Raw genomic sequence first — 121,896 nt, 5'->3', positions numbered from 1 at the left:
GACAAACTAAAACAAAATGTATACATAGTGCAAAACAGCTCTGTTGCATCATGGAGTGTTTTTAAGTCAGCTTTTTCAACCTTGATAAATTAAATTGTTTTGTAAGAAGCATAAAAATACGTATGCTAATGGCTAAGTTATACCCCGTCATAAGTGTTATTTTGATGGACTAATTACATTGCTATTTTCAAACACCAGGGGGCAGTACATGCCAAAGGTTCGTCTGGAAGTTGCATAGAAAGGTCTAGAAAGCTAACCGGTAACTGATTACTTTAAAACCTCTTACTGGATAAACTGAAAACTTACTGAAATCAATTAAAGATATTGATTTACATCCACCTAAAAAGACTATACGAAACAAAACCGCCACTATCTAATTTTACAAGTTTTCCTTCTACAGTGGAAAAGTAGGCAGGGCGGCGGCCGTTTGCACCTCCCACTCGCTGATGGAGCATCCGCCGATGAGAGCTGATATGCGGCCTGTTGTGTTTTGATTGTTGGCTCGGGTATAGCAGGTACCACAGACATGGCGGCGGGAGGCTCGGAGTTTAGGTGACTCCCTCCAGCAACCTTTGCAGTAGCGTTAACACTTTTTTGAGCATAATATCACTGGAGTTAGCGGGAAGCTGGCAGCTTTGGTGGGCAGCCGGCTCCGCCTGGAGGACACGATGGAGGTTACGGCGGAGGGAGAGGCGGAGGAGCGCAGGCAAGTGACAGCTTTACCTCCGGATAGCCGGGGTTGGGTTTGCGTATGGGTTTCGCCAGATAAACAGCACAGATAAACACGCATCGACATTATTTTTTTGTTGACTGTTTAGATAAAGGTGGCAAGAAATGTATTTTTTTGTTGTTATTAAAGAAGCGCATTTAGCGTGCGTTTTAGCTGTGATGCTAAGGCTTAGTGGACATTTCTATCCAGACATTAAAAGTGAAGCTGTTATCAGACACTGTTTGACTACTTTGGCAGTTTCGCTACGTTATCTATTTGAAATGAGTTCTAGTTATCCATTAGCTTTATTATTGCCAATTATTAACTGAGCGCTCATAGATAAATGCTAATCCTGGACAAGTTGTGCTAGCCGCTAATGCTAACTGTCAAATAAGGTTTTGCAGGCTCTCCGTGATATTGTTGCCTTTAGACATACGAATTCGGACAGTTATGTTACTACTCACTTTTTTCCCCAAAGTTTGACAAATGTGATTCCAGTGAATGGTAATGTCAAAAAAAAACCCAACTAATTAAGTTGTATTCTTAAGCAGATTGGGTTTTCTCTGTCAGTTCACATATTAGAAGATGTTTTAACTGTAAAATCTCTATCAATGTTTGACAAATTTCTACATGCACGCTTTAATACACAATCCGCCGTAATTTATTGAAAATGTCAACCGCCTCTTTGGGTTGGATTTTTAACACAAGAGATTAACACTTGTGGTATTTATAACCTGCACAAAAACAGTGACATTTGTTCTCTCCCAGAGCTGCAAGAATTTAGCTCAGTTCAATTAAAAAGTACTTTATTAACTCCAGAGGCAAATTAAATGTTTTAACTTATACAATTTATTTAAAGAGTTGTTGTAAATGGCTTTAGACTTCTGTTGCTGTCTGTATTACAGCAAATCTAAAGAAACCTGTGATTGAAACTCTGCTGTATGGTTCAATAGTCGTCCCCAGAACAAAACCATCCGTCATTATCAGGTTGTTAAACCTTTTTAAGTCTCTGGTTCTGATGTTGCTCCCCAACATATGATGGCAGAAGAGATTTTACTCTTCACAACAGACTTGTAGATCTACAGTATCCTGCTGGAAGCACTGAAGGACCTAAACTTCTTTAAAAAGTACAGTCTGCTCTGTCTTTTCTTGTAAATTGCTACACTGTTGTGTAGACACTGTTCTTCAGTTGAACCCCCAGGTATTTCTACTTCCCCCTCCACCTCCATTTATTCTCCAAATATGGAAATAGTGTTTGACCTGACCCTGTTTCTTCTGAAATGTACAATCTTCTCCTCTATTTTGTTCAAATTCAAGATAAGGTGATTGTTTCCATGACATTAACTGATCCACCTGCTCTCTGTACTTAACTTCTCGTCCATTTCTGAAACACCTGATGACTGCAGAATTATCTGAGTATTTCTGCAGTTTGGGAGAATGGTTTGGGAGTTCCTACAGCTTGTTCTTGACACATCATCTGGGCTATTTTTTTGTGTGACTTTCATTTACTGCTGCAGGAGGACTTTCCAGGAGTGATTTTCTTTAGTTTTTTGTTCCTCTTCTTTCCACCTCCAGCAAAAAACAGATTTCTCTGCTCTTGTACAAGCCTTTAGACACACTCAGTCCTCTGTTGCTGCCTAACGTCAGAAGGCTCTGCAGTATGTGACGAATGTTATCTAACTTTAAGCCAGTTACATGATGTGATTTGATTAGTGGCTGACCACAACAAGCTATTTCACACTGACAAGATTTATTCTCATAAATGTGACCCTCTGCTCTATCAGAGTTATCAGATCTAGTCTGATAGAATGTGTCTATATTTAACATCCATTAAATGTTAAATCCAGTCTATTTTAGATTTACATTGTGACATGCATATCTTTCTGTCTTTTTCATAACCTAACAAAAGCACAAAGTTAGACTGTCCCCTTCAGATACCATCTACAGATTTGTTCTCCTCTTTCAGCCATGTATCATTAGAGGGTAAAAAGAAAGTACTGGATTTAAACCAGCATGACTCTGAGCTGTATTCATTAAGTTGCTGAGACATACTTTTTTTGTGTGGAATGTGTTTTGATCTGTTGAACCACATTGCTGTCACCAGCACTTCTATACTTCCTTCCTTAACCTCCTCACCCTGTGTCTTTCCCCCCCCTCTCCATCCCGGTTCCCTTTTGTGCTTCCAGGAGGGAGCAATGGAAGCTGCTGTCCAGCCTGAAGACCACGGTGGAGGGCCTCGTGTCCACCAACAACCCCAACGTCTGGTCGCGGTACGGCGGCCTGCAGAGGCTGCACAAGGACATGAACAACATCCTCGGTCACAGACTGAAGAACGAGCAGGTCAGGGGATGCAGCTTTATTTCAGTTTTCTTTTTCTTAAAGATGAACTTCATTTTTCATCAATTTGCGTTCTCACACTTGAGCAGAAGTTGCAGCTTTTTGGTCAACTTTGACCTAACCGTCAACTTGGCTAGCCAACTGAAACGTTATTACGTTGACAAGTGATATGATTGAAAATACAACATGGGGAAAGTATTTTTTTCTTTTTTTTAGCCATTTTACAAAACATTTCTCTTAGTAATTCACCAAAGAACCTCACTAGAATTTAAGGAGGCCCTAATAATAATAATAATGATAATAAAGTGATACTGATACTGGCCATTTTACCTTAGACTTAACCAGCATTGTTGTTATCAGGTAACATCCCACACTTTATTACAGCGGTGTTCTTTATAATTGCTTTTTGTTATTTATGAAAACTGATGTTTCTTAGTGTTTTAAAAACTGTTTTACCATTGCAGATGTACTACAAACAGCGAGACTACTGGCCCTTTGTTTGGTGTGTTCGCTACATCAGCCCCCACCTCGCCATGCACGTTGAACAGGTATGAGCTTCTCAGAGAGGGGAACAAAAGGGAAATCATAGCAGCAGGTTCAAATCTTTGGGGAAATTTACTGTAAATGTAAACTTAGAAAAAGAGAGGGTGATTTCTTTCAGTTCTGCATTTCTAATGTGCATATTACTAGACCTAGAAACTTTGTGTCAGTTTCTTGCTTGATGAGTTTGGAAGTTTCTTGAGAAAGTTAAGCAACAAGGATGATAATGTGTAAGGATAATGGCTAAAACTATTATCCTTTTTAGCCAAGAAAAGGATGGTAATTTTTCTGTATTTGTTTAAACAACAAAGTAGTTTTCTAGGTTTTGAACATATTTTTACTGCAAATTAGGACTGTTTGCTGCGATGATATACCTCCTCATTTGGTAATTTAAGACAGGAAAACGATTTATTTTGTAATACAGGATGCACAGGGATTCATCAATTAGATGAGGGCTACTATAGCATCTAGTTCACTAAGGATAAAAAGGATAATAAATTGCAATCATGCCAATGTGTTCTTTGTAGTGTGAATTAATTCACGTAGGAAAAAGGATGAAAATCCGCTTTAGAAGAAAAGTGCATTTGGAGGGGCAAAAATCATTAATTATAAAAATATGTCAGGCATCCTAAATCTTCTTATGTAACGTGATAGGCGTGTTTCATTGTTATGTCATGTGGAGAATGAAATGAATCCCCAGCTGTGGAAACAGTTCTTTGTTTTTGTGGGATTTTTAAGCAACAGATGGACTATTATTAGCTGAAATGTAATTATCCTAATTTTTGCTGATGTTGCTGATCAGCAGAGCTTAACTTTGACATAACAGTCATGTGATCTCTTGCTTTCTGTTCTTGTTAGTTCAAGTTAAGTGCAGCTGTGCACCTACCAAAGTGTTCTGGTTGATTTCTAATGTTTTGTAGAGCTTCAAAATAAATAATTTTGCTTTGGATATATTTTTTTTTTGTTTTCATTTTTCAGTTCAGTCACCTGGAGCCGGTTCTGAGCAGCGGGGTGCACAGAGCCGGTGAGAGCCACAAGGCCGAGCGCTGGTTGCTGCACAGCTTGCAGGTTCATAAGCTGTCAGCTCAGCTCAAACCTCTGCTCAGGCATTTGGGAAACACACGGAAATATTACAACGGTGAGCGCACTGGTTGGGAGTGAAAATCAAACACTGTTTACTCCTTCTATGTTCTCCAGTGGTTCCTGTTTACATGTTTTTTTGTTGTTGTTTTTTTGTGTCCGTGCCCTTCAGACGACGCCTTCCTGCTGAGTGAGCCTCATGTGACGGCCATGTTTCAGTGTCTGGAGGCTGTGGAGCAGAATAATCCCAAACTGCTGGCCCAAGTAGACACTGTTGGGGTGGGTTACTCAAGCTTTCACATGTGCTTCAAACTGCCTTTCTGTTTGGAAGAAATTAGTTCACTATCCTCCATTAGTCAACTAAGGTTGAGTGTAATTTGTAGGGAGTATAAAAAGGAATCACCTCAAGTGTTAATTTCCCTCCTTCAGCTTTCCCCGCTGAAAGGCTCTCCGTGTCTTAGTCTGCTGAAGAGCCAGAGCCTGTGTGTGCTGCCAGGGGCCGGGGGGACCTGGAGGAACGCCGACACGGCCCCTGGAGGAGACTCTCTGAACCGCAGACTAACCACCTCAAACTGCTCCCTGCGAGAAGCGGTCACAGCCAACCACAGGCCAGCAAACACTACAGCAGCTAGATCCGTTAAGGGCAACAACATGAGTGAGGAAAGCATCAATACCAAGTGTAGGTTTTATGTGTCCCTGAATATATCTAAGTCATGTTTTCAAGATGTACCAAAAGGGTTTATTACAAGGTTGTCCTGTTCATTTATGTTTTTTCTTTGTAGTTATTAGGGTAAATATTAAATAGGCGAAAAATCTATTGTTGGTTTCTGGAGTGTGAGTTCTTCGTCTTTTCCAATGGTTGACAAAAGAACAAAGGTTATTGATTCATCCTTATTTCTCCTTCTCTGATGCCACTTTTTTTGACTCGTCAATGATGTTATGCTAGACTAATAGTAGATGGTCGTCTTTTCACACGAATTTTCAGCAAATGTTAGTAAACATATTGGCTATGTTGCTGTGAATTCACAACAGTTTGTTTGTGAATTGACTGACTGAACTAAACATACAGAAGGCTAATTGTTTGCGGATGAGATCAGTATTTGAGGAATGTGTAGACGCAGCCACCCAATATCTGAACACAACTGAACAGAAACTGTTTCGATGTTTTCTCAAGCAGGAAATGAAATTTTTTATACTCTTCATCAAGTTACTATCAGGTTGAGTTTCTTTTATACATCAAGACAGAAAAGCTAGAGTTTTCTAAAATTTAGAATAGTCTAAATTTTTTAAATTTAGATTATTCTTGTATTTCTAAGTAATCAGGCAGATGCTGCTAGTACACAGTGCTGCAGCCAGAATCCCAACAAACACCAGGGAAGTGAAGTCTTACTGTTTGTGAAATGAGAGATTTTAAAACATAAATTTTCAAGGCACTGAATTATCTCAGACCTACATACGTTTTGGAGTCGATTCTCAGGCATTGACCGTGTAGAGCGCTCAGATCATCAGATCTCTTCACTCAGTGTCCCAGAGCCAGAGCTATAGAGCTAGATGAGGTGAGGCAGCTCAACACTGGAACAAGTTGCCTAGAAACCTGAGCTGTGCAAAAACTAATGTTGTTTAATGTCATGTTTAAATTGGGACTCGAGAGATTCACTGCAACTTACCCATAAAAGTCAAAGTTTACATTCAGTTTAGTATCGTATTTTGTTTTTAACTCTAACATTTCTTTATTATTTAGTGCTTAATACGTTTGTTTCTTATTTTTAATGTAATTTTCTTCACTCCTTTTTCTTTTCATGTGGTGTACAGCTTTTCTTCCCCTGCCTGAAATTTGGCATCAGTAACAACCACAGCAGAGTTCACCTTTATGCACAATATAATAACCAAAGTAAACATGTTTTTCTGTTTCTCTGCAATTTTCTGTGGTAATAATTTTGTTGATGCTGTGATGCAGACACTACCTCTCCAGCCAGCACCGTGGAAACTCCGTGGGTGATCGTGTCCAGACCGGGGGACCGTGAGCGAGGTGTGACGCCGTCTCCTGGATCAATTTCCGTCCCTCACATCTCGCTGTCAGAGTCCCCATCCTCCTCCGTTCAGCCCGAGGCCGGGGACTCCTGCGACGGTGACTCCGACGATGGACCGGAGTATCTGGCTATTGGTAACCTGGGGCAACGAAGTCGTGATTCTCGAAGCTCCATCCACAGCAGTGAGCAGGACCAGACAAAGGAACCTGGCACACAGCAGAGTTCCCAGACCTCGACCCCGCCGAGGTGCTCGTCTTTCTCAGAGGGCCAGAGGGGCCCCGGCAGGGGGGCCAAAGGACACACCCGCTCGTTTTCAGACACGGGGATCAGTCAAAAACTCAGGAATGGTGAGTGACGAGGACTGAATGTGCCAGACGACTAAATGCTCAAATATATTAAATAATGTAATGGTTTTACTGATGACATCATGTAATGTTGAGCTGTTTTACTTGGATAGTTAGCTGGCAGTAAAAATGAGGCGGATTCCTTATCAGAGATGCTCCGACTGTCCTCTGCGGGGTTCCTACACAATCTGGGAAAGTCTGGAATTCGATTGGAGTGTTTTTCAGATTTGGATGCAAAAGTTTGGAAAAATGTTTTCATATTCAGACTTTGGTCCCTAAGTTTATATCCATCTATCTGTCTATCCATATTGCTCTCCATCCATTCTTTTGCTGTGCTGGTCTGTCTGTCTTTCTGTTTGTCCATGATTGATAACATGTAAAATATGTAGGAACCCTGACTTTGTGACTTCCTGCCTGAAAGCCTTAGAAAATTGACTTAACTTCCTCTGTTTTGCTCAGACTTGTTTTCCCTTTCAGCTCCAGTTAAACTGTCTTTATCCTTTTATCTCTCTACTCTCTTTTCACTCTTTATGCGAAGGAGGAGGCCACAGAAAAATCACCATAATAATAGAGGATCCAGTAGCAGGTTGGCAGTGCAGTTTACCTGTACTCCCATCATTTGACCCCATTTCACCCTCCCTTAATTTTTGTTTTACTGCATGTTTATGAACTTTACCCTTCTCATTTCCAGTCTTGTGCTCAGCGTACAATTTGTTCCTCAGGAGCTGTATTTTATTTTATTTTTTAATTTTGATAAATTGTTTCAAATTAGTGTGACTTTTCTTTTCTTCATGCACATATTTGGCTTCTATTTCCTGTCCCAGCATTTCATTGGAAATATTACAGGACTATGACATTTTTAATTTTACATTTTTTTTAATGTTCAACAAGGTGAGGCAAAGAACTTTTACAATCAAGAATTCAGTAGTTTTTATGATTAAGTCCAACATTTTATTTAGTTTAAAACACTTTACTCCATAGTCCAAGTATAATAGTATCTACTTCAGTTACAGCAAGTATTAAACACATTTTTCTCAGTTTAGATATTTCTAATGGGGTCAGTGACTGGAAATTCCCACCAGATGTTGGCAACAGCTCAAGATATCCTCACCTACAATTCAATCGAGGCAAATTCATCCCCACATTAAGTCATGGGTGGAATAACAGATTTTAACACAGGCTTTTGATAAATACCAAAAGTTTGGACACACAGTTGTGTCCAAACTTTTGGTCTGTACTGTATGTAGTGAAACAAAACTGGCTTAGTTAAAAACAACTTCCAGGCCTCTATGGGGAAACTGAGTCACATGCTTTGCTGAGGAGTGATTTTGGCCCATTCTTCTACACAGACTGTCTTCAGTTCTTTCCATAGATTTTCAGTTGCAGTCAAAATAGATGATTGACTCGTTCTGTTTATTAAGAGCTTCCTTGACCGTGTGCTTGGGATTCCTATCTATCCTGGAAACCCACACTCGTTATCAAGAAAGGACTGAACTGTCCTTTTTTGAAAGACAGCCCACACTATGATGCTCCCACCTGCAGACTGGACTTCTTGCATGGTGTTTTTTTTTAGGAACAAATTTCTTTATTACAGACATGTGATGTGAATATCATGTCAATGGAAAGACTAGAAAGGTATTTATTGAGGAAAATTGATGTTCAATGCTTATTTTAAATTATTTTACATGTTTCTCCATGCAGGCAATGCACATGATTTATATAAACAAAGATCAAAAAGAAGTTAAGCATTTCATTGTCTTCCATCACTTTTTCATACATGTTTCCATTAGGGATGTAGAATGCAGCTCAAATTCCAGTAAATAAGGTATTTTTATAGTTTATAAAAACGTTTGTGTTTTTGTTTTTCAGAATCAGCAAGCGAAGACTCCAGCATGAAGGACTACAGTCCCTTCTCTCCTCAGCGCAGCAATACCAGCACACCCAGCTCCCTTTACATGGAGTCCTGTGAGTCTCATATCCTGTTAGAAAAGATTAGTCTTTTCTTCATGTTCAGGTTTTAATGGTATTTTGTTGCTTTTGAAAGAAGCAGAAGTTTGTTTTTATTTTACTACACAACACATAATTAAACACATACCCGATAATTAATGTATCGGGTATGACTAAGTACTTTTTTTTCACTGAATTTTTTTTTTAGTTCAGATCAAGAGCTCCAAGCTTGCACTGCAGTGACACAATAAACCATAAAAGGAAATTTTCAGGAAATATTTCTTGGAAGAAAAAGATTTTAATTTCTTTTTTAAGCTGACAAGAAAACATGAGATTCGCAGCAGAAAAAAACATTTATTGTTTATGTGACTATAAAATGACTTGCTGACGTAAGTTTTTACTTCCATAAATTCAAAATAAATGTTTATTTTGAGCTTCTGCTGTTTGGATGACCTAAATGTTGCCCATAATATTACTCCAACATGTTTGTTGTTGATTAAGAAAAACAACCTTTTTGGCAGGTTTTGGAAAAACTCTTAAAATAAATGACTTTAATTTTTCTCAGAAGTAAAATCTTACAGTGAAAAGTTTTGGAAAATTCATCCTTTTTATTCTGCAGTAAAAAAAACATGTTTATAAATGGCTTTGAGCAAATTCATAGATATAATAAGATAAAGCTTAATCAAACATAAAATCTTTTCCTTTGTTTGTATGTTTTGCATATTGACTTAAAGTTGTACATACTGTGTTGACATCAGATGGGCCCCAGTACAGCAGTGTGCCGGATGGGATGTTCAGGAAGCCATCGAAGGGGCAGAGCCTCATCAGCTATCTGTCAGAGCAGGACTTTGGCAGCTGTGCTGACCTAGAAAAGGTAGAGTCCTGATTCACCTCGGGTCATGGTTTAGCAGGATTACAAAGGAACGTGAAGAGTTTAATTTGGGAGATAACATGTTGGGTAATATCCATGCTTTGCAGGAAAATGCTCATTTCAGTATCTCAGAGTCCCTCATCGCCGCCATTGAGCTGATGAAATACAACATGCTGCGCCAGGAGGAAGAGGGTGAGGAGGAGGGAGACAGCGACTCCGAGATTCAGCAGCTCAAACAAAAGATCCGTCTGAGGAGGCAGCAGATCCGCCGCAGCCGTCTGCCACCCTACACAACCTCCCAGCACCGTACGCCAAGTTACAACTCAGCTCCCAGCTCTCTCTCAAAATATTCAACTGATTAGCATTTTACATAAAACTTAAATTCTGTAAATGACTGTTGGTAAGGGGGAGCTTTAACTTTCTGATGTGGGACAAAACATGAGAGAAAACCTAATAATCTTTTTACCAGTAATCATCCGCACATGTTCAGAAAAAGTCATATTTGTGATATTTTTGCATAACATGTTGAAACTATTTACTTGTGCTCAGATTTCCACTCCACTGACAGCGGAGGCTCCAGGAGGAGCTCTCAGGACTCCTACCAGGGCCTGTCTGACTCCGGCTCGGCCGAGGAGGTGGAGGAGTGTGAACTGCAAGGTACAGAGAGGGAACGAGGGATAAGAACAAAAGAACTACAAATTTAATTGATGGTTTATTTTCTACAAAAGAAAAAGTTGATCAATTTCATCAGTATAGTGAGGTGTAATTTAATAATGCAGGGGATCGACTTCACTTCTGGCTGCTTTCAAAGATCTAAATTTATTACTTTAATCCAAATAGAAAATATTTTCTTTAATTTATATCCTTCCCAAAGCTCTTTTTGTGAAATGATTTCTTTTTCCCTCCATTTTCTTCATGATTCATCATCTCATAACATCATTGGCTGCTCACCAATCAGCTTTTATCATCTCCTATAACCTGTAGGTCAAAGTACAGCGGCCAGTCTGCTGATTGTGGATGTAAAATATTCCTACTGGTGACACGTGACGAGCCCATTAGGGGCTCATATAGAACCTTGGGGTGTAAAAGCTTCATAAAATCTCCCGTCATCTGAAAACACGAGATGATTAACAGAACATCTACATCTAAACATGCATTATGTCGATAATTAATGATTCTCTTGGATGTGTGCTCCTTAAACCTGTGTGTGTTTCATTACATTTTTCTGTACTGTTGATTTATTAACCTTTGACGTTCACAGCTCCCTTCTCAGTGCAGACTATGTTTGGCTGGAACACTAACACACCTCTGTGTCCAGGGGTGAAATGTCTGAGTGGGTGTGCTCCTGTGGGCAGTGACAGTGCTGAGTGTTAGTTTCTGTCTCTCAGATGGCTGTGAGGGTCAGTCCCTGCTGGCGGTGTCTCAGAGCGGCCTCTCCTTGTCACTCGCCTCCCTCTTCTCAGGTATCTGCTGGCTGACTCGCGGCCGACGCAGCTTTGTATGGCTATATACAGAGAGAAAGCGGGTGGCTCTGATCCAAACTGGAAAAAATTACCAGCTTTAAACTTCACTGGACTTTTTGAAGAGTTTGTAATTTATATTGACTTTGAAAAGTATTCATACCGCTTGACATGTTCAAACCACAAATTTATATGTACTTAGAAAGTACTTGAAATTTTAACAGGCAATGGACCGTAATTATGAACTGAAATGAAAGTGGCATAGTTTTTGTTAAAGAAACCTGGGAGTTTGACACATTTTTAGAGTCAATAGAGTAGAATAAAATGACCTTTAATGTCCCACAGTGGAGAAATTCACGTATAACAGCAACAAAGTGACAGAACATTGAGACATGTAGTTTAACGCAAAGATTTAAAAAAATGTAAACTTAAGGACGATATACTGAACAGTGAGGGCTAGATTATAACATAAACATAAATGGCGTACGCCAATCGGTGTACAATAGTTTGTACGACAACCTCAGCTTGTCTTTAATAGGTTGTCACGTCTAATTTCAAATTTCAGATTTGAATAAAATTTGTGCAGACCCGCTTTCAAGTCTTTCCACAGATTCATAATTGGATGATTGCACTTTGCCATGTGCCATTACAGTGTAGCTCTTATCTTTAGGCTAGTTGTCTGACTTTGAAGCTGAAGCTTTACTCCAGTAGCGAGTTTTTTGCTGAGTCTGAGACATTTTCTTGTTGCATGGCCTCATCTATCTCACTATCAGCTCAGTTCAGCTTCACTGTTCCTGCTTTGAAAAGCGTCCCCAAAGCATGATGCTGCCACCACCATCTTTGTTTGGGGAATCATGTTCAGGGTGCTCTACAGTGCAAGATTATAATCCTGATCAGAGAACCTTCTTTAACATTTTTTGCACACCACTCACTTTTTTTTTTTTAAACAAAAATCTGAAGAATCATTTTTCTTCAACTGCACCAGGTTTTATTTTGTATTAAATACATGCGAAAAAGTTTAAGTGGTATGAGTTATTTTGAAAGTTACTATAAATTCATCTAAAAGCACATTTCTATTAGGATATTATTATGTGATGGTATTTCTTTTCTGCTGGACTTGTGATATAGTTTGTAGTTGTGCACAACAATTAGAAGGTTCTAGGAAAAGTACGGAACAAATAAATATGCCTATTCTTTTAATTAAATTTACAATGGCCATGTCTTGTTTATTCTGAAAGAATAGTTACTGAAAGTAAAACGCCTGATCATCAGGCTCAAAATTGTGTTATAATTTGGTAATAAATAGACATATTTGAACATCTACAATATTCCGACCAACATCATAATTAGAGAGTGATTTGGGTTTTTTTCTGTAGAAGTAGCTGTTAATGGTGAGATTAGTTGCTGCGTTACTCTGTCTTGTTTGGAGACGAGCCAGCTGCCTCCTCACCTAAGTTGACCTGTGTGCTTCTTACTCCGCTACTTCAAGGCTTTGGTGGTGCAGGAGACGGGTGTGCTTGTATCTGTCGGCTTTAAAGGAGGAGATGAATGAAACGAGTGGCGTCATGCTGTAACTGGCTTCTTCCATTATCATAATCCATCCACTTCATTATTTTATGTTTATAGTAGTGAGTATTTATAATCCTCTTGTACATTCCCTGCACATTTTGTTCTTTATTTTTTTCAATAAAAGTAAACACTGTGGCTTGTATGTACCGGGATTCAATATCTAAAATAGGAAGCAACATATTAAGTGTTTACTGTTTATTTTTTCTTTAAAAAAACCCCAAAACCTGCAGTTATTTTCTGCTTCACTCAACTTAAAGCATCCCTCACCTACTGTAGATGGTAGATTCCTCAAAAAAAGCCTCTTAATTTTTCTGCTATGATTGCACCTCACTCCTCTTTTTGCCACAGACTAAAACCGTCATGTGTCAAATTTCAGTCACCAACCTGCCTGAATAATCGGCGCAAACAGAGCCGTTGTCTCAGCCAAATCAAACTCTGTTTCTCTAATTATGCAGATGTTTTCCTCTGCAGAGCTAAAAAGCCTTTTTATTGACTTGATAACTGGCTCTTGCTGCTGAGAACATCTGCCTGTATTGTACGTGTGAAAAGCTCCGAGTGTAATCTGTGCTACGTGACAACAAGCCGAAATGTTGATCCTGCGATAAAGAGAAACTGATATGAAGCAAAAACCCCTGCAGGCCTTCTCCTGCTCTGCCAAACCTGTTCTACTTATTTCCTTTCCTTGGTGATGTAGAAAAATCTGTCAAGCTTCTGCACACTACTGCTTTAATTTAATAATCAATGATTTCTTTTTTCAGTAGATTCCTTATTTTGTAAAGTTTAAATGGTATAATTCTTCAATTTAACTCTCTAATGGCTATTTGTACTCTTCCTGTAGCTAATTCTCTCTCTTTTAACTTCCTGATGGGGGAAACAAAGCTAATGAGAAACTTCTTCCAGCTTTTGCTTTTTAACTTGCTGTAGAATTATTTTCCTGCTGTTTGTAGCATTGAAGTCTTTAAATCCCTGATATACTTTGAATATTTTATGGTACATCACCCTGTACAATTAGTAGCACCTCTGGTAGAGATCTGTACTAGTGTAAAATAAATCAAATAAAATTTAGAAGACTTTTATTTGATATGCTTTGCTGTGAATGGTGGCAAAATAAACTGAGTTCTTTATTAAGCCTTTAAACACCATTTGTTACTTGAATGAGATGTTCATTTATCTTTCCCATTTTGAAGATTGGATAACTATTTATCTATTTACACTACCTTTGGGAGTTGCTAACTATTAATATTTTGTTGTGTGGTTTTGCACAATGACGATAAAGAAATTCTAATTTTATTTCACTTTATATTTATTCCCCCAGGGAAACGAGTCACAATTTTTACTAATTTAAAAGTTTCTCAACACTTTGGTCAGCTTTAAATTAGATTTAAAGTACCAAAATGCTTCAGATTCATTTCCTAACAATTCCATTTATTAGGAATTGTTGGGCGCTTCTCTGGTTGTGGCAGTATCTAAGTTTGTAAAAACAGTTTCATATCATTAGAGATTTTTTGGTATTATCATTTTATTCTTACTTTAGTTCACATTCAGCCTATAGATCATTGTGATTTTCTGTTTAAAGTGTTCTCTTCCTTACGTGTGTATGGAGGTCACTACTGTCTGTTCAACTTTACGAGAAATAGATAACACTAAGTTTCTCAGACCTTAAATCCTTTTGCAAGAACACCTCCTAATTTAGTAACTACCTGTGAGCAGTCATATTTTGTTTTATTGACAGTACTGACCGAGATTTGAACCGGGCTCAGACCTTTGATCAGATATCACATCTGGAACTGGGTTGTTAGATGTTTGGGTTAGAAGCTTTACGACCTCTGTTGTTTTTCCTGACTGCCCCCTTGCCTGTTCTTCTTTGACAATAAAAACAGGAGCTCATGTGAGAGCAGATCAGAATGCTCTGTGAATTGTTCGGAGGAAGAGTTGGCAGAGCGTTCTCCTTTTGCAAAAGCTCAATGTAAAATTCATATACGTTGTCTGTGGTTCTTTCTTTTATTTAGGTTCGAAAGGAAAATACCTATCACATATTGTACTGTAATCCAAGATTAATTTATTTTACTGCTTTTAACTAATCTCTACCAGTGGTGCAAAAAAAGTGAGGATACTTTGTTTAGGAGGTTAAAACTTGTAAACCTCTGCTGTCCTCTCATTAAACCGCTCTGTTCTCGCTGTGTTTTTAGATGCCGATATAAAGCGCAGTGTAAGCTCCAGTGGCAGGTCCTTCCTGAGCTCAGAGTCCATGTAAGTTACATCTGTGTGCATTAACTCAAAGTCTTTTTGTTCCAATATTTTCTTGAATTTTGGTACTTTTTGATCTTTACAATTATTTTTATTCTCTTCAATGTTTTTTTTTTTTTTTGTATTTCGGAAGTTTAAATCTCTCGGATAAAGTAAACTGGTACAATGAAACCAGAGAAAACCCCTCATCTATCCTCCAGAGACATTTTCAGGAACTTTCATTTTATATCAATTTGCACCTTTCTGCACCGTTAACCAGACTTGGGGTTTTGTTGAGCTTCTGTTAATTAGCAGATAACAGGTGTGGCTAAAAGTTTTTTTTTTTTTCCTTTTTAAGAGGTATTTATATGTTGTTCTTATTGTTTTTCTTTAGCTCTCCCTCCTTCCTCCAGTCTAACTCAGCTGAGTCGGTGGCGATGGGTTTGCTCAGGCAGTTCGAGGGCATGCAGCTTCCTGCAGCTTCAGAGCTCGACTGGCTGGTTCCAGAGCACGATGCTCCACAGAAGGTGCAACATCTCATTTTATTCTGAACTAAAACATGATGGTCCCTTGTACAATATTTATAGGTTTTGTGTTTTGCAAACATGTTCTGAAAAGCAGTGGAGCATATCTAAGCTTTACTCTCGTCTCCTACCAGCTGCTGCCTATTCCCGACTCTCTGCCCATCTCTCCTGATGACGGAGAGCACGCAGATATCTACAAGTTGAGGATTCGAGTTCGAGGCAACCTTGAGTGGGCGCCGCCGAGACCACAAATCATCTTCAACATTCATCCTGCACCAAAGTCCGTAAACATAAGTTTAAACTTAAATTTAAACATAAGTTTAAATTTTGCTGCCTTTTTAAATATGTTGTTTTAATCGTTATTTACTGAAAAGCTTTTCATAAAATGTATTGACTTGGTTGCAACATGTGGGGCTTCCTTTTCTCAGAGCTACCTGCCAAATCAGACTGTAACAAACACTGGGGATTTATTTAAAATAGTTGAAATTTAAACTTTTAACACGAGATAAAGTCAAGCACTAACAAGCAAATATTTTTAGTTATGCCATATTGTAAACCAGTCTTCTTTGTGTTCACATTTAAAGATATTTCTAAAAATTATTTGAAAATTGATTGTAGATGTCAGTTTGCATAATATCACTGCAATCTAAATAGCCAAATTGTTTGGTGTTTTGTTTCATTTCAGGAGGAAGATCATTGTTGCCAAGCAGAACTACCGCTGTGCTGGATGTGGCACCAGAATTGACCCAGGTATGACCTGCAGTCACAGTAATACTAATGCACAACTGGAAATAAAGTGCAAGATGGTTTTAAATTGGGTTTTACCTTTCTGACATTTCCAACACATTAAGACATCAAACATTTGCTGCTATGTCCTGCTTAATAGACTGTCTGACACTTCATTTATAGTCTGTTAATATTTTTTCTTCTTCTTCACATTTCTTTGAAAACTTGTTTGCTTTTAATAGCTTCATTCCTCATCTCAATTATTTTAATAACTACTCTCTGATTCTAAAAATACTCTTTTTGATTTTGTATTATAGTTATAGTTGTTAGTTTGTTTGTCACCTGTTTGAGTCAGTCAGATTGATCAGACTCCCTTTTTTTTGTCTTCATTGGTCAAATTTATGCAAAAAGTGACAATTAGATTTTATTTTATTTTTTTGAATACGTCTTCTCTACTCCTGTTGTGTTTCTGCTGGCTGCCCTCGCCTCAGACTACATCAAGCGACTGCGATACTGCGAGTACCTCGGCCGCTACTTCTGCCAGTGCTGCCACGAGAACGCCCAGGCGATCGTTCCCGGCCGAGTTCTCAGAAAGTGGGACTTCAGCAAGTACTATGTCAGCAACTTTGCCCGAGACCTGTTGAGCAAGATTTCAGGAGACCCTCTGTTCAACCCGAGTGACATCAACAACGGCTTGTACAAGAAGATCAAGTCTCTGGAGTCCGTCAGGGTGAGTTCACAGGCGGTGACATTTTCCATGCTGATGTTTACGAAGATTCATGGGTTGCATTCAGCTAAAGGAGACATTTCTTCCCCTCACAAACATCCCAGAGGGAGAAATATCAAGTCCTTAAAGAGTTAAATAGCAAACTTGTGACCTGCTGCATTTTGAGTAATGAGTTGGAATGAATAGAGACATTCAGCATTTATCAGCTGCAGTTAAAATGATGCTAAAAAAGTCTCTAAATGCTGCTTCAGTGGCACACAGCATTACAGAGCTGCAGTGTGAGTAAAGAAATAGCCAGAAACAGGATTTGAATGTTTCTCACGCAGCTCAATGGAAAACAGATTCTTCCTAAAGAACTTTTTTTTTTTTTTTTAAAACCACCAACAATATCTAAGGTTTATGTTATTGTGTTTTTACCTTCAAGTACATATATTCTGCAGTGAGGCAACCTATACTTCTCAGCACTAAAGTTTATGCCTAATAATTAAACAGAAATTACCCCAAAATAAAAAGAAAAGCTCAAAACGTATTCAGTAAATACATTGACAAAATTTAAGTGTTAAAAATCTGTTTTTGAAGCTGTTTCTATATATTTTTTTTTTCATCATTAGGATTTAGACTTAGCTGTTAACATTTAGTTAAAGCTCATTATTCAGCTGACTAGATCACTTGACTCTTTCAGGGTTTTCTTTGAGAGATGAACCGATTGAAGGAAAGCATAATGATGTTTAGACTCCCAGGAGCCAGACTTTACTGACGTTTTTTATGGTAATTTTTTCATGAGTAACTCGAGGCTTTTTGGACATATTTCAAAGTTTTTGCTCCTTTTCTTTTTTGGTCCTGTCCAGATAATTTATTATTTGCTGAAGTCTTACCCCTTGTTTAAAAGGAGCAGTCAACGTGTCTCTGTGAGAAATGACCTTTTTAAAATGGCTTCTTATCACTTTTCTGCTTCCTCTGATTTCAGTTTTAGCTGTTTTCAGGTTTGTGATGGTGGAAATGGCTAAATTTGAGTCTTCCTCTTTCAGTAGTAGTGTCCATACTGAAGAGTGTTGTGGATAACATGAGCTTGTAGCACTTACTGAATGGAAAAGGGTTGGATTTGGATTTCAGCAATGCTCTAGACCAGAGCTCTTTAAAAGTGTTTAATTCTATTTGTGTGTTATTTTTTATTTCTATTGAATACTTGAATAACTTTTTTTTCTTCTTCAGGTTTTAAGAGTGCAGCTTTTTCACATGAAAAATCTCTTCAAGACTTGTCGCTTTGCCAGAGGGTAAGCCTCTCTGTTCACATTAACCAAAGCCTGCTTGGGATGGAAAAAGCTCCTGGATTGGAGAACATCACCCGTTTGCTTCTGCGTTTTCCTCTCAGGGTTCTTGACCAGTTGGACAGCGTGCCAGGTCACCTGACCGAGGACCTTCACCTTTTCTCGCTCAACGACCTCACTGCTGTTCGCAACGGAGAACTGGCTCCTCGGTTGAAAGAGCTGCTTAAGCTTGGTACCATGCATGTAGCTGGTTGCGTGGTAAGACAGCTGATTGACAACTGGTTCATATTAGTGCTGCAATTATTGATTATTATAGTTAGCGCTTATTCTGATGATTTTCTGGATAAAAATATAAATTGGCACATTCTGCAGATTTTTCAGTTAAACACTTAAGCCTTTTTGACAGTATAATAAATACTTTAAAGGAGGAATTTATTTTTTCATTTCCATCTTTAAAATGGAAAAAAATGCAATAACACAGCATTCCTTGAGTGTATACTCTATCATTTATAGTAAATGATGTGTCTTAAAAGTCCAGTCCTTTCTGCTTGCCTTAACATGAATACAGTGTAGGGTTGAATATTATTTGAATTAACTGATTAATAATTGGATTTTTTTTTTAACAGAATTTAAATCAGGTGAAGCTAAAACTATGCTACTCTAATAGTTCTGGGTTGAACATGTTTACAGATGTAGTTTTTTTGGCAAAATGTTTATATTTTTTGTACAGTTTCAGTTTAATTACTGCTCTGAGTGTGTTCTTTTAGCATAAAGGACTTCTTATGAGCCTGCATACTTCAGCTTAACGATTAATCGATTGCTAAATTAGTTGACGATTACTTCAATAATCGCTTCATCACGATGAACCCGATTAATCGTTTCAGCCTTACTTCACATTGTCAGGTACTTCTCCCAGTTGTTTTTAATCATTTTTGCTTTCTCTCTCCCTCAGTTGTGTCAGGCGAAGGGCTTTGTCTGCGAGTTCTGCAACAACGACAAAGACATCATCTTCCCCTTCCAGCTCAGCAAGTGCCAGCGCTGCGAAGGTGAGCCCTCAAGACCCCGCATTTCCTTTCAACTAAATTGGAGAGACTGGAAGATCCTGACCCCTCGTAGGCTGGCGAGAGCGCTTTCCAGAGACAGGAAAGAAGGGGAGGGTGGAGAGGAGCTGGGGGTAGATCAGGAGGTGAACAGCGGAGAGCAGCAGGATGGAGGAAGTAAACAGGCGGATTCCAGGGATTCATCCGCGAGAGAGGGAACGCTTCAACATTTTAGTACTGGGAAGATGGTTTACTCAGTTCCCTGGATTATAGGAAGTGAGAAGCAACAGGAGAAGATGGGTACAAGTGAAAAGTGCAGCAGCCTTGAGAGTTTGGATGAAGCAGGACAGGAGGGGAAAGGGTGCAGGAGTAATCGAGTAAAGAGTTTCTCAAAAAGAGAAGATAAGAATGAACAAGAAATGGAATCGAAAGAGGAAGAAGGAAATGAAGAGTGTATAAAAAGATCACTGGTAAAAACAGAGGAGGAAGAGAAAGCTCAGAAAGACACAGATTCAGTTAAAACTGAAAAATTTTCCGTCTTCAAGCTACTGAAACCACATCAGCTAGCAAGTGTTTTTTCCAAACACAAAAGCAAGGAGGAGAAGGAAGGAGAGAGCGGCGAAAGTGACGCGGTAGTAAATACGGAGGTGGTAAAGAAAGACCAAGAATGTACAGCAGATGCAGCCGAGACGAAATGGAGAAATCGAAAAACCCGCAAAGCCAGGAGATTAAATAAAGGCAGGAAGAGCAGGGTGAGTGGAGGGGAGGATGGAGCGTCGACAGAGGAGAACAAAGAGACTGAGGATGGAGATGAAGGAGTTGGAGGTCAAGAGTAGATGCTGAGGAATATTTCTTTATCTGGAAAGATTAATAAAGCCTGTTTCTTGAAATTAGAGAGGACTATTTTGTTATAACTACCAGGTAAAAGTATGAGCCGTATGCAAAACAGTTTTAAGACTTGTTATATTTTTATCTAAGATTGTTTTTCCATTTATTACACATTTTATACTTTTCTACATTTTCTCTCTTGTTTTACTGTTTTTTTTCAATAGTCAATTTAGAGACTTGACTGTAGAGATTTTGACTGGTTTTTCTAGATAGAGCAATATCCTTATCAAAATCTGTTCAATTCAAAGCCATGTCCTGCTGTTTAATTGGAGAAAATGGGTTTAAAACTAGGGATGTCCTGATTAAGATTTTTCATTTTTTTAAAAATGTGAATTTGAGTAGATAAAGCCAAAACAGAGTACCAGTTTGCTGTTTTCTTAAAACCACTTCCACGTGTGTTATGACTCAACAGCATTACAGTGCAGTAAATGCCACACTATTACAGTGTTGCATTGTCTGCATTACTGTGAATGTGTAGCATTTAACTCGCTCACCAGTAATCTTCTGGACGGTCCTCTCCTATGTTTTTCTTAACAGTGACAGAATCTCTACTGGACAGATTCAATAAGCTCTTAAACATGGTTAACAAAGAAAATCTACTAATATAACATATCTTTGTTATTTACTTCTAATCAATTATCTTGACACAACTTCTTTGTCAATCATATTGCAAAATTGTATTTTTATCCTTAACAGCTTGAGCCAATTAACTAATGCTTCACTAACAGCCATAATATTTGCTCTCTATTTTGATATGGAAATGAACTCTGTGTAGACGAGACCTGAGGGTAGATCGTCATATTGGTGGCAGGATATTGTAATAGAAACAACACTAAGCTGTCCTGGGTGGTTCGCCCAATGCGCCAAACAGGCTTGGACTGCATCTGTGCACATGTGTGCCACTGTTACAGAAGTGATGCAGCTGTGACTGTCATATCACACCATATGACTAACAACAGCATTACTTAATCCTGTGCTACGGTGTGCTGTCTGCACAGATCATGTTTCACTCACATCGGCATGCTAGCTGCATGAAACCGATGGCTCAAAGATTAGTTTTTTTTCACAGATGGTCAGTCGATTCTTAATGTGCATTCATGGCACTGTTTAGCTCTGTTAATTGCACACCCTTGATCCCAATACACATACACTATGCAGTATGGGATTGTATCAGGAGTTTCTGTCCTGTCTTTATAGATGTGACGGTGCTTAATTTTCAACAAAATCCCTCTAATTTCCTCAAGTTTAGACCCATTTAATATGTACATTTCAGTATGTTAGATTAGATATGTTAAATTGACTGACAGTCGATAACTGATTGAATCAGGACATCCCTACCCTCTTTATTAGTAACTTTTTAATGTATTGTTTTATCCACTCTAAAGGTGTATAAAACTGTAATTTGGTGTGTTATGGGACAGTGGGTGGAGCAGTAGCTTGAGCATCATGGTCTTTTGGAAATATTCTCAACCATTTTAGGCATCTCTCACTGCTGTTTCGCACCCTTATGATCTTCTTGTGGTGTAGGAATCTTTACCTTTTCCTCGTTTACTGTTTTGAGTTCCTGGTGTTACTGGGCTGGTGTTGGTTTTGGCTGTTCTGGTTGCACAGCTGGTGGTGGGTAGATATTTTGCCAGATGGTGGTGGACATTTTAGTTTTGGTTCCAGAAGGTATAGCTGTCATATTTTCTTCTCTTTAGCTTTGAATGGCTGCCTTCATTAGAAAAATAATGCTGCTAAATGACGTCACAGACGGTGTGCGTCCCGTCTATCGTGTTTACAGTTTTAAACTCCTTTTGGTTCTGGATTTCAAAATGGATGCGTGTCAGAGTTGGTTTCTACTTATGTTTTTCTGCCTGAGCAAGTGGAAGATTTTAGTTTGATCACTTGCGTTGCTCTCTATTTGATTTTCTTTATTTGCTAGTTGTTGGTTTGCTGTTAGGAGTTCATCTGTGATGTTGAGGACATTATTTATGCCTTGTACAGTTGTGGCTTTTTATTTATTTTTTTTATCTTCATTTCAACCTGAAATAAACGTGTTTTAAATTCACTTTGAGTTTCATCTCATGAATCCATCGTCTTAGACATGTTGTTTTTCACATTATCTCGTATGGGGGCAAATGAAATTAAGTGCTGCACAGGTTGAAACTGCTTTCACTCCTAATGAGTGAGTCATTAGCTTGAGGGCAAGTCAGGACGAGTCTATGCAGTTTTATGTTGAGGCTCTCAGGGCATGAACTGCTTCCTCCCATCTGCCTCGCTGCCTTTCACCTCTGTGCTTTTTATACTCCCGTCCTCCCTCAGCTCTGCTTCTGATTGGCTACTTTTTTTCTTGTGCAACTTACCTTATGGTGTGCGAACTGGTTGAACCTGTTTGCGGCTGGCTTTTGCATGCAGTCCGACATGCGATTGTCTTTACGCCTGCTAATGTTTCTATGTTCCTCCTCCCCTTTCAGAGTGCCACGCCTGTTACCATCAGAGCTGCTTCAGGACAGGTAAAGACTGCCCCCGGTGTAGGCGGCTGGCGGAGCGTCGGGAGAGGATGGCGCGCAGAAACATGGAGGAGCAAGAGGACGAAGGAGGAGGGACTTAGTGCCGGCAATACGGTGACCTCAGGAAAGAAGAAGAAGAAGTGGAGGACAAATCGACGATGATTGTAGTCTCTGACCTTCTTCCCGTCTTTAGCTCATTCCTCTCAGATCACCAGAGAAAACTGTTTTCGACCAGATCGCCACGTATGGAAGTGGAGTTTTGAGATGAATGTTTTCTACAAGCCCCTTCAAGAGATGCACTTTATTTTTATTAATGCTTGAAAAGTATATAGATTATGCAAATTTTATTTAATTTTCTCCACAATGTGGGAAAAAAAACCTAATAAGGCATTCTTTAAAATTGACACATTGCAGATTTATTTTCTCAAACATAACAAGCTAACAATTCAGCCTTTACTTCTCAAAAATCTGTTGAGTTTAATTGTTTTGATAAAAAAATATTTAGTTTATTATATTTGTGTAACTCTTCTCCTCCTTACCAGCTTTCCTCAACAGTGCTGAATCATTCCTGTACAAATAGACCAGCTCTGCATGAGAGATCAAACCTGCGGCCTTGCACAGTTACTTGACGTTAATAATTTTGCAGTTTTATGTGCAACACGAGCCAAAGACCATCTTTAACTTTCAGCACTGTTGTGACATTTGTTGTGAAATGTAACCAATCTGTCAACATAATAAGAGTATTTCATTTAGCCCTGAGGCATCTCCCTCTTTACACATACTGGTAAGATGCTTATTTTATTAGTTTGACATTTTGTTGACACCTAACATGGTAGGATAAATTTATTTGTGAGAAGAACACTGGAAGTTTAAAAATGCATAACTTTTAAGATTTGACGAATAATAATAGTATAAATGGTCCTTTCAGGTTCGGTTTTGTTTTATTTTGAATATTAAGAAAATATTTACCATGTATTTTTCTATTTTTTGAGCCTTATGTTTTGTGTTTTATGCTGTTTTAGACATTTCTTTTGTGATCAATGAGCATGTAATGGAAACGATGGTGGAGTCTCTCAGCAAAGCTGAATTTGCAGGAATGGGAACAGGAGTCATTGTTGCAAACGTTATCGGTAAAACTGGAAATGATCAATTGTCCTGCTGCTCGGGGTGTGGGTGTGTGTGGGTGTGTGTGTGGGCGTGTGTGTGTGGTGGACTTTGAATGAGTGCTGGTGTGCATATCTACCTGCTGCCCTTGCTGATTTCTATTGTTGCAGCTTTTGAGATAGCCGCGTGTTTGGTTCTTTGCCCTGATCCGGTGTGTTTGGATGTAATTCTGCTAATGTTCGTTTTAAGAACATGAACTTTGAGCTTGAAATGTTACTGACTAATGATGCATGAAGCGGTTTTGATCTAATGTTCTAATAACATAATTCATCACTTACTTAAGTTAAACAGTTTTTACTCAAGTTTTAGCAAATTGGCTGACTGCATTAGAGGTGAGGTTTAAAATTATCGTCACATTCATGTTTGGGGGTTGTGTGACTTTTTTTTTTTTTTCCAGGTAACTCCATGTGTTTAAAGAAATGAGATTAGGTGAAAAATTGCATTTTAGACTTTTTAGAAATGTTTTTTGCACTTATGTTAACGATTAGATTTTCATATTTTTCATTTGTGGACCAGTGTAAATTAGCAGAAATTTATGTTATATTTATTCTTGAGGTTTCAAATGGCTAACAAACGTTTCTTTTTGTTATAAACTAGATCAGCAAAATTAGTCTTAACTGGATAAATAGTACATCTGATTAGTCTCATTACTAACAGCTAATCTCTTCAAAATGGATCCATTCATTATTTATGCACTTGATTTTTCTTCTTTTTACTAAAGAAACTTTTCAGTTTAAAGCTTTTGAACAAAGTATCCGCCCAGCTCCTCTGATCAGCTTTGTTTTGGACCTGCCTTTGTTATGGAGGAGTGAAGAGGTTTAAAGTGCACTACAGAGTTAAAAACTTTTTATTAAAAATGTTAATTGTTGTTCTTGATTTGCTTTGAGTATGTAATGATGTTCACAATAAATGACTGGCAAGACTGTTAAACACTGGTGTCACTCGGTGTTCTTTGAAGTTTAAAATGTTTTCAGGTTATGTTTAGCTAATGCGTTTTATTACATTTAAGCTCCTCCAGATTTTTAACTGATATCCTAGATTTTTTTTTCTGCATGTAAAACATGTAAAGTACAAAAATGCAAGACTGGGTTAAATGTTAGAGAATAAATGGTGGCTATTAAGTTGTAATATGTCAGACTGCTTAGCTTTTTCTGACTGAAGTACTTTAAGAATCATTTTAACATTAAAATGGACTCAAATTTTATTCTTATGACTTCCCAGCTCTCCATGGCAACATACCTGTTTTTTAAAGATCCATTTAACCCAGAGCTGCTTCATCAGTGTGATGGAGAGTCATCCTTTACATTTTATTTATCATGAATAACAATGATCAGCACATTTTGTAGACAGTGGTGCCATCTAGTGGTGGCAGTGTGACTTTGAAATATACTTTTATTTATTACAAACATTATGGAATCAAATGAATGTATAGGTTTTAACATACATTTTTACAAACTCCTAATTCAAACATAACATAACCAGTTTTACATTAGAGCAGCCTCTTGTGTGTCAACAGAAGCCATCTGAATTATACAAAATGTGCTCATGTTGCAGGTTTTTATAGCACGTTTATAGCCATAAACAAGCTAGGTAAAGGTCAGAGACAAGAGGGTGGCCACTAGGTGACTCTTCTGTCCTATAGAATGAAACCAGGTGACTCCCGAGTCAAATATGGCTCTTAAAACTAGGAGGAGCTTGTCTGTGTTTTTCTTTTTTGTTAATCTACATGGCATGAACTGGATCAACATTGTGGCAGCATGTTGGAGCAGCTCTGATTTGTACGTTTTGTATGCTAAATATATTTTTTAGCTTCAAACTATTTTCATTACATTTTTAAATGGGTTGTAAATCTTCATTTTCCATATTTATTGAAAGGGCTCACTCTGCTGGCCCATTGCCTTCTTTGAAAAAGTTTAATTACTTATACATTTTAACTTAATTTCCTCAGTTTTCAAAGCTTTTTTTGGTTTTTCTAGATAAATTTTATGTTGTAGCAGCGGTTACAAACTACTGTGAAATGTGGCTCTTTGAGCTGAGAAAGGTTACTGACCCCTGACTTAGACAGGTGGTCAAAACAAGCAGCCAACATTCTCACTGGTATAGACTAGTATAGACAGTTACTGACTGCTATGCTGAATACAGTCAGTGAGGTGAGACCAGAACCATCACAACAAAACCTAAACAGAAGCCGAGGTAGAGGACTGGAGTTGAATACGACTGTGTAACAAATCTGTGCAGGGTCTCTGCTTTCTTCACCACTGCCATGCATTCACTTTATCCTATGAGAGCATTTTCACCTCTAAATTCACAGATGTATGACAAAATGTCAGCATGGAACAACAGTCAATGTTTTGCAGATGGTTTTATATTAGGCAATTTTCTCGTCCAAATACATTAATTTAATGTATCGTTTTCAGCCATAAATATGTTGTTAGTCAGTTTTTAGGCAAAAAATATGTTTGCTACAGCTGTTGTGAAATATGCTTATTATTTCTACTACTCAGACTTATGTTTTCACTGAGTTTAACTTTATAAGATCATTGCTTTAAAACAAAAACAAACAAAAACGCTTTTCTAATCTTGTAATATATTACTTTTAATGTCTTACAAACAAAATTTACATTGGTGCAAAAAGCTCAGGAAAATGAAGAAGAATAAAATCATTACTTCACATAAAGTATTATAATCATTTTGATGCTATGAATAAAATCATAAAAATCTGTTGTGAAATTTTTCACCACTCTACATAGAATCTACCTGAAGAGAAGCTTAATTGTATGTAACTGAGTTTAAATAAAGTTAACCTCTGTTTGATTTGGTTTTATGGAAATTAGCAGATCTAATAGAAATAAAAACATTAAACTCTTGGTGTTTTTATCCCTTCAGATATAACTTATGCAGCATATGTATTATTCCAGATCCAGATACCTGTAATGGTGATGAAGCTTGCAATGATGAAGACTATGTACAAGTAAAACAGCAGACGGTCGATTACTATTCCAATCATTTGCCATTCTTCTGCGGTCTTGGACCCCTGGAAGTGTTTGTCCACCTGGAGACGGATGGCTGTGAGATGTCTGGTTAGTTTCTTCAGCTCCTCCAGAGCCGGCTCTGGGGGAGCCGCAGGAGAGGTGGGCGCCTTCACTGGAGGTGGTTCCTTTAAGATGCCCTGGTTTCCTGAGATAGTGACGGAGTTTGTGTTTGCTGTTGAATCTGAGGAAACAAGAGGATTTCTGATGGCTTTAAACCATTTTTGATACATGCAATTGAAAACAGCCAAAAGTCTGGCCATAAAATCTGTCTACAGGCAAAGAAAAGTTAATTTTTAACAACATTTTTCAGGAAGAAAAAAACTTGTCTTGTGATTCTGGTTTTTTTAATGTGTGTATTGTTTGATTTAAAGCCTTTCCAAATTCATTTTTGATTTCTGTAATACATATTTATTGTGATGAAAGAAGGTAGCTTTTGGTTGCACTTTCCTTTATTTGCTTTCTGTACTGAAAACATCTAAATACATCTGAGACAAAAAATGTGCCAGTGTTGCACTTTTTATGCAACGCCAGCAAAAGTGTTGAAACTTTATCCGGTGGTTCATTTCAAAATAATTGTGAGTTTCATTTCTATGCAGAGGGTCTTTGTCCTTATTCTTTTCTGTAACCTTTGCCTGGTGTTTTATATACAGTATGGAGATATTTCTGTGTGCACAAAAGTTGTTAATAAAGGGAAAATAAATATATATATTTAAAACTTGAAATGCTCTTTGTTGGAGATATGAAACCTGCATTTAATCTACTACTTAGAATTTCTTCAAATCCTAAACTTCACAACAAATATGGCGTTTGCTGTGTTTCTTATTTATTTCACAAGATACTTTACCTTTGTAAGACGGGTTGAGGCAGACTGTAACTCTGTTGCTCTTCTTTGGAGACATGCAAACAACAACGGCGAGATAATGCAGCACCAGTACGCTCAGCCAGTGAGGCACAGCACTGTACTGGCTGGAGCTGAACTGGATGTTGGTGATGAAGACCGTCTCCAGGAGGCTGGCCACCATCAGAGCCAGGCTGATGGAGAAGAACACGTCTGTAGGAAACATCAGAGCGATTAAGACTGACACAAGTTATTAAATCTGACTTTATTTATCCTCAATGAGGAGATTGTTTGTTAAATATATTTTGCTGGAGGATACATCACGCTTCTTTTTGTATGTTTGTATTCATTTATTTGTGAAACCTGATCAGGAAACAAAGTTTAGATAACAACCAGATAAACCTGCTGCTCATCTCCTTATAGACAGCAGGTTGACTTGATCTTAGAGGTGTGTCTGTCACACACAGAGAGCAAAGTCACTGACTCATTTCTGTTTAGATCAGAACTTCCTTATAAGATCTGGTATTTAAAGTCAATAAACACGATGCCTGTGCTAACGTTGCTATTGATGAGGTGTGCTGTTCAGTAGAAACATGGTGAAGTGTGAGGCTGAGCCAACACATTTAGACTGAAGGGGAAACTTTATCTGGTTAAAGAAACAATCATAATGCCATTGAATGAAGACTTGCTGTTTTGTGCCTCTGTTTGTGATTGTTAATTGCATCTCTTTAGTACTTTTTCTTACTGGAGTTTTCTTATACTGTGGTGTAGATTTTGAATATACTTCAGTCTCTATTTCTGTCAAATATCATTGACTGTACTTGCAGCTGTAACTGACATGCACCTTTTAGAGTAACAATTCAGCTGTATTGTATGCAAAATTGAAGATGTACCAAGTCTAAGGTGTCTCTTACTGATCAGGGGTGTCCTGTCTCCTGTGACCGGCAGCAAGTCATTCATGATGAGCAGGAAGACGGTGTAGCCGAGGATGAGGGTCATCTTGAAAGAGGCTCTGTCCACACTCTGAGGAGGCAGCAGGAAGCTGATGAGATCCACAGTGATGAGAAAGCAACTGGGGACCAGGAGGTTCACCACATAAAGGATTGGTCTGCGGCGCAGGATCAGCTGCAGATGATACACAGGAAGGACACTGCGATAGTATATGTATACTGTGCTCATCTATACTATACGGCTCTGTACTTTACCACACTATGTTACATTTTACTAAACTTTATTCACAATGGTATATTATATATTGACCACACTGAACCACATAATGCTATGCAATACTGCACTATACTATATTATGCTATGGTGTGCTATTCCATGTTATACTATGCCACACTATGTTATAATATACTAAATTATACTATGCTCTACTCTGCTAATGTATTATTCTATTCAACACAGCGCTATTCTATGTTACGCTATACTACACTATACCACAGTAAGCTATGCCACACTACGCCATAATATGCTAAACTATGCTGTGTTATACTATGCTAAACTTTACTGTAATATACTATACTATACCAGGCCATCACATAATGTGCAGAATAATATCTTATGCTGGACAATCTTATATTTTGCTTTGCTGTAATTCTGAATCTGTCAATTTCTTTCCTCAAAGAAGAATCATTTGCATAGAAAGCTAAAATTAAAGCAGAATCTGTTTTAGTAATACATTTGTCCCTTGTTTTAAATAAGTGTTTCTTGTTTCAGGGAGGTGGATGCTGATTCTGAAACTACTGCAACTGCAGTTTGGATATGCATACATTTTTACAGAAAAAAGAAACGTATAATAGTAAAAACCAAGCCCACCTGAACCTGGACCTCAGAGTAGCTTCCTGCAACTAGTTCCAGTTCGGATGGAACCACTTTTACGTCGGAGAGTTCCCACTCTCCGTTCGTCTCCAGTACACGTTTGGATTCCCTCATAATCTCTTTTCCTGTCATGCCAGGAAGCAGCCGTATTTCCGAAGCTTGACAAACATTCATTTTCAGAGCTCAGCAGTCAGTCAATAACCATTGAAAGTCAAACACTTGGTTACTGTAGACTTACAATATAAATGTATAATATTTCATAGGTAAAAACTTGCTTTGAGATCTAAATATAACAATGAAGCACTGCAGAGTTCAGATATTATTCTTTTGTAATGGAAATGTTGTATAGTTGTCTCACCAAAGTGTAAATATGACCCAAACGTCAGTGAGCAAGATTGGATATCAAATGGAAAGTTGTAGATTTCCAGCTTGCAGGAGCTGACCACTCTCATGGGTTTATCATCATAAACATGACCTGTGTTGTTTAAGTAAACGTAGGGAGTTTGAGGAGATTTGTTCTCATCCATACTGAAATAAAAAAGAAAAGCAAGACAAAATAAATTCAGCTTTGTTCCTGGCTGTTCTAAAAACATTTTGATCAAAACTCCCCTTGTAATACTAAGTTACTGTGAAATAAAGTTGTTAAAAAAGACTTCTTTAATATTTCTAATAGAAACCCCACCAAAGAATGAAAATAGATTAGACCTACAACTCTGAGATGTGAACATCTGGAACCCAAAGCTTTTCCCGAAGTACAGAGACTCTTTCAGTTCCACATTCCTGCTCATCCCAGCTGAGTCCTGCTATTTTCCACTCCTATGTCATTACAAGCAAAACCCTGCTCAGTAGGTTAATCACATTAAAAATAAGTTCATCATCATTACAACTTAAAATTAGATCAAATTTCACATTGTATATTTAACAAAAAACTTATTTATAGAGAAAATGTCGACATTCTACAGAAATTATCTTTGTTATATTGAGCTTTGTATCAATTAGATCATTATTCTCTTACCAGAACTTGCCATAAAAAAGTTGTCAGTGTTTGGACTTTTTCATCCTAGAAATGAAACATTTTTTGAATTACTGCAAGACAATTATGAATATGACCATTGTTCAGTACTTTTGAATACATACAGAAAGCTAATTTAACCATAGTCTCAAAAATACATATGCATAGGTAAATATGTATCTTAAAGAACAATAGTTACTTCGAGGCCTGTGGGTCTGCTCTGTCTTTTCAAAACCCCATGCATGTACAGCCCGGTTCTGCTGGAGATTTTCTCTCTTAAAGGAAGTTGATCTTTTTTTCTATGTCACCATATAAGTTAGCAACTCGACGTAATTAACCATCCACTCTCACCACATGCTGGCCCGTTTACATTGTTGGCAAAATTTATTTTCGGTGTATGAATAGTTTAGACTCACCACTCCTAAAATCCCAACCACAGTGAGGCTGATTGTTACGTTGAGCGGCTCTGAGAAGCTTGCGACAGGTGGGATGAGGTTCTTACGGAATAGCTGGTCGTCAAGCTCCTTAAACATGGACTCGGGGGATGGACTGGTGCAGTTTAAAGCTGCTACACAACCTTTGAAAAAGAGACAGAAAATTAAAACATAATTTATAGCAGATAAAATAAAATTCTACTTCCTATGTTATTTGCATGTACCTATTGAGACAAGACTTAATGTAGAAATATAAAAACAAGACGAAATGTACACGTTAAAAGATTGTCTTACCATGAAACAGAGAGAAAAAGATGAGGATCAGTGCAAAAGGTTTGATATTTGAAATCTTCATAATTTTCACACCAGGTTCCTTAGACTATGTTCTGTAGACTAGCTTATCGACCGGAGATGTCTCTGCTCTTGTCACATGGTTTCATCCGTAATTATTACCTCCTCCAGCAGCTAATATTGACTTTTCAATTTGGGACACTAGTGCATGACTCAAGGCCTTTACTGCCTCGATAGTTGTAATAAGAGCTCTTATGGCTGTATTTGCATAAAGATAGTGTTTGGATTTACAACTGCTTCTTAAATTCTTTCTGGATACACTTCCATGATATGAATCAAGAACACACTAATTCAAACTGCAAACGTCTTCCATTAAAAATAATGGACAATTTTTAAAAAAACTACCAAGACACAATAATAAATATACAACTATGCAATCATTCAGGTTAAAATTATAGTACACACATACAAAAAAAATAACATAATTGAAGCTCTGACTTTTCATTTTATATTATTGTCATATTTTATTTAAATGATGTTGATTAACAGCAAAAATTGATAATTGATTGATCTCTACATGGCATGCTGATATACATATATAAATGTGTTTGCTAAAATATGGATGGTACATAAGAGTAAATAGAAAAAAATGGTAACAGTCAAGAACTTTCTGACAAAATAAACTTTAAAACAAATGTGAAATTGACTTCAATCACAATTTTCTGTTAATCAAAATGTATATATTTTTTTATAACTGCTGGACATATTATAACTTTAAAACACAAAATACATACAGTTTCAACAACAAACACAAACTCCATCACTATCTTAGGAAACCACAGTATCTTAAAATGCAAGTCTGGGCATATTTGTAATAAATAATCTGCATAAATACACCTTACATCGGGTTGTGATTATTTGACACATTTGATCCGTGTCCAGTTAGGTCTGACTGATCCAGATGCACCACATGGTGATAATGACCATGGCGTAGCAGCTGATCAGAAGCAGGTAGATGCGGAAGAGCAGGAAGTCGAGGACGTATCCTACGTGACACCACTGGTCCAGCAGCTCGCTCTCCTTCTGCACCGACAGAAGATGTGCGTGGAGGTCCTTCAGGTACTGACAGATCAGCTGCAGCTCGGGCAGAGAAACTGTGTCTACAACAGAGGAGACGGAATCCAGAGTAGTGCTATTTTCACCCTCAAAATGAACAGTTTTGCACATTGCAAATGTAAAAAGATTAGGATACCCTTCTTACAAAATAAAAATATACATTTCCTGATATTTCCAATTCAGTTTTTATTTATCTCTGAAAAATATAATGATTTAATAAAAGGTAAAAAAAAAAATCTGATGTACATTTTAATTCCCTGCTTACCTCCACTGTAGGTTCGGTGCCTGTCGGCTGCTTGGCTGACTGGCTGGATGACCCACGCGCCTGTGCTGCCGTTTGAACTCTCAGGTTTATCTTCCCGTCTTTTAAGAGTGGGAGAAACACCTTCGGGCCACTGGTAGCAGATCATGGTTGCGATATATTTGAGGACAACGATTCTAACCCAGTTTGGAACCTCCTGATACTTCATGGAGCTGTGATGGAGGACGTTGGTGATGATGACTGTCTCCAGGAGACTGATGACCATGAGAGCCAGACACACAGAGAAATAGATACCTGATGAAGAGGAACACGCAGCACGTTAAAAATATGGCCTTTTCAAAAAGCAAAGAGCAAAACGGTGAACACAAGAGTGATTAACAGCACTTAAACCCTCCTCCTGGCTCTGATTGGTCACTTCTGACTGAGTGGTGCATTTCTGCAGGTTCTGGGAGAAACCTCAACGTTTTCACAAATTATCTTATATTATATTCTCATATTGTCAAATTTGACAAATATATAAAAACACTTTTTTTACGAAAGTTACGTTCTGCAACTTTGACTATGATACAAAATCTTCTAGCAGTTTGGTAACAAACACTTTTTAACCAACACAGACCTTATTTTATAACAGTATGCCCTTAACACAAGGCCTGACCTATCAGGGGCGTTCCATTAGCTGTGCTGGGAAGCAGGTCGTTCATAATGAGCAGGAAAACGGTGTAACCCAGGATCAGGGTCATTTTGAAGGAGGCCCGGTCCACACTGTGGGGGGGCAGGTAGAAGGACAGAATGTCAATGAGCATGAGGAAGGAGCTCGGGATCAGCAGGTTGACCACGTAGAGCACTGGGCGCCGCCTTATGACCACCTAATGGACAAGAGAAAAACAGTCAGCCTAAAGTGTGCTAATTTTAATTTATGCACATTTACACACCTGTGGTTTTGATTTATGCTGAATCCTAAAGGAAGTTCATGACCTTTTAGCTGTGACGTCACATTTCCTACACCCTGATACTCTGCCGCCACTTTGATTGTACGGAAGCGCAAATGACTTGAGTATTTTCAAAAGATAATCTATTGCTGGATATTGAACTGGTCCTCTCAATTAAGGAGCAAAAATCATAAGTAATGCTGCTCTTAGGCAACAATTTTTACTAGTATACTGTCAACATGCCAGATTTTCTAAGTCACTTGCTTTCAATCCAATCTTTCAGACAACAAACCACAGTTCCCTAGCAACAGGATTTGTACATTTAAATCTCGTAAAATCAGTAAAAATGAATTTCTCAAACCCAAAAGGTGATGATGTCCCACTCGTCGACCCCAAACTTCAGGATGGACGTCTCCCCCAGTATGTTCACCAGCTCCCACTCTCCACTGGCTTCCAGGTATTGCTTTGAGTTGTCTGACATCTCTCTAAAGGTCAGAGCTGGACTGACTCTCACGTCACGTACTGCGAACAAGAATTACCAGGCAGTGTGAGAGAGTGCAGCAATAAGAAGAATGTTGATATTGGCTCCCCGCTGTTTATTTTAAAACACCAAGAAAGCTTTCCTACTTGTATGCATGTAGGAGCCAAATGTGAATGTGCAGTTCTGCACATCAAAAGGAAAGCTGAAGATCTCCAGGTTGCAGGCTGAGACGAGCCGCAGCATCCTGTCCCAGCGAATGCGTCCTGTGTGGTTCACGTAGACGTAAGGACACGCCTGGGAAACATCATCATCCACACTTGGAAGGCAGTGGAGGAGGAAACAGCAGGGGACAATGAAATAGATTAGGAGATGTATTTTCACAGAAAACATAACTTCTGTTTACTGCATGGCCCTAGTATGTATGCCTGTGTTTTTTTATTTGTGTGATCTGGATATCTTTACGATGAACTGCACACCTCCTTATTATAAGGCACCAGATGAGAGGTGCAAACATTCAAGATGTTTCTGTTGTGTTTTAGGAGAAACTCTCTGAGTTTGATCTGTGCAGCAGATCCAGGAGGGAACACCAGACATCCCACTCCTCAGGGACTTCCTCCAGCTTATTCAGACGTTCCCAACCCAAGCAGGACATATAGTCTCTCCAAGCAAAATCTGGTTTAGTAGTTTGATATTTTGTTACCATTAGAGTTGTACTCTAATGGTAGATGGTTTTAATTCGTCTCAGGCCTATTTGCAGCTCTAACTCAAGCCAGAGATGTAATTCCCTTTTCTCCATGCTTGTCTGCACTCCCTTATCACTCTGCTGCAAGTCTGATTAACCTTTTAGCTTTTTGACTTTTTTAAATACAGGTTTTCTCAAGTAACAGTAGCAGGAATAGATCCACCTTATTTTGAAATGCAAAATTCACTGTCAGGAAGCAAACAAGGGAGCTACCCTGCGTGCTTGAGAAATACAGCATATTCAACATCCACTTCATTTGTAGATACCATAGAGAAAACACATCCCATGTGACGTACTCCTTAAAATAATGTTAGCACAGTAATTTTCTGGCGGAAACTAAATTGTTAGGGTAGAATTTCAGTAATGAGAAAATAAAATCCAAGTTTGATTGATTTTGAGTATTAAATCTTCTGCCCCAGTTGGTGGTAACAGATGAGGCTGGTTTCTGCTGTTGAAATTGGGTCTTTCCTCTCCACTGTTACCTCTTCCTTTTTCAGGATGAGTGATTGGTCCAAGGATAGGTAACTTTTACCAACTTACTTTGAATATACTGAAGTTGATAAAAAGTAAATTATCTGATCTCACTAAATGAAGTAGGACCTGAATGTAGCCAAAGGATTACCTGAATCAGCAAAATGTATGCAGCATGACTCCTTATCAACTGACACATATTAAGGGCAGCATGTTTTTTTTTTTTTTATAAAAACGTCATGACATTCAGTTACTATCTAAATGAATGTTGAAGGTCCATGCATGCTGAAAAGTAAATCAAGAAAAAAAAAAACAGGTAACTTACAACTCATAAACAATGATGTCTGGAGACCACAGCTCTTTTACAGGGAGAGAAATCCTGGCGACACCGTCACACTCCTCAGGCTCCCAAACCAAATACTCGTTGCGCCAGAACTGCAGCCAGCAAACAGGAATAAATGTCAGTGACTTCCTAATCAGTGTAAAATGAATTATCTATGCATCTATGAAACCCACCAGTCTGAGCCACAAAAATGTAGTGAGTAACTGAGCTTTTTCATTCTGAAAAGCAGAAAATAACAATGAATGATTGTGGTATATCCTATTAGATTATTGGTTAATTTCCTCTCAGTTTGCATGTATTTACTCACCACTCCAAGGACAGCGTACAGGGTGAAGGAGATGTTGGTGATGGTGGGGTTACTGAGATTTACAGCTGGCCTGAAGGGCTGCATGTCAAACACGGCCTGCATGGAATCGTGAGTCGGACCACTTCGGCCTTCTTCACACACCAGTTTACCATAGCATGTTGTAACTGTGCAGAAATAAATAAAACTGTCTATAACCTGTCTATGATCTCACTTATAAAAATTTTACGTTCTATTTTTAGATTAAGAATGAAAGCAGTAAATCAAGGCTAAATTATAGAAAAACAATCAAGCTATAAACACACACTGTTCAACTTAAAACTAAAATAAGGAGGTTGATCAATATTATTCCCTAAGTGGAAATTCACAAAAATGTATTTTAATAACTTTGATTTGAAAGTTGAGCCCATATATTGAACCAACAATACAGAAAAGATTCAACTCAAACAACATGAGATGTTTTAAAATCAATTTAATAGAAAATATGTAATTTGTGACAAACAACAGAAAAAGGAGTAAATGAGGTTTTAATTACCTGCCAGTAAGAGCAACCCTGAAGTGAAGCTGAGCCTCTGCTGAAGCAGAATCATGCTGCAAACACGGGTTTAATAGCATGCACTGAAAAACTCCTGCTAATATTGAGCTCACACACTGAGACTCCTGTTTTTGTTACTTACTTGAACATCGCCATGGAAAGGAAATCCTGTGAGACTAAACCATACCCATATCTATTGGCCAGGTATTTAATCTAAGTTACACCTAATTACTCACCTAAAATTCATTTATAGGTTTTGTTAAAAAAAAATGTTGGATCTAAAATTCCTTATAGATTTTGATTTTATGCATTATACACATAATCTGTGCTTGCATTTTCTATTTTCTTTTTTATTAATTATGTCAAAAAGTAGATTTTATAATCAATACAGACACTGACAGAGTTTCAATGCATTTAATTCTTAGTAGTACATATTAATTGTAATAATAATAATAATAATAATAATAATAATAATAATAATAATAATAATAATAATAATAATAAAACAATCCATTATGGACCAAAAACAAAATAAGGGCAGAAACAAGTTGTTATTTCACACCTACAATGAGCATTCACCCATTTTATTTTTCAGCACCTCCACCTGCAGGGAATCACATCCTGTTCCAGTTCTGCATTGATTAATTATGGACTCATCTGGGATTTATAGTGGGCTTGAAAAACTAATTATTCACAATTTTTTTGACACCGACTGTCGTCATGATCGGCAAATATATAAACTTTAATTAGGTCTCAAGGATGTAGGTTAGGATGCTTTCCTCTGGAAAGAGGTTCCGCAGCATCCGGTGCAGGTCCACCAGGTTCCGAAACAGCTTTTTCCCACTTGCCATCAGACTGCTGAACTCTTAACTGGACTGCACTCAAAATCTGGTCTCCACTTTATACCTTGCACATGTACATAGCTAAATAACTTCTATTTTACTGTCAGTCCTGCACTTTATATTTTATATTTAGATTTATATTCATATTTTATACTGTATTTTATTTTATTCTGGAGTAACCTCACAACATTGGAAGCTCAAAACACTGTCCTGAGCCGTATGCAACGAAATTTCGTTCTGTAAACACCCTGTGCATGCAAAATGACAATAAAGTCAGTCTAAGTCTAGGTTCCCTCAAATAAACACAAAATGCAGTTTATATTTATAAAGGGGTTTATTAAAGCAACCCAAACCCACATGGCTCTTTGAGAAAAAAATTTTCCCCTTGTTAAAACATAACTGTGGTTTATCACACCTGGCCGGTCACCCATTCAGGAGGTCACATTACCCCACCATGACAGCCAAAGGACTGCAGCCATCATTTGCCCCAGTTAAGGTTAGAGGTCATGCCTCTACCATTAGAAAAAAGTAAAAATATCCTGGTATCATCTCATTTTTCCAGAAGGACTTTCTGTGAACTGACAGAAACTGTACAAAGACAAAAGCTGAACTTTTTGGAAGGTGTGTGTGTGTGTCCCATTAACACCAAGTAACACCATATTTTATAAAAAGATCACACCAAGAGTAAAGTATGGTGGTGGTAGTGTGACGATGTGGGGATGTTTTACTGCTTTAGGACCCAGAAGACTTGTTGTGATAAATGGAACCATAAATCCAGCAGTCCATTAAAATGACACTGGAAGCATTATGATCTTTGCACTTTTGGATCACTTGACAGGCGATTTTTGATTAAAGGTACAGAACTGGATTAGCTTTGTTTCTACCTGAGGGAGAGAGGTTTCTGGACAAGTATGTCGATTTTACTGTTAACTAGAAAATCTCTATCTTGTGGTGTTCTCCATGGTTCAGTTGTCAGATCTTTTATTTTCTCCACACCTGCTCCCTTTGTGGTCCAGTCTAAGTAAATATGGCATCCTCGTTTTTGCAGGTCCAGCTTGTTCGAAATGCTGTAGCCTCGGGGTTTCTTTGTGGGTTCTCAGATGTGCCGATCATTTTCTTTGACTGTCTCAGAGTGGGTTGAAGTTGATAGGAAACTTTTTATTTAATTTTATATTGACTTCTGTCAAATGTTTTGTATTTATTTTTAATTCATGTTAGCATGAGTCTTTTCTCTTGGGTATACTTTATTATATATTGATTCATTTCATCCTGAGATTCAAACTGAATGTCACTAACTTTACAATTTGGTAATTACATGCCATCCTTTATGGAACATTAGGACATTATAACATTATAATCTAAAAGTGATAAGTAAACTACAACTTGAATTAAATGTTTTTAATGTATATAATTAAATTTAGTTTCACACAATCTAATATGTTGCAGTGATAGAGCATGCCTTGAAAATACATCATGAGAAAAACATTTGATAACAAGGACATTCATATTTTTGACGTTGCAAGAAACAGAAGATGGCAGTTGGGTTGTGTAAGTCAATGATTGATTGATTTGATTTTAACTTGAAGTAGTTATATTCTGAAGTAAGTAACATCTGTGATTTAATAGAACATATTAAATTCTAAATAAAACTGCAGTAAAACGAACCAGAAGTTATGCAGAGTAATATGAGGCGACCCAGATAATGATGATGGAAACGAAGCTGACTGACATGAAGAAGATGTAAAAGATGAACAGCAGGCGGTCGATGACAAGGCCGATCTGGATCCAGTCCTCTGAGCTGGGACTTCCCTTCAGCTGCTGGACAACATGGCGGTGGATGGCCTGGAGATCCCTGCTGAGGTTCTTCAGAACCTGGAGGGTCTCAGCCTCCTTTAGTGTTTCCTTTCTCTCTATCGTTTCATTCTCTTTGGACTCTGTGGAGATATCTGCCATTTCTGTCCCAGAGAAAGCAAATTGTTATTATCAATTCAAAATGAGCAAAAATAGATCATGATGGAGATAAAAACCATATTTTGGGTCTGTGGCCAACCTTGTGTGTCGGGATTCTTAAACACCAGGTCTTCTTGTGGCTCAGGCTTTGGTGGAAGCCCCACAAGTTGACCCAAGAAGCGAAGAACAAACACCTTCAGCCAAAGAGGAGGAGCAGCGTAGTGAGTCGAGCCCCGCAGAAGATTGGTGATGAAGATGGTCTCCATCAGACTGGTAACCATCATAGTCAGACAGAGAGACAGGAACACATCTGGAGCAGTGATGAGAAAAAGCTCTAGCACGTTGTAGTTGTTTTACAAAAAGAACAAAATCAGAAATTAAACTTTTTGAGATACACATTCTGCCTTTAGCTTTGTCTATTAATATAAATACTTACACTTTATTTTGATTGCATGATTTTGCATGAAAAGTAAAACTGGAAATGGTGCCTTGTGTTTATATTATGTAACTATTTATTAAGCTGCTCTCACACTGTTATGTTACACAGGCTTATAAAACATGAATACGCTAGCTAGTCTTTTTGAATGTGTATTTGAATCAGAAGTGTAAAATTCCCAGCATTCAGCTGCCTCGGGCTGTATTATGTTATTTTCACTACAACATTTTTTACTTTACATATTTTTGTGTGAGGTAAAAAAAAACCCTTACCTTACACAAGGTAAGGTTTTTGGGTTGATAGATTTCATGCTCTATATGTGCCTCAAATTTAATGAAAAATATTAGCTGAAATGATCTGACATCACGTTGGGCTGGCATCAGCTGGAGCCACTTCAAGCATTCAGCATGCAGAAGTGATTGAACCTTCATCAATGCAGAATGTCCATCTGCATTGTTTACCATTGTCTTCCTAAAAACAAATTAGTTAAAGTTGTAGCATGCGTGATTTACATGGCAAAGTTGTGATGCTGATATAGAAGATGTTTTTTTTAACTGGCTTTGCTGGTTATCTAGCTATATGTTCTGGAATATGTAATGATGAAAAGGACAATGTAGGAGTGTTATCTACTAAAAGGAGCATGTTTTCCTGGACATGCAGTTTTAGGACTGTAACGTTTTTACAACAGCCCAAAAAATATTTAGGATTTACGCAATCTAATTTATTTAACAGATTTTGCTTTAGAATAAGATATTGAATCTTGAAGCCAATCACCTGACTCACATAAAAGGTTGACATGTTATATTCGTGATAATTACGTAGATAATAACATTTGGAGGTGGTTTTTGCAAACATGCTTCCAAGTGTTGCTCTGCTACAGAAGCATTTTATGCCCCGCAAAACGACCAGACTGACATTGTCCTAAAAATGGTGTTCGTTTAGTTGTGCAAATACTGATTTGTTGACTGTGCTTGGTTCATGAAAGCATTCCCATTTTATAAGAAGAGGTTTTTCTCAATCTATACATAACTTTTCTGTTTCTGTGGATTTTAAGAGAAATATCTCAGGTTTCATCTTATGTTCTGTAATGTCTGCAGCCCAGACTTACAACACTTTCCCCATGCAATGTTTGTGTCTATCAGATTGCCTTAATTTTGCATTAACAACTAGATACATTCTTCACATGCAGTAAAATAAATCAGCAGAGCTTCTAAGAACTGACTGATGAGAGGGATGGTGTTTCCAGTGATAGGGAGCAGGTCATTGGTGCTAAGCAGGAAGACTGTGTAGCCCAGGATGAGGGTCATCTTGAACAAGGACCGGTCAATGTTTTGGATGGGCAGGATGAAGCTGAAGAGATCCACAGTGATGAGGAAGCAGCTGGGGATCAGGAGGTTCACCACATACATGGTGGAGTGGCGCCGAACAGAGACCTGCAGCAGAATAATGCATGTAAGCAGACAGTAAATCTGAGACAGATACAAAACTTTACTGTCAATAGAAAGAGCACACAAAAAAATCATAATCAGTAAAACTGTGGAAACAACTTTGTGGTGAAAAGTAACATTTTTAATCTAATCAGTTCCTCCAGGATGTTGCAATTATTTTTGTGATTCTCTGCATGGAAAATCATTAGTTTTGTGGTGCAACTTTGGAAATATTTGCAAGGAATTTTGCAACATTTGGGCTTATGTGGGATGGTAAATGTGACTTTTTGTTGTTATATCAATCACGGACTATAATTTGACCTCAAGTAAGGCTCAGGCAGCAGTGGAGTAGAAGTATGAAAGACGTCCACCTGCTGATGGGAGTTAAACCCAATATTTTTGAACATTTTAAAGAAAATTTGCAATAAATGCAAAATTATGCAAAAAAAATATGGGGTTCTGTTGATTTTGTGTAAATTTAATTTACACAATTTAAATACAGCACAATTTAATTTACAGCAATGTAAATACAGCAATGTATTTACATTGCTGTAAATACAAGTATTCACAGTATTAATTTTACATAATGCTGTAAATGCAATTTTAATGCAAATACAAAATTGTCTATTTTTTAGCATCTCCTTTTTTATTGATGGATTAAATTAAGAATTTATGTGTTTTCTGTAAGTTTACTGATGTTTCCCACTTAGTTCATAATTAGTTAACAACAAACATCAAATAACTGCATAATTTTCTTACAAAGAAGTGAAGCTCATCATAAGAGGACCCCTCTAGGATTGGCACTGACACCTTCTCTGATTTGATTCCAACTAGCTGCCATTCACCCATCGTTGCCATTTCGTCTATCGATGCCTGAAATATGTCCTGGTCTGTGTCTCTAAGTTCAAGTTGTATACTATCACCTGTAAGGACAATAAAATGTTGGGCCAGATAAAGATGCTCAGCAAATGGAGAATATTTTATTAAAGGAAAGGTATTATGTATTCCTTGGCAAATATTTACCATTTTATAGTACAATCAAATAACTATGTCACCTTCAGTTATTATAAAAATGCTGTACATATCAAACATGACTTAAAAAAATGCAACTTCATAATTTAAAGCCTTGAAATTGGGTCTCTGTCTCTTTAAAAATGTCTGCTCTTTCCAACACTCCTCTTTCAGGAAGTCATCCAACTACGTTCCTCTATTAACCCTTTCAATAACTTTTTTACCAGCATTGCATTGAGAAGTAGCTCATATAATGAACTTAGCTTAGCAGATGCCTTTAAATAATGATAATGAGGATAAAACTCATCTATTCTCTGCTTTATAGTCAACATAGTTTGTACTTACTGAGGTGTACGTAGGAATTGAAAGTGAAAGTGCAAGTTTGAATATCAAATGGAAACAGGTAGATGTTGAGACTGCAGGAGCTCACAACTCTGACAGGCAAGCTATCATAAACAACACCACTGAAATGAAGGTAGGTGTACGGGACGCTTGGTGCTAAGTTCTTCTCCATGCTGCAGAAAGTCAGACACAGATAATGTTACATACAGTACATATCTTATTTTCACCTGGTTGAATTACAATAACTAACAAGAACACTCTAATTAGAATGGAAAATATCAGCAACTTGATGTTTCTTGAGGCAATAATTGGCAATTCTTGAGGCTTTTTAAAACACTCATGCCTTTTACAATTTTCTTACATCAAAAGTACAAAATTTATGCAACAAACACACACAAAGTAGGTAATAATAGTGAGATATATATACGTAAGGTAACTTAAAGTCATCTCCTGTGTAAACCTTGAGATCTTTATGCCCCAAGTTATTCATCCACATCCAAAGAAAAACTTACAACTCGTTGATGACGATATCTGGCACCCAGAGAAGGTTTCGTGCAACTGCAATCCATTCAACGCCACATTCCACTGGGTCCCAAATAGTAAATTCGTTTTTCCACTCCTGTACACATAATTACATGTTTTAAATTTAAATACCAGAATTTACCTCAGCAACAACAGGCTTTGTACTTTACATCATAAGGCACAGTGATAGATTCAGTGTGATCAAAAGGTTTGGTTCTCTAAATATTATAATTTAGAATCACTGATAGATTACTTATGAAAGTGATTTCAAGGAAAACACTTACTAAAGATTCCCAAATGAAAGTTGTCAGTACCTGGGACTTCTCATCCTGAAAAGAACAGTAAACTTTTCAGATTATTTTTTAAAGCAGCAGTTGGTAACTTTTACAAAAACATTATATATATATATATTTTTACATATTTGTTAAAACTAACTGTATGTCTTGACGTTACAGCACAAGACAGGTAAATAAGCTCTGCTGCCTCCTCTCTGTGGTCCTACTGCTGTCTGCAGAAATACACCGCTCGGTCAGAAACAACCAATCATGCATACACAAATATGTAAAATGAAAATGTAAAAGTTACCTACTGTACCTTTAAGAAACATCTTCACAAAATCAAGTAAAAGTGACAAAATAGAGCCAATGATACAACAAAAACAGCAAAGGGAAAAAAATGAGAGAAAAAAAAAAACTACAGAAAAAATTGTACTTACTACTCCCAAAATGCCAAAGAGAGTGAAGGAAATTCTAACTTGGGTTGGGACCGACATATTTATTACAGGTCGAATGGCGTTCAGCTCAAACACTGGCTTTAGGGAGCTCAGCAGTGAAGTTGGAGTCGGCTGGGAGCAGTTCAGAACGGCGGAGTTGAACGGGGCTGCAAATGACAAAAAATAAAATATACTATTTTAATGTATCAATAACACACATTTTCTTCAATAGGGAAGCTATTTCCTGTCTGGAGTTTGATGTGATTTTTATGAAGAGTTTCCGGGCATAATAGAGTTTTTACAGTAACCCTAGATGTACAGATTCCAGACTTTGATTGTTTATAAAACAAAGATGAAGCCAAAAATACAAATTTGAGTATAAAGCTAAATACATCCTTGGTGTTTAAACACAAAATAAGAAGGTAAGTCAGGAGTTTCTGAGTAAATCATTTCACTAGTTGAGCAATAATTAGTGTGACCTTTTCTACAAAAGCAGAAGGTCAGCAGTTCGCTTGTCTGGGACATACAAATGTTTAAAACGATGGAAAAACATCAGCAGTGATCAAGTGTGGGAATGAGCAGGGATGTGGTCAGGATGAGGGAAGCTCTGTTGCCAACTTAATGACTTTGTCCCTATATTTAGAGACTTTTCAGACTCCTCTAGCGGCTTTTTTTAAAACAAGCGACTAGCGTAAAATCTAGCTCTCCTTACCGGAGTTATTGGAGACTTTATATGGTGACAACATGTGAAAGAACCAATCACTCTCAGCTATCTGAGGGTCATACAGACAATCACATAATGCTGTATCAGGGGGCCACAAACTCCTCTGAAATGATGCTAGAGACTGATCTTCATTTTTAAAGTAACTACTGACAAAAGCAGTCTACAAGCCATTGCTTTATGAGATGTGCTTACTTTTTTCCACACAGTATTTGTGTTTTTGCTTATTATATTAGCATACAGTGTAGAATCTGTTTTTGGACATTCAAGGTTGAAATAATTCATAACCTGGGGAAGAGCAGGTCAGTCTTATTATACCCTGATAGAGTTCATATAGGGCGTACTTACATTTTTACTCAAAGTATAGTTTCCCTATTTATAAGCAGAACTGCAAGAGCATAAACTCAACCACTTCAAAAGAAATAAGTCCTGTACTTACCCAGAGTCAGCAGAGAGATGAGGATGAATAGTTGCTTAGAAGGCTTGACTTTCAGCAGGCAGCACTAAAAACATTAACACTGGGTCAGCAGTAGTTGTTAGACTGAGTGATGTGTAAGTGGTGAGGGCTGTCCTGTTAGATTTGTGCATGGGATTTGAAGGTGTTCTTTATAAAAAAGTTTTAAAAAAAGGAGTTATTTATTTTTCTGTGGAAAATGATTTGCACTTTGTTTTGAAAATCCCTTCAATTACCCAGTTTGTTTGTTTGTTTGTTTTTCTTTTAGGATTTTTTATCCAACATAACATCAGGAAAAAAAGAAATAATATTTGATCTGGATGAGCTATTAATTCAAAGCCATTTAAAACCTGGAGGCTAAAGATGTAAAACACAAAATTATCAGACTTGGTGGGATTGGGATTATTTTCAATATCATATTAAATTTTTAAAACGTTTACAATTTCCATTGATCACATGTTTAATAAACACCACATTTAGAAGCAAAATATTTTTTCACACTCATATTTAAGCTTACCAAAATTCAGATTGAGTTGAAATTGAGTTTTATTTTGCTTTGGAGAAACATCGTTATCTATAACCTTAAAATGCAGCTGCAATGTCTCATTCAATATCACTAAATATGTTTGGTGAAACTTTGACTTCAATATATCTCACAGTAAAAGCCTTTATAAATTAAAATAATGGAGTTGGAAATAAAATAAAGTGTTGGAAAGAAAATTCAATGAAAAGCTGTTAGACATTTTTCAAGTAAATTTTATTTTGCAGAAAACCTTTCCTCCATTTAAAATTCCACAATGTTACATTAGATGTTGCGTTGTAATTATCTATAATAAATATTAAATACGTGATAAATAAAATTGATAAATAAGATTTTAAAGCCCCATAAATCATTGTGTACATTAACTTTCTAAACAGTTGCAATTTTTTAAGTATATGGCACTAACATTGTTGCTAAAATAAATCACTGTACAATATTCTGGTAAAAAATTCTGTAAGCACTTTCTGAATAAATGCAGGTCTCCAACATGCAGCGGTCTACTGCTTGTATGATTTAATCCAGACAATAATGATGGTGATGAAGCTGACTGATATGAAGACGATGTAGAGGCCAAACAGCAGGCGGTCAATGATGAAACCCACCTGGATCCATTCCTCAGAGCTCTGCTTCCCGTTCTGCTGCTGCTCCACCTCACAGCGGATGGCCTGCAGGACGCGACTCAGGCTCTTCAGCTCCGTCACGGCCTCCTCTTCCTCAGCTGATCCTCCTGTTCCTTCAGGACCTTCATCGGATTTCATTTCTGCAGCCACTGACATCGTCCTCTTTTCTATTTTCAGGAAATAGTGATGACACTTGCCAATTACGGATTGCATTTATTTCATTTCTCACTTGATTTTTATTATTTCATGTTCCCCGCATACCTGAATTTTTTGGTTTCTCAGGTTTTCGCGGCATGCAAACGAGACAGCCGAGAAAATTGAGAACAAGAATCCGAATCCATCGAGGGACGGGAGAGAAGTCAGCCGAGTTGCTCAGCAGGTTGGTGATGAGGATGGTCTCCAGCAGACTGGCCACCATCAGAGCCAGGCAGACGGAGAAGAAGACATCTGGTAGAAAGAGAGCAGAGGATGCAGGAAAGGAAACTTGGAAGTGGTTTGGTTTATTAGAATCGTTGAAATGATTCGTATATATACGTATATATATATATACAGTATATATATATATATTTTTTGCCCATATGCAACCCTTTATCGGCTTTTTCATAGCAGTCTGATCGGCCTAGTTACTCAATAAATAAATAAAAAATCCGCTCCGTGCCACATACATATGTCGTATAAAGCATCTGATGTCTGAACTGTCATGTCACATTTTACTGCACCAGAAAAAGGAGGAGGTGGTAAATAAGGACATAAACAATGGTAAAAAAAAAAAATTATGATTATGACATTATTAAACAAGTCTCTGTCAGTGAAGCTCATCACATAACAATCACACCATTCCTTTCTCTCACCACACATCCAGACAGATTTCTCTACAGAAATGTCAGTCAATGCTCCACAAATAGGCTTTTGCTATTGGTTGTGCTTTCTGTGTTAGCTTCTCTCATGTACAAAACAAATATCCCTCATCTTGTGATGATACTTTAAAATTGACCCATAAAAGGCTCCATTCATTATTACCTCCATAAACAGTGTGCTGCTGTGTGATGTCAATGTACAGGGACGTAGAGCATAGCAATTAATAGTATGAACAATCTTTAAAAACAGAATTGGATTCATCAAAACTTGCTGTGTGAAGGTAGGCTATTTTATTCTTAAAATGAAGAAAATCCCTCAGAAAGAAAAGAATAAAACCCTACAGTCAGTGAAAAAGCAGTCTACACAACGACCAGATGTGCACAACTATCAATGACCTGAAGCTCAGACTCACTTATCAGAGGTATGGTGTTTCCAGTGACTGGCAGCAGGTTGTTCATGATGAGCAGGAAGACGGTGTAGCCCAGGATGAGGGTCATCTTGAAGGAGGACCTGTCTGTGCTCTCAGCAGGCAGCAGGAAGCTGAAGAGGTCCACTGTGATGAGGAAACAGCTGGGCAGCAGCAGATTCACCACATACATGGTGGCACGGCGCCGCACTCGGATCTGTACGGAGAATAGGATTAAAACTGAAAGGCCACTTACTATCATATGTAATTCAATGATATATAATCATTTGAAAATATACTACTAACTTACATAAAATGTAAGCATGTCTGTATAAAGACCCGTCACATCATCGTTCACTAGTTTCTTTGCGGTGATGTCCACCAGCTCCCATTCACCCATGGTGGTCATCACCTCTTTGGAGAACTCTGTGATTAGATCTGCGTCACGCCCGAGGAAAACTCTGATCTCAGTTGCTGGAGAAAGAAAAGGACGCACATTAAGTGTAATAAAAGCTCCACCCTTCTAACATATGGTCATCTATTTCATAGTTTAAAAAATATTTAAGAATAACAGGGGAAAAAAGACAAACATTGATTTCCCTGATATTGACAGAATTTCTTTCTCTACAGTTACAGTCCACATCTAATCATTTTGCAGTTTTGGAATACCTACGAAAATTATGCAACGTTTAAAAAATGTAATTTGTTGTTCCAGTGACTGGCATCACCAGTCAAAACATTTCTATTAGTTTTGAAATGAGATAAGTAACTGTTACATGCACTTTTTAGACAAATGATCACTTTGAGTTATGTCCTTCACAATGTGCTATTTAATGATAATTAATGCAGAAAAGATGGAACGTTGTATTGCACAAGGTGACGGTTCTATTAAAAACTTCACTGTGCCATTTTACTGATTAGACACAAGATTACAAAACATACTTCGAAAAGTTTTACCCAAGCTTTTGAAAGTAAGTATGAGGGTTGACAGTTTTGATTACAGATATTTAATATATATAATTTTTGTTTTAATATATATAGTTTTTGTTTTTAATTATCACCTAGTCATTGATAGGGATTTTGGTAGGTCACAGGCAAGTATAAATATGTTATTGCAAGTCAATAGATACATTAAATATAATATCAATTTCCCTCTAGAGACTCACATTTCACTGAGTTAGGAATTGAACCTTGTGTTCTTGCCTTTAACACAACTTTTTGGACATGTTGATTTCTTACATAAAATAGTAATAATTATGCCACCGCATCTCAATAGGACTAAATGACTAGAGACTGTCATTAGCTTGCAGCCTGGACACAGTTTGACATAAAAATGTTTTGCCCTTTGATTGTTCTGATTGTAGTTTACATCCTGATTACAGCACAACAGGTGATCCCAGTGAAATATACTAAACCTGTTTTGAGTTTCAACTTCAACTTAAAGAAAGACTTTAAGGGAGAGACTCACCATAGTAGATGTAGGAGTTGAAAGTCAGGGAGCAGTTCTGTATGTCGAAGGGGAAAGTGTAGATGATGAGGTTACAGGAGCTCACAACTCTGACAGGAAACGAATCCCTCACCGTTCCATCATTACACAGGTAAACATATGGGACTGATGGCGCTTTATTTTCCTCCATGCTAACAGAGCATAAATCAGAACATGACAAGTTTAGGAAAACCCATATTGATGTTGACCATATTTAGCAGAAAATATTGGCAGATGAAAATATTGGCACATTCATTCATCTTGAAATACACAGATGATATACAGCTGTACATTATGATGTCACCAGGTGACTGAACTAGTTCTAGCACTGAACATATGATTAGAAAAGATCAGTAAAATTATGTTCAGCTGAAGTTATTACCTTCGGACCTAAAGAGGTAAAATCAAGGGTCAGCACAGAGCTTCAGTTATTACAGAGATAAACTAGTGATTAGTCCCAGACCTGAACCTTCAGAGCCACTGAAAAACAATTACAATTTTATTGAACTGGCTTGTTGCTGAAATGTGCTAAACTTAACTTGAGTTGACTTTAAAGGACAACTCAAAGCCTTTAAAGTTGTGCAAAATATACTAAATTCCAAAAAAGTATCTTTTTGTCACCTTGTGCCTTTAACAAACTTATTTGCAACATTATTGTTCAAAATTTAAAGTGCTGAAACTAAACTCACAATTCATTGATTACAATATCTGGAATCCAAAACTTTTCCTTGGGAAGAGAAATCTTGTCGGTGCCACACTGGACTGGATCCCAACTGATGAACTCATTCTTCCACCACTGAAACAAACAAAAAAAATCTCAGTTAGCTTTCAGAGTTTATGCATAGAAAGTAATCAGTCGAATAAAAATGAGAGACAGCAACAAATGTTTTCACAGCTTACATAGTTCAGCCAAATGTACGTGACTAGCAGTTGGGATTTTTCATCCTGGAATATGAATGTGACACTCAGCTTTAATCTGAACAAAATTTACATTTAATAAAAATTTAAACTGTAGACTCTATTTTATCAAAGAAATCATATTTTATTTTAAAAGGGTTTGAACCTCAACATACCACTCCTAATATCCCGTAGAGAGTGAAGTACACGCTGACGTTGGTGTAGGTCAGCTGGTTCTCGACGGGTCGGATGGCGCTCATGTCGAAGGCAGGAGACAGAGCCGCCAGGAGCCTGGGCTGGTCCGGCTGGGAGCAGTTCACCTCAACGGCACTGCAGAAAACTAACGAGGAGAATTTATTGGCAACAATGAGGATTAAACCTTTAAACTGTGCAAACAATCTACTAATAATATTTAAGAATGACTATTTTCAATATTAATCAATCAATTATTTTTAAACATTTACCTGGCAGAAGGAAGAGGAGGATTACCACAGAGGGCATTGTGGGTGGAAGAAGCCACTGAGAATAAAATAAAACCCAGTTTATCTCTAGATTTTTGTTAAATTGTTTGACGTTACAATTCAATGCCTCGGCAGAAGAAACTTTAAAGCAAATTGAGGAATGTGTTTTGAATTGAGGAATGGATGTAATGATGTTTTGAGGTGGTGCAGAGTCTCGAGTTGAAATTTGCAGACTTGAAGCTCAACACCACAGATTGATGGTCTGAAGAAAAATTCAAAACGCTGCTTAACAAAGAAAAGTTTGACTGTTTTAATGACAGTAAAAAAATCTACTTAATATTGAGAAAGGTCTGAATAATTTTTAACAGTCTATTTAAAAATGCATTTGTAATAAATATGATCAGTCCTTGTTACATTGTTTTACTATTTCTATTAGGAAAAATAAAGTGTCTGGTTTGGATGATAATTTTTTAAAATCTGAATCTGCCAGGTGTGTGAATAATTTCAAATGTTGATAGAGTTGATGCTTTACCTTTGCTGTTGTTTCCTCTAATGCCATAACATTGAGGGTGAATAAGTTTTAATTTTGCTTCTTCGGTCCTTTATTTCTAAGTGAAATAGAAATCTTTGAACCTCAGTTTAAAAATCTGTTATGGTATATTTCCTGGCTCTCTAACGCTTAAAGAACTGGATTCAGTCTCTGACTGCCCAGATATACACAACACCAGTACAACCCAAATGTGATAAATCCTCCTGCAAATAATGTGGGAGAGCTGAAACAGGGAGCAGGGCAGCTGCTTTCTTTGCAGGTGGTTCCACATGAAACAAGCACAAACCACAGTTGACACGGTGAACCTCACTGTGCGACTCACCTGTGGTGAAGACTGACCGAGGCTCACTGTCACACCTGATGGAGGTAGGCAAATAAATGGTGGAGTCCAGACGAGAAGCAAATGTTGTCTGCTTTCTCATCAAAGCTTTTTTACATGTTACACAAGATATTTGTTTGAAGTAATCATTTGTCAAATTTTTGTTCAACATGGAATTGTTTCTCAGAACAAAGGAGAAGTATTGGCAAAATTGATAAAATATAGTATAAGTTTTTCTAAATTACATTTTAAAAAGAATCAAGAAGCTGTTATTTTAAAGTTATGTTATTTCTCAATGTTATTTCTCCTGTCATTAAGCCTCTTTGAAAGTTTTATGATCAGAAACTAAATATCCCCATCTCAATGCACAATATTTGAGGATTTATGTGTGCCTTTGAAAACATTTGCTGACCAAGCAATTCACTGGTTTTATTTTATAAATCTATAAAGCTAGGTGTGTAAAAGTACACTAAGATCCTCAGTTTAAAAGTGACACTTTCTCAATCAAGAGAAACTGAGCAATCATTTCCCAATTTGAGCCCATTAGATGTTCGTCAACCTGGAATATGGCAGTGCCATCAAGGAAGGAAAATGTCCACTGAGCGTCATTCAGTAACATATACACAGCATGAGACAGATATAAACTGAAAAACAAATCAAGCTCCTTTGCCTCCTTCCTGTGGTCCTACTGCAATCTGCATAATTACAGCACTCGGTCAGAAACATTCAATCTGAGCTAGAGGCGGGTCTTAACGCTGACAATCATGCTTGTGTTAGTAGAACATAGTAGAACTACTAACACAAGCATGATTGTGTTAGAGAAGCTTAATTTTTTTTTCACGATTGTTGTCAAGTATCTTTAGAAAATATAACACCATTATGACAAACAAGCAAATAAATAAATAGAATTTGATTGATAAAAGAAGCTTCCCAGAACAGATCACTTTTCTTCACCTTTATTTGGTTTCTATTTCATTGGGACATTTATTTAGTTGATGTGATATTTCTTAATTATTTATCTACAGTTAACAACAATTAACAGGATTTTATTTTGCATAGTCGTTTAATTTTGAATAAAACATCTCTCTATAGTGGGAATACATTTTAATGAAATGAACAGATTTTAGACATTTTCAAGTACATTTTATTTTTGAGGAAAACTTTTCCTCCATTTAAAAATGAATTTTTTTTTATTTTAAACACATAAAACATTTATAATGTGTTTAATGAAAAAAAATGAGTAAGGACAGAATTACATGAAAGCATTTAAAGCACAACAAACTAATGTGAACTGTGTCATTTCTAAACAATTGCATAAGATATAAATTCCCTACAGATTGTTGCCAAAATGAATCAATGTTTATTGTTCTTTTAAAAGAAATTACAAAATTCTGCAAGCACATTCTGAATAACTGCAGGTCTCCAACATGCAGCGGTCTACTGCTTGTATGATTTAATCCAGACGATGATGATGGTGAAGAAGCTGACTGATATGAAGGCGATGTAGAGGCCAAACAGCAGGCGGTCAATGATGAAACCCACCTGGATCCATTCCTCAGAGCTCTGCTTCCCGTTCTGCTGCTGCTCCACCTCACAGCGGATGGCCTGCAGGACGCGGCTCAGGCTCTTCAGCTCCATCAGGGCCTCGTCTTCCTCAGCTGGTCCTTCTGTTCCTGCTCCTTCATCGGCTTTCATTTCTGCGACCACTGACATCGTCCTCTTGTCTATTTTCAAGAAACAGTGATGACATTTACCTATTACTGATTTTATTTATTTCATTTCTCATTTTTAATATTTAAGGTACCCTACCTGAATTTTTGGGCTTCTCAGCTTTTCGCGGCATGCAAACGAGACAGCCGAGACAATTCAGAACGAGAATCCGAATCCATCGAGGGACGGGAGAGAAGTCAGGCGAGTTGCTCAGCAGGTTGGTGATGAGGATGGTCTCCAGCAGACTGGCCACCATCAGAGCCAGGCAGAGAGAGAAGAAGACATCTGGTAGAAAGAGAGCAGAGGATGCAGGAAAGGAAACTTTGAAGTGTCAGAATTTCAGTCTGGCTTTATATTAGAAGTTCTTAATGACGAAAAGGAACAACATGTTGATGTAAGAATAAAGATAAACCTTTCCAAAAAAAAAAAAAGAAGTAAAATCCCACAGTCAGGAAGCACAACTATCAATGACCTGAAGCTCAGACTCACTTATCAGAGGTATGGTGTTTCCAGTGACTGGCAGCAGGTCGTTCATGATGAGCAGGAAGACGGTGTAGCCCAGGATGAGGGTCATCTTGAAGGAGGACCTATCTGTGCTCTCAGGAGGCAGCAGGAAGCTGAAGAGGTCCAACGTGATGAGGAAGCAGCTGGGGAGCAGAAGATTCACCACGTACATGGTGGCACGGCGCCGCACTCGGACCTGTGCAGAAAACATGCTCAGGATTTTGCATAACTTACAGATTTAGATTTGGATGATTGTCATTAACTCTGAGACAGTGCACCTTTTTATATCAACTTACATAAAATGCAAGCATGTCTGTATAAAAACCCGACTCATCATTATTCACTAGTTTCTGCGCGGTGATGTCCACCAGTTCCCATTCACCCATGGTGGTCATCACCTCTTTGGAGAGCTCTGTGATTGTTTTCGGGTCTCGCCCGAGGAAAACTTTGATCTCTTGAGCTGGAGACAGAAAAGGAAAAACAATAGGTTTAAGAATAACCCCACTACGGTGATCTTTTGCACAGTTCAAATATATTCATGTAAAAAATTTGTTTCAGTATAAAACATATAAAAAGTGGTGGAGATAAAACCATTTTGAATTCCTTGTGTTGGTCTTTCACTACAACGCAAGTGGTTCAATTCTTTCCATTGTAATACACCGAATAACATTTTTTAAAGTGGAGTAATTATGTAGTGAAACCTGTTTAATTTAATGTTATTTAATGTTAAGTTCATCTGCTGAGGCCACCTAGTGGCAAATGTTATAATTTTGTCTATTGCTGGTTCACTGATGCCGTCTTGTGGTCACTTTTATTACTACAATTTGTTTACCAGAAAGGAAGAAGGCCTGTTGATCCATGTGCTCTGAAAGAAGCACTTTTTGTTGTGTTTTCTTTAATCTAAGTGCGAAAAAGGGAAAACAGCATCGTCTGTAAGTACTGTTTTAATTTGCTTGTCATATAAATTATAATTTGTAACCCGTTGACATGTTTATGTGAAGATAGACATTTTTACTTGTGTCAGTCCAATGTGTTAGCCTAGCTGGCATTCATTTTCTGTACCTTTGTGTGTTACAGTTTTACACGATTCTCATTAAACCCTGCTAAAGAACCAAATGGAGTGCTTCTTGGTGGACGGATGGGAAAGTGTTTAGCTACCTGTATAGCTGAGTTACTGCTAACAGTCACAGTGCTTAGCGAGGCCAGGGCAAATTATGTATAATCAACTTTTTTTTTAGACTTTATATCATGTTATAATGTTACACCCATGTCAATAACATACCTGTAGTGTTAATTTGAGGCATAAAACTAACACTTTTTGAATACAAGGTGCCTAATTCTTGACCTCTCCAAGTGCCAATTTTTTCCACAAAGATCCTCTTTAGACTTGCAGACCCAAGTCAAGCCTCTAACCCATAGAGCATTGTTCCCCTTGACTCTCCCACTTATCTCCTTAAGACTAGCGGCAGCTTCAATTGGCAAACTCCTGGTGGAACTGCTCATCTGCTAAGCTCATTATAGGGACTACTTCTCAGTGCAACGTTGCAAAGAACGGTTGTGAGTGGCATAATGGATGAACATTGTTGTGAAGGCATGAAGGTGGAGTGTTGGAAAGAAAAGAATCTGCTTTAAGAGACAAAGACCAATTTCAACGCATCAAATTGCGAAGCCAAATTTCTTATCAGTTATGCTTTTTAAAAATAACTAAAGGTAATATAGTTTACTTGCTGGTTCTATAAAAAGGAGTGTTAAGAAAAATGATTATTTTTTGGTGTTTAATATAGCCAATATACGACATGTGTAACAGTTATATACAATACTTCTATTTGGAACAGGTCTCGTCTGAGATGCGGAAAGCAGACAAAGCAGGGCCTGTTTTCCTCCCCCTTTGACAGACACAGCAATAAAATTTACATTCCGATAGGAGTTACAGACTCTTTGGCGCCTCTCCCGTATCAGGCGGAGAGGGACACGGAGCGGCCCCCCTTTCGCTTGGACAAAAAGCAGATCACCTTGGAAGCTGAGCTGTGGTGAGGGGAGTTTCCGGGTCTCTTTGGGGGCCGGGGCAGGTCTCTGAGTGGTCAAAGAACGGAACGCCTTGACTGCATATATTAAATAGGGAAACACCTTTTAGTTTAAAATTCCAGGGGCAGCACCGGAGAGTCTCTGAGAGTTTTTTCATCTTTTCTCCACGTGGGCGCCTTTGTCTGTCTCTGTGTTCGTTTGTCTTCCCTTGTGTGTCTTATTTTGTGATATAATGCATATCTCTGTTCCTCTGCAGCTTTGTTGTCGATTGCTTTGTATGAGATTAAACTCCGTGATCTGTGACGTCATTCTGTTTCGCCGTACTTTTGCAGCCGTGATGACATCCGCTCGCGACCCGGCTAACAGGAGGAAAAGGAGAGCCATGCTTTTTCCAAAATTTAAGCTAACATAATAACTTTTCTCCTTAACAGGAGCCATGTGCATGAAAAATACATAACACTCTCTGCTTTAAGAATCTATACTCAACCCTTTCACTTTTCCAATCCTTAAACATTTATGTTTTTTTGCAATGCTTAGAGCTGTGTGAGTGTGGCATGTATTTGTTTTTATCTGCCTTACTTTCTCGCAGTAATGAAGTGATCTCTTAAGGTCGCAATTACTACTGCTATTGCCAAGCATCTCAAGGACGGTTGTATCTGGATTGTATTTTAGCTCGTTGGTTTCACTGATGCTCACAGTGGGGATCGTACTCTGTGCTTCATTCATGAGACTCTGCTTCACTCAACTTCAGTAGCTAGTGTAGGTCTATTGTGTGGCATTGGAGTTTGAGTCCTGCCTTCCAGTCGTAAAGTCATCACTCCTCTATGACTTCTGTCTTTGGCAATTTTTTAAAAATATATATTTTTTATTTTAAACCTTTTTGTGAATGATTGTGTTGCATCTGAACTTCCAGATAGATTGATGATTTTGATCTAAATATACTTGAGTTTCAATTTCAATTTAAAGAAAGTAAATAAGACTTAATGGGAGAGACTCACCATAGTACACATAGGAGTTGAAAGTCAGAGAGCAGTTCTGTATGTCGAAGGGAAAAGTGTAGATATTCAGGTTGCAGGAGCTCACAACTCTGACAGGAAACGTATCCTTAATTTTACCGTCATTATACAGGTAAAGATACGGAACTGATGGCGCTTTATTTTCCTCCATGCTAAGAGAGCAAAAATCAGAGCATGACAAGTTTAAGAACATTCATGTGGAAAAAGTGTCTTCGCTTATTTGGTAGAAAATACTGTCAGAAGAAAACAAAAACGTGCACAGATATGTTGTCAAGATTGTAGCTGAGAAAAATAAAAATGTAAGAAAATTTAACTAATTAAAACTTCCGCTTGAACATGTGTGGTTTAAAGGTAAAAAATGTACCTTTTTGTCAACAAATCTTTTGTAACATTACAGTTTAAAATTGTTGACCACTCACAATTCATTGATTACAATATCTGGAATCCAAAACTTTTCCTTGGGAAGAGAAATCTTGTCGGTGCCACATTGGACTGGATCCCAACTGATGAACTCATTCTTCCACCACTGAAACAAAAAAACAAAAAAAAATCTCAGTTAGTTTTCAGACTTTATGCATAGAAAGTAAACAGTTGAATAAAAATAAGAAACAGCAACAAAGTTGACACATAAATGGTAATAAATGTTTGCATAGCTTACATAGTAGAGCCAAATGTAAGTGATGAGGAGTTGGGACTTTTCATCCTAGATTATAAAGACAACATTAAAACATTAATCTGTACACTAATTTTCTTCATTAAAGTAATGTTTTTTTATTTGTAAATGCCTTGAAGCTCAACATACCACTCCTAATATCCCGTAGAGAGTGAAGTGCACGCTGATGTTGGTGCAGGTCTTCTGGTTCTCGACGGGTCGTATGGCGCTCAGGTCGAAGGCAGGAGACAGAGCCGCCAGGAAGCTGGGATGGTCCGGCTGGGAGCAGTTCACCTCAACGGCACCGCAGAAAACTAACAAGGAGAATAGTGAGGCTTCTTTACCTAAATCTAAGTACTTCCCAATTTCATAGAATTAATGTTAAATGTGTTTAACATTTTATGCAATTAAGTTTGAAAGCACAGAGTTCAATTATTACCTACACTTCCATTTTGCTGTGTGTCACTAAACTTTACAAATAATCATAGTTTCAATTAAAAGCTCACCCGGCAGAATGATGGTTAGAATTGCCACAGTGGACATGGCTGATGGAAGAAGCCACTAAAATAAAATAAAAATTCATTGAGCAATCAATTTGTGTTGAGTTATTTGATATTAAATAAATAGCTTATAAGTTATAAACAGATTTTTTGTTGTAGAACAGGCTATGTCTGACATGCAAATTGTGCAATGGGAGATGATACTTTACCTTTGATGCATATTCCTTGGATTTCATAATATTGGAAATGAAAAAGTTCAGTTTTAGCTGTTGTCAGTTAAATATTTTCAGGCCTAAGAGAAAAAAAAATGTTTGGACCTCAATTTGAAACCTGATCAAGTATTACTGAAGAGTGAAGTGTTCTTGCAACTCACCTTGCTACATTTAGGCTCTGATTGCTCAGAAATAAACAACATGACTATGACTTGAGCGAGACGAGGACACGTCCCCCTGCAAATAATGTGGGAGAGTAGAACACAAAACAGGGTAGCTGCTCTCTTTGTAGTTGGTTTCACATTAAACAAACACAAACCACAGCAGACGGGTTTCACCTCAGTGTGTGACTGTGGTGACCGACCACAGCGCTGTCACAGTCACACCTCATGGTTATAGGAAAATAAAGGGTGGACACCATGCAAGGAACAGGTGTTTTCTCTTTTTTCTCAAAAATTGCAGCCAATAATGCAGCTAAAATTTATTATTTTTGTAAGAAATAATAACTAGCAACTTGCAATACCAGACAAAGATAACCTGAGTAAATGCAAAAGTTTTAAATGATATTTTCAAAACTGTCTGGCATTGTACATGGAGGTCTAAACAAAGAAGGTCAAAGTAGACAAAAGATTTCATCCACAGGTGATCACTTTATGTTAACTTTCAGATTAGTTCAACCCCACTCATGCTGCTCTTGTGTTTGTCAGAAAAAAAATTCTTTGAAAATATTTTGGATCTGACTTTACTCCCTGGCACAGTGCAACAACAAAAAAAAGACTGTCTATGACTCAAACAGCTGCAGATCATTGCTGTGTTCATCTTCTGTAATGTTGCAACTTCAATATTCTTTTTTCTGGTGAGAGGACTAAAAACCAAAAGTGCATAGTTCTGAAGGAGAAAAAAAAAATCATGGTTTTCAACTATTTTTCAAGTCAGAGTCAGAAGCTGGTGTAATCAGTTTTAGACACTCAACTTCAAATTAAAGATTTTCTCCAGTCCTGATGATTACAATATAAACAAAATATGTATGAAGACACAAACAAGATAAAAATGTCCAGGTTCTCATTTAACTTTACACCTTTAAACAGTCAACATTCAGTAACATGTAAGAGATCAAAACACTCAAAGTATTCAGGAATTTAACATATCATATCATAATCATATCATGTATCATAATGTATAACAGTCAGTATAAAATGCAAAGAAACAAACATGATTCAAAATCAATATCAATACAAATCATTTTCAATCTGTCTATATAATATATTCTATGAAAGAATAGCATTAAATAACATTTAAAAGTGGAATATATTACATAAAAATTGAGAAAACATATAGTTACTTAACTATAACTATGTATTGTGTAGAAGTCATTGATACTATTACTGTGTTTCTTCAGCGATTTAATATATTAAGCAAAATATAGATCCAATAAATCAATTATTACATTATTTATTCAAAACAATTGTGTAACTTTTTAATATATTGCATATTGCATCACATCATTCCTGAAATAAGTCAATGTTTAAAATTCTCCAAAAAATTACAAAATTCTGCAAAAACCTTCTGAGTAAAAGTAAGTCCCTCTAACATGCATTATTCTACTGACTGCAGGAGTTAACCCAGAGGATGATGATGGTGATGAAGCTGACTGATATGAAGACGATGTAGAGGCCAAACAGCAGGCGGTCAATGATGAGACCCACCTGGATCCATTCCTCAGAGCTCTGCTTCCCTTTGTGCTGCTGCTCCACCTCACAGCGGATGGCCTGCAGGGCGAGGCTCAGGCTCTTCAGCTCCATCAGGGCCTCGTCTTCCTCAGATGGTTCCCCCGTTTCAAGAGGATTTACATCAAATCTGTTTGTTGTTCCTGGATCTGTGTGTAAGAAGCAATGAGACTGAACTTTATGAAATTAGTCAAGATTATTTTCTTTATTTGATTAATTTATTTTCCTTCTTATTGATATTTATTGAACTAGAACGAAGATTATTCTCTTTTAAATCACTTAACTAGAACGGATTTGGTCCTGAAAATGCAAGGTTAAAATCTAACTCTAAATAGATTTCATTTGGCTAAAGAACACAGACCAACCAAAAACGTAGGTGCATCTAAAATACAGCTTCCAGAGTTTTGACTAATAGAAAACTAGATCATCACACCAGCTTTAGATCATTGCACTGCTTCTCTGTTTGCCCAAGAATAAAGCTTAAATCTTGTTGATCTCCTGTAAAGGTTTTGGACCTAAATCAAACTCAGAGTTGCTGGTCAGGTGTGAACCATGTTGACCCCTCAGGTCACCAGAAACGTCTTCACTTTGTTCCTGGATTATTCCAGAAACAAAGTGAAGACCAGGGGAGGCAACATTTATTTTTTATACTCTAGATTAGCTGTTGGCTGTTTAAATCAGGACCGATAACCTTGCCTTTGTGCTGCAGCATATCCATAAAGGCCAAAAATTGATTTATTATTTCTAAATTGTCTTTGTGTTTTATTTGTTTATGTTACCATATCAATGTTTCTTTCTTTTGTGATTATGTCTTCTGGTTTTTGCTTTTATGTAATGTGTATTATGTTGCCTTGCCTTCTGCAGCTTCTGTACCTGAACCCTCTGGTTTCTCTCTCCTTCGCGGCATGCAAACGAGACAGCCAAGGACATTCAGAACAAGAATCCGAATCCATCGAGGGACGGGAGAGAAGTCGGATGAGTTGATCAATATGTTGGTGATGAAGATGGTCTCCAGCAAACTGGCCACCATCAGGACCAGGCAAAGAGAGAAGAACACATCTAGGAACAGAAAACTGTGATGTCAACATTTTAGCTAAGACTTATAACAGGACTTCTTTATATATTAGAGAAAGAGTGTTGAAAATATGCTGTAATTTTTAGAAGTTTCCCTGATTCAGCAGGCCTGAATCAAAAGTAATTTAGCTAGAATTACCTGAACATACTTGTTTTACTTGTGCTTAAATAGATAAAGTTATTTAAATTACATTTGATTTGTTGAAATAGAGATGCATATAAAGGTTCAAGGACCCTAGAGGACATCTCTTGTGCACTGTACAGTAATTATCTGAAGCTCAGACTGACTTATCAGAGGTATGGTGTTTCCGGTGATGGGCAGCAGGTCGTTCATCATGAGCAGGAACACCGTGTAGCCGAAGATGATGGTCATCTTGAAGGAGGACCTGTCTGTGCTCTCAGGAGGCAGCAAGAAGCTGAAGAGGTCCAACGTGATGAGGAAGCAGCTGGGGAGCAGCAGGGTCACTACGTACATGATGGAGCGGCGCTGCACTCGGATCTGAAGAGTGATCATAATCAGGATTCATCCAGGGTGGATACTTTTGCACACCTTGAAGATTTAAATATAATTAACAGTCCTTTTTTTTTACATGCTAAAAACTTACGTAAAATGCAAGCATGTCTGGGTAAAGACCCGACTTGTCATTTATCTCTATTTTCTGTGCAGTGATGTCCACCAGTGTCCATTCACCCATGGTGGTCATTACGCCCTTAGAGAATACGGTCATTAATTCTGCGTCTCGTCCAAGAATTATTTTAAGCTCAATCGCTGGGAACAAACAACACAAACAACCAAGATCAGTGAAAACCCACAAAGAGAAACAGTATAATTTAAATATTATGAAATGATTCAGACCATGTGAACTTAGAATGAAATAGGGCAGCATTATTGGAAATAATTAGTAGATGAAATTTTGGTTTAATTTGTTATCACAACCACATAGTTCTGTGTAACTGCGTGGGATTTTATTTGACAGACCAAAAGTGAATAGGGCATTCATTCTGTGCTTCATACATTGCTGCAAAGATGACTTTTCATGACTTTCTTTCAACAATAATTTTCTTCTTGACACATTACAACCCTGACAAACTTGTCATGGTTGGTTTGCATTTACTCCAATCTTTTAATTTATTTAGATGATGGATAGAACAATTGTCCAACATCTATGGCCCTAAAAGCTGTATATATTCATACTTCATACAATAATTATGTGACTTGAGATACGTGAAACACCCAACTGACTTCAGGTGTGACCGTCACAATTCTGGGGTGTGTGGATTTTGGGATATGTCTGTGTATTTAAAATATCACAGTTACTTGCCTTCCCTTACAGTTGCACACGATTTCTAATCAATCTGCTGCTTGTTCAGCAATCAACTCTCCTGCATAATCTCCCACTCACACAGCTCTTGCTGAGATCCCTCTGTTATTATCTCTCATACCACATGCCTGTTTCCCTTGTGCTGTATTATTTTGGAGTCATCTGACTTTAGTTTTTTTTTAAGTTTTTGGTTTGTCTTATTTTTTTTAAGTAAGCTATTGACTTTCACCTGTTTACCTCCTCTCTGTATTTGCGTCATGTAATTCACCATTTTATGACAGTGAAGTCTAGTTTCTTTAAGGCATCTAGCAAAGATTAATCCATCCATCTTTTGCTTATACGGGGTCAGATTGTGGGGGAAGCAGCCCAAACAGGGAGGCCCAGACTTCCTCAGGCCAGATGAGAAAAATACTCACTTATTTGTTTACAGTTGGTTCAAAATGCCCCCACCAAGTTCACATCAGATGCTTTATAGTACCCAAGGTTTGTTATAAATCCAGAGGTGGAAGAGCTTTTGCTATCGTTGCTCAGTTCAGATAATGTGGAGAGGTTTGCCTCTGCAAATCAGGCATCTATCTGGTCTTTAAGACAATGTCAGACCTGAAGGAATGACAATCTTTAACAACTGCTAAAATTGAAAAATTGAACTTTTTCACTTCTAGCATTATAAAAACAAAGGAATAAACACTAAAGGTAAAATAAAATTTTCCACTATGCAATTTGCATGTCATACATTATTAGTTCTACTACAAATCTATTGATAATTCTTAAAAGCCATTTATTCAACATCAAATAATGCAGCAAAATAGTATCTATGTTCCCATTTCACTTTTGTGTTGGTTTTAAATATTTTATATAATTTCTGCTATAATGTTTCACTTTTCTTGTTTGCACTTTGGTCTTCTTGTTACTTTTAAGGTGATTAATAAACAGATTTGATTTGATTTTGACTTCTCCAAACAACTGAATGTGTTTTTTTCAGGAGGGTTGGGGGGAGGAAATATCAGACTAAAAAGGCTAAATAAAAATACTTTTCAGATTTTTATTAGCTAGGAAAATGAAAACCTTTCTTGCCACTTCATAATTATGTTAATTTTGGTGGTCTATAATTGTTAAAGTCTTCTGTGCAGTGACAGCTTGTTGTGAACTTATTTCTAACGTCTATAATGAAAGACTTTGAAATTTTGTAAATGACAAAAACTGCATATTTTTTTTATAGAAGATGCAACATTTTGTTGCAGTGACTCACCATAGTAGATGTAGGAGTTGAAAGTTAGGGAACAGTTCTGTATGTCGAAGGGAAAGGCATAGATGTCGAGATTACAGGAGCTAACAACTCTGAGTGGAAGAGCTTCGTGTACCCTACCATCACTGAACAGGTACATGTATGGTATAGACGGTGCTTTGTTTTCTTCCATGCTAAAAGAGCAAAGCAGGCAAATATGAATTATAATTACAATCTTTATAAAAAGCAATAATTGTGACTGATTTAAGGTTTTCTGTGGGTAAATATTGCTCAAAACAGCTCATATTTCATTAAAAAGATAAGTATTTCAGTAAGTTTATATTATTGTGCATTCCCAATAGCACAGGGTGAGTAAACACGTGCGACCATACAAATAAATTTAGAAAGTCATCCATGTTTTCAAAGAGGTGTCTTGCAAGTGTATTGATTATTAGGAATCAACTCACAACTCATTGATGACAATATCTGGAAGCCAGATCTTCTCTTTGGGAATTGAAATGTTGTTCGTGCCACACTGAGCTGGGTCCCACCTGCTAAACTCACTCGTCCACCACTGCAAGAAGAAGAAAAGAGTGATGATAGTAGTACGCAGAGTGGCTCATGAAATCTCTGTCACAAATAAAATGAGTAAGGAAATCAAATCTACTACTATAAAAATCAAGCTGGTTGATTATGATATTGATAGTGTTCTGCTTACGAAGTGCATCCAAAGGTAAGTGGTGAGGACTTGAGACTTTTCGTCCTGAAAGACAAAACATTAAATTGTTGAAATAGAATTTTTTCTTATTGTGCATTTTTGAAAATAGACACCAAAATTAAGATCTCACTAAAAGTAAACTAGACATTGATGAGTAAATATGTTATATTGCATGATGCAATCATTATAAAAATTACTTTGGTTTTAACTTGGAGCCTGGCATTTTTTCTTTTTATAAAATGAGTCCTTCAGTCCATATTTTATGTTAGAAATAATATGACACTGAACATACCACTCCTAATATCCCGTACAGAGTGAAGTACATGGTGATGGTTGTGTGTGTGGTTTGGTTCATTACGGGCCGGATAGCCATCAGGTCAAAGACAGGGCTCAGAGCTGCCAGCAGGCTCGGTTGGTCTGGTTTGGAGCAGTTAACCTTAAATGAGCTGCACAAACCTGATGAGGACAATTCATAGGCAAGTGAGGCCACATTTGTAGGCTGTGTTATAGTCATTACAACTGTGCAAAAATAGAACATTTAAACATGCATATCTTAAATTTTTCCAAAATATGAATACATCTGAAATTAGCACTACTAATTTTGGATTGTCTCAGATTCTAAACTGCTCTCACAAAAAAAAAAAAAAACTAACTTTGACACTTGTCATTAAAAGACTCACCTGGCATCATAAGAATGAGAAAAACCAGAGTGGCTGATGGGAAAACCCACTAAAAAAGAGAAAACAATTGAAGCAGCATTCAGCTTCTATGCACCACAAATCTGGAACAATCTTCCAGAAAACTGCAAAACAGCTGAAACACTGAGTTCCTTTACATCTAGACTAAAAACTCAGCTGTTTAGAGTTGCTTTTGAAACCTATTCATGAAACATTAATCAATAATCTGATGTGCAAAATGTAATGTTGACTGTGTGTTCTATGACTTTGTAATTTTGTATTTTATGTATATTACTTTGAAATGCCGTGTTGCTTTCAAAGGTGCTATACAGATCAAATTTGATTAATTGACTGATTGATTGATTGATATTTACTATCTGAGAGTAAATCAATGTTAAAAAGTTATTTTCTGACAAATTGTGATATCCAGATTGTGCAGGAGGAGAATATGCTTTACCTTGAGTGTAGTTTCCTTTGACGCCATGACGCTTGAATTTTAGTAGCTGTCAGGTGGATGAAGCTTCTTCTCCTCTTATCTATCTTGGAATAGGAAAACAAATTGAAACATCATGTAAAACCAGAGTAGGGGATGGTCATCTATACAAATAATGTTGGAGAGACCAAACTCAAGGACGAGCAAACAAAAACCACAGTTAACATGATGCCCCTTGGTTTTCGACTCGCATGACATTAAGACTGACCACAGCGCTGTCAGACACCAGCGCTGCTGGTTATAGGCAAATAAACAGCAGACAGAATGTGAGAAGTGTCTGGCTTCTGGCCAAACATGAAACCTTTCTGCACCATTTCATTAATTTAGCAAACATCTTGCACATTATGTCACATGTTAATCATCTATCCATACTTAGATGTGATTCATTAGTTTTGTTCTTTAATAAATATTCTAAATATGATGCCTTAGAGTGCTGCTTTCCATTGTAAGGGTCAGGACCTCTCTGGGTTATGAGGTCTCAAGTGCTTGGATGTAAAAGCAAAGAGGCAAAGCTAGCAGCTTCCATTCAGCTAACTGAGGAGCTTCCACTTGAAAGATCAATATTTTTCCAATTCGTCAACCTTTGTCTAATGCATTTTCTTTCTGATATATCAGTTTTTCTAATGCAAAAAGCTTCAAAAAAGAAATTTTGCAGAGACATCTATTATTAGGTGTCACAATAAAAGCATGAAATAATTACAGACCAACATTTTATAGATTTAACAAACAAATTAGGTGAGGGTCTTGCTGGGTTGAATGGATTATCCATGTATAGGAGGCTGTCATCGCTGAAATTTGCTTTTCGAATTAATTCTCAAGACGATGCTTTCTTTGAGGACGTGTACAGGGATAAAAACTGTAGTGTTTATTAATTCAAATCGAAGAAACTCATAAAGGCAAAAAAGCAACTGAAAAAGCTTATGGACAGGCACCACATGTAGAGGCTGCAAATTGCGATAAACATGGATAGGGAGTTTAGGATGAGGATTAGAGATGTCTTTCCCCCAGGGCTCGTAAACTAGTGGTGGGTGGACGCCCGATGGAGCCGTGAGAACGAGGGTGGAGAAGGCGCGTAGGAGTTGGAGTTAAAACTTGAGTGGTTACAATGAGGCGTGGTCCGATGCTGATGTGCTGCACCTGAGGTGCAGAGATTGCATAATGCAGGTGAGCCTGGAAAGAACAATAGATCTTCAAATGCCAAAAGATAATAAATCTTTTAACAGTATTTGGGACCCTGATAGGTTTGCCTCAAAAAGCTTTCTGTTAAAATGTTTATGTATTTTTAAAAGAAAAGGGTAAAATACATTTTTTTCTTAAATACACGTTTTATATATAATTAAGATAACAAGGGGCCTGCACCAAAGGCTTATAATTACCTAAAATCCTGCACACATTTTGTTGACAAAAGTAAAAGTGACTGTTTCATTTTTAAAATCAGCATCTTTTTATTTGCATGTTTCACAACATTAACAATAATCCAGACAAATTTACCTATTTGTGTACACAATGCATTACATGTTTTCTGAAATTGTTTCTTTTTTACAACAATATATAGAAATCAAATGTTTAAAATTTTGTTTTAATGTTCATCTAGGCAAAAAAAAAAAAAATTCTTATGTTTATGTTTATTTATTCTTCAGTTTACCACAGTGACAAGTCACTGACACATGCCTTTACAAAAATGTGTTTAATATATTGTATATAGTAATATTTACATATATTAAGAAACACATTTCATTTGAATTTGAGGGAAAGCAAAAGAGAGAGAGAAAGAGAAAGAGAGAACTTGTGTTTAGGTCATTGTTTTGTACAAATTCCTAGCTTGCATCCCTCACAATGAGCAGGCTCATGGGGACTCTTCACATCAAGGCTTCTGGGCCTCCTGTTCTGTTCTCCAAGATCTTCTTGGTAGCACTTAATTCTTATTTTCTCCATCAGGGTCTCCATGAGGACTTGAATGTTGTCGGACTCCACACTTGGTTTCACCATCTGTGCATTGGAACATGTCTTGCAGTTTTGGCGCAAAGGCCTCACCTTGACGGTGCCCCGCCCATTCATAAGACGCATGTGGAAAACCACCATGACCTGGTTTGAAGGCCAACTTCTCCTGCATGAGGTACAGCTGAATCTTTAAGAAAAAAAAAAGACACTTCAATAAGAAGTTTACACTTTTGAAGCCAGATGAGCATGCATGCTGTTCCTCCAGCCATATACTGTGTATATATATATATATATATATATATATATAAAGAGAGCCATTTGTTCTGATTTCAAAATCAGAAAGATCTGTCACTTTTAACAGGAGGCTACAACTGTTGCTGCGCTATGTTGATTTACAAGGCATGTGATTGTGGATTTTTACGGTAAATCTATTTTTTATCTTCCTCAGTAACCACTATCTGGTTTCACTGGATCAACAGGTTCAATTTCTGAGTGAAAATGCTAGAATGATCTTTAGACAGTGAGATTTTATAGCAGAGTAAATTACTTATGCCAGACAATAAGATGTTTAACTTTCTAAAGACAGTAATTCATCATACAAAAATGAGGTAAGAATTGTCTAAGCACTTGTCTATGGATCTAGTGCAAAATACTTTCAACATGTATGTAATGTGTGAATATTTAGATAGATAAATTTACAAATTTACTACAATTTTTTTGAAATCCAAAATTTAGCAGAAGAAATGAATCAACAGTATAGTTCTAACCTTGCACTTGTTTTCTTGAAGTACTTCTTCCAGCCCATGTTTGGATTATCAGGGTCAATATTTTCATCAAACTCCAAATGCCAAGTGTGTTCATTTCGGTTAAGTGTTTCAATTTCCATCTGAAAGATGCGGATCCATTCCTGTTGTTCCATCTTTATCTTTTAAAAGTAGATGATTGAAGAAGAGTCAGAGCTGGAACAGCTGATCTGCACAGTTGTCAAACAGCTTGTGAATGTGACTCAGTATTGCCCAGAGGGAGGGATGCGGCACTCAGGAAAACGAAACTTAAAAGTGGGCAAACACTGCGTTAAGTTTCAGTTATTCAGAATAAGACAATTTATGAAATGTAGATACAGAAACGAAACTTAAAGGTGATAAAACTGAGAGAAACACTTCCACCTGCTGGTCAAAGTGATAACTACATGTATTAGAATAACAGTTGGAAACCTACATACCACAAAATACTCACAGCTGTAATTTCAGAAAAACAGTGTTTCAAATATTCACTCAGGTTGAATGAATGAGCATGCCGCACTCTCCAGATTTTTATTTCTGACCGTTTTGGAAAACCTTGTAGCCTTTATCGTCCACTTCACAGTTGTGCAACTTTGTGTTGGCATATTATACAACCTTAAAAGAGTGGTATAATGTATATGTTTAGTAAAACACATACACAAAATCAAAAAGCATCATTACTTTTGAAGGTAACAACAACTGATAATTGATGTTTTTTTTATTTACAGTTATGTGATTTTAACCAAACTGGAGTAGTGCTTACTGATTCCATAGAAAAGAGGAGGCCAAAAACTTGAGTACGGATTCAATAAAAAAAAAAAAGCACCCTAAAGCCTGCTAGCTGTATTTTCTTTTTCCATTTCTATGACGCTGGTACGTGCTCTTATTTTGAAACCGGAAATGGGCGTCAATCGTCACTATAGCAACGGTTATAATCTTGTAAGTTAGCGTGTGAACACATTCGCCTGTTTTTTTATATTCGTGACCCTATATCTCAGTCAAACATGATGGAGGAATCAGATACATACCACATCCGACCTAACCATCGGTTCAAGTGAGTTTGCTGAAGTAGTTTCATGTTGTTTTTTTTTTCTTTTTGAAATATCAAGCGTTGCTAGCGAGATTTTGGCTAACGACAGCTTTTCGAAGTCGGACCATTGATAAACCAATTGTTGTACAAAGTTTACCTTACTATATAACCTGGTCGTGCTAATTTAAGATAACACTTATTGCATCGCAAGTTACATTCGGTAAAGCGATAGTGCTTACAATTTTGTAAATAAATAAACTTCCATTTTGTTTCATTCTTTTCCTCTGTATGTGTATTTACTGGAATATTTATGTACAGTTATTTGAGTAAATTGATATTTATACGCTCTTAAGCAAGCAGCTTATCAGAGCACAAGTAATAGTTAAACAACTGGGTAATTTTGAAGGACGTTTTAAATTAATACTGTTAGCTAATTTGCCTTTTGATCTGAATCAAAGCATTTGACAAGCTTTTGGTCTTTGCTTGCAATTAGTTCTGTGTATGAAAAATAGAGTTTAGTGTTCACTGTGTCACCATGAATGAGAGTTTCACTAAGTTGATGAATTCACAATCATGTCAAACTCAATATACACAATAATATTATATTAATGTTACTTGGGGCAAATAGATTAGTTATATGTTGGATAGTAGGTAAAAATAGATGCTAATATTTGACCTCTGCTGAGACTAAAGTTTCTTTTCTTGTGTTTCTATGAATTGTTAAATTTTCAGGTTTAAACCAGCCGTCGTAAAGGGATACATCCGCAATATTGTGAGGGAGCGTCTTTCTGATGTGCAGTACGAACCAGAGACTGTCGCAGAGCTGACCCGTTCACTGGCAGAGAGCGTAAAGGACAAAGTGAAGAGTTAGTTCTGCATTATCCTCCTGGGCTTTACCCTGAGCACGCTGTGAAAAATACAATGTTCAGACCAATTTCCTAACCAGTAGTGTTTGTCTTATCACTGAAACCACAACATGAGTTGATATTTTCTTAAAATGTTTTGAACTTCAGCAAGATGTGACATTTCTGCAGTGTCAACACACAACAAGCAAAATAAAATGTAAACCAAATATTCCGCTCATGCTTTCAATTTATGTAACTGAGAGAAGACAACAGTAGATACAAATAAATAAAATCAGAATGAATATACTAGCTTACTTTTTGTAGCCTACAACTTACATCACCGGCAAAATATCTATCATGAAAAAGAAAAATAGTCATGCAACATTGTAATATTATGTCTGTGCATCTTATAAATGTAATACAAGCTCTGACATACTTTATTTTTATTTAATTTATGGCTTGTACTTTATAAACCACTAAAATAAACTTCGTTTTGTTTTGTGCACAGCTGCAGAATTTGACAGATACAAGATTGTTGTGCAGGTGCTCATTGGAGAACAACGCGGACAAGGAGTAAAGTAAGTTATATCCATTACTCATAAACAAAAAACAGACTGAGTTGTTTGTTAAAAACCATGCAGTCAATTTAGAAAGCCCTTAATTCTTAAAAGAAAAACGTTAGGAAGGAATGGAATAAAGCACAACGCTAAACAAACACATGTGTTACTATAAAGTGCCTGTCATCAACTTTGAATCTATATCAGAACAGAGCAGTGGAGCGAGAATGGTAAAAATTTATGGTAAAAGACATTTATTGTGTCTTTTCTATGTTTTTGTCCCTTCATTTAAGAGACACAATATTTATCATCATTGAAAATATTGCCTAATATAGCAAAGTGATAGGAAGGCCATCACTTTGCCTTCTGCAAAGAGCACTAAATAGAAGAAAATTATAGAATATATGTATCTAGCAGGAGACTCTTTAACTGGAGCAAAAGAAAACAGACTACTAGCTAAGCAGTGTCTGACAGACTGTCAAACCTTTGCACATATTCTGCACATTTTTCTGATGTTGAGTACTTAACTTAAACTTGGTGCCACCAAAGTGACACAAACACTTTAATACCACTGCAAAGTTTTCAAAGTAAAATATATTCTAATTGTATTTTTAAATTGATTGTGTTCCAGGGAAATGTTAAAAAATGCTTGTCATATTATTTCCGTTCCTTTCTCTGTGTGTTTTTTTCACTTTTTATCATATTACAAGTAGGGAATCTAATTGATTTACTTACACATCACATAACTCTGAGGTGACAAAAAATGGTTATGTGATTTTCTTTTTTTATGCAAAGAAGCATCTGAAAAATATTCCAAGATTTGACAAGCCAACAAAAGCATGGCTAATCATCTAATGTGCCTGCCAGGCAAAAAGATCATTAATGCAGGAAGACCAGCAGAGATCCACAGCTCAGGCTGAATAGTTGTGGACTTCAGAAATCTGTGACAGGGAGACAAGAAGAAATATATTTTAAAAGAAAGTAATCAGAAAATCCAATTCACAGTTTGGTATTAATCATGTAGGTGACAAAGTGAACATGTGGAAGAAGGTTCCCTGCAGATGGCAACAAAATAAAATGTTTAAGTCTACATGTAGAACACTATCTGTGCAGAAAACTAACACTGCATATGATCCTGAAAATGCAATTGTTGCTGTAAAAGTGGCAGTATCATGATGCGGCGGTACTGCTCTTCAGTTGGGAGAAGGATAAGGAAAGAGGCTGAGTTAATTACAGGCCTGTTCTGAAAAAAATCCGAGCTAAAAGCTGTAATTGGAACAAAATGAGATTCTACAAAGTAAAGACTCAAGGTGGCTGAAAATAAATGCATGCCGCACTTTTCAGAATGTTATTTGTTTAAAAACGGTTAAAATCACAAATCACTTTTTTTCCCCACTTCTCAATGATGCCTTTTACAAAAGATTTCAATAAAACTGATGTTACGGCTGTCATTTAAAAGTTCCAGGGTATCTATGTAAGTAAACGGTACATAAGAAGGGAAGAGAAGTCTTTAAGTGACAGTCAGCATCTAGCATCTCATCAGAATTTGTAACAAGAAGCTCAAGCTTTTCAAAAATTATCCGTCTCATACTATTAGGACAGAATGACAGTTTTAATAAATATGTTAAAACATAAAAGTTACCTTCTGCAGCTTTGAATGTACTTTCCTGACACATTTTTTTTCAGGATGTCTGCTAGGTGTTTGTGGGACGCAGACACGGACAACTATGCAGAAGATGTTTTCATGAATGTAAGCACTCCGCCAGATTTAATCAACACAATAAAGGTTTCTTTGAGAATGTTTCTTTTTTTTTTTAAACCATGTGTTTCTATCCCATAGGACAGCTTGTTCTGTGTGGTGACAGTTTTTGGAAGCTATTATTACTGAAGACTTGAAGCATGGATGACAGCAAATCCTTTTATATATAGAGTTATGAAATGAACATTTCTGAGACGGCACACTGCCAGCTCTTCAGCTTCTGGAGAGTGGAAATATGTCATTTCTGTCTTTTTCAGAAGTATGATTCTCACACATCCTGTATAGGACCTTTGCTGATGTAGTGATAATATAATGAATGCTCTCAATGTAATTTCCTGACTTGACAAGATAGAGATTGATGACAGAAGCTGTTTGAACAGCTAATTCTGGATTGCACCTAATGATGTGCCAGCCTGGACTCCCAGGTGCTGAAAAGATGGTGTCAGCTCAGCTGGGCAAAGGAACTTTCCCAAATTCATTTTATTTTAAAAGATAATTCAATAAAAATAAATTATCTTAACCAACACATGTTATTGTTTATGTTTTGGAGCTGCTGTATCAGAAAATGTCAGAATCATGACAGAAATGATAATCAACTTTTATAATTATAGAACAAGACAACACAAATCTGGATATTTGGACATATCTGGATAGCATCACAATTATTACCACTTTATTCTGTATTCTACAAATTTTAGTACTTCCTTCACAGTTATGTTTTAGCTTAGTTTTTTGGGAATATTCAAATGTTCTTTTGGACTCTCTATGTCTAAGCAATTTAAATGTTTAGAGCTACACAGACAGCTTCTATAAAGGGTTAAAGAAACTGTTCATATTTGGAAAATAATACTGTCATCAAATTTAAGCTGAAAAAAATAGCCAAGTAAAGACGTTAATGGACGTTAAAGACTGAAAAATGAAACTATATCCTTACATGCTGCTGACAAAACAGACTAGGCTAAACACATGGGACTTTTCATTTTTTATGACTGAAAAGAGGTTTTTGTTCCTACAAAATGACTCTCGCCTTCTACCTACAATGTCTGAGTTGTCTCACATTTCCCTCTAAATTAATCCAATAAAATTCAACATCTACTTTTTTTTTAACCGTTTCATTTCCTAAATTTCCACATAAACTCCATATTTTACAGATAGTTGCTGTCAAATTGAGTGCCTGGTGCAAGTTCAACTGAAGGTTTGCTTAATGTGGAAATTACAAAATACTCTTCTATTGTAATCATTTGTTAAAATGAAAATACGCATTTTGTTGTCTTCTCGTTCCCAGCGAAGCTTTAAATCAATTGTCTTCTTAGTTAATGTTTTAAAAATCCAACTCACTGATTAATTTTTCTTCCTGTCTTCTTTATCTCTGCACAATCTGTTATCTCTTGGCTTTGATCTGGATGCTGTGTTTGTCACTGATACCTTATCTGCTGATGTAAGCACAGAGTCTGGCGACAGAACAATATCCTAATCATCCTTTGGTCATGACCATACCTTTGGCTAAGACTGCTCCATAATGAAGGACGTCTGCTGCAGCAAAACATCACTATAACTCAGTGGTTTGTGGGTAGGTAGGATTCCCCGAGCTTGTAGAAATGTTCTTCTCCTCTACTTATATTACTTCTATTTTTTAGCAAACTACATAATGTAAACAGCCCTGGTCTAGGAGAATTCCCAGTAATCTGCTATCAGTCATTTAATATGTTTACATTAAATGCATAATCACCCATTTAAATGTGAGCAAACCACATCAGCACACAGGGATGTTTTCTTGGTCAGGCTACGGTAGGAGCAGATCAAATCAACAGTTTCAAAATTAGAAACACTGGCAAATAATTTTGTGCATATATCCCTGGGTTATGTTTATTCAGCAGATTTTCTTGTTTACTGCTGTGCTTCTGGCCACTGTGGTAATGCATGTACGGTTTAGTTGGTGTTATTGAACCTTGGGGCCTTTGATTTTATTCCAGGATAATTTGCTGTTCAGTGATTCTCCATTTCATAGTTTCTAAACATTCTTCACTGTTATTCTTTCAATACCTTATGTGTCTTCTGTTGTAATATTTCTATTACAGTATTTACATCTTACTTTCCGTCTGTTCAAACAATGTTTTTCATTTTAAGTTTTTACATGTGCAGCAGCTCTTTAAAATGGTCTTTTGTCGATCTTTGAAGGCAGACAGTGTCCCTCTGGAAATGTCCAGCCTCACTTGTTCAGTTTTCCTCTAACTGTCTAACTGTCCTCAACTATATCATTTAAAGCTCTAACTGAGACCTGCAGACGCTGAGGTTATGGACAATATTTTTGCTGCATTATATGGACTGACCTATAGGTGGACTATGTCTTATGTGGTCTCTTGAGAAAATTACGTCCTAAACATTTCTGCTTGTGAGTAATCCGTCTTATAGTAGAAAAACAGATTTCAAATAGTTTTAAAATGACCTTAAAAACCTTTTTAAGTAGAGGGGGGGCTATTTTGGTTTTGTCAGTAATTGCAGCTGGTGCTGTCATTATTTTATCACACACCTGAAGGCTCCAGAGCAGTAATTGGCCAAATGTTTAGTTTTCATATTGGTTCTCCTATGTTACTACTTGTCCTAGTTTACTCAGTGAAGTGCAGTTATTTTCAGAACCAACGTTTTTCGTATTTCCTAAAACATTTTGAGAGCTTTAAGAACACACTGCATCTGCATCTGGGATTATTTTCTATTAATATGTCCAGTGCTGTTCATAAGGACTACATTTAGCTTTTGGATATGACATCATTCTATATTTGTTTATAATTTACCCTGAGGATCTGACATTATTACGCCATGCTTTACTTCATGTGCTTTGCATATAAATAGATGATATAATTAATCATTAAAACTTTATTATTTCAGTAGTAAAATTTGAAAGTGAAGCTAATACTATTTCAATTAATTATTTCATAACAGCTACTTACAGCTCATAAATATGCAAAAATTGGTCAGAACAATAGAATAAGAATAATAAAAAGTTATTGCTGCTCATGCATCTTTCTCCACATCACTTTTTCCTTCCACTTACGGTAATTGCTCTTGCATACATTACTCTGAACAGCCATCATCTTTTACCATCAACCTATTGAGGCTTACCTTCATGGCTGGACTAATTTCAAGTCAGAATATAAACTTTGTGACATATTCATGTACTAAAAATTGGTCAATCCAGCTAAATTTTATGTTCCCCTTTGCTGAAAGCCATAATTATAACAAACAGAAATAACTGCTAGGAATATATCAATCTATCAAAGTGGTACACATTTTCAATGAAATTAATGATTAAATTAAATCTGATACTCCAAATTATTGAGATGTACAATTTTAAAGTGAAATATATAATTTTATGATCATTTAAAAATGTACTCATTTCAGCTGCTTGACTCTGAGCTAGGACAACATTTTCCTGCAGGCCAATAAAAGCAAAGTCTCCCATGGTTTCTTCTCCCTGAATCCATACAAAAGCCTGTTCAGTTGCTATGACGGCAGTTACTATGGAAATTAAGTAATGAAAAAAATCTTAGTTTACCTTTTAAGAAGTAATATTTCTATTAAATAATGTGAGAAAGCTGATGATAAGCATACTGTCATGTAGTCAATTTAATTTGTTGCTGGCTCTATACTCATCTGTAAAACATGCCAAGTCAAATCCTCTCTCTCTCTCTCTCTCTCTCTCTCTCTCTCTCTCTCTCTCTATATATATATATATATATATACATATATATATATACGTATATATATATACATATATATACAGTACATGTATATATATGTATTTATTTATTTATGGATACAAATGTGGGTGAGGATTAGGATTGATTATTTTGTGTGCGTGTGTATATACATGTATATGTATATATATATAAGAACACACTGTTCTTATGGATATATATATACACACAAAATAAACAATCCTAATCCTCATCCACATTTATATCCAGAAATCGAGCCTGTCCTTGAACTTGAACTTCAGTAACCTATCTGTGGATCACAGTCCAGCAGTTTGTCAACTTTCTTTTCCTAATTTGTTCAGGAAACAGACTTGTCTTAAATCAGATGTAGAGTACCTTTCAGACATTTCTGTTTTTGTGTTTATGCATAAACTTCTCTGCCTGACTTCAGAAAAGTGCCCCTGCGGAAAATCTAGCAGCATTTGAGAATGAAGTGTAACAAGACAGGAGAAGTGAAGTGATGAAACCCCCAGAGTCAATTAGGCAAATTACCTATATGCTCATTACATATACACATTGCCTGAGGAGGATCTTGCAGGTTTATTTCTGGATTCAGAAACTTGACTGAAAGGTGATTTTTCTTCTATAGGTTTTGTTGGACATTTATAGAAACCATAAATAAAATATTGATAATATTCCTTTTCAGAAAATTGTTTTGATGTTGTAATACTGTGCTGATTGCTTGATAACATTGGGACTAATTTCCTTATGACACCCTGGGATGACAATTATGACATGGGGCATACATTTCTTTGGTGCAGTCATGGAGACAAGCAAAATAAATTAACCTGAAATAATTTCTTCCAGATCTAAAAAGCCTCAACAACCATCAAAACAGCTCAGTGAACTGAGGTGTAATAAATCCGGGGTCGTTGCAGGAGACCCAAATGAAGAAAATGATATGAGGGGAGGTGTGATGACTAACAAGTAGAAATGAACGTCTAATCTGTTAAATACTTTTTTATACGGAAACATAAATGTAGATGATGCATAGTACAGATATAAATATTTCAAAGCTTTTATTATTTGAATCCAAATATAAATGCACAAAACTGCAATTGAAAATTGAATTTGTAATTATTCTCTTTTCTTTGAAAAAGAAAATAAAACATTCCCCATTAAAACTGTCTAAATATTGAGAATTAAATATATATAGTTGAAAAATGTAATTAATGACAAATATTTTAAAAAAACAAAATTTTTATTCTCTTTAAATGGTAAAAAAATTACAAACATAGAGATGATAAATAAATAAAAATAGTCCTGTAATCCTATAGGGTTATGTTGATGTAAGCCCATTGAATTCTGTCATCTGTCAATAAAAAGGAAAAAAAAATCTCTTATATGTATTTTTAATTCCTAAGTTCTTTTAGAACTTCGTTGTTGAGTCTCAAAAACAGCTCTTTACATCTTAAGCAGGGCTTTAGATGTGTTTCCTTGTGAATACATGATTACAGATGCTGACCTTTGGGTCCTGCTCCACTTGGGTCTGTTATCATGGCAACAGCTGCCTCTGTCATATCCTGCTCAATCTTTCCTTTTTAAGTTTTTTGGAAGCAATATTACCGTATGCTTGCGCCTATAGCTACACCTAAAAATTGGAATAATCTGATATGCAGATATAAATAGAAACATGCTTTTCTCTGTGTAAAGCTTTGATATTATATCCTCTTTTCCCCAAACGTTTAGACCAAAAGTAGTACTCTATTTACACTAGAGCTTTATAGTTAAAAACAAAATTGGGCACTCTTTCAAATTTGTAAAGCTGTATTTTTGCGCGATGTTTGTGTTCATGCAACAGATGAGGAAAGTAATCAGCCCATTTCTGTGAGCTTTTTGTTCTGTGTGTTACATGTGTTGTTTTGGGCCTATTTAGTTTAAATTCATCTAGAACTCCAAAAGTTGATGGATCCAGATGACCTGCTACATGCTATTCATACAATCAGTAGCTATCACAAACAGAGTTCCATGCTATCCATGCTATTATTTATTACTACTTGAATAACATAGAAGACATGGATGTCCTGATTTTTGAGAAGTTGTAGATATTTTCTGCTGCTGAAATTCAAAAGGAGAGCCATCTTTAGTAACATTAGACTGCAAATAGTTGGAGAATGAAAATGTGTAGGTGCCACTTAAAAATCAAGAGGAAATCATAGTTATGCTTTTCTTTAACCTTTTTTATGAGCTTTACTCAAAGCAGTTTCAAGGCATTGCAATTCTTATCTAACAAGAATGTTTACATTTATTTTGTAGAATTTAAACTAATACTATTAGGCACAATGCCAATATGAAAACAGAAAGATTTTAAATGCAAGCTCCTGTCACTTGCAATATGAGATGCTATCAAACTTTTAAAAAAAAACTGAGTTTGCCTTTTTTCCCCCTTTTTGCTATTTGAAGTTTACAAGCAAACTACAAATGTCCCTAGTTATCATATCATTTATCATATCATATGCTAGTAGTTCCCATAAAATTTTGTAGTGATTAAGCAGATCCATTTATGAAGAAACAAAATGACCACAAAAAAGCAATTTTTGGATTTCATAAAAATATCTATGGGACTCACTCATTCTCATGTGATGCAATGAATCCAGCTGCCACTATAAATTGATCTCTAATTATATTTATAAATTAACTATAATTGTTGAACTGTATGATTCACAATCCCTAAAGTGGTACCATAATTGCCAAGCTGGCCATTAATAGATAGCTGTCAGTGTAATTAGAGAAAATGGCTGGTTGCAGTGTGTGTGTTCTTTGAGTGTGTTGTTCCCTTTGTTCTATAGGATTTCATAGCATGGTAATTGGCCCTTTAAAAGTGATTTCTCTGCTTTTGTTATCAGATATTGAACACTGTGGGTCTGTCGCTGCTCTTTGTTCATCAGCAATCACCGTATGTGACAACAAGTCTCGCTGGATCCTCTGAGAAAGTCAATTATTTGATGTTTAGTGTCGCATTTCGTGTGCTATCGGTACTTGTGAAACATGGTCACTCTTCACATCATCACAAATTGTCGGCTTCAGATTTGAGATCCTTGAGTAATTGTTTGAGCGCTTGTGCTGCTTGTCTAAAGCATAATGGTTTCTAGTGGTGCTGAATTAGAAATGATCATCTAAAATCACTCATAACTTAAGTTCAGACTTTGACAGTTATTTCCATTGTCTAATAAAGGATGAGTTAGTGTTAGAGGCATTACTGCCTTTCACTTCAAAGCCAAACCAGTTTGCTAATAAGTTGTATAAAAAAAAAAAAAAAAGGCATTTATGTATAATTTTGAAGCTTCTATGATCAGAGTATTTCTTATGTCTAAAATTACATAAATTGAATTTAATTTCTTAATTTTTTTAACATAACTTTTAGAATCCTGACCTCAAGTCAGGATTAAAAATCAAGGACCTCCTTGTTGCAAGGCGAGCAGCTGCTGCTCTGTGCAGCCACTAAAACCAGATTATTTCTATTTTGAATCCTAGGATTAACATAGGATGTGTTGTCTTTATAGCATGACTGTAGCTAAGTCCCATTTTGTAAGTCATTTCAATAAACTTTGTTACTTTCATTAAACACACCGTTAATATGTCCAGAACTTTCTAAACATATTTATGCTTACCTTAAAAACAATAATAGTCATCTTCTAGAATCAACATCAATAGTTATATTGTGTGTGATTTTTTTTGTGTGTACGTTACCATATCATCGAGTCACTTTTTACTCTATTGCACACATTATTCTACCCAACACGACAGTGGCACTTAATTTTTGAGAATGTGTAAAAGATTGCATGTGAAAGCATCCAGGAGGACACCACCACCCTGGTAATCTAGAAAATTTAACATATCACTCTGCCAGTAATGTTCTGACATCTTGGTTGATATTATGGTTCAGTCCGTTGTATCTGATGGCCGATTAATGACATTCATCCTGCGTGAGTGGGTTACAGTGGTTGCAGGCTTTCAGAGTGGACATTTCCACTCTAATCACATGATGTCGTGAAAAGATGTGCAAAACAACCCAAGCATGAATTCATCATTTTTTTTCTTATCCAGCATCACTGGACAATGGAGAATGTAAGAACCAATGTTAAATGAAGGGAAAGTTTGCCATGCACAGATTGCCAGTTCATCGCAGAGCTGGCTCAGGCAGAAAAACAACCATACACACTCTTCCTGACAACTGCAATCAGTTGTGAATCACCAATTAAACTAACATGCATGCCTTTGAATCATCTCAGCAAACCGAGGAGCCTTAAAAAATGTGCAGACAGTAGTAATGAACGGTTCAAATAATTTTTCATACGCTATTTTACATTTTTGTAAGTTAAAACTAATTTTTTGTGTGTTTTAATGGTATTTTAATTATTCTTTGGGTGCAGTATTTACATTATAATTACAAGAGTGATAATGCAGAGCCAGAGATTGTGTGACTTAAAGATGTTTATTTAAGAAGTCTCATAAAACCGTTTTTGCTGCATACAGTTGATCATTTTGTGATAACAAGGCTGTTATTAATATGTATTTTAATTTTACAAATAAATCCAAATGTCAAACACCAGCAATTGCCACCATATACTCTTGCTTTCTACCTTAGAAGGAAACAATGAGCACGAAAATGAAAATGAATTTTTTTTAGCAGGTCTTGAACTCCCTGAATACCAGCCTGCTAAAAGTGCAATACTTAAATGTTCTACTCTGACACATTTTTCATACATCATAATGTTTGGGTTAAATATGTGATTTATTCTGAATTAAGAAATAATTGTAAAGTTGCTTTTTCCATGTACTTGGTTTTCTTTGTCCAGAGAAAAAAAAAATGGTGATCACAAACATTTAAGTGTGACAAATATAAACAAAGAAATGGTTAAGGAGGCCAATGACTGTTCAATGTAAAAATCAATTAATAATCCCCCTCCCCCAAAACAATCAATTAATTCATTCACATAGCCAGGGGTGCTTATAGGTATGGAGGTGTATGTATAAGAAAGCTGTGTGTGTAAGGAGGTAAATGGGTTACTGTTTTTTCTTTTTGTCACTTTCCAGAGCCTAAACCTGAATTCCTCCTTTTTGAAGAAATTATTTATTTTCTAGTTCTCAAGGACATAATTTACTTGCAAAATAAGTTATTTTTCAGCTCAGAATGTTTGGTTTCCTCATGTAGATTAAATTCACGTGAGCACAGAAATTGAGCAGTTGCTCGCTGGAACACGAGAAGCACAGACAATAGTCCCGTCAAGTGAAGTCAAAGGTGAATAGATGGTCTTTTCATCTTAAAGATGGATGCATTCAGCTCCCTATTCAGTACCATTTCACACCCGGTTTTCATATTCAAACCATAAGATTTTGTTGGAGAGAGAACTTAAAGTCTCATTAATCTAAAAGGTGTAATTTGAGGGTTTTAAGCAATCACAAAAGGTGAAAGTTTTAGTCAAGCGTCACTGTAATTAATCTAATTATCTGACCCTGAGCATGGAGACACCATGGTTGGGTTTCGAGATGAATTTTCATACCCTGAAAATTTCCTGCTGCATGTTTCAGCATTTCTTTAAGAGGCTGGCAGCTGTAATACCCTGAATTTATGAGGAAGAAAAACAAGTGTGTTTGCAAAAGGATTAGTGTTGTTCATTTGAGGAGTGTGCAGGTCCCAGAATCTCCAGTACAAATAATCAGAAATGAATGTTTTCATTGCCTCATAAATGTTTTCTTTTCACGTTACTACTGTGAAATCACAACCCAAACTCTATTTTATATTTTACAACACATAGTAGTGACTAATTTGGAAGTGGAAGGAACATGATACACAGCATTCATGATTATTTTTAAACAATGTAAAATCTGTTCAATGCCTTTGATACTCTGTGATACCCATGGTAAACAGATGTACCTGTAAATCCTGGAGAAACACCTGCTGGAGGCTGTAAAATGCTGTAATCACAGCAGGTCTACAAAGTATTGAGTCAGGTGTCTTTGCACATATGCACCACACATTTCATCTTGCAAATAAAATGATTGAAATCCATTTATGAGTTTCCTTTCACTTCTAAATTCTGCACTGCTTTGTATTGGTCATCATTTAAAAACCTAAAATCAATCAAATTCCAAAAAACTGAAGTTTGAAGTTGCAATCTAGCAAAATGTAAAAAAGGAAATGATAATTTAGGCAAGGTATTTTAGTTTTACCTTCGCTTTTCTATAGTACTGAAGCTTCTTCTTTTTTTTTTTCCATGAACTTTTGACACCAGCACTCCACAACAGGAAATTATCTTCAGGTGTTTTGTCACTGCTGGAAATGCTGCAAGATGGCACTTGATGCAGGCTCGCCTGCTGAAATTGCAGTGTTTTTCTCAGCACCTTATCTAAGTGCTTTGAGCTGGACCCTTTGCTGGACACATCTACAAAATGAACAAAGTAGAACACAGCATGCAGTACAGAAAAGAGAGAGAACATGAATTGCAGCTGTTCCAAACGCTTTTCTCTGATATGTAAGATTAAAGAGATTTTTACTTTGCAAAATCCAATTTTCCTAGGAAAATTAGATTAATCTCTAATCTGTATTATGCGCACCGCTTAAATTTTTATAGCTTCTTATTGTGGATACTGGTTTTGAGAAACAGTGTCATGAATTACATGGGGAGGAGCCTTCCATTCATCACGTCTTTAACACATAGTCGCGGTGCAGCAGTCTCCAGATGATTTGACAAGATTGAAGACTTCACACACTGCATTTAGGCAGAGGTCAAATGAACCTACAATGGTTCAGCTTTTTAATCATTTATTTATTTTAAAACTTTTATTTCAAAACCATATTTTTGCTTAGAATGGTCTAACAGGGTTAGTAGCAAGCAGTCTTCAGTGCATTGGCAGTTTTGGTGTGTGTGTGTGTCAGAGCTGTGTGTGTGGGTGTGTGTGTATAACTTATCTTAAATGTCTCTTTTCGCTCCTCTCGCCCTCTTGCTGCTGGCGTCGCTGAAGCGAAATCCTCCCCCGTCTCTCTCCTCCACACTGACCATGCTTGTTAATGTCTTGATGAGCTGTTGTTTTCTTTTAATCCTTAATTAATCACAGAAAGACATTTATGAATAAAAATATTGTTGTGAGAACAGCTAATCCACTCTGAGTCTGAAGTTTTCCTTGAGTTAGTCACCAGGCCCTCCTGACCGCCTCACCATCATGACCCAGCAAAGATAAGCGGCTTCAGACAGGCGGATGGAATAAATTCTCCAGCTTTTCTATGAAAAACCACCTCAGTAATTATATTATTACACAAGATTCTTGTTGAGGATTGAATTTGCAATGAAGCCTTGGCTGTGCTGCGTTGCACTTATATGGAGTATAGCTGAGACCCTCAATTGATGCCCTTATTTCAAGGAGGAAGCAGCAGAAATTGTATTTCCTAGAATTTGTGGAGACTCCTACTAAGTGTTTTTGTTGACTGTCTGTGGCCTGAGGAATGATTGCAGGTCAAGGCAGCTGAATGTATTCATTTTTTCATTAGAAAATGCTGAACAGGTTTAAGTTATTTGACTCCAGTTTCTGTAAAAGATCTTCAGGAGATTTCATTTCTTTTGAATGTTAACTCAGTAAGTGTTCTTACATTCATAATGGCTTCATATTGGGCTTTTAGTAAACAGTATTCTTTTCTTATTTGAGTCTGTATTTGACCTACAACCTCCATATTAAATATACTTTTAATGAAACCAGATCAAAATCATTCATATATATCAATATCTATCTATCTATCTATCTATCTATCTATCTATCTATCTATCTATCTATCTATCTATCTATCTATCTATCTATCTATCTATCTATCTATCTATCTATCTATCTATCTATCTATCTATCTATCTATCTATCTATCTATCTATCTATCTATCTATCTATCTATCTATCTATCTATCTATCTATCTATCTATCTATCTATCTATCTATCTATACTGTATATATATATATATACAGAAGAAAAACACAATAATGATTAAAATGATCACATTTTAATTTGTTAAAGTAAAAATACAAACAATTAAAAAGATTAAAACATTAGCAGAAATGATTAAAAGAAGAACCAAACAACACCATCATATATCAACAACTGATTGGATACAGGCACAAATTTGATGATTAATCCTCCACAATAACATCCATGATGTTTCATTATTTTGTACTAACACTACTGATACTACTATTACTACTAATCTGTCATGGTTGTTGGTATTTTAATAATAAGGAGAATTATTACACCGGCATATACAGAGATGCAGAGAAAATACAGTGTCACAGTTTCAAATGAGTTCTTGCTAATCATTGTTTCACCCCATTTATAAAAGCTGTAGAATACAACATTTTCAATAAGTGTCCCATTTAAACATTCGTTACACTTCCAACAGCATTAAAGGGATAGTCCAGGTTTTCTGATGTGCAGTTCATGTTATAGCTGCACTTCAGAAATCCTGAACAGTCCTTTCAAGTTCTTTCAACTTATGAAAAGAAAGAAATTTAAAATAAGACAAACTATTCTTTTAAAGTGCTGTGAAACTTATTTTAGACAGGCTTCAATGTGGGGAACCTGAAACAGACATTCTAAAATACATTCATGGTTCTTCATGTCTTGATGTGTTCAGATGAGCTTAGCGGTCGTATAGGTGATAGATGAGTTACTGATCAACTCTTTACATTTTAGCATGACAACACATTTAGCATATTTTAGGAATTTTTTCCATCAGTTAGCAGAAAGTTGTGCTGTTTTCACATAATTCATCTCCACAGACAACATTTTCCTGTCATATTCATGTAAACGTTGCTGCTGATGGTGGATAATGGAGGCATTGATTAAGAACAAGCTTGTTTTTCTAAACAACAGGCTCTTCCCTTTTCACATGACCCCACAGGATTTTCTTCAACATGAAAAACTGGTCTCATCTTTCTGTTTTCCTTCCCCATCTGCCACCATGTCAGCCTCAGCAACAACAGCGCCGTTGCTGAGTGGTGCATCACTCAGGGTGCTGCGCAGCGTCACCCGGGTCACACTCAGAGAGTGTTTTCTCGGATTGATATGATGCGGCCGATGGCACATGACCTCTTTGAACATTTCTCTAAAGCGGGTGGACATGAGGTTGTAAAGGATCGGGTTGACTGCTGAGCTGAGGTAGAAAAACACGCCGGAGATGATATGCACGTACTCAAAGATTTTATGATGGCTATCAGTCCAGTCACTGATGAAGCTCCACATGAGGCGATCCGTATGAAACGGGGCCCAGCAGATCCCAAAAACCACCACTAAGACAACTGAAAGAAAGGGAAGAGAAAGAGTATTAGACGTGTGTGGCAAGGATCTTGAAAGTAAGTCAATGATTAATGCTGCCAGCATATTTTGCCTCAAATATGAAGCCTCTCTGAGGGCTATGCTTCCATGATGAAACATTTTATTATTTTTCTGGACTTGTTTTAATCCTTCACATCAGAGTAAAAGATGTCTAAAAACCGAAAGTGCATCCATGTGCACTTTATCCCTCTCATGAAGGCCCTAGAGCTCGTCCTCAAACCCTCCTGTGGTTTTAGAGAAGCTCTCGTACAAGAGCTCAGCAGAAGGATTAAATCACATCAGGACTGGAAAGCTTTAAAAACCAAAAGCTGACTAACAACAGAACAGCTGCTATCCTCATGTTGCACCTTTACCGATGCACTTTTAAAGTCTTTCTGAATGCTGGCTTTGTTTAACAGATTAAAAGAATTTGGAAAACATGAAACCAAAATCAAATTAAAGATTGCAATTGATAATATTCTTCTAGAAAGAGTCACTGAGCACAAACACTTGATCATAAATGTTACTGAAAACATGATATTGTTAGTTCATAATACAAGATTGCCAGAAGCATTTCTATAATGGGGAAATAAAAAAGATATTTACATCATAATTTCTTGTACTTTGTATACTTCTCTCTTACATATGTTCACATACTGTACATTTGCTATCGAACTCAGGTCTGAGGTTATATATATAAATGTAATTTAGATATAATTTTCAACTTAAAAAAAGCAATGAGAATTCTCCATAATTCCGGTTTAGAGACCATACGAATCCACCATTTTTAAAATTCAAAATACTACAATTTGGAGATTTAGTTTAACTGAAAACTCACCAAATTTTGTTATAAAGCAAAACAAAATTTGCTACCAAGAAAACCTTCAGACTCAAGAAGTAGCTTAGGTGAGGAAGTCAATGTCTGTACAAAACTACATCAATTTAAAAGAAATCTAAAATTCAACAGATTTAAGGAATATAAAGTTATCTGTTTTATTTACATTTTATGGAAAACATGGCATCCTGAAAATTATTTACCCAACTTGATATTTGGTGAAACAATTTCTGCCTGCCTGCATTTCAACAATCAAAACCCTTCAATAGTTTCTACAGGTATTTGGACAATTTATCTTTGGTGATGAACTCCAAGTCTGTGAGGTTGGAAGGTCTTGTTACCATCACCCTAATTTTAGCTTCCTACACAAATTCTCGAGCAGCTTCAAGTCTGGGTCAGTTAGTCAGGAGAAACAAGTTGGTATAATTATCAATTACCAGCATGTTTAATTAAATCTGCCAGGCTAATGATTAATTACTCTAGCAGATGTAAATCTAAATCTTCCAGGGGTTGGAATCATTTTGAGCTTAACTGTCAGAAGCTAAAAACAGCTTACATTGTTAACACTTTAATTATATTTTCTCTGTTTTAATTAAAGCTGTGAAATCATATTTTATGACTCGCACACACATTAGCTGGTGTTATCTTCTCCCCTGATAAAAATAAATAATCTCTGCTTATGGCTGAAAGGCTAGACAAAATGTTTTAAAGGCTGTGTATGCACCTTCTTTCATTATATTTATAAAAGAAGAAATCAATTTCAAGTGGCATCTTAAAGTGTAACAAAAACAAGAAAAACTGAAAATGACGCAGTATTGAGTAAAGATAAAGATGTTTCAAAAAGTTAAAAATGTCATCTGTTAGACAGAACGTGAACTCACACAACATTTTTGTGACCTGTCGGCGTCGTGCTTTCTGCTGCTGAGTGCGGATGTTGCAGAAACTGTCGTTTCCAAAGCCAGACTTGGCTTCCAGTGCCTGTCGCATCTTTTCACGCTTCAGCTGCAGCCCGATGAGCATGTAGAGAACGCTGATCGTGATCATGGGCAGAATGAAAAACACGAAGGTGGTAACCTGGATGGTTAGGTTGTACATCCAACGTGGCTTCACCACCGTACAGATTGCTGAGTCAGGAATCTCCAGGTTTATGTCGCCAGCAGGACCGGCAGAGTGAATATGGAGGGTGAAGAGCCCATGCAAGCTTGTGTTTGGCACAGCGCACAGCACCGACATGCCCCACACAGTGAGGATGACCCTTTTGGCATGAGTACGTGTTACTACATACTTTGCTCTCAGTGGGTGCACCACAGCAATGTATCGTTCGATGCTCAGCGCAGTCACGTTGAGGATGGATGCCAAGCAGACCATCTCAAACAGGAAGGTTTTGAAGTAGCAGCCTCCCTTCCCCAGGAGAAATGGGTAGTTTTGCCAAAGTTCATACAGCTCCAGTGGCATACCAAGCATTAGCACCAACAGGTCTGACACCGCCAAGCTGAACAAGTAGTAGTTTGTTGGTGTCCACATGACCTTGTTGCGTGCAATGACAGTGCACGTCAGCACATTCCCCATAACGCCAACCAAGAAGATGAGCAAATAAGTGAGGCAAACAGGCACAAACACAGATGATCTACGAGGCCCCAGATATTTTTCTAGATATCCTTCCTCTGTCAAACATGAATCATCCATGCCAATATGGCTGCCATTCATGCCAGTAGTCATATTGACACACTGCTGTCCTGGAGGACAAGGCCACTCTTCATTCCCAGGCATTAGATCAAAAGAGCAGTTATCTGACATGGTGAGGATGTGATCGGACTCAGGATCTGGAAAACAGTAAAAGCAAAAGTAAAAGCGTGACATTTGCATTACTTCATAATAGATTATAAAACAACAAGTCTGACGATATGGAAACAGGAACAATCATAAGTCACAAATCAGTTTGACAGATACGTAAATAATATTGTAGATGGGGAGATATTGTGTTTGTGCAGAGATGGAAAGCGGGAATCAAATGTCACAGAGTGTTCAAGACTGCACTTGCATCGATGCTTTTATGCTACTTTCCTACATTTTTACACAATGCATCTGCAAACTTCAAATGTAATTTATTGGGACTTTGTGTGACAGATCAACACCAAGAAATGCCTGCCTGCTAAGTAAAAAACAAAAGGTTTAAATTGTTTTCTATATTTTTTTACAATTACCAATCTGAAATGTATATATTTAGTAATAAGCTTAAGTAGAATTCAAGAAGTCTAAATTTTGACACATGTACAGATTGAAGCAAGCTCATAGAAGATTATGATCTTATTCAACTTTTAGGCCTACAAGAAAAGCAACCATGTGGGATGCACACATCAAACCTGTCATCTGTGGTGGTAGCATTGTACCATGGGCAAGCTTTCCTTCTCCGGGTACGAGGAAGTTAGTTTGCAATTATTTCACTCAAAACATCTTCATAATGGCCAGATCAAAATACAAGAGTGGGCTGAATTGAAAATCAGTGGCAAGATATAAAAAGAGTAAGTTAGGTTTCAGCTTGAGCTGTTTTGCAAAGAGAAAGGGGCAAAAATGTAAATCACTAAAAATGCACATTTCTGCATATCTGAAAATATGAAGTGGAAAGGCTGGTTCATTAACTCAATGCAGCTGAAAATCAAGACTAACCACATTTTTTCATATTTTCTTTAAAGATTCTGTAGCATCTTTGGTTTTTAAGTAGAAAAATTATTGAAAAAAGCCTATCAAATCTATCTTTTTAATATTCTTAACGCTACAAAAGGACATCAAAAAACTTCAAGAACCATAAACCTAAGGGGAATTGGTCATACACAGATCAAGCAATACTACAAACTGAGACACAGATTTAATTATATTTGTTGATTTTATTTAAAATCCTACTGTTTTCTTGTCCCAACTGTAACTGTGAACTGTGTGTAACCGGTGAAGGTCTCATTAAGCTTGTGCATTAAACTCATTATGGAAAAAAAGGAAAATTGAGATATTGTTTAACTGCTCAGTGTGCTGTACCACTTCCTCTACTGTGAATGAATTAAGAAACTAATGATTCATTAAAACTAATTGCATCACTTCTCATCAGAGGTATTTTTAACATGCTTGATTAAGAATAAAGAATGACTGGTAATGACAAAAATAGAGTCACAATTAGAATTTAACAGATGAACGTTTCAACCATCCCTGCATTGAGAAAGTGGTTGATTTATATCTTTCTACTCTTTTCATTATGTTATTCTCCATACTTTGAATTTGATCAGCATCCACTGTTGTCTACTCTGATCAGGAGGTTCACTCCTGACAGTGGGTGATTGAATTAGTTTAGGAAGCCATATGGTTCAGAAATCTTCCTAATTTGAGACTACAATTCAGTGAGCACAAGCATATTCATAGCTCATTTGCACAGAAAGTTGATGGGAGTCATTGTTTGGTTGATGTCAGTGGATGTGATGTAAACATTTAAGGGATGCAAGAAGAGACTCAAATCTGATATTTTCTAAAAGATGCTGTTTTTTAAAAAATATATTTTTTAAGTAATAATGAATAGAACCATTTTTTTTCCAGATAAAATGTTCAGGTAATTTTATTTGATTTAGCTTTCAGTTTTGTCTCAGTTTGTTTCTCAGTCAAATTCTGGACAGACAGGACATCTCACCAAAAATGTAGGCTTTGAGTTTTTCAATTTCTTTAAGAGTAATGGCTTCTGCCTCACAGAGTGCCCTTTCAGACAAAATCAGTAAATTAGTCACTTAACTGTGGACATTGACTTCAGCTGCTTCTGCCATCCTCTTCACAAGATCGTTTGCATATTGTGTTCATATTCTGGTACTTTTCAAATTGTTTGGAGGGATAGTAACTTTGTAAACTTTTGATTATACGCAAAATAATAAAATGTTCCAGCTCTCAATATTCTGTCTTTTACTAAATAGAAGTAATACCTGTAATTCAAACAAACCTAAAACATGAAAAGTTTTTAATGTCTGTGAGAACAAAAACATGAATGCATTCACTCACTGGGTATAAATATGTAAATATTTGATTTTAAGTGTGACTATCTGAACAAGAAAAGGCAAAAATTGTGCTTTACTTTAACTTTGGTCAGTTAATGGGATTTATTTATTTTTTTTAGATCTAAAACATATGCAATAACAAACATGTCTGTTTGCTGCCTCTTTGAACTGAAAGCATTAATGGAAATATTTTACTGGTGGAAACTTCTGATGGGTTTGCAAAAAAAAGCTCTTAGAGAGATTTTGTGCTTGTTTCCATTACACACAGACGGCCTTTGAAGATCAGTGTATTAATGACAATGCCGGTCTACCATCACCTGTGCAAATGGCATATAAGGTTATTTAATAAATGGACCATCTGACTTCATTTCTAAATACGGACTCATACTGGGATCTGTTTACTCCAGAAGTCAACGGTGGGGAAGGGTATTGACGTCACACCTGAGCTGCCAGTATCTCAGCGGGATCTACTTTTATAGTTTGAAAGTGAACAAACTATCTAAGCTTGCTGGACAGTAGAGGACTGAAAATTTTGCTACTTTAAAAAGCTGTTAAGTCTAAACAATGATTTATACAATTTTGTATTCTTATTCCATACATCCAACTTCCACTCAGTTGTTTGTGTCCTTGTTTATGACGTCCAGAACTCTTTGTCAGTGTTATCATTAAGAGAGCAGGTTTTCCTGGCACACTGAGCTGTTCAGCGTGTTTCGCAAGTCCCATCATACAAATTGGAGTGAGTTCATTCCAATTCAATTTATTTATCCATCCATCTGTTGTTTATACAAGAGCTGGTTTCTCCAGCAGTCATCGGGCAAGAGGCGGGGTACACCCTGAACAGGTCGCCAGTCCATCACAGGACAGTCAACCATGCATGTACGCAATTATGCCTAACAGTAATTTAGAGAGACCAATTAACTGAACAGCCATGTTTTTGAACTGTGGGAAGAAGAAGGAGTTCCTGGAAAGAAGCTTTACGTGGATGGGGAGAATTTGTAAACTCCATTCAGAAAGACTTTATGCTTGGATTCAAACCCAGGACCTTCATGCTGCAAGGTAACAGAGCCACCAGCTACAGTGCGGGACAATCCCAGTTCAGTTCTTGTTACTGAAATTAGAGATTTTTTTAAAACCTAAAATAAGCATTTATTATAGGTAATAATAAATGCTTATTACCTATAATAATAAACATTATTATAGGTAATAAGCATTACCTATAATAAGGTAATGCTTACTCTATAAGGTAATTACTCTATTTCTTTATTTTCAAAAAGAGACATTTATGAAGAAAGTTTCTGTTTTTTGCATGGGTCTGCACAGTAGCACAAGGTCCTGGGTTCAACTCCCAGCCTTGAGTTTGCATGTTCTTAATGTGGATGGGTTTTCTCTGGGTACTCCAGCTTCTTCCTGCAGCCCCACTGTGACCCTGCATGGAAAAGTGAGTATAGACAACAGATGAATGAATGAAATTTACTGCATGATCTGGAAATCTTTGACAAAAAACAATCTAATTGAAAATGCACAAATAAAGATTGAAAAATGAACTTTTAATTACTGAGTACAAATAATGGTGGATATTTGGATGTGAATCACTGTAAAATTGGTCATCTATATAAGAAAATGATTTTGGAAAGAATTAAAAAGATGTTCGATTCTTCATATGAACAGGTAACAATTTCTTTCATTTTTTTTCTTTTTTACAGATTTTTGAGTTTTTTTAATACAAATGTGGAAATATTAACATGAAAATTTTCACTTTTCTGGATTGGTGGCATATATAGCATTTACTTTTTCTAGTTTAACAGGAATTCAATAAATATTTTACTTGCAAGCAACAGTAAAGTGTAGGAAGAATTTTTCCTTTCATTTTCATGTGAGTTTGAGGTTTATTTTCTTTCCATTAGCCTTATAATGTTGGAACAGTGTGTTCTTGTTGACTAAAGCCCTTGGTATGGAATGAAAACACAATCATCCTGCATAATCGGTCATATTTCAGAAAATAAAATTACAATTAATAGTGTTATGGTACTCTATAAAATCTTCAAAAGTAAAAAAGAATAAATACAGTCTTGCATATAATTTCAGCAGTGTTATGATTGCTTTATCTTCATAGTTAAACAAAAAGATTCAATTACCAAGAGCAATAAACTGATATTGTTTGGCAGAGCACATTGGCACAAGCTAAGGATTGATATGACAGCATCCACTCTGCGGAGGTTGAAATTGCATGAGCATGAAATTGGAAAAGGAAGAGGTCAATTATGTGTTTGTGTGAAGCAAATAGGATAATATCTTGTAACATTTTATAGAAGGAATATATTTAGTTAGCAAAACATTTTAATTTGTTTAGATTGTAATTACCAAGATGCCCTGTGGGCAGGTTTGAAATTCTGCATAAAACAGCAGCCTGTGAAAGGATTAAAATTTCAGTTACTCATTGTACAACACTTTAAATAAGTATATTAACTTGAAAGAACAAAAAAAGTACTTTGGGCTTATAGCAAGCCAGCATGTTTAATGACAATAATTTTCTTTTCCCCCTAAGAGTCATTTTACCTAAATCAAGTCCAGGAAAACCTGATCAGTAACCAAGAATGATTAAAGAAAGTTAATATTTTCTGAAAAAACATGAAGCAGCTGCCACACCTGATCTCCCAATGGTGAATATTTTTCCAACAAACCAACTTTTACCCCGTTTTAATGATTTTTAAAAGGAAACTGATTCCCTAGTTTGGGAGAAGACCAGAGAAAAATAAATCTGATATCCTCTAAAGCAACATTTTTTCTTTTGCAATTATACATAACAATGTAACTGTTAGTATTTAATCCATTTAAGTTTGAACGTATTATACATTTTGTCTTCGTTCTTTCTCTCACATCCTGTCATAAATAATCAAAATTAGCAGTTGAAATTATAAATGACTGCCTTGAAAGAAGTGAACCCATCATAAAATATAAAAGCAACCTGTCTCTTTAACAGTGTCTGTTGTTCAGGGTCAAAATAGATTTAGGACATTACTCCAAACAGGAAGTTTCCATTTTTACTGTGGTTCATTCAAAGAACTCATTTGTATGAAGCAGTTCTTGTCCGTGAAGCATGCGGAGGACACAGCACAGATCTACCTCTCTATTTAGAAATAATAGAACCACATATATATTTTTTTTTCTTTAGATATTTCCAGTTTTCTTGTTCTCAAACAGAAAGCGAGGCTTTTCTGACAGCTTCACTGCTCATTATAATTTTTTCTTCCAAAGCACCTTACTCTAAAGCAGGACAACTACATAGGAAAAAACATAATACAAATACATCTTATTTTAACGTTAATTTGTTCAATAATGCAATTATAGGCAGCAACATCACAATAAGGTACAGAGACAAAAACAAAATCCAGTTTTTAATCTCAAAATCATGCTTATATGCTATTCAAGAGATTTCTGTGGGCTTTAATGGTTGACTTTAACATAATACCACTGTTCATATTATTGATATACAGACTTGGCAGGCATTATATTACAACCCTATTGTTGAACCTATATAATGTCTCAACCTATTACTTTATGAATAAAAAAGATAAAATGTCAGTTTGTCTTTGTATAAACCCAAGTAAATTCATTCTAACTTTAAAATAGTGCAATAAATCAATTTAAATACATCAAAGGAAACCAGAATTTTGACTTAGTAATTTTATCATATAGCAGGAATATGGTAAAATTGTGACTTGTAAATGTGGTTTTTGGATATTATTTGCTCAATTATAATGTGATAGATACAAGGTTCTATATGCCACACATCAACGAAGGATATAAACTGAAAGGTTGAAATATATATATATATCTTTTGTAGATTTTGGCTATCCATTACAGTAACTCATCCCAGAACTCAGAATGTATGTTTTTCAGAAAACATAAATCTCCTTACCTGCAATGAGTTGCTTTGCTGAGGGTCCTTGCTGTAAACAGAGATTAGAGGCTGTGGTGTGGTGTCATCTGAGTCCACTCTCCACCTCGTCTGTTGCTCTCTCCTCAAGCCTGACTGCAAATCATGCACATACATAAAATACACACACACATACACACCCTCTCTCTTTTATCCCTCACCCTCTCTCTCTCTCCTTCTCTCTCTCTCTTTCTCACACACACGTGAATTTAAACCTACATGTTCAATTCTTACTACACTTCCTCTGCAGCTTTAGGCGATTACTGAAGTTATAAGTGAGAATATGATATTTTGATCGGCGCTTCTTGTCATGTCAGAAATCCCCGCTGCATCAGGTTTTAATGCTTTTCTAAAAAGTATATTTTACCACTTTATTCTGTTCCACCACATGTGGAGTGGATTTTTCTTTATTCCTTGATGTGGGATTTGGGCAGTGTTTTACTCGCCTGCTGCAGGAAGGAAGCAGAAGAAGCTCCTACGGTGCAGGAGTTTTGCTCCTGCCGATGTGAGTATGTCTCCCCTACAGAGGACAGAGGCTTGTTCCCATAACTGGGAACATGGTGCTTCAGGAACAACTGCGCAAGCGACTCATAACAGCAAGGTGACAGACCCCCCGAGTGGATCCGCCTGCCACTCAAAATCAAAATCGGTGGTTCCTTTGTCTTTATTTGCATGCACCTTTTATTTATTTACTTCCTGCTGTTGGAATGCCTTTGGCCTTTCAAGCTTTACACCCAAACCCTGCTGCTCTGTGGCTTTCACCATCTACACCTCCTTCTCACTGTTGTGTGTGTTTTAAGGTGCAAGAGCAAAGGGTGGACTTTGGAAGTGTAAGTATGTCAGCGTTAGGTGAGCTTTCAAACTAAATATGCATGCAACCATCAACAAATCACAAGCAAAGGAACTGTCACACAAATCTCTCTTAAGATTTGCGCTGATTGAGTGAAGAGTCGGTCAATGTGGCTGAAAAAAGAGCTGTGCGGCAGGATGTGTCGTGGGCTGCTGCAAATCTTTCTGTACTGGTGACAAACAGATGGGTGATCCAGCTGAGGAGGTAGAGATGGTTGTTGTGCTTGCTATTTTCCCTTATTGGCAGTTCATGCTGGAAACACAATACTTGTTTGTAATCAGAGAGCTCTAAAGGTCACAGCTCAGTCATAATTGATTCTCTTGGTAAGAGTTGGAGTGAATTCTAAATCTTAAAATGATGAAATATATTTCAACCTAGTCAGTAGTCAGTACAAAGCTATAATAGAACAAAGTAACAATAAAATGCTTTATTGTCCCACAATGGGTAAATTCGAGTGTGTGAATAGCAGTGCAAAAAGTAACAGAATCTTACAGGTTTACAGACTAAAGGCTATAAGAACCAGTCAGGAAAAACAGGAGTCACGAGAAGTTTTAATAGGGTGTAAATAAGAATAAAACCAAGTCTGAATTTAATTTTTTATTTAACATACAGTGTGGTTATCAAAATGGCTTTCTCAGATTAATTAAATTCGATGTGCATTGTAGTCAGATGATATTATGACAACATGATGAAAAACTATTCATGCATTGTCACAGATAAAACACATTCAGAAAATCAAACTCCCCTGTTTATTGTTCCACTAATCACTCTCTCAGTTTGTACTGTTTCTTTCTCTTTCACTCCTTGTTGGATTCTTCTATTTGTGGTTCCTGTTATGTGCTCACATTCCTTGCTAAAGTTAGATAAGTTAACACAGTTGACACAATAATGTTCACTTCATTGAAGTTATACCATTGAAGTTATAACAAGTAATAAGGTTAGCTACCATAGCTACGCAGATTATAAACAGCTCTACATTACAATGTCACCAGGTGACTCAACCCATCTGAGCACTGAATAGATGCTTAGAACATATCAAGGCATGGCTATAACTTTTTCAAACTGAACAGAGAGAAAACTGAAGTAATTATCTGTGGACATAAAGAGGAACAATCAAGAGTCAGCACACAGTTTCAGCTATTACAGCGAGATACTAGTAATCAGGCCTGGAAGCTCAGACCTGAACCTTCAGAGACACAAAAAGACAATTACAAAGTCGGTCTTCTACCACCTGAAGAACGTTTCCAAGATTAAAGGACTAGTATCCCAGGAAGATCTAGAGACATTTATTCATGCTTTTGTCTTAAGTTGCATTTATTACTGCAACAGTATCCTCACAGGTCTGCCTAAAAGAATAATCAGACAGTTGCAGCTGATCCAAAACGCTGCTGCTCCTCTTCAATCAAACAATCAAGGTTATTTGTATACACCATTTCAGCAAAAAAGGCAGTTCAAAAACACAAAAATACAAAGTCATAAAATCACATGAGAATGTGTCATACAAAATGTGCTATACAAATAAACTTGACTATAAAACTATTTATCTATACACCGCCCCTTTAAGTTAGACACTGATCTTCTATTGAAATGGCAATTTGGAGTAGTGGTAACATCCTATTTTTATCACTTAAGACAGCTGGCAAAACTGACATGTTTCTCTTTGAAACAGTGATCCCGGCTCTTATTTCATCTCACTTAGATTATTGTGATGAACTTCATGCTGAAGTGAGTCGGTCATTGCTCTCCCATCCACAGACGAGAGAGCAATGACTGTCAAAACGCTGCTGCACGCCTTTTGACTGGTAGAAACATCCCTGCTGTTCTGACCTCACTTCACTAGGTGCCTGTGCATTTTAGAGTTCATTTTAAATTCTTGTTTTTGCTTATAAGTGTTTGAATGACCTTGTCCCGCCTTACCTCCTGAACTTCTTCACCCCTTTTTACCTTTTTGGCCCACCAGGACAGATGAACAGCAGCTCCTGCAGGAGCTCTTACCAAGATCTGAGAGGAAGCTCAGAGGGAGCAGAGGTTTCTCTACTGCTGCTCATCAATTGTGGGATAATCTGTCTGCTGCGTTCCTTGGTCTTAATGGTGCAATTTATTCACCATTGTTTTCTAAAACAATCTTAAGAGAAAAACTTAATCTATACTGAGATTCTATTACACATGAAATATTAATTGGGTGATCTCTGAAGATGCTGCATCTTCTTTTGTGGTACTAGAATAAATGGAACTATAATGTGGAAACTGGCACAATTTCTACATTTTAGTTGAAAAAAAACATATATATATTGAAAACGCTATATCATTTTCCTTTTGTTTCATAATTTTGTCCTGTAAATTGGAACTTGTGTTTGTAATGTCATAAAATGTAGAAATAACATGAATACCTTAGCAAGGCACAGTGGCTACAGGAAAAATGTATTTTTGCTTCATTATTTTTTAGTCAAGAGTACAAATGGTGTATTTTTTTAAACTAACTTCATTGCCAGTGTCAGTAACGTACTATATTCACACGAATGCTTCACTATGAATCATCTTCTAATGTCATATGATTGCATAGTTCAGAACACAAGCCAGTACTTTTACTTTGGCAATTCAATGTGTTAGATTTTGCGAATATCTAACACATGACTAGGTTTGTCAGAGCTTTTACTTCTAATGTTGTAATTTTACACATCAAGAGTATAAATTATGAGCTACATAGATGTTGATTTTTCTTTTTCCTCCTAAATGCATCAGACTCTGTTAGAAAGGACATTCGTAGTTTATAGTTTCTAAAGTTTCATTTCTGGACTGAATTCTGCATTTTTGACTTGGCACAGTAGATTTAAGCAAAGACTTCAGAATTTACCAGAGTCTAAGATACTTTCATCATTTATAAATATTTTGAAAGCATACAATTAATTTATATCCAATTATTTAAGTTTTTCCAAGCTGATAATAGAAGCTGGATACAGCAAAAAAAAAAAAGAAACTCACAAACATACATGTATTCATACCCTAGTAATGTCCATTTAGAAATATCAATGAACCTAGCATGAATGCTTTTGACTGCAGGAGAACACTGGAGTAATCCATACAGTCATGGGGAGAATCCCATCATCACGCCACCCCTCAATAAAAGCATTGTTTTCATTTTTTGCTCCATTAAAGGCAAGTAACAGGGACATTGTGTAGCCAATATTTTGTGATCAAAATTGAATGTATGTGACAAACTACTTTCAGCTCTCATTTGTTTTCTCCAGAAGACTCTTGAACCTTGATATGTGTCTCTGATGTATCTTTAATTTGGCTCACATTTTCAGAACCTATTTCATTTTTCTGTCTTTGTTGGCAGCATCTTCAGGCAATGATGTCTCACAACAGAGATAATCACACTATTTTTCCTGTCAACCTTGTAACTTACTTCCAAGAACAAACTGTTGAAAATAAGGGCTAGAGTTTGTAGTGACATGTTTTTACTGATTTCTCCCCATACTTATCCTTGTGAGTATCAGTCATTATGTGATGTGAAGTCATGCAGACGATAGAAATGCAATTACTTGTTGAGAAAAGCAGTATGATGGAATCAGGTTTAAATTCTAAATCATTCAGCTCTCATCTGTCTCCTGATGTCTCTGCTCTAAAACCAACACAACTACTGCAGACTTTGGTCAGAATGTTGTCAGAATATGTTGCACGTGCACAGACAGTTGTTTTTCCATCGCAATTTTTTTTTTCACAATGTCCAGCACTGCGGTTTTCAAGATCTTTTTAAAGACGCTATATTTGCTGAGTTAGAAGAGAAGTACATCAGTCAACAGTTTAATGTTTTTGTTGGACAATGTTAATTTACGTAGGTAATGCTCACAGAATATTTCAAGACAACTAAAGCTAGCTAAGCCATTCAAACTCTCGTGGAAACATCCAAAATTGACAATTTGAAGAACCAACTGGGGGCGATTGCATATCTTCTCAGAATTTGGACATTTCATATTTCTGTTCTGTCCCACATTGCCATAAAAAAAGAAATGCAAATTAAAATTATCTAAATTTGAACCACAGGTAAATATGATTTTGATAGTGTTGACTTGTCTTCTTCTACTCAAGTTTGGAACATTTGTAGTCATGTGTTTGTGAGTTTTGGTCAATGCTGGTTGTAATGTAAAAATCTTTCCCAGTCATTTTAGCTGGATGACCAGGTCTTAGTAGGTTTGCAGTTGTCCCACTTGGGCGACTCCTTATCCGAACATTATTCCTGACCTGCTTGTAGTGTTTCCTTGCTGTTTATTCTTTAATGTTCTCCAGGAAACCTCCAAGGCCTTCATAGAACAGCTACCTTTATACTGGCCTAAGTTACATACAGATAGACAAGTTCTGTGACTTCTGAAGACCACATGTTGCACTGAATTTTATTAAGAATATCATAGGATGTCAGGATATCAAGTTTGATATACATTTTCTCATTTATGCCACTTTTAAAGCTTTTTGTTTACAAAACATTTCACTTTGTGTTGTTCATAAAATGTTTAAGGGGTATGAATACATTTGCTAGGCTTTGTAAAGTGATGTTGCATGTTGTAATATTTACCAAAAGGATGAAAAATACAAATTTCACACACAGGCTGAATGAGTTAGGTGTGTAATTTCAGTGATAGGGTGCATTTATAGTTGGTAGATTCTGATATGGATTAACAAGAAAATGTTTAACTTTGCTTGGTTCGAGTGCCAGAGCCCATCACTTTAAATAACACAAAGTGATGGGCTGAATCAGCACTTTGCAATAAATGACTTGTTGATGTCCTACGGTGAGAAGGGAGAAAAAAGCTGATATATCTACTGCCAACATCAGGCTACTGAACTACCATTAAGTATAAATATAAAAATTACATTTTTATTACTGCAAACATGAAATATAATTCAAGATTCCAGTTTTAATTCCATCCTTCAGGTGTGATTCTTCATCTTAAGATCAGTTCAATTGATTAAACTGTCTGCACAAAATATGAACTTTCTGAAAGGAAAACAGCTTAGAGGATTTTACAATAGAGATATACACAATGCATGTCACACATTACTTTCATAAATGTATACCTGCAGTCACACATCATGATAGGACCAGATTGTTTGGCAATAATCCTACAATTTTATATTTTAACAATGTGGTGGTCCTCATTTCAGGTCAGACACAGGCAGACAAAAGAAGTGAATAATATTCCTGATATAAAGGTATGAAATGGCATTCATGCTTTTCTGGAACAGAAAATAACCAAAGCTCCATAGCCCTGATGGATGTTAATACGCGATCACCCTTCTTTTCTTCTTCTTACACTCATCGTTTTCAGTGAATGATGGTTTCACAATGCATGGCACATTGTGGTGCCCTCGATCCAACCACATCCCATTTCATTTCAAACTCATTTTGTGAATACTTCATGTTTTTACCTTTTCTTCAGAAATGGATTGTGTGGTAGATTTATATAGAACTGATAAGGCAATAATCTTGCGTGAGAGTCTCATAATCTAGCATAAGAATGGCAGCGCAATAAATGGGGATAATAATGTGGTTTCAGACAAGAATACGAAATTATTCGGCACAAATACCATCGAATCAAGCATAGCCATTTAAATTGTTCAGCTCATATCTGCTAACACTACTGCTGCCACAACTAAATTATTCATTCATTTTTTGTACCTGCTTAATTCTGTCAAGGTCACCAGTACCACTGGCGCCCATCTCTAGTGGCTAATCAGTGAGAAGCATCACCATGGACCTACTGCCAGCCCACACCTCATTATCGTCATGCCTTTTATATGTTTTGTTACCTATAGTTCTTATAGGTACACCAATTAATACAACAATAGGATTGTTGATTTAATTAATAACTACTGAGCTGTTTCTATAAATATTAGGCCCTCTACAGGCCAGGTTGTTTGAATGCCAGAAAACAGAAAGGAAAGGCTGAAATTTCAAGTAACATTACAAAATGTTTTTACTAACTCAACCACACTTCAGCTTTGGAAAATTTGTCAAAAACAATGCTGATTTCACCAATCAATTGTTTGCACACTCCTCGTAATTGTAACACCTGGGCTTGTTATATATATATATATATATATATATATATATATACAATTACCTGTAACTGTAACAGGTACAGGTAATTGTACCTGTTACAATTACTAAATTCCTAAAAACATCTAGGATTGAAATACTTGAAGGGTTTCAGTATTAAGGCAATGCAGTGGCATGTTCTTGGTGGTTTCTGTGACCAATTTAACAGTAAAAGAAAAAAAAGCAAGGGTTTTACTTTATATATATATATATATATATATATATATATAACAAGCCCATATATATATGTATATATTCTCTCTCTCTCTCTCTCTATATATATATATATATATATATGACATGTACCACTGATCAAAGCATTGTTGCAGACCATATGAATTTAGCCACTGCTCCACAGGAGCGGCTTTTACTGGTTCTGCCTCAGTTGACCATGACCAGATTTGTCTCCTTTAGCAGCTCCTGGTAGCTTTTACCAGTTTCAATAACCACATCAGTGGCAGTACAAGCTGAACCAAGCCATGTACGGCATGCAAGTGATTTGATGAACAGCAGCCTCCATAACCCTTGAAATATATCTGGCAGCACCTATTAGTCGTTATAGCTAGTGACCTGCAGCTGCTATTATTATGCTTTGAGTCTTGTCCCTGTGGCCATACTGTTCTGATGTGGGATGAACATGCATTTGACTTGTTGCAAAGTCTAGAGTCAGAAGTTGTATTCAGGTGATATGTATATTCTTAATGTGTTTCTAACAAATACAACGAACAGAAATAACTGACACATTTTAGAAATCAACAGTTTTCTGTTTTGAAGAAAATATTAATTTATAATTTATCTCCTCACGTTTAGTTTGGTAGCCAGAAGCAAGTGCATTGACATTTTTATTTGAGATGCACTTCAGATTAATCGTATTTCTTTCATACATTCTCATCAATTCTTTGTGAGCAGGAGCAATTTAACTGCCACAGTCACGTTAGTTCACATAAGCTTGAGCGGTGTTTGACAGAAAAGGTGTAGTTATTTCAGGCTTATTGCAAAAGCAGAGTGGATGCTATACGGAATATAAAAATGACTGTGAAAACAGTTTTAGGAATTTTCTATGCAGGTTTAAAAGACTTTGCCGTTTTCAATTTGAAACAAGCAGCTAGCTGCGAAACAAGCTAGATTTATGAAATGTTTACGTCTCAGTTTCAGCAAAAAAAAGCTCAAGCGAAGCAATCAGAATATCTCTAACAGCATTTGGAGCTGTTTCCATGGCGTTGGGCTTTCTGCATCAGTGTCATATTCACACCTAATTAGAACAGACAATTCTTGGGTTCAGCCCTGGGTCGTTCTCTACAAAATCCTCTATTGCAGGCCGGTGCCACATCAGAAAAACATATTTTACCATTGCAGATGTAAATAAAAAGTAAATATAGGGAAAAATAGTCTGGACTTGCGGTTAAGGGAAGATGAGATATATGTACAGATTTATCAAAGTGCATTCTGTTTGATTAAGTGTAAGTGCTCCCAGCTATGTCAGTCAGTGTTGGCTATAATTTCTTGCTCCAAAATTTGCCTTTGATTTCAACACTCAAGTTACAGCACAGTGAGAACAGAAAACAGAGAAGAGAACTGCCTGCTTCACCTCGAATCTGTTCTCTGCCGTTTCTGATCACTCTTTGGCACACGAAACACGTTACACACACAGTTGGTGACAAAAAAAAAACACTGTACATTATATACATAAGCTAAATTATGTAAAATCAGTTCATACATTAAAAGGTTTTTATCCATTTTATTGGCGGCGTACAGACAGGAGGAACATGCTCTCATAGAATGGCAGCCAGTGCAGTTAGCGAGAGGTTCAGGTCAGGCTCAGCTCAGTGCTACAGCTAACATCTCACCGGCTGCGCTTCTGAGCATTTGAATGGGAAAATGCGAAAATTTGGTGATTTTGAAGAAAAAATAATCAGAATTGGTTAAGGTAAATAAAAAATAGGTGCTTTATAGTACAAACCACGGGGAGAAAAGAGCAATATAAATTATTTTATCATTATATATTATTTTTTCATGATAACAGGTGAGGCTCTGCCTCCCCTGAACTCACTGGTGTTCAGCCGTCACAGTTCTTAGTAAAGAGACAGGTTTTGTGTGGCAGAAATTATGTTTTGGTGCAAGAGCTGAACATTAGAGAAAATCTTTTTCCTGGAAATGGTTGAACTTATTAATTGGGCTTGTGGAGGTGACCTATTAAAACAAGCAATTTTCATCAGTGGCAGGGAACTTTGATTTTCAGACCAAGTAATATCTTCCTGTTTGCTTAACATTCAATTTAACTTGGTGACTGTTTTTTATGTATCTTACCTAAAAATGCTTTAAAGAAAACTTGAAAATGAAAATCTAGAGATTTTTTAATTGAGGTGTGGGTCATATTACTTGTGGAAACGTTGCTGAAGCTGCACTTAATTAGGCATGGCAGAATGTAAGCTATATCCTTGATGTCAAGAAATACGATCAATGTTCTGTTTTTGTTTATTACTGGAACAAATTAATGTGCAAGAGACCAAAGCTGATTTTCAGCGGTGTCTGTTTTACAATTACCAACTTAGACGTGTGTTGCTCATGCCGTGTTTGATCAAGTCATGAGCAGAAGAGAGTGTATAATGGGGCTGGATAGACAAGCCAAAGGCCATTTCATAAATATGGAGAAGAAGGCAGATGGAGTCTAGAGACACATTGCATGTTAATTATGAGCACATCTCTTTTCTCTGTGAGGGGGTTCAATTACGGAGAGCAGTCCACTAAACTTTCATTTTTATAAAAGCAAGATAAAAATGAGCATTAAAGGCTCACATTATTTCATCACAGTAGCATCTAAATGATGCAAACAGCAACAACATAAACAATAAATTAAGGTCTTGTCAAAATTTTGTTAGTGTCGTTAGAACTGAAAAATTAATCCGTCTTCATTCAGAAATTGCAACATTGTTTATGTTTCCCAAATGAAGGTTTCTTCCTCAGTGGCATGAACTGTAGACTTGTGCTTTGCCAGAAAAGCTCCAGCTCGACCTAACCAACTGACGCAGTTTTCGAGCCTTGCCTCTTGTTGTTCAGGAAGAATGCTTTGTGACAGGTTGTCGAAGATGACTGCGGGCAATGAACCTCATTGCCAATCACTGAAATGTGCATGACATGCATACACACCCTACCCAAATCTGGCAAAGCACTTCAAAAGATGTAGACACACACAGCCAAAGACAAGACTCACTGTTATCCACAGGCAAGATTTTTTAAGCTATTTCCCTTTGTGGTGGAAGAGCTTGTGAATGAGTTAGACCAATAAAATTGCCTCTATTTCACAAAGCTACCTTTTATTTAGCTATAAGTAAACATAAACCAATGTATCATTTGCTAAAACCTTTTCATCATTTGTGATGCCTTAACAGTGTGTGAAAACGCAATCAGATTTTTAAAATATAATTAAATGTGAGCTGGACTGCTCTCATCCAATTTCCATCTTAATGTGCCTCTTGTGCCGCTTGTCACAAGCAGCATACTTGCTGGGTTTGTGATTATAGCAGCAAATTATAATGTCACCCCAGTACCATAAAGCAGATTCATCAAACTAAAGAACACTGTCTCTGATTATATCAGAGGCAGCCACTTTAACTTGTTGCATGCTGGGCAAGTAGCAGCAGGAAAGGGCCTGTTGCTACTGTGTTAAAAGTTATTTTAGCCAGGAATTAATAAGGATAAATTAAAACTGTAAAGTTAAGTTTGAACATAAATAAATTCATTGTTTAAGACCATCCATGCATTGCAGCACAATAAGAGTATATCTGTCTATATGCCACAAAGGATAGATTTTTTTTAGTGTACACTTTAAAAATCCAAAGATGAAGTCAAGGGCGTAAATCCCATCTCATTATTGGGGGGAACCATAAACAGGGAAATTTTTTAAGAACAATTTTGGGGGGGTCGGCAAAGTTACAGTCAAATGTAACGTAAAATGTGGTTTAAAAATGTTTTCATGTTTCATGTCTTTGGATGGCTGAGAACCAATAAATATGTAGAAATTGAATAATTGGGAAGTATCATAACTTAAACTTAAGGGTCAGCACCAGAGTTTTCTAGAAAAATATTCAGATTTTATTTTGTGGTTTTAAAGGCTCTACATTGAAGATGATAAGAAATAAAGGCATACTTTATTTTGTTTTACTGTCAGCTGCTGTACCTCCTTTGCTCTCGGCTCCCATACAGAGCTGTCGGCTAGTGCTAACACTCAGTCACTTTCTCCAGTTTCAAACTCTTCTTATTAAAGTAAGAGTTAAAGAGCTAAATATAATTGAAATACTGGTTACCTTCGACAGAAAAAGGAGCCAAGTCTATGAAAGCGATGTAGCAAATGAATATTTGGGAAGTATTGGGAAGCAGTTTTGCTAGTTTTGATTTCCAAGGCATAAGGTGGCAGTTTATCATGATTCAGCCAAAATGAAAAACAAATTGATGTGTTTCTTCCTATTAAGCAGTGAAAGTAAATAAAATGTGTAACATGTCTTTTGCTTTAAGCATTTACTTACTGGAGGGTTTGTTACTTTTGCTGCAGAGCCACAGCAACAACTAGCTCCTCATTCAGCAGCTCTGATGGAGCCTGTGCCATTCAGCACTGCTGTTGCTCCTCCTACACTTTCTACTGAACCATTGTTCTAACAATGGGAGGGGGGGACCTAAAATTCATTCTTATTTTCTTCTTAGATGAATGGCAGATTTATTTTGTTCTTTGTTTCTATTGCCTTTTTATATTGACATTGTTTAAATACAAAGATTTATTTTATGACTTCTTTGGGGGGGGACAATTTAGACTTTTCCAAGAGGGGTCTGGATCCCCATCGGCCCCCCATCCTCCCTGGGATTTACGCCTATAGATGAAGTGTTTATTGTGCTTTGAATAATTAGACAATTTTGAGATCTGCTACATACACTGCTACTCTTCAGCTAGTAGTGTTTAGATCACAGGGCACTAAGACATATTTCTATGGCTCTAGGTGTGGAAAAGTTCTCTAGAGAAGCCACCTCTCACTCGCAAAAGTAAAATACTCATTCATTTCTACTGCTATACTTTGAGTTACATCCATTTTGCCGGTAAAATTCTCCCAGACTCTTTCTTTTAGGTGTTTCTGTTTTTGCAAATTTCTCTCTTGGGCACCCAATAGCTCTGGGTTGTGCAAGGTGTAAGCGTCAATTTTGTAGTGAACCATTTGAAAAGCCCACAACAACAGCCATAAAATTTGCATAAAACCCGAGTCGATCCAATGAGGAGAAAGATCAGGCATGCTAAATAAGATTAGCCAGTCAAATAAAATGGACAGGTTATGCTGGCTGTGGAGGATGTTTTACTTGCAATCCAGACAAAAACAATTTGCATGTCACAAAACAATTTTAGACAAGTACATTTTTGTAATAAGATTTTTTATGTTCCTAAATAAGACTAAATAGATGCCTAAACCGAGCAGTGACCAGAAATAAATCTTCTGTAGCTTGGGTTCTATGCAACTAACTCACTACACGTTCATTCTTCTAAAATTTGTTTTCCTACACGCAAGCAATTACCTGTATCCATCAAAACATAGAAATATAAAAATCTTTTGATTCTAAATGTTTTTTCAACATTTATTTATTAAACTTATCACCAGCTGTAATAGAAATACTTCACTGGTAAAGTTATTTGATTTAATATTTTTAGTGTTATAGGTTTTATTAGAACCTTCACATAACATGACACACGAACAGCAAGATTAGCAACAACAAGGAGTGTGATCTGCTACCGTCAGCTTCCCTCCCAGCTTCAAAAGGCAGACAGATAAATTTAGCAACAAGCTGGAAAACAGTTAGTGAGGCATTTAGGGGCCATATGGGTCTGTTTTTCAGAGAGGAGACCTCAATGAAAGATAAAATGAGCATTCATTGACAGAATAAAAAAAAATAACAAAAAATCCCAGTTCTATTTGATGCTACTTTAAAGTAATTTACAATAAACTGAATTGCAAAAACACGATGAAATCAAAGAAAAACCCCACTGGTTATGTAAACGTCAATATTTCATCAGTAAAATTAGTCTTTTGGAGAAATATCTTATACTTTCTTTATTTTTTCCACTCAAACATATCTTTCCTTTTTGGCAGAATTAGGTGAAATAGAATATTTTAGAGTATTATTGTGAAGTCAGAAAAAGCAGTGCTGGAAAAACTTTTGCCACCATATTCTGAATCTTCTCAAAAGCCTTCAACAGCAAGTCTCCTACATGAACCATCTCCACATCCTGTCCATCCTTCCCTTCAACCCCTGTCTTGAACAAAACTTTAAGCCCATATCATTGTGGTGAGGCCCTTGTTAATGAATACTTTTTGCATAGTTCTACATTTACTATCACTACTACTACAAACAATAATTATCCATCTTTTTGATGAAAGGTAGAGTACATCCTGGCCAGTTCAACAGTCCCTCACCAGGACAAAGACACATGGGACAAATGCACACACAAAAACGGGAAATTTGTAGTACAGTATTTAATTTGACATGCATGTTTTTTTTTACTGTGGAAGGAAGCTGGGTAACCCGGAGATAACACAAGGATGCACGGGGAGGGTTAACAACTGTACAGACAAGCAACCAAAATATACAAATTTCAGAGAATCAGTATCCTACGCTGTTTTTTTTTTTCTTTCCAAAATTCAACATATTTGTAAGGATTTTATTTTGAAGGAACTTACCGGATGTCGTTGTTTTCATGAGTCACATTGTTCATTTTGTGGAAAATACTAGACTACATTGACAGTTATCTCTGTGATTTTATTCCGCTAAAGGTAGGTTACTTAATAAGGGTAGCATATCTGCTAATAGTTCCCGTGTTTATAGGCTTATTGCTTGAATGTAATGACATTACGGTCCGAAGTACGTGAGTCTTTTTGCTCGAAGTTCAAAGTTTACAGCGTGTTCAGGAGCAGGGATTCTTCCTTAAGTGAAAACAGCTGTGTTCATAAGAAGTTTGTGAATGAACGTAAACATACGGCGGCTAAATAATTGCATTTAATATTTAATTGAAGTACGGTTATGTAGTTTGACTTCTTAAGCAACAACAAAATAGTTTGTAACTTTGGTGTTTAGTGGTTTTATGCAGATTTAGTATAATACATGTGCATTTAGTAATGCCTCCTCTGCTAATATGTTGATTTTATTTGTCAGAAATGTCAGTGAAGAACGCCCAGCCCAACTTCAGCCCCTCTCAGGTGTCTGAGATCATGAAGAGGCTCTACAACCTGACCGCCTCAGAAATACGCCCTCTGCCCAGCTATGATGACCAGAACCTCTATGTGGCTCCCACTGAGGGTGGCGAGTACGTCCTAAAAATCATGAACACGGAGGACAGTAAGAACCCCACCATCATTGAGTTGCAGACCCATGCCATGTCCTTTCTCTACCAGAATGGACTTCCTGCTCAAACAGCCATGCCTACCACCTCAGGACAACTCATGAGCCTGGAAGAAATAGGTATGAGTCAAGAATCGGTTCAAATATGTGGAGTGTAGCTGAAATCAGTTTTGTGTATGTTTTCTCTTGAAGATGGATTCATGCTAGCTTAGTTTTAGCTGTAGTTCTCTTTCATAGAAACATTGATTCAGGTCACGCTGCTTTTGAAATTGCCATTGTGATCTCAGCAGTGTTGTATAGTAACGAAGTAAAAATACTTCACTACTTTACTTAAGTATATTTTGGAGTACTTCATACTTTCCTGGAGTATGAAAATTTTTGATGACTTTCACTTTTACTTCACTATATTTCCGAACTTAATTGCGTACTTTTACTCCGATACATTTTCAATGTGTGGTTTAGTTACTCGTTACAAAAAAGCGAGAGAGAGAAACGCAAGTGTTTTGACCCCACCTACTGATTAGCAAGTAGGCTACCGAACAAAGTGCCTGGGCTTGTTCATCACCACCAATAGGATACTTCTTCTTCTTCTTCTTTTCTATTATGGCGGATCACAAGCAACTTTAAGGTGCATACCGCCACCTACTGTACATGAGTGTGTAGAAGCATTACTTCATATCTATTAAATTCTACTTTTTAATTTTGTATTCTTAAGATAAATAAACAATGCTTTCCTTAATTTGTGAATATCTGTTATGTTTCCTTCATTTCCTAATATACCTTTAAGATTCCATTCATGCCCCATATTTCTAACTATTCTCTTTAATTCTTCCCTTTTGAGTTCATTTGACTTACAGTTCATCAATATGTGTTCTACATTTTCTTTCTCTCCACATCTCTCACATTTATCATTATTTTTCCTCCCTATTTTATAAAGCATGTCATTTAAGTAGGTATGACCTACTCTTAATCTACTAATTATTATTTCTTCTCTTCTGTTTCGTTCATTAATGCTTCGAATTCAAACTGACTTTTGTACTTCATATAATCTTCTTCCTTTCTTATCTTCATTCCACATTTTTTGCCATTTCTTGATTTCTTTACTTTTAATTAGGATACACCTGTTTCGCTTCTCCCATTAAACACAAAGCAAGTCTCGCAATCAGTAGCAGTCACATGGAAATTCTATCTTACAAAAACTCCCCGTCCAACTTGAAGAAACACATCGAGGTAACTTCTTATGAAATGGTTATAATCCTCGTGTTTCAGTAACTATAGCTTGGTCACTAGGCACTACTGTATTGTGAAATCTTGACCATAAATGAACTTTGTTTGGCATTGTTTCAGTTCCACACGTGGTGTATTTAGCTTAGGCCTAATGTTGACTGTAGCAGGCTACCTAGACTCCTCTGTTCAAGGGGGGACAGAAGCCATAGCGATAGCAATTTAGACTAAATTTAACGAATATAGGAAAGGCAAGCAAGTTCAAAACCAGGTTTACAGATGCCAATAAGCTGCATTTTCCTCCCAGTTCTTTTTTTCTTTTGCATAATGACCAGTTGTGTGCACCACCTACTGACTGTAGGATTGACTGATTCACTGATTTGTGAAGTAGAGTAATCGTAACAGCTCTTTTTCTTCATGTTGGCCGCATTTTCTGTACTATTTATTTTTCTCATTTTCAGCACTGACCTTACTTGAAGGGAAAACTTAAGGCTTACAAAAACTTTGTATTTTCTGTCCTGGAGGGTTTACTAAGAAGCTGGTTCAGTTGTAAAGCCGGTTAAGTTAACCTTGTGCTATAGGTAAAGCACCTAATTTTCTTAACTAAATGATGCCTGCAGGTATATCTATTAGCAGGTTTAATTTTGCCTGCACTTGGTTGTGTACATTATTTTAAGTGTATTTGACAAGTTTACCAAAATATAAAAAATGTCATTCAAACTGCATTTGCTTTGTTTTACTTTTTACTTGTACTTTTCATTACATTACTTGAGTACATCCATTTTTACAGTAATTTCCATACTTAAGTACAAGAAGTTTCAAATACTTTAAGACTTTTACTCAAGTAACATTTCAGTCAGTGACTTGGACTTTTACCAAAGTCATATTTTGGAGAGGTACTTGTACTTTTACTTGACTCTGAGATTTCAGTACTTTATACAACACTGGATCTCAGTGGTGCAAACTCATTTTGAAAGGGGATTTGAGTTTTTGAGAGACACTCACTGAGCTACATCTTTAGAAATTGCACTACAGATTGCTTCGAATATGACGCAATCTTTAGTGTTGATGACTAAATTTCAATGAAACACATGGATGTTTTGTCGCTGCAATGGGTGTGAATACCTTTTGCGAGGCACTGTAACTACTTCAGTTTGCTTTACTAAATTATTTAAATTCTGAAATTTTGTATGTTGTAATGAGTTTATTTTCCAGTCATGTGTAAAATAGAATAATATTTAATATTATCTGCTGCGGTGAGAGACCTTGATCCCCAACTCAAGGCGTGTCAGACCCCCTGCGTTGGTTGAAGTTACATACAGAAAACGACAATGTCTGTTGTTTCTCTCTAAGCCCTTTCTCTCTCTCAAGATCACAAGTTCACAGCCTCATTAACATTAATATCCAAGTACAGCTGTAATGAGGAACATGTCCTTGTAAAAGATCACAGCACATTAGTTCTTTATTTATATGGTTGAAGATTGAGGAAAATAATCGCAAGGCTACTTCTGTCTTTTTCTGTGATAGATTGTGGGTATGGCTGTCAGAAGTACTTGGTCCGGCTGCTGACTTATTTACCTGGAGTGACTGTTTCTAAGGTTCCTCTTACACCAAAGTTATTATATGAGACTGGCAGGATGGCTGCTAGAATGGATGAAGTCCTTCAAAAGGTAAGATGGATACACTCCAGTGAAACTTTAACATTTTATTTTAAAGCAAAAATGCTGCTAATGAAAATGTTTGAAGTTGTTACATTACTTTAAGCATATCTTGCATTGCTAAGCTTTCAAAACTAAAACAAGCTGAATACGTACATGCTTATTTTTATTCAGCTGCTTTCGTTTTCATTTTAGATGGAGCACCCTCATCTCAGCCTTCTCGAGAGGGAGAACTTTATATGGAGCTTGTCAAACATTTGTCTCCTGGAAGAATACATGGGTGTACTAGATGGAGATCCACTTCAGGAGGTTGTGAAATCTGTTATTGATCAGTACAAAAACTCTGTGATCCCCAGACGATCCAATTTTCGCAAATGTGAGTACATTTATTTGCTTGATTCTTTGTTGGATAAAATTAAATTCCTTTTGAAGATTTAATGCAGGCAAAGATGAGCTAAAGGTTTTAGTAAAGCCGTTTCCTTTTTTTGTAAGGTATTAATCATGGTGACTTTAATGACCTCAACATTCTCATGCAACCCGATGACAATCATGGCTACAAGATTTCTGGCATCCTTGACTTCGGGGACATGAACAGTGGCTACTACATTAATGAACTTGCCATCACCATAATGTACATGATGATTGAGCATCCTGATCCCATCGAGGTGGGTGGGCCTGTCCTCGCAGGCTGGGAAAGCGTCATCCCCCTCAACAAGGACGAGAAAGACTGCCTCTATGTGCTGGTGCTCTCTCGCTTCTGCCAGTCGCTGGTTATGGCTCGGTATTCCGTGATGCTGCACCCAGAAAACAAAGAGTACCTCATGATCACTTCCAGAAAGGGAGTTAAGATCCTTCAGAAAGTCTGGGAATTGGGAAAAGAGCATGTGGAGAAGGTTTGGTTTGACCATGCTGCTCAGCTCAGTGTTTGAATAGAAAAAGATGTTAATTTTCTATTCAAAGACTTTCATTCATTAACTCTAGTTAATGAATGAAAGAAATACTTCAGTAAATTATAACTTAGTAATGGCATAATAATTTATACACAGTGTTAATTCATATGATTATGACATATAGACAATTAAAATCCAAAATAAAATAGAATATTATGTAAAAAACAAAATAGTTTTAGTGTAAGATATATTTTCATATAGTGTACAGTTAATTCTCTTGGTCTGGGCCTCTCTGGAGGGAATTACTGGATCATGGCATGGAAGTGATCAGTTTTGCTCAGGTGCTAAGAAAGCCCAGATTGCTCAAATAACTATGTAATGTCTGCATCCCTGGTTCTGGTCTACCTTATCTTCTTGATCAAACACTAAAGATCCTTTTGCAGTGTTTAGATTAGGCTTGTTGCCATCAAGCACGATGATACTATTAGCTTTAAAGTAGGTTTTGGTGCCTTCTTCTGCTGGAAAATATACTCAGCATCTCTGTAAAGCTTTGATGGAAGCATAAAGAGCTCTAATATTTCCTGGTAGATGTGTCTGTCCTCACTTTGGACTTGACGATAAGCAGTAAAGTCCATCAGCAGATGGCGTGGCTCCCCAAAGCATCACTTACTGTGGAAACTTCACACTACAGTCTTTCTTTTGGCTGTGCAGATCACACTATTATAGACTGTTGAAACAAATCAGTGCATGTGCTTTGAATTTGCGTTTCACTTTTTAAATAGAATTACTCAATTTAATTTTGAATGATATTTTAACTATTGAGATACAGTACACCTGAAACCGTATCCTATCCGTAAAATATGATTAGCAGAGAATATTTCACCAGTTTCTGGATTAACTGAGTGCTAAGGAGTCAAGTCTTTTGTTTTAAGCACTTCAGTGAGACTTGCTCTAAATAACAGGCGCTCATTTGTGAACAATGCCTTTTATTTTAGTATTCAAAGCTTTACTAAAATAACTATTTATTATATAGTAAGGCACTTGTGTATTTGATTTCCAAGTAAATATAATATTTTATGTCAAGATGATTGTGTAAAAGAAAATTCACTAAGAAGGAAGTAATTTCTCTTCCATAAAACATTGGTCCACATTTAAAACATTCATTTGGGGACATTTAAGCTTCCCTGTTTGAAAACCCAGTAAACATGTTGAATGTGAGGAGAAGTGATTTGCTTTTGTACATTTCTTTTAAAAAAGCAACAAATGCTGGAATCTCTGCTATGAATTCTGTGCCTTGTTAGAAAGTTTTCTTTCTAGTAATGTTTATTCTTACAAGACTTTCACAAATTAAAGTTAGTGCTTCCAATGGTTTACAAATAAATAGCTTAAAAGTTTTTTGTTTTTTTTCCATCTTTATATTATCGCTAATCCGTCTATGTTGGACATGCTTTTATATTTTTTCAGTGTACAGTATTTCAACCAAACCAGGTGGAAGTGAAAGATGAGGTGCTTGAAAGTTGACACTTTATGTAGGAGATGCTTCATGTTCAGGATCCAGAATAAAATGATCACATGGAGTCATCAGGTGAACTTTAACTATTCTGATTTGTACATGTATGTTGTTCTTATGTAACGTCTTTTGGTTCCTGGTAAATGATTGATTTTTTGTACTATTAATTTTACTCCCAAACATGCCTTATATGACTGACTGTACAAAGGTCAGTCCAAGTAAACACAAAGCACATTAAGATGTGCTTTGTGAAGCAAAGCACATCTTAATCTGGCAAATTAGTTACCAGATTGTGATTTTTTTTTGCTGTTGTTCAGCAACATATTTGTATCTCTTACACAAGATACATGTTTTCCTGATCAATGTAATTATCATTTGAATAGATTAGAGGTGAAGTGAAGTTTTTTTTTTCAGAAATGATTAAGAATGTAGAATGACACCACACCTCCAGTGAGCTTTTGACAGATCAGCAGTCTGGATAAAATATGATGTAATACTGCCCTCGTGTGGTAGCTTTTACAACTCCACTGTAATAAAACTTTAAATGGGGAATAAATGAAAGTACATCATAGCAATATTGAAAATCGTGAAAAAGTTAAATAATTTTCATTTCAGAAAGCAAAGTCCTGTGTATCTCTATGTTGTCCTGTGATGTACTAGCGGCCCGTCCAGCGTCCAACGTCTAAAGTCCATCTGTCCCTTTGTGACTCTGCAAGGAGTAGCAGGTAGATAATGGATAAATGTCCAAAACTGGATTGAACTGAGCTGCGTTAATACCTTTTCCAAATAATTTTGAACCAAGCTGCTTTTTGACAAAACTAAAATATCACTGTACTAATAGTGGCGAAAGCTAAAGTCGAGCAGGATGAAAATGGAATAACAATCTTTTTTTTATTTAACATATCTCCAAATCAAAAATGTTTCATTATCACTAAAGTCTTTACGTCCTAAAAAGGTGCAAGTCGAAAACATTCTCTTAACATTGCATTGAACTACAAAAGATTGACAGAACAGTCACATGTTCTTTGTTTAAATGCTAGTCATTGAGATAAGCACTAAGAGAAAACATACTTTTCTTTTTTTTTGTCTTCAGTGTTTCTGTTAGGTATAACTAATGTTAAGAGCACTACAGACTGTCGCAGCACAGACTTCTTTTGGAATGAACTTCACTGATTGCTGACAACCATGTAGAAAGGAAAAGCAATAGCTCTATCTGCAGCGTGTCAAATTTTACAGTATTCAGCTTTCAGCATAGGTATGCAGACCTGTCAGTGTTACTCAGCGATGAAGTCCTAATCAACTCAGCTGTTTATAATTACACAGATGGTAAAGTTTAGGTTATTAGGTTAAACTCGTTAACTTCACAGCCAACATTATGCTTTCGCTTACATATGGTTGAATTTATAGATTAATGTGGCTGCAGTTAGAGTAATCAGCTTTCTCGGCTGCCCGTGCTGTGGATAGAAAGCGCTTGAGGGGATTAAGAAATAAGTTTCAGCTTTCATACATCTGCAATGAGAATGAGGAGAGGAGTGTTTTATGATGAAAACACCACTGCCTCTCTCAGGCTCACCTTTTGGCCCACATTAAACATTACATTACTTAGTGAAGTCATGTTTTACACTTGTAATTCCAAATGTAAAACCATAGTATGATTGTTTTTGTTTGTGTAACCACATCTGAAGGTAGGCACAGCGCTAATGGAAATACTAATGCAGAATCTGCAGTCTGAAAATTTAAAGTTGGGATGTTTAAGTTGATGGAATGACATACTTTACATAAATGAACATTTTGTTTCTGTTTCATCCTGAGAAGAGAACACTTCTTTAATTTGAGATTTTTTTGGTGTTATTTAAATTATAAAGCCCAGAGACGCAAATAAGTCTAAAATGCAATTTTTCAATCTACCCTTTGATATGGCACATGTTGAAGACTGATGAATCCCCTGCTTTCTTAGATATTTTGCAAGATGTTTTGAAGGCTTCTGGAATCAGTTCAGCTGAGGTTTCTGTGGTCATTATATTATGCTTTTCAATGTTGTCTCAATACAGTGTAAGAATTTCCACAAATAGAGTAAAGGTTTCCTAATTCAATTGCTTCATCAGAAAAATAGGCTATAAAAAACTCCATCAGACTGCAACTAAGAGAAAAATTGTTTGAAAATTGAAATTGAAAAATGTAATTTATGCCAGGTCTTTAGTTTTGAATCTAAGTTTTTAAAGTAAAGAGGATGTGCTCAAAAACTTACTGAAAACTTAAATGCATGTAAGATATTTGGAAAATAATTGCAAAAAACCCAGCGTAGTTTCACTCAAAATGGAGAAATCAGCCTAGCGTACAATGCATGACAACTATTTGTAGCAACCACAACTCAGAAAACTGTCCAACTGATTGGTCTGAGTCCAGTTTCTTGCTTGAATGAAAGCTTTGTACTGAATCTATTCGTTGGAAACAACTTTCTCATATAAACCAGACAGAACCCTCTGGAGGACCAGCCAAACAACAGCCACTGTTAAAATGTGAGTCTCTCCAGCATCACAGAGGAAGAAAGCAATGGTGAGATTTTTAGCCACAACATTTCATCATATTTCAGATAAACGGTCCACTAAATATTGCTTGTTTAAACTATTTAAACACATAATTATTCTGCTGAATAAAAGCAGTTTCACTTTTAAGCATTCAGTAATGAACCTTGTGATGAATTCCGAGATAATTGGAGGTTAAAAGAAAATGAGACGGTTATCTTTGTGATACCTAATTCAGCTATAAATGGCTTTCAAATAAAAAATAACAGTTTGAGAAACTAGCTTGCAGTTTTGACAAAGATACTATATTTTGTTTTGGATAAATAATGCAGTCAAGCTGACAGCTAATGTAGGCAGAAGAGCAAAGAGTGTTTGAAGTTGAAAGATTGAAATGAAAGTTTCATTATATTTCTGACAGTATGCCTTTTTTTTTTAATAAGATGTACTGTCACATATTTCAGTCTGCACTCTGACTGAAATATGTGGATAAGTTCATGTTTTTGTCACCCACCATCCCCCCCTTAACAAATGACAAGCAGGGCTGCTGTTCAGTGTGTCTGTGCAGGAAGTCACTCAGTCTTCTTTACAAGCTTACAACAAAGGTTATGGAAGTCGTGCTCTCCAGATGTGTTGGCTGCTTCCTCAGTATCATCAGTCTGGAATTTGTTTAGTTGAAACTGATGTGCCTTGACCTGTCTACAACAATGGGGCATTGTCAATAAAAGCACTCCTGTTAAAAGCCGAAGGACTATAATCAGACACACACATCTTACCTTGAAATTATGATGCACTAAGAATTTTCTGCATAGTAAAACCAAACTTAATAAAACTACACCTAAAAGCACAACAAAGAAATACAGCATTTGTATTCTAAAAAGGAAAAGCAATGTTTGGTTGCTTTCAAAGCACAGAAACACATATTTATATGGCGACAACTGAACTCAGGAAAAGCCACACGCATGTTGCTAAAAATAACTAGAATATAGTGACTTTAAGATGAATTTTAGGGCTATTCAACATCTTTCAAAAGATTCATACAAGATAAAGATAGACTGAAGACAAGAGTTATTATAAATCATTTCAACTCTAGATGGAGCTATCCTCCTCCTCATTGTACTGTATATGCTGAACAGAAAGCTTCTCTGTAGTAAATCAGCTTTTCAAACTTACATTTAAGAGTGTTTTAAACTCAGCATTTAGCAAAAGCCGGAGATCTTACACAAACTCTCAAAGGTTTGTCATTTATGCAAGTTGACATTAAGTACATCTTAAAAATGGGAAAACTATAAAACATACCATTGAAACTAGACATTTAAATACACCATTCAAAAAGACATACATGTTTTTCCTTACTGTGTGATATTAAAATCAGAATAAACTTTGAACATTTCATATCAATTAAGATTGCCCATTTATTTCTAATTGACAAAATCAACAATAATTACTTTCTTCAGATATTCATATATTCTACAACTACTGCACCTTTAAACAATTTGGGAAATTTCAGATTAAGATGTCATGTTTTTCCTATATAAACCAGTCAGGATATCAGAAATAGAAATAGAAATAAAGACCTTCAAAGTTGCTTTTCTCTTGCCTGAAGGTGTCATATTTATCTGTTCAAACAATCATGTAGAAATGTATAAACCATGTGAATATTCAGCCATCATTCTGCTCAGGAAGGAGACTGGTTCTGTCCCTCAGAGATAAATATGTACTGGTACAAAATATTCATGTCAGTTCCAGTACCAAAACAAAAACTTTTATAGATGTTGGCTGTAAAAAAAAAAAGGCCACTCAAGAGAAGAAGAAGCTTTAACCCAAAAGAAATATGAAAATCTGCTTACAGTTTGCAAATTTATTCTGGGACGGAAACCTTCGTTCCTGCAGAAATGTACTTGGCATGTGTTTAGTCATGATGACCATAGATTTAACCCAACTGTGATGTATGAGGGTGGGAGCACTATGTCATGTGGATGTCTTTCCTGCAGGAAAGATTGATGCAGTTCACAAAATAGATTATATCACAAGGAGATAAAATTAAGTGAAAAGACTGAATCAATATCTCAAGATATGAGCTAATATATTAAAGCTTGGGCACAAATGGATTTTCCAAATGAACAATGACCCTAAGAATACCACCAAAATAAACTACAAAGTGGCTTAAGGATAACAGAAATATTTGGGAGAGTTCAGGGTAAAACTAAAACTGTGGTTTAACAGGGCATCCAACAAACCTGAGACAGTTCCGTCAGTTCTGTCTGGAGGGACGGACCACAACTCCAACAAACTATTATGAGCCTATTCCACAGGCTGTGGAAAGAAACCCAAAATGTTTGACCTAAGCAATTCTACAAGGTGATTTAATTCTACCAAATACCAATGAAATGTGTAGTATATAAACTTCTGACTTTGAAGAAAGTTATAGTATATATTTTTAAAAATATTTTTTCTGGCTTTTACCTAATAAAATAATCTTTGTAATCTTTAATGACCTTAAAAAAAACAAACTTCAGTCTGACTGAATGAGGCAAAATGAGAATGAAAGGTTATGTGTCTTTGTACACGGTCAATGTAAATCTCTAGTTTCAACTCGATACGCGGGTCAAAAAAGAAGTAGATTATGTTTGTACCACAAAAACCTGAGCCAGAGCCTGACTGACCCACACTCCTCTTGTGTACCTTCAACCTCCCACCTCAAAGGCACCATCTGCCCTCTACCCCTGCTGCAGCAGCACACGATATGGATCTCCACTCATGCAGAAAAAGTCACGGTATGAGTCAGTGAAAGTCTGCCGGGGTTCATGTTTGTTTGCCGTCTGTTTCACCGCAGTTCATCAGCATTCAAGCAGTCAGTTCCAAAAGAGGCATACAAGTGACCCGTGCTGTTTCATCTGGCTTTTGTCTAGACTAAAACTTTTCACTGATGTTCCACATCTTAGCCACAGCAGAAGATAAACTGACGTGACTCCATAATTCAACCCAATTTATCAGTGTTGGTAATCCTGCTGGCATTTCAAACCATGCTCTTCAGGTCGAAGCAGGGCCTTTTTAAACACACAGCAAATGAATTAATTTACATTCCAATAACAGTCAGTTTGTTGGCTTTTAACATTTGACAGCATTGTTTTTAAAAAATGCAAGGCTTCCAGTGTCAGAATCCATGCCGTTTCACCTTGGTTTCAGAAATGTCAATGTTTTTTGCAGCTCTTTCCAAAGTGTAAGGAGGTTAAAGTCGGTTTAAAAAATATTGTCAAACATAAGGAATAAAGACAATAGCTGAAAAGTAACTAGTGAAACTCAAAGTTGTTTAGAGTTAATGTCAGCAAGAGTGCAACAACTGAGTGATATTTCATAATTGTTGTTTTAAATAATAATGAACAAACTATCTTCCAGCTCTTTTCTAGCTTCAACTTCTTTTGAAGGTTTTAATTTTCGACTATGATCTGCTGATATTATATTTAATCCTATATGGTAGGAACTTTGATAACCATTGATTTTAAATATCAATGCAAGCTATTTTAATTAATCTTAGTCTCTCCTATTGAAATGTTTTGCTGCAATTAATTGCACTCTTTAATTTTATTGGATAACTAAAATAAAATTACTGACCTTATATAAATATTTTAATATTCTATAGAGTGACTTGTAAAATATATTTACGCCCCTGAAGTTTCCTACAAATTTAACTGTACATGCAGCACAGTGAGGTTCCTATTGACACCCCTAGTTAAAATCTAGTGAGAGTAGTTGAGTCCCGAATGAGCAAATTTTAAGACTTGGCTTGTGATAAATTGTAGCAAACTACAATTCACAGATTTTCTCCATTCAGTCCAATTGAGCTAGAGCTGTTTTGTAGAGACAAGTTAAACTTTGTTGCTGCAATGAAACAAAACATTAAAATGTATGAACACTCTGGCAAGAGCCTGTATTTCTAAAAACATTTCAAGATTTCAAGGTTTCATGAAGGTTCCCAAAGATAAACAGCAGAAAGCTGCAGGAGGGAATGCATTCCCTCTCGTCTATCTAATACTGCTGTGGGTTTGTTCTGTCCACTGGCCAGTCAAAACTCACCTCCAATGCTCAGCCCAGTCGCTCCAGATTTGTTTAAGTCCTCAGGGTCATTTTGTCAGATGTTTTTGACATTTTTGACAAAGCAAAGATTACTGGTGCGAAAAAACCTCTCAGAATCCACACTCGACCACAGGAAGCAGCATATTATTAATGAAACACTATTCATGTTGCTAATGGACTACTGATAATATAAACTGTTTGTCTTTGCTGGAAGTGGAGACTTGCCGCTGCTCTGCTGTCCACAAGACACCTGCAAATTCAGACAACAGTGTTCCTTGTGGGTCTTGTCGACTTCCTTTGCTTAGCCTAATGTCTGCCAAGGAAACTTAAATTTCACATGAAAAGGCAAACATAGATTGACTTTATTTGCTTTATATTATGTAACTGTGGTGTGTTTAATGAAATGTATAAGTGTATAGCAGTGATTTCAATTTAAACAATGATAAGCTGTAACCTACTTTCATTTGTAATAGTTTGCATATGTTAGACTGGGAGTGATGAAAGTTGTTAATTTTATTGTGACAAATTCACACCAAAAATGACAAGCTGTGTAAAACTTCTGTTGCAAACCAACAGAGAGCCTTTCTTGTGAAATATGAACATCTTTGCCAAAACTTCTTTTAGCAGCAATAAAAAAATAATTCTGTTGAAGTTCAGATTCTTTGTTTCTGACTCAGTTCCAGTAAATACTGAGAGCATGTCCACCTGGGATGCTTTGCAGCTGGATTTAGAGGCCAGTAGATTCTTATTTTTATTGTATTCCAAATATTGCTGCACTACTTATTCCATACATAAACTGCACAGCATTTACCATATTAGTTATTGATTTGCTGAGCATTTAGGCCATTAACCAGACATATCTGAATATGACAAGGAGAAAAATCCATTAAAATCATTGAAGGCTACACTTGAGGAGATGGCTCTCTGTCAACAACTTACCCCTAAACTTCTAGAAGCCAGTACTAGTTCCTCATGGTTTCCTTTCATCATGTTTTATGAAATTTGGCCATTTTCTGTGAAATTATAGACAAAGAAATGCCACTACAACGTGCCCTCTAACTGAAGTTTGTACTTGATGCTGTTATTTTTTATAAAAAAAAACACAACTCTTGAAATTAAAAAAAGTAGTTATTTTGTAACCTGTCAATAGGTCAGCAGCAACAGATGTCAGTTACTTATGAATTGGTTTGAGACAGTTATTGATTAGCTTTGTTTGTTGGTGTCAGATTTCCTTATTCCTTCGGTGCACAATTGAAATCATTTCTCTTTTTTGTGTGTGTGTTTTTTAATAAAATAAAATATTTCAAGAAAGTCACCTTTAATATAAACTTTCCAGAAGCATCATCACAGTAGCACCCAACCGCTACAATCTGTCTGAACAAAAGGATGTGTCTCACAACTAGGAGCACTTGGGAGAACACAGTGGTCTCAGTTGGTAAGCTCAGCTTCCTGTGTCTTATCAGTTCCTCTCAGATGAATGCTGCTCTGCTTTTTTTTTTTTTTGTCATGAACTGCTTCTTTTACAGAGACAAAACTCCTCACTAATGAAGGAGCAACAGAAAGCCCCTGGCATGAATTCATTAAGACTTTCACACATTATCACATGTCGCTTTTGCTGTACATCTTGGACGTTAATTTGCTGTAACAAGCGTCAGGACGGCCTATCTCCACGGAACAGGTGGGAAGCACAGCGGTCTCTCACAGCTCCAACACTAGAGAGGCGCACGCGGAGGGATGGCTAATCGATTGGACAGACTGGATTTGGTGGGGCGAATGAGTCTCAGAGTGAGGCCAAAAAGAAAATTTGTGTTTGGGTGTGTATGTGGGAGGAAAGGGGGCTTGCTGTCTGATTCCACTGGGAGTCTGGATTATAAAAACAGCTTCAGTTCAGGTACAAAATACACTTGGTGTTAAAATGAAAAAAAATATACCCTGTGTTATTGTAAAAAATGTGGAATAAAATGTAATGT

At 36.6% G+C, this 121,896-nt stretch overlaps 12 protein-coding genes and 1 long non-coding RNA gene across 15 annotated transcripts; 4 read left to right on the top strand and 9 right to left on the bottom strand.

The window, feature by feature from the left end:
* Positions 1-428: 428 nt before the first annotated feature.
* rubcn (rubicon autophagy regulator) lies at positions 429-24,872 on the top strand. Of its 3 annotated transcripts, XM_032571526.1 has the most exons (22): positions 429-706; positions 2,896-3,049; positions 3,511-3,594; positions 4,565-4,724; positions 4,839-4,945; positions 5,096-5,345; positions 6,624-7,043; positions 7,579-7,626; positions 8,910-9,005; positions 9,746-9,861; positions 9,966-10,164; positions 10,408-10,515; positions 11,247-11,321; positions 15,077-15,137; positions 15,508-15,640; positions 15,772-15,917; positions 16,323-16,387; positions 16,855-17,093; positions 18,303-18,364; positions 18,463-18,616; positions 19,311-19,404; positions 22,743-24,872. In XM_032571526.1, the coding sequence occupies exons 1-22, from the start codon at positions 669-671 to the stop codon at positions 22,877-22,879; spliced, it is 2,946 nt and encodes a 981-aa protein (XP_032427417.1). In that variant the 5' UTR covers positions 429-668; the 3' UTR covers positions 22,880-24,872. The 3 variants fall into 3 exon arrangements, with proteins under 3 accessions (XP_032427417.1, XP_032427419.1, XP_032427418.1); XM_032571528.1 differs by lacking the exon at positions 11,247-11,321; XM_032571527.1 differs by lacking the exon at positions 7,579-7,626 and having other exon boundaries at positions 430-706.
* Positions 24,873-25,316: 444 nt separating this feature from the next.
* LOC116725459 (5-hydroxytryptamine receptor 3A-like) lies at positions 25,317-31,512 on the bottom strand. The gene is made up of 9 exons (XM_032571529.1): positions 31,377-31,512; positions 31,065-31,225; positions 30,652-30,696; positions 30,346-30,452; positions 29,995-30,164; positions 29,634-29,794; positions 28,727-28,937; positions 27,819-28,025; positions 25,317-27,155 (listed from the first exon to the last, which is right to left on the bottom strand). Exons 1-9 carry the CDS (start codon positions 31,435-31,437, stop codon positions 26,836-26,838), a joined length of 1,443 nt encoding a protein of 480 aa, XP_032427420.1. The 5' UTR covers positions 31,438-31,512; the 3' UTR covers positions 25,317-26,835.
* A 388-nt stretch (positions 31,513-31,900) lies between these two features.
* LOC116725460 (5-hydroxytryptamine receptor 3A) lies at positions 31,901-36,696 on the bottom strand. The gene is made up of 9 exons (XM_032571530.1): positions 36,557-36,696; positions 36,025-36,188; positions 35,891-35,935; positions 35,700-35,809; positions 34,308-34,477; positions 34,042-34,202; positions 33,407-33,617; positions 32,755-33,045; positions 31,901-32,533 (listed from the first exon to the last, which is right to left on the bottom strand). Exons 1-9 carry the CDS (start codon positions 36,609-36,611, stop codon positions 32,316-32,318), a joined length of 1,425 nt encoding a protein of 474 aa, XP_032427421.1. The 5' UTR covers positions 36,612-36,696; the 3' UTR covers positions 31,901-32,315.
* Positions 36,697-38,462: 1,766 nt separating this feature from the next.
* On the bottom strand, positions 38,463-41,421 carry LOC116725461 (5-hydroxytryptamine receptor 3E-like). The gene is made up of 3 exons (XM_032571531.1): positions 41,007-41,421; positions 39,449-39,658; positions 38,463-39,353 (listed from the first exon to the last, which is right to left on the bottom strand). The coding sequence occupies exons 1-3, from the start codon at positions 41,305-41,307 to the stop codon at positions 39,070-39,072; spliced, it is 795 nt and encodes a 264-aa protein (XP_032427422.1). The 5' UTR covers positions 41,308-41,421; the 3' UTR covers positions 38,463-39,069.
* Positions 41,422-42,457: 1,036 nt separating this feature from the next.
* LOC116725462 (5-hydroxytryptamine receptor 3A-like) lies at positions 42,458-45,018 on the bottom strand. The gene is made up of 5 exons (XM_032571533.1): positions 44,959-45,018; positions 43,802-43,965; positions 43,371-43,415; positions 43,077-43,183; positions 42,458-42,737 (listed from the first exon to the last, which is right to left on the bottom strand). The coding sequence occupies exons 2-5, from the start codon at positions 43,856-43,858 to the stop codon at positions 42,548-42,550; spliced, it is 399 nt and encodes a 132-aa protein (XP_032427424.1). The 5' UTR covers positions 43,859-43,965; positions 44,959-45,018; the 3' UTR covers positions 42,458-42,547.
* Positions 45,019-45,833: 815 nt separating this feature from the next.
* Positions 45,834-50,902, bottom strand: LOC116725883 (5-hydroxytryptamine receptor 3C-like). Its single transcript, XM_032572289.1, has 10 exons — positions 50,775-50,902; positions 50,246-50,300; positions 49,958-50,121; positions 49,785-49,829; positions 49,574-49,680; positions 48,867-49,036; positions 47,709-47,872; positions 47,405-47,615; positions 46,396-46,581; positions 45,834-46,301 (listed from the first exon to the last, which is right to left on the bottom strand). The coding sequence occupies exons 1-10, from the start codon at positions 50,799-50,801 to the stop codon at positions 46,012-46,014; spliced, it is 1,419 nt and encodes a 472-aa protein (XP_032428180.1). The 5' UTR covers positions 50,802-50,902; the 3' UTR covers positions 45,834-46,011.
* A 1,452-nt stretch (positions 50,903-52,354) lies between these two features.
* LOC116725882 (5-hydroxytryptamine receptor 3E) lies at positions 52,355-53,711 on the bottom strand. Its single transcript, XM_032572288.1, has 4 exons — positions 53,622-53,711; positions 53,311-53,521; positions 52,921-53,106; positions 52,355-52,835 (listed from the first exon to the last, which is right to left on the bottom strand). The coding sequence occupies exons 1-4, from the start codon at positions 53,709-53,711 to the stop codon at positions 52,549-52,551; spliced, it is 774 nt and encodes a 257-aa protein (XP_032428179.1). The 3' UTR covers positions 52,355-52,548.
* Positions 53,712-54,103: 392 nt separating this feature from the next.
* Positions 54,104-54,433, top strand: LOC116725463 (uncharacterized). Its single transcript, XR_004340408.1, has 2 exons — positions 54,104-54,257; positions 54,403-54,433. It is a non-coding gene; the product is annotated as an uncharacterized LOC116725463 (long non-coding RNA).
* Positions 54,434-58,778: 4,345 nt separating this feature from the next.
* Positions 58,779-64,483, bottom strand: LOC116725881 (5-hydroxytryptamine receptor 3A-like). Its single transcript, XM_032572287.1, has 9 exons — positions 64,477-64,483; positions 64,089-64,252; positions 63,797-63,841; positions 63,546-63,652; positions 63,103-63,272; positions 61,137-61,300; positions 60,820-61,030; positions 60,304-60,516; positions 58,779-59,606 (listed from the first exon to the last, which is right to left on the bottom strand). The coding sequence occupies exons 1-9, from the start codon at positions 64,481-64,483 to the stop codon at positions 59,332-59,334; spliced, it is 1,356 nt and encodes a 451-aa protein (XP_032428178.1). The 3' UTR covers positions 58,779-59,331.
* Positions 64,484-66,386: 1,903 nt separating this feature from the next.
* Positions 66,387-67,922, bottom strand: LOC116725232 (receptor-transporting protein 3-like). The gene is made up of 2 exons (XM_032571156.1): positions 67,675-67,922; positions 66,387-67,094 (listed from the first exon to the last, which is right to left on the bottom strand). Exons 1-2 carry the CDS (start codon positions 67,824-67,826, stop codon positions 66,764-66,766), a joined length of 483 nt encoding a protein of 160 aa, XP_032427047.1. The 5' UTR covers positions 67,827-67,922; the 3' UTR covers positions 66,387-66,763.
* Positions 67,923-68,583: 661 nt separating this feature from the next.
* Positions 68,584-72,980, top strand: dynlt2b (dynein light chain Tctex-type 2B). The gene is made up of 5 exons (XM_032573288.1): positions 68,584-68,743; positions 69,452-69,585; positions 70,073-70,142; positions 71,808-71,871; positions 71,962-72,980. Exons 1-5 carry the CDS (start codon positions 68,694-68,696, stop codon positions 72,007-72,009), a joined length of 366 nt encoding a protein of 121 aa, XP_032429179.1. The 5' UTR covers positions 68,584-68,693; the 3' UTR covers positions 72,010-72,980.
* Positions 72,981-83,607: 10,627 nt separating this feature from the next.
* Positions 83,608-93,805, bottom strand: nmur1a (neuromedin U receptor 1a). Its single transcript, XM_032571255.1, has 3 exons — positions 93,710-93,805; positions 86,647-87,588; positions 83,608-84,914 (listed from the first exon to the last, which is right to left on the bottom strand). Exons 2-3 carry the CDS (start codon positions 87,560-87,562, stop codon positions 84,526-84,528), a joined length of 1,305 nt encoding a protein of 434 aa, XP_032427146.1. The 5' UTR covers positions 87,563-87,588; positions 93,710-93,805; the 3' UTR covers positions 83,608-84,525.
* Positions 93,806-107,380: 13,575 nt separating this feature from the next.
* hykk.2 (hydroxylysine kinase, tandem duplicate 2) lies at positions 107,381-113,398 on the top strand. Its single transcript, XM_032573269.1, has 5 exons — positions 107,381-107,480; positions 107,860-108,165; positions 110,797-110,939; positions 111,123-111,303; positions 111,420-113,398. The coding sequence occupies exons 2-5, from the start codon at positions 107,862-107,864 to the stop codon at positions 111,854-111,856; spliced, it is 1,065 nt and encodes a 354-aa protein (XP_032429160.1). The 5' UTR covers positions 107,381-107,480; positions 107,860-107,861; the 3' UTR covers positions 111,857-113,398.
* The last annotated feature ends 8,498 nt before the right edge of the window (positions 113,399-121,896 follow it).

This window comes from Xiphophorus hellerii, chromosome 9, assembly GCF_003331165.1.
Source record: "Xiphophorus hellerii strain 12219 chromosome 9, Xiphophorus_hellerii-4.1, whole genome shotgun sequence".
NCBI lineage: Eukaryota > Metazoa > Chordata > Actinopteri > Cyprinodontiformes > Poeciliidae > Xiphophorus > Xiphophorus hellerii.
The sequence above is the reverse complement of the archived record's forward strand: the minus strand, read 5'-3'. Positions and strand labels throughout refer to the sequence as shown.

What these genes read in the sequence shown, in the direction of transcription:
- nmur1a (XM_032571255.1), bottom strand. Translation starts at nt 87,562, where the DNA reads ATGTCAGATAACTGCTCTTTTGATCTAATGCCTGGGAATGAAGAGTGG. An exon ending in ACAGGTCACAAAAATGTTGT is followed by an intron (nt 84,915 to 86,646) that starts GTGAGTTCACGT and finishes CCTTTCTTTCAG; the next exon opens with TTGTCTTAGTGGTGGTTTTT.
- rubcn (XM_032571526.1), top strand. Translation starts at nt 669, where the DNA reads ATGGAGGTTACGGCGGAGGGAGAGGCGGAGGAGCGCAG. An exon ending in ACTCGCCTCCCTCTTCTCAG is followed by an intron (nt 11,322 to 15,076) that starts GTATCTGCTGGC and finishes CTGTGTTTTTAG; the next exon opens with ATGCCGATATAAAGCGCAGT. An exon ending in AGCACGATGCTCCACAGAAG is followed by an intron (nt 15,641 to 15,771) that starts GTGCAACATCTC and finishes GTCTCCTACCAG; the next exon opens with CTGCTGCCTATTCCCGACTC.
- LOC116725459 (XM_032571529.1), bottom strand. Translation starts at nt 31,437, where the DNA reads ATGAAGATTTCAAATATCAAACCTTTTGCACTGATCCTCATCTTTTTC. An exon ending in CTTTTTCTCTCTGTTTCATG is followed by an intron (nt 31,226 to 31,376) that starts GTAAGACAATCT and finishes TCTTTTTCAAAG; the next exon opens with GTTGTGTAGCAGCTTTAAAC. An exon ending in ACTCTGAGGTCCAGGTTCAG is followed by an intron (nt 28,938 to 29,633) that starts GTGGGCTTGGTT and finishes TATCATCTGCAG; the next exon opens with CTGATCCTGCGCCGCAGACC.
- LOC116725232 (XM_032571156.1), bottom strand. Translation starts at nt 67,826, where the DNA reads ATGGAACAACAGGAATGGATCCGCATCTTTCAGATGGAAATTGAAACA. An exon ending in TTCAAGAAAACAAGTGCAAG is followed by an intron (nt 67,095 to 67,674) that starts GTTAGAACTATA and finishes TTTTTCTTAAAG; the next exon opens with ATTCAGCTGTACCTCATGCA.
- LOC116725460 (XM_032571530.1), bottom strand. Translation starts at nt 36,611, where the DNA reads ATGATTCTGCTTCAGCAGAGGCTCAGCTTCACTTCAGGGTTGCTCTTA. An exon ending in CATTTTTGTGGCTCAGACTG is followed by an intron (nt 35,810 to 35,890) that starts GTGGGTTTCATA and finishes TGCTGGCTGCAG; the next exon opens with TTCTGGCGCAACGAGTATTT. An exon ending in GACATCATTGTTTATGAGTT is followed by an intron (nt 34,478 to 35,699) that starts GTAAGTTACCTG and finishes CTGCCTTCCAAG; the next exon opens with TGTGGATGATGATGTTTCCC.
- LOC116725882 (XM_032572288.1), bottom strand. Translation starts at nt 53,711, where the DNA reads ATGGGTGAATGGGAACTGGTGGACATCACCGCGCAGAAACTAGTGAAT. An exon ending in AAACACCATACCTCTGATAA is followed by an intron (nt 53,107 to 53,310) that starts GTGAGTCTGAGC and finishes TCTTTCTACCAG; the next exon opens with ATGTCTTCTTCTCTCTCTGC. An exon ending in TGAGAAGCCCAAAAATTCAG is followed by an intron (nt 52,836 to 52,920) that starts GTAGGGTACCTT and finishes TCTTGAAAATAG; the next exon opens with ACAAGAGGACGATGTCAGTG.
- LOC116725881 (XM_032572287.1), bottom strand. An exon ending in GATATTGTCATCAATGAGTT is followed by an intron (nt 63,273 to 63,545) that starts GTGAGTTGATTC and finishes TTGCTCTTTTAG; the next exon opens with CATGGAAGAAAACAAAGCAC. An exon ending in AGCTGCAGAAGGCAAGGCAA is followed by an intron (nt 59,607 to 60,303) that starts CATAATACACAT and finishes TCTTACACACAG; the next exon opens with ATCCAGGAACAACAAACAGA.
- dynlt2b (XM_032573288.1), top strand. Translation starts at nt 68,694, where the DNA reads ATGATGGAGGAATCAGATACATACCACATCCGACCTAACCATCGGTTC. An exon ending in CGACCTAACCATCGGTTCAA is followed by an intron (nt 68,744 to 69,451) that starts GTGAGTTTGCTG and finishes TTAAATTTTCAG; the next exon opens with GTTTAAACCAGCCGTCGTAA. An exon ending in CGTAAAGGACAAAGTGAAGA is followed by an intron (nt 69,586 to 70,072) that starts GTTAGTTCTGCA and finishes TTTTGTGCACAG; the next exon opens with CTGCAGAATTTGACAGATAC.
- LOC116725883 (XM_032572289.1), bottom strand. Translation starts at nt 50,801, where the DNA reads ATGGCATTAGAGGAAACAACAGCAAAG. An exon ending in TAGAGGAAACAACAGCAAAG is followed by an intron (nt 50,301 to 50,774) that starts GTAAAGCATCAA and finishes TTTTATTCTCAG; the next exon opens with TGGCTTCTTCCACCCACAAT. An exon ending in CAACTCCTACATCTACTATG is followed by an intron (nt 47,873 to 48,866) that starts GTGAGTCTCTCC and finishes TTCTTTCTCCAG; the next exon opens with CAACTGAGATCAGAGTTTTC.
- LOC116725461 (XM_032571531.1), bottom strand. Translation starts at nt 41,307, where the DNA reads ATGATTTTTTTGTGTGCTCTTTCTATTGACAGTAAAGTTTTGTATCTG. An exon ending in AAACACCATCCCTCTCATCA is followed by an intron (nt 39,659 to 41,006) that starts GTCAGTTCTTAG and finishes TCACTGCTCCAG; the next exon opens with ATGTGTTCCTGTCTCTCTGT. An exon ending in TAAGAATCCCGACACACAAG is followed by an intron (nt 39,354 to 39,448) that starts GTTGGCCACAGA and finishes TCTCTGGGACAG; the next exon opens with AAATGGCAGATATCTCCACA.
- LOC116725462 (XM_032571533.1), bottom strand. Translation starts at nt 43,858, where the DNA reads ATGTCGGTCCCAACCCAAGTTAGAATTTCCTTCACTCTCTTTGGCATT. An exon ending in TCTTTGGCATTTTGGGAGTA is followed by an intron (nt 43,416 to 43,801) that starts GTAAGTACAATT and finishes TGTTCTTTTCAG; the next exon opens with GATGAGAAGTCCCAGGTACT. An exon ending in GATATCGTCATCAACGAGTT is followed by an intron (nt 42,738 to 43,076) that starts GTAAGTTTTTCT and finishes GACTTTCTGCAG; the next exon opens with CATGGAGAAGAACTTAGCAC.
- hykk.2 (XM_032573269.1), top strand. Translation starts at nt 107,862, where the DNA reads ATGTCAGTGAAGAACGCCCAGCCCAACTTCAGCCCCTCTCAGGTGTCT. An exon ending in CATGAGCCTGGAAGAAATAG is followed by an intron (nt 108,166 to 110,796) that starts GTATGAGTCAAG and finishes TTTCTGTGATAG; the next exon opens with ATTGTGGGTATGGCTGTCAG. An exon ending in ACGATCCAATTTTCGCAAAT is followed by an intron (nt 111,304 to 111,419) that starts GTGAGTACATTT and finishes TTTTTTTGTAAG; the next exon opens with GTATTAATCATGGTGACTTT.